The sequence below is a fragment of the Dipteris shenzhenensis genome, chromosome 18, assembly GCF_047967505.1.
Source record: "Dipteris shenzhenensis isolate YYH24624 ecotype China chromosome 18, Dip_SZ_1.0, whole genome shotgun sequence".
Classification (NCBI taxonomy): Eukaryota; Viridiplantae; Streptophyta; class Polypodiopsida; order Gleicheniales; family Dipteridaceae; genus Dipteris; species Dipteris shenzhenensis.
Genome location: NC_141613.1, coordinates 1912088 through 2056266, shown reverse-complemented (window position 1 = coordinate 2056266; position 144179 = coordinate 1912088). Strand labels below are relative to the sequence as shown.

Genomic DNA, 144179 nt, shown 5'->3' with positions numbered 1-144179 from the left:
CCGTAGAAATTGCATCGTATGCCTGTGCACAGAGATATTGGGAGTGACAGAATCATTCTTATTGCCTGTTGATGCATAATTGTCACTAGGAAGTGACTATGTGGTCAAATACCACTTTCGTCAGTTTTGCAGATTTGCCCTTGTGAGGCAGAAGTTTTGGTTTTTGCAGTGACAAAGTATTTTTGCAGTGTTTTGTAATGGCGTCTGATGCTCTTTCACAGATGGTCACTGAAAAGCTTGACAATAACAACTTCCCAGCATGGAAGTTTAGAATGACGAATTTCCTTAAGGGAAAAGGCTATTGGGAGTTCATTACTAGAGCTGAATAAGAACCAGTTATTCCTAATGTTCCCAATCAACAGGAGTTGCAAGCATTTAAAGGATGGCATGAGAGAGCCAGAAAAGTTATGTACTGGTTGTCTATCAGTATTTCAGATTCTATGATTGTGCATATTCAGGATGCAAGCACGCCGAAGGAGGCGTGGGATACATTGACAAAAATGTATAGCACAAATATGCAAGCTAGGAAAATGCAGCTCAAGCATGAGTTGCATAATGTGCAGAGAGAAAGCATGAGCATCAATGACTACCACATGAAGGTGAAGAAGATTGCAAATGCACTTGCTTCCATTGGGTCGCCAGTGGAAGATGATGATTTAGTTTCTATGACCTTGAATGGTCTAGGAAAGGATTATGCACAATTCTGGACATCCATTGCCATCCGTGAAAAATTTTCTGATTTTGAGGACTTGATTGCTCTTCTAATTTCTAAAGAGTAGAGAAATGGTGGTGCATCTTCTTCAGGAGGAACTTCAAAAGAAACTATCTTCTACTCAAATGTTGGAAGAGGTAGAGGCAGAGGTAGAGCAGGCCGATCTGGACACCGTGGCAGAAATCAGAATATGCAGCAAATTCAAGAAAACCAGTCCTATGGAGGAGGACGTGGTAAACTTAGAGGCAGGGGGAGCCAAAGAGGTCATGGTGGATGGCAGAGAGGCCAAAATGCAAACAGCAATGTTGAATACTACTACTATGGTAAAATGGGTCATATGGCTAAAGACTACTACAAAAAGCAGAATGACATCATGAATGGAAAATTGCAGCAAGGCAATTTTGCATCCTCTAGTAGACAGGGTGATGACAGAAATGAGCATTTGTTTATGGTGCAGCACATGACCAATTTTGTGACAAGTGTAGAAGAAAGCAATAATGTGTGGTATGTTGACTCACGTGCATCAAACCACATGACAGGTCATGCAGAATGGATGCAGGATGCAAGGAAAATGGAAAGACCGGGATTTGTGGAGACTGGTGATGATACTGCACATCCCATTGTGCAGATTAGTAAAATTCCTTTGTCTATGCAGGATGGGAAAAAGAAATACCTGTCTAATGTATTTCATGTCCCGAATATCACCAAGAACCTGGTTTTTGGTCAAATGGTCAAGTAGGGCTTGCAGGTCAGATTTAATCCTCATGGATGCTTTGTTAAGGATATGAAAAATAAAGGTCGCTTGATAGCAAAAGGGAAAAAGAAGGGAAGGATGTTTATGTTGGATGCGGACATGCGTGAATTGAGTGCAAAAATGTTTGCACATGGGACCGGTGTAGTTGCAAATATTGATATCTGGCATAAACACATTAGTCATGTTAATGTACAACGACTTAAATTAATGCAAGACCAAAATATTGTTGCAGGATTGCCTAAGTTCAAGGTTGCAGAAATGCACAAGGTATGTGAAGCCTGTCAATTTGGAAAGCAGGCAAGGAAGCCATTTACTAGACATGTTTAAGAGAATAAGAGGCCATTGGAATAAATCCACTCTGATGTGTGGACTACTAAAGCTGCATCTATTGGAGGCTGTCATTATTTTGTCACTTTTATTGATGAGTACAGTAGAAAAGTTTGGGTATATTTTATGAAAAAGAAAAGTGAAGTGTTTGGGCATTTCAAAGCTTTTAAAGCTATGGTTGAAAAAGAAACAGGCTTGTAAATAAAATGCCTAAGGTCATATGGAGGGGGAGAGTACCTCTCAAATGAGTTTGCAAGGTTCCTATAGGAGCATGGCCTAAAGCAATAATATTCATGCAGTCATACCCCACAGCAAAATGGACTTGCAGAAAGGAAAAACAGGCATATTAGAGAGGTATCTCGTGCCATGCTCAACGAAAAAGACCTGCCATATTATTATTGGGCTGAAGCAGTTGCTACAGCAGTCTACATAATGAACAGGACTCCCACTGCAGCAATACATCGCATGACGCTAGAGGAGAGGTATACTGGTAAGAAACCATATATTTCTCATTTGAAAGTTTTTGGTTGCATTGCCTATGTTCATGTGTCAGATGAGTTGAGCTCCAAATTGGATCCAAAAGCTGAGAAGTGCATCTTTATTGGTTATTCTCTGCAGCCAAAAGGGTATAGATGCTATAACCCTTCTACTCGTAAGTTTACAGTGAGCAGAGATGTTGTTTTTGATGAGATGAGCAGCTGGTATAAACCAGTAAATGTGATTGATGATGTAGATGCACAAAATGGTAATGTTGCACAGAATTCACAGCAGCAATCACAAAATATTAGTGGACTTGTAGTGTCCTCTAGTAGTGGTTCACATACTTCGCCATGGACAGGCAGATTGAGATCAGGAGTATCTCCTCAAAGCAATGCAGAGTGGTATTCAAGTATCATGAAAAGGAAAAGAGAAAGTGGATCAACCCATGGTTGCTGTGAATGCAGGTCACTCTTATGTGGATGGTGAATCTAGTGGCTCAAAACAGAGCCTTGATGATGAGTTGGGTATTCCTTCTGTTGTTACACCTGGAGTAAGGAAGACAAGGGATGTTTTGAGAGCACCTGGTAGTGAGCCTATTTTGCGCAGGTCTACCAGAGTTAAGTATCCTATGGATAGGTTGAAATATGATGGATTTACAGCCATTCACTATGCCTATATGGTCAAAGTGATACAAGAACCAAAACCCACTTCTTTTGAGCAAGCCATGGGAAAAGAAAAATGGGAGAAAGCCATGGATGAAGAAATGGATGCCTTGGAAGCAAATACTACATGGGAATTGGTGCCTTTGCCTAAAGACAAGAATGCAATTGGCTGCAAGTGAGTTTATAAGGTGAAGCACAATGCAAATGGTTCTCTGGTTGCAAGGATGGTAACCGTAAGAGTAGTCATTGCTATGGTTGCATCAAAGGGATGGTCTTTACATCAGATGGATGTAAAGAATGCCTTCTTGCATGGTGATTTGCAAGAAGAGGTCTATATGGAGTAGCCACCAGGTTATGTGCATGCTGTTCATCCTGAGTTTGTTTGTTTTTGCACACTTAGGAAGACCTAATCAATTTCGTATTAGGGATGTTTGAGTCTTAGTTTCCCTATTAAATCCCACAAATAAGCATATAGTTACATGCACTCACATGATTTTGCATAGGCACATAATAGATTGCATCAAAAATAGTATCACACACTTTCATTCCATACTCTCAAAGCATGCAATGAATTCACAAGCAGGACAAGAAGCTACGCCAAAACTCAAGATGAATTGGTAAAAGAGTCTGTAGCCTCCGCAGTGAGACCCCCGCCAAACATCACAGCCATCTCCTATATGCAAAAATATCAGACTTGCATAGTAATTATCTACAAGCTCAATGATACGGGTGCAATCGCATCCAACATGTATGCAAGATAGCAAGAAATGCCATCCTCAACAATGAGACCCCCGCCAAACCTCTTCCCAAGAAGATTCGATGGTAGAGTCCACAACCTTAGCAACGAGATCCCCTCTGAAATTTACAGCAGTCTACCCCTCCTTAAGAGGAGAGAAGTTTTTTGACTATAGACCACAAATTGTATGGTGCAAAAGCATTATAGCAGGAACGACTGGATTATGCACATGGCGTCCCAACTCTAAAATCAAAATAAGCCATAACCTGAGGACGGGTAATCAAATGGATCCGGGAGTATGTTGACTCTGTGCCAACATGAACTTATGTAGAAAGAGAACATTGTGTTTTAACTTTGTGATACAACTTTGTGTTACAACTTTGTGATACAACTTTATGATACAACTTTGTGTTACAACTTCTACATGTAGAAAGAGAATGTGTTACAACTTTGTGTTACAACTTTGTGATACAACTTTGTGATATAACTTTGTGTTACAACTTTGTGTTACAACTTCTACATGTAAAAGGAGAATGTGTTACAACTTCTACATGTAGAAAGAGAATGTGTTACAACTTTGTGTTACAACTTTGTGATACAACTTTGTGTTACAACTTTGTGATACAACTTTGTGTTACAACTTCTACATACAACTTCTACATGTAGAAAGAAAATGTGTTACAACTTTGTGTTACAACTTTAAGATACAACTTTTTGTTACAACTTTGTGATACAACTTTGTGTTACAACTTCTACATACAACTTCTACATGTAGAAAGAAAATGTGTTACAACTTTGTGTTACAACTTTGTGATACAACTTTGTGTTACAACTTTGTGTTACAATTCCTACATGCAGAGAGAGAAGCTCTCCAACTTGTATAAATACCCCATAATGGAATGAAGCCCACACTCTTTGGAGCATTGTGTTGAGTCTACTTTGGTATTCCAAGCATTTGTCTCAAGTGTCCATGCTTCCTTGCACTCCATGTCCAAAAGCATGTTCGAACCTTGCAACTCCTCCAACCTTGCAACCCATCCTCTCCCTCTCCTCCTCCCTCCTCCTCCCCCTCCCTCCTCCCTCCTCCTCCTCCTCCTCCTCCTCCTCCTCCTCTCTCCTCCTCCTCCCTCCTCCTCCTCCCTCCTCTCTCTTCTTTCCCCCATGCTCTTACACCTTCTTCCTCTCCCACTCCTATGCTCCCCCTAAACCCTTTGTTCCTCAACCCTTAAAACTCCATGATCTACGAGGGAGACGAGTTCTCCACCATGTACTCTAACCTGAACCTTGGAACCTCCTTCTAAACCCTGCAACCTCCTTCTAAACCTTGAAACTCCTTCTAAATCCTGGAACATCCTTCTGAACCTTGGATCCTCCTTCTAACCTTGGACTCCTTCTAAACCCTGGAACCTCCTTCTAAACCTTGGAACTTCTTCTAAACCTTGGAACCTTTTCTGAACCCTAGAATCTCCTTCTAACCCTGGAACGTCCTTCTAACCCTTAAACTCCTCCTAAACCCTACAACCCCTAATGAAGGCGAAAGCCTTCATTACCTCAATCATGATGATACACGTTCCTTTTACACATGCATGCACTATGTTAGCTCACCACACTTAAACCTACGTCTCTCACCGGAACATGACTCGAGGTCCTAAGCTACATGTATACTACCAACGACAACCCCAATATATCTGTAGGTGACAAAAAGCCTCAGAATCCTGCATACTGAGAACACCCAGCTCTTCCTACGAAAGCAGTAGGAAAGAGCCAACAAATCCGCCACAGTTTGTTTGACTCTATCAATATGATCTACACATTTTATTATAATCTGGCAAAATAAATTCTAGTCTAGCACATGATTTCAAGGCATTACAAAACGTGTCATCTCTCATGACATTGAATGGTATACCATTTTTAACAAATGCTTCTGTATGGATACACTCCTTGCATTTATTGGTGCTTCTTCTTCAACCATCTCATCAACCTCAGTGCTCACATATTTTTGATTTGCACAATTTCTTATTAAGGTCGGATTAACCACTTTCTTCACTTTCTCTAAATATGATTTGCATAACGGAAGAACATCAGATGGAGTGCATGTGCAAGCTCCAACGTCACTGCCTATTCCGAGAAAACCCATATTCCTTGCCATGCCTCTTCGCCCATGCCTTTCAACACTACCCCCTGATCCAAGAACCTAACTCCTATCATCCAGTAACACCTAACTTTTTTCCATCACTTGAAAATGCTTCCCTTGAGGACTATCAAGTCGCTAAATCCATTTGCCCTGCCCTCCCTCCACTTTCCACCGACAGCCCTATTTCTACCTTCTCAAATTCACTACTTGCTTCCACCTCAAGTTTGTCTTCTATAACCTTTTCTTCTCCCCCAAGACCACATATTCCTTAGATCTCACTTGAGTTTCCAATGGAAGGCATCATTAATGATTCCATCAATGATCTTCTTGAATTGGATAATCCAAATCACACACCCACATAGGAGTTGCAACAGGATACAGGTAGGATTCCCACGCCTGGCAATCCCATTGGTGATTTTTGGAAGCAATACCCAGATATGTAGTCAAGAGGAGGATGGCACCTCTCTGGAATTTCAATGAATATTCGCCAAGTGCAAATTACTCCAGACATAAGCAACAAATTGGAGCTACAACTTGCTTGGCGTAGACCAAAGTTGCTCAAAGAAAAGTACCTCCTTGAGTACTTACAAGCTTCATCTTCCTTTCGAATGCTCTTCGAATGCATCCCACATTTGATGCAGTACCCCGTCGCTATCGGCGGTGGAATGGCAATCATCATGATCCAGATAAGGTAGATGCTCCCGGCAATTGGCCGCTAATCAATAGAAACTCCAAGATCAAATGGACAAGCCAAGAAACACTCATCAAAGCCTTGGACAAACATGCATCACATATGCAAGGTAGTTATGAAAAAACACTCAAGGAGAGCGCCAAATACAATGAAAGTTTAGCAGTAATCCTAGAGGTGCCCCTCATCATTGATGACCATTTACCCAGCCTCACTTTCAACCCAAATCAACAGATAGATGCTCAAACAACTAGTTGCCTCTCTAAAAGAGCCATATCTCTTCAAGGGTAGTGTGTGTGTTTGTTTGAAGAAATGGTTGACATTAGCTTCTTAAAAACTGAGCGAAAAATCGTGGTGTTTGTGGATTACAAAGGAAAAGATCGACAACAAGCTCGATCCATCTATCACCGATGCTGTCTTTATGATACATTGGGTAAAAACCACCGCAGCACAACATTGTCTATAGATCCAACCATAACATGAGGATGGGTAATCAAATTGGCTTGGGGGAGTTGTTAACCCTGTACCAACAAGGGCAAGAAGTGTAGTCTAGAGCAACAACAATAACGAGATCATCATGTGTATAGACTAGTGGCAAAGCTTCGCTTGTAATATCTTGATCCTGAAAGATGGTATGATGAATCTTAAAGGATAAGGATAGCCAAAATACTCTCTAGAAAAGATCTAATCATACTTGCAAAATCATGATATAGAGAGAGAAATACTAAATCTAGAGAGAGAAATACTAAAAGCCTACACTTTTTGAGATCCCCCCACTTTGTGTAGAGACTCAAAGGTCCCCCCACTTTGTGTAGGGATCCAAGAGGCCCCCCCACTTTATGTAGAGACTCAAAGGTCCCCCCACTTTGTGTAGAGACTCAAAGGTCTCCCCACTTTGTGTAGAGACCCAAAAGGTCCCTGTAAAAGGTGGAGGGACTCTTGTTCCCAAAAGGTCTCCTACAAAAGAGGTCCTAGCCCAAAGGTACCTACCTAATGATTGTGTAGAGACCAACATGCATAAATATATCTCAATAGAATGAAGCTCCCACTCTTTGGGGTTCAATGTTCAAGCTCACCATTGTGTTCATGTGATTGCTCTCCGTTGCGTCCATGCTTTCTTACAATATCGTGTTCTAGCATGCCCTTACCCTTGCACTCTCTATGCTTGTACTCCTCCTCCTCCTCCTCCTCCTCCTTCTCCTCCCTCCTCCTCCTCCCCTCCTCCTTCCTCCTCCTACCTCCTCCTTTCTTCTCCTCCTCCTCCTCCTCCTCCTCCTCCTCCCTTGTCCCTCCTCCTCAACCCTTACCCCTCAAAGTTGAGAAGGAGACTAGCTCTCCACTCCTCAACCCTCGACTCCTCCTGAACCTTGCAACCCTCTCTGAACCCTGGACTCCTCCTGAACTCTCAACCCCCTCTGAACACTATAACCCCTTTCTAAACCCTTAAACTCCCATGGAGGTGAGAACCTCCACCCATCGTTGTGATACAATCCTCTTTCTCACCTATGCGAGTACAAGAGTTGCTTTCCATGCTTCAGTCTACACCCCTCACTAGAATACGATCCGAAGACCTATGCTACACTTGTGAAGACCCATGCTACAACGAGCAATGACACAGCTATTGGTGACCAATACCCTCGGAACCTGGACTTGGGAGAGACAGTGAAAACACTAATGCGTGCCTCCCCCATATGTCGTGAATGTGTATCCATGTAGGCATTGTGAACACCCTTCTTGCTCCGAATGTAATCAAGAGTTGCCTCTCAATCTCCCTCTGAGCATATAGTAGCTTGTAATGGTTTTCGAGATGTTTGGACTATCCTTATGTTCGCAACTCCTTTTACTTTTTACATCCACCCCTTAATAGCATTTTTCAATTGTTTCTTACTACTTGTTTGTGAGTTCCTATAGGTTCAAGACAATTGGAGAGGGGGCATGAATCCAACAGGGCCTGGGTAGTTTTGGCAGCCCCTAAAGGGGGGCTCTTGCTCTTATGGTGAATACACCCTTCTCACACCCTACAGCAGCTATGCAAGATCTGGGGCATACCATAGCAACCATGTGCTACTTGAGCGGGTGCTAGGGACTAGCCCTAGTAATCACACATGCTTGCATAAACATGCGGTACTCCTTAGGGCCGAAAGGGCTACTTTTGTGGCAATCTTGGAGATGCACAATCAAGGGTTGGAGGTGCACCGGTCTGCACAGGTCCAAGGATTAGAGTCACACTAATCCACACATCTTGGGGCAACTAATAGCCTCTCACATGTGCATGTAAGCATGAGAGAGAAAGAGAGAGAGAGAGAGAGAGAGAGAGAGAGAGAGAGAGTAAGTTTATCAAAAGTCTTGAGAAGACCAAAGGGTCTATGAGAATAGGACCCCTCAGCGTGAAAAATCAATTAATTAGTTATGTGTGTGTGTTGGGAGGGGCATAAAGGATAATCTAACTTAAGGGGGCGAGTATTAATTAAGGGTTGGGGGGGGGGAGGGAGAGCATTAAAGAGGGGGAGGGAGAGAAGCTTATGTGAGAGGGGAAAGGGGGAGTATTAAGGGCATTAAAGAGGCTTACGTGAGAGGGGAATGTGAAGAGAGTGGGAGAGAAGTAAGGAGTCTCACTTGCAGCTTTCTCACATACACAATGGGGGAATACACACAAAGGTCGAGGCTGAAAATAGTTTTTCTCTTCTTAGTTATGAAAGCAAAAAGAACTCTCTCTTAATGTGCAAAAACATGCATATGCAAGTGAGTGCTTGTGATACAATCGAATCCTAACTAAAGAAGACTTGGTTTCCCAAATCTTCATTTTTGTCGGGGATGGCTTACGTGTTAATGTAGTAGTGCTTCAGTCGGCTCCCGTTTACTATTGTGTTGAGAATTGGGCTCCGTCCAAGGTTTCTAGCAGCACAGCTTGAACTTCAGATTTGTGGTCTTGGCATTGCTATGGGGACACTACCACTTGTGTAATTCTTGAAGTACTCCAGCACTTCTTGAAGATCAGCCTTTGATGGTGTTGAATTAGCCTGACATGTGCTATGTGTACAAGGTGGCATAGTATTATAATTTGTTTGGCTCTTGGAGACCCTCTTTTTTTTTTTTTTTTTTTTGTTGGGTGAATTCTCTTGATCGATCTTCATATGCACATGTGGCTTATATTTCCAAAACTTCTTACATTGGGAACTGTGGGGTAACTTTTCCACTTACTCCTTCCAATCCCTCAGGGGACCATTCAAGAGGCGGTGATTCTGATTTTGAGGGAGCTGACTTTGCAAGGTACAATTCGACGATCCTTGATTGGACTCTTTTGAATTCATTGAAGTGCTCGGCCTTGGCTTTTCAACGATTTCCTCCTTCAGCTTTCTTGTGGGATCTTCTGCTGTTATTCAACTTTGGAGGTTCAACTTTTGGGAGCTCGACTGTCATTAGGGCATGTAGAATGGCTATCATTATCAAAGATTTGACCTTCAATTTCAGCATTTGCCGCCTCTGTTTCAAGGTCCCAAGGAAAATCTGAGTTATCGTTGGTATGGGTACCTTCTTCAGGCTCATTATCCCATTCGAAGTCAGCCATAAAGAATGGCATCTCTAGATTGATTGGTTCTTCATGTGTCGGTGGAGGATCGACCTATAGCGCATTAGCATCTATATGTGAGAAGATGGGGTCTAATGAATGGCAGTTGTCGATGGTTGCCAATGTTTGTATCCAGTTATTGACATTGCTTTGTGAGTCACCTGCTATGGCATGTTGTTGCAGTGGAGCTGATTTGCTTGAGATTGTCGTGGAAGATGTGTCATCCAATGCTCTAGGCACAATTGGTTTAATAGCTCCTATCCCCACATTCACCTTGACTGCAGTGTCTCGATTCTGGATTGTCAGTCTATCAGTTCCCCAGTCATGGAGGATTGATGCTTCCCGTAACCAAGGACGTCCCAGGAAGATTTGATAGGATTTTTTGGGGAGATCCAAGATTGTGAATTGAAGGGAAAAGCAGACTCCTGTGATCTTTGTGGACATGCCATTCACTATTCCCAAGGGTTTAGCCCGTGAATCATCGGCTAGGCATATGTTGAAATTGGCCTTTTGCATTGGTGGGAGACCCCATTCTTTGTAGAGCTCCTTGGATAGGACATTTACACCTGCTCCACCATCCACTATGGCTTGGACTTCATTATATGCCTTGTGGATGAATGGTGTTAGTTTGTGTAGGGACCGTCTGGTTAATAATGTGCCTAAGATTTTCCTACGTGTGTAGGGTGAGAGTGCTCTCAACGGAAGCAAGAACAGAAGAAGGAGAGAGAGAGAGACAGAGAGCCACACAAGTTTTGGTGGGTGCAGAACCACCCTAATCTTCTTTTTCATTCATTTATATATGTGTTTGAGTATTGTACGTAACTAGGGTAAAGGCACATTGACCTTTAACCCCCACAACCTTCCACTTGAAGGACAATGTGCCTTTAAGGGAGAACAACCAGTGAACATACTATCCAATGCCCATCAATACACGACAATACTCAAACCGCTGATAGGTAGACTCTTCATCAGCATATCTATAGGGTTATCATCTGTATGAACCTTGACAAGCTCTATGTGCTTGTCCACAAGTACCTCCCTGATGAAATGGTACCCAACCTCAATGTGTTTGGTCTTTGCATGAAAGACCGGATTCCGTGCTAGCTGAATAGCACTCATGGAATCACTATGCAATGTCAGTGCACCTGTATGAATCCCCAAATCTCCCACTAGCCGATCAAGCCATATAGCCTCCTTGCAACCCTCTATGGCTGCAACATACTCAGCCTCTGTGGTAGATAAAGCAATGCACTTCTGTGCACGAGACATCCACGACACTGCACCAGCTGTAAAGGTGAACACATAACCAGAGTGGATCTCCTACTATCCACATGCCCTCTGCATAGTCTGAATCTGTGTATCCAAGTACATGCATGTCTCCTCTACCAAAGCAAATGCACATCTCCTTGGTACCCTTCATGTACCTCATGATGCACTTAACTGCCTCCCAATGCCTCTTTCCTGATTAGCCATATACCGGCTAACAACTCCCACTGCAAATGCAATGTCTGGTCTAGTAGCTATCATAGCATACATAAGACTCCCAACTGCTGATGCATAAGGAACTTTGGCCATCATGGCCCTTTCCTAATCTGATTTGGGACTATCTGTATGACTCAGTTTCACATATGAGGGCAATGGAGTACTCACTGCCTTCCCCCCCTCCATATTGAAACGCTGCAATACTTTTGTAACATACTCTTTTTGTGAAAGCCAAAGGAGTTTCCTACTCCAATCACACGTGATGTGCATACCAAGAATATGACCTGCAAATCCCAAATCCTTCATATCAAAGGCCTCATGCAAGTTGGCCTTTAATGCATCTAGCTCATAATTATTCTTGCTAGCCAATAGCATATGATCCACATATAGTGCCAGGATTATCAGGCTATTATCCTTAGCCCTTTTAGTGTAGAGGCAATGATCAATTTCACTCCTTCTAAAACCCTGGGACCGAATGAAAGCATCAAACTTCTAATACCATTCTCTTGGTGCTTGCTTAAGACCATAGAGACTCTTCTTCAGCTTGCAAACTAAATGCTCTTTGCCGTTTTCTTCAAAGCCTTCCGGCTACACCATGTAAATTTCCTCATGCAAATCCCCATGCAAGAAAGCTGTCTTGACATCCATCTGCATAAGCTCCATATCCTCTGATGCCACTAGTCCAAGCATGCATCTAAGTGTGGTCATCTTCACAACCATAGAGAATATCTCATCAAAGTCCATACCCTTCTCTTGCTTGAACCCTTTAGCGACCAAACGGGCCTTGTACCTAGGCACATCATCACCTGTGACCTTCATTTTGTAGACCCATTTACATGGCAATGCTTTCTTTCCATGTGGCAAAGAAACCAAGTCCCAAGTCTTATTCTTCATAAGTGAACTCATCTCTGATTGCATAGCATACTCCCACTTGCATTGATCCTCATGCATCATAGCCTCTCTGTAGCAAGAAGGCTGCCCGCAATCAATAAGCATCACATAGTCTACCCCTGGAACAAACCTATGAGGCGGTCTAGACACTCTAGATGATCTTATCAAGGGCATTTCAGCTTGCTGTCCCACTTGCATATCAACCACATTTGGCTCATCATCTCCACCAATAGATGATCCATCACCTACCCTTGATTGTATACCTGTGGGAGTACTTGGTGGTACCATTTCTTGCACATTTGGTGCATGGATAGCTTGCTGTCTATGAACATATGCAGGTGGATTCACATCCTGGAAAGTGATTCTCCTCATTTTCACATCCCTCATGGGTGCCTTATGCATCTTCTCATTGAAGACTACATCATGGCTACGTATGATCTTCTTTGCTTTTGGATCCCAGAGACGATAGCCCATCTCTCCACTTTCACCATAACCCAGAAAGATGCATTTCCTAGACTTAGGATCTAGCTTCTTTCGAAGCTCTTTTGGCACATGTGCATATGCCTCACAACCAAATATACGCAAATGAGAGTAAGAGGGCTTCTTGCCACTCCATGCCTCTTCAGGATTACCACCATCCAAACTCTTACTAAGTGATCTATTGATCACATGCACTGCAGTCTTCATTGCCTCAGCCCAAAAACCACCATAAAGAATTGCATTGGAAAGCATGCATTGCAACTTTTCTTGAATGGTGCAGTTCATCTTTTCTGCAACTGGATTTTGCTCTGGAGTACGAGGGGATGTGAGCTCCCTCTTAATCCCACGTGTATCACAGAAATGCTGAAAGTCATGAGAGAGATACTCTCCACCATTGTCAGTCTATAGGCATTTAAGCATTCTACCTGACTGATTCTCAACCAAGGACAGCCATTTTTGAAATACCTAGAACACATCACTCTTCCGAGCTATAGCATAAGCCCACACTTTCCTAGTTGCATCATCAATGAATGTCACATAGTATTCAGCCCCGCCTAATGACTGTGTAGGCATGGGACCACATACACCTGAATGCACCAAATCAAGCTTTTCAAATTCTTTCTTTCCCATTCTTTTATGGGCTGATTTAGTCTGCTTCCCATAGAAACAGTGCTCACAAAATTCAAAATCAGAGAAACTCAAATGCGATACATAACCTAGACGGCATAAAAGTTTCATACCATTCTGGCTCATGTGCCCCAACCTGCAATGCCACAAAGAAGTGCTTGGTTGCTCGGTTATTGCAACAACATGATCAAATACCCCTGATACATGTAAGGGATACAAAGTCCCACACTTGGCACCCCTGGCCAAAAAGCTTAGAGCCCTTCTGAATTTTCCAACTCTGAAAGCCAAAAGTGGTGTGAAAACCAGCATCATCTAGCTGACCCACTGAAATAAGACTCTTGGTCAGCTTAGGCACATGTCTCACATGTTTTGAAGGCACATGTCTCACATGTTTCAAAACAAATGCAGAACCATTTGCAAAAGAAAACTTTATGTCACCTGCTCCCACTATGTCACATGCATAGTCATTTCCAAGATGCACACAACTTGTCTTTCCACTGTCATAAGTGGAGAACCATTCCCTATGGGGAGTAACATGGAATGAAGCACCAGAATCCAAAATCCAATCATGGGAATATGCATCATCTGAAGTGGTAAGCAACTCTGCAGATAAACTAGACATGAAGAGAACGTCATTGTCACTATCATGTGTGACTGCATTGATCTCCTCGATCTTTACTTTTCCTTTGTCCTCCCTTGGACTCTCTTCCTTTTGATTTGCACCCCAATTTGCATTCTTTTTCTTATCCTTTTGCTCTCTTTTCAGCTTGTAGCAATCCTTTTTCATATGGCCCTTCTTGCCACAATGGTAACACTCAATGTTTCGTGCCCTGGATTTGCTACAAGACTTCCCTCTTTCTTGGGACTTCCCCCTGAATTGTGATCTGCCCCTTTGCACATTTAAGGCTGCATCCTACTTGTTGCCATCCATAGACTTCCGTCTAATCTCCTCGGACAACAAGCTACCCACAACATCATCAAATTTCAGTACTCCACTAGGTGTAGAGTTACTGATAGTAGCTGTACGGAAGGTATCCCATGAGGATGGCAATGAACATAAGAGAAATATTGCCTTAGTCTCCACATCAAAATTCATCTTTTGAGCCTGAAGCTGGTTGAAAATAATATTGAATTCATTCAAGTGAGAAGCAATGGAGACCCCTTCCTTCATCTGCAGCTCAAACAACCTCTTCATGAGGTAAACTTTATTAGAGGCAGTTTCCTTCTCATAAGTGGCACACAGTTTCTTCCACAAATCTTCCGTAGTCTGCTCATTTACTACTGTGAAATAAACTGACTCTGCAAGATGAAGTCTAATAGTAGACTTTGCGAATGCATCGAACTCATTCCAATCATCTTAGACATATTTGCAGGCTTAGCTTCAATCCCTGCCAAGGGTTTAATCTGCTTCTTTTGAATAAGCACATCCCTTATTTGTTCTTTCCACAAAGAAAAGTTTGTCCCATCAAACTTTTTAATGCTAAAAAACTCCTTTTCAGACATGGAAGAGGATGCCATGATGCAAATAAAGCAAATCCCAAATGCTAGTGCCTCAAGAGAGAATCACACCAAATACTAGGTGCACCCAAATGTGTATGCCAGAATAGATTGAAATATCACCAAAACTCAAAGCTCAAAGCATCAAAAGATGCATCTGACTCATGTGCATATACTATGCATCCATATGAGCAAATCTGGCCCAAAAGAAAATGCCAACTGTAATGGCAATCCAAAATGCCAATAAGTGCCAAATGACTCAAGCATAAACACCGTCCACTGGCATATGCATCAATAATATCTCATTCAAGAGGGCATAGCACTATCAGTGCATCACCTGCAATGTGTCAAAATTGTCCCTCAGCATAAAATAGCATCCATGTGCAAAACGTCCATAAAAAATAGCATCCCACAAGGTAATTTGGGCCTATCAGTGCATCCAATAAGGACCTCAATGCATCCAAATGGCCTATAAATCATCCACTGCAACCCAATGCACACCACGAATGAGCGCACACTGCTCAAACTACAACCAGAGTGATCTGCATAAGGTATGCTCAAGAAATCATGGTCCCACGGTAATGACCGCTACTGAAAATAGAACTTGAGATGCCTCAAAACATGGGCGCCATTGCATAATGGACTCAGCAAGAAAATATGCAAATATCTCTCTTCTGCCAGAACTCCAAAATCCCAACCGATGAGTGAGAAATGGGAGTCAACACTTATCCACTGCCATGTGGCATAAATCTAAGGTTTCAAAACCTTAGAATGAAAAATGCATAACAGAGAGACGAAATCGAATACACAGAGATCTATGACTCTGAAAATCCTCCATCGAATCACGCAATAACTGACAGGTAGGGGTTTTTGGGCGTCCGGAATACAATGGGACAGACGGTTTTGGAAACCGTGGTCTCAATCACTGGGACCAACACACGGACTGAAAAACGTTTTTTGAAATAGAGCTGTTTGTAAACTCCACCGGAGTGTGAATGATGAGCAACATAGAAGTTTTAGGACCTCCTGAGTCCATCGGAACTGACAGATCTACAAATGGTTGCTCCAAACTTGAGTTCCAACACCCGGGAAAAAACTCAGAAACTGACACAGTGAGTCAGAAATCCAATGAAATGATCCCAGATTCAAGAATGAAGGTGTTTCCAAGCTCCTGAAGTGAAGTGGACACCAAAAGCAAGCAATAGTTACCTCTACAAGTCAATACGGAGTCTCTGTCATCGAACGGAACAGGGAAAAGCACAAAAAACGACTTTTTCTTTGAAACCACTTAACAGGCTCTCAAAAACACTTCGCAAAGCCAAAGTGACTTTTCCAAGGTTCCTCCAAGGTCTTTGCACACTTGAATGCAAGTAAAGTCCCCTACAAAGCTTCCCACAGAGCTTCTCCTTCCTCCCACAGAGCTGCTGAGCTTCAAGCATTCACGCATGCTCAGTTAGATCACTCGGGCTTTGATACCAGTTGAGAGTGCTGTCAAAGAAAGCAAGAACAGAAGAAGGAGAGAGAGAGAGACAGAGAGCCACACAAGTTTTGGTGGGTGCAAAACCACCCTAATCTTCTTTTTCATTCATTTATATATGTGTTTGAGTATTGTACATAACCGGGGTAAAGGCACAATGACCTTTAACCCCCACATAGGGAAATGTGTTGGTGCAGACGGACCTTTAAGCGGAGGTCACAGAGTGAAGATATGATCGAATTTGTGCAAAACAAGGCCCACACGGGGGTGCGAATGAATGAGTGCTAGGGATGCCAAAATGGTGTGCAATGGGTTGGAAAAATACCCCGTAGCGTGGTGTTATTGTGTGTAAAATCTGGGTTCAAATGGGGACAGAAGGATATTTTTTGTTCCTAAAATTTAGAGAAATAAATATACGTAAGGGACTATTTAAGATAGTTTTGGAAAAAATTTACAGATTTGTATAGAAAAGGGGTACATTTTATTAATGAAAAAATTTGCAGATAAGGGATTTTAAATATAGGCCTTGAACGCACATGATATAGAGGGTTTATACATAGTGACCCCCCCGAGAGTATACGTGTAGCTTAGGACCTCGAGTCATGTTCCGATGAGAGACGTAGGCTTAAGTGTGGTGAGCTAACATAGTGCATGCATGTGTAAAAGGAACGTGTATCATCATGATTGAGGTAATGAAGGCTTTCGCCTTCATTGGGGGTTGTAGGGTTTAGGAGGAGTTTAAGGGTTAGAAGGAGGTTCCAGGGTTAGAAGGAGATTCTAGGGTTCAAAAGGAGGTTCCAAGGTTTAGAAGGAGGTTCCAAGGTTTAAAAGAAGTTCCAGGGTTTAGAAGGACGTTCCAGGGTTTAGCAAGAGTCCAGGGTTAGAAGGAGGATCCAAGGTTCAGAAGGAGGTTCCAGGGTTCAAAAGGAGTTTCAGGGTTTAGAAGGAGGTTCCAGGGTTTAGAAGGAGGTTCCAGGGTTTAGAAGGAGGTTCCAGGGTTTAGAAGGAGGTTCCAAGGTTCAGGGTAGAGTACATGGTGGAGAACTCGTCTCCCTCGTAGATCATGGAGTTATAAGGGTTGAGGAACAAAGGGTTTAGGGGGAGCATAGGAGTGGGAGAGGAAGAAGGTGTAAGAGCATGGGGGAAAGAAGAGAGAGGAGGGAGGAGGAGGAGGGAGGAGGAGGAGAGAGGAGGAGGAGGAGGAGGAGGAGGGAGGAGGGAGGAGGAGGAGGAGGGAGGAGGAGAGGGAGAGGATGGGTTGCAAGGTTGGAGGAGAGGAGAGAGGAGTTGCAAGGTTAGGACATGCTTTTGGACGTGGAGTGCAAGGAAGCATGGACACTTGAGACAAATGCTTGGAATACCAAAGTAGACTCAACACAATGCCCCAAAGAGTATGGGCTTCATTCCATTATGGGGTATTTATACAAGTTGGAGAGCTTCTCTCTCTGCATGTAGGAATTGTAACACAAAGTTGTATCACAAAGTTGTAACACAAAGTTGTAACACATTCTCTTTCTACATGTAGAAGTTGTAACACAAAGTTGTATCACAAAGTTGTAACACAAAGTTGTAACACATTCTCTTTCTACATGTAGAAGTTGTAACACATTCTCTTTCTACATGTAGAAGTTGTAACACAAAGTTGTATCACAAAGTTGTAACACAAAGTTGTAACACATTCTCTTTCTACATGTAGAAGTTGTAACACAAAGTTGTATCACAAAGTTGTAACACAAAGTTGTATCATAAAGTTGTAACACAAAGTTGTAACACATTCTCTTTCTACATGTAGAAGTTGTAACACATTCTCTTTCTACATGTAGAAGTTGTAACACAAAGTTGTATCACAAAGTTGTAACACAAAGTTGTATCACAAAGTTGTAACACAAAGTTGTAACACATTCTCTTTCTACATGTAGAAGTTGTAACACATTCTCTTTCTACATGTAGAAGTTGTAACACAAAGTCTCTCTCTACATGTAGGAATTGTAACACAAAGTTGTAACACAAAGTTGTATCACAAAGTTGTAACACAAAGTTGTAACACATTCTCTTTCTACATGTACAAGTTGTAACACAAAGTTGTATCACAAAGTTTTAACACAAAGTTGTATCACAAAGTTGTAACATAAAGTTGTAACACAAAGTTGTAACACATTCTCTTTCTACATGTAGAAGTTGTAACACAGAGTTGTATCACAAAGTTGTAACACATTCTCTTTCTACATGTAGAAGTTGTAACACAAAGTTGTATCACAAAGTTATAACACATTCTTTTTCTACATAAGTTCATGTTGGCATAGAGTCAACATGATTGCTTGAAAAAAAAGATATTGGACTTTATTCCTATATATGGGTGCACTCTTGCGTTTGATGGATGGACTAGCAAGCAGGCTAGACCCTTGATAAATGTAATGTGCATTACTCCCAAGGGAACTGTGTTTTTGGAGAGTATTGATACGTCTCTAAAAGAAAAAACTTTAGCATATATTGTAAAAATATACGAAAGAGCAATCCGCAAAGTCTGTGGCAGTGAGAATGTTACTGCATTAGTAACAGATAATTCATCGAATTACAAGATCGCAGGTGAGATGGTCATGGCAAAGTATCCCACTTTGACATGGGTGCCATGTGGTGCTCATAATCTCAGCTTATTGTTGAAGGATATTAGACAATTACCATTTGTGCAACCTGTACTGCAAGATGCTAATGTTATAGTGAGTTTTATAAAGAGTCATCAATACTTGCATGCAGTATTCAGAGAGCACTCTGTCAATAAGCAATTTTGTCAAACTAGATTTGCCACTTCTTTTCTAGTTCTTGTTAGATTGTTGGAAGTGCGTTAAGCTTTAGTCGAGGCTATTGTTCATAGACGATGGGCGAAGTGGCTAGAAAAAAAGATGCAGTATGCAATACCAAGCTCTAAATGTGTACATCTTGTACAATCATCTCTATTTTGGAAAAATGTTGAAACAATAAAAGAAGGTGTAGAACCATTTGTAACAGTATTGAGGATGGTTGATGCTGATGCCTTTGTTATGGGTAAAGTGTATTGGAAGTAGAGCATACAGATCGGGTGTCACCAATTGTGATAGTCCTAAAGAAGAATGGAAAGATTCGAGTTTGCGTAGACTTGAAAAAGGTGAATGTAGCAACAATGCGTGACCACTATCCCTTGCCTTTCATGGAACATGTTCTAGAAAGAGTAGCCAAGAAGGAAGCTTACAACTTCCTAGATGTATTTGTGGGATACAATCAGGTATCCATCTCCCAGGAGGATCAACATAAAATTGCCTTCACAACCGAGTGGGGTGTGTACGTGGCCCCTATGTGGCCAAAGTAATGATATTTGGAGTTACCAATGCGCCCGCCACATTTCAGCGATTGATGATCACCGTCTTCAAGGACTTTGTAGAAGTCTTCTTGGATGACTTGTGCATGAACTCGACATGGGATGATCACCTGAGATACCTAAAACTAGTCCTTGAGAGGTGGGATGATCACCTAAGATACCTAAAACTAGTCCTTGAGAGGTGCAAGTTGTACTAGATATCCATGAATCCCCTCATGTGTCAATTTTGGGTCAAACATGGCGTGATTCTTGATCACATAGTGTCCAAAAATGGCATCTCCACGGAGTACAACAAGATCAAGCTCATTCTAGAGCTACCTCCCCCCATAAATGCGAAGGGAGTGCATCCGTTTATGGGCCATATGGGCTGCTATCGAAGATTCACCCTATTTGATGCATACATAGCCCGGCCATTGTACAAGTTGTTAGTAGTATTTGAGTGGACCGAGGAATGTCAAAAATACTTTGAAACTCTCAAGCTAACTTTGGCCACAACACCAATTTTGCAGGCCTCGGACTGGAATCTAATATTCCACATCCACATAGATGCCTCAAATTTTGCCATTGGATGTGTGTTAGCCCAACTAGGGGAGTACAACTTGGACTACCTGGTATACTTTGCTAGCCAAAAATTAAACGATGCCGAGGTTAATTACATGACAACAGAGAAGGAAGGCCTGGCCATGGTCTATGCAGTTAAGACTTTCAGGCATTACTTGTTTGCCAACAAGTTTGTCTTTTTTGTTGATCATCAAGCATTACTATATTTGGTTAACAAGCCCTACATGACTTGACACATCACCCAATGGGCGAGGATGACCTCCTAGATGCTCCCCTATTTCTCATTGACATAATTCCAGAATGGGCAGCCGAAATAGGCCACACCTGGCAAACAGGTTGCCTCTGGACAAAGCCCTCAAGAGGAATAGATCCTGCAAACTCATTGAGGATGCAACACCTTATTAGCTAATTGTAGGCCAACTATACCACATGGGAAAGGATACATCATGTGTAGGTGCATGTGCAAACACAAATATATCAATGTGCTTGTCAAAGAGGCCCATTTTGGGATAGAAGGTGGTCACTTTGCCGCTAACATTACAGCACGTAAAGTGTTGCAAGAAAGCCTCTGGTAGCCAACTCCCTTTAGAGATGCAATGGAGTTTATCAAGCGATGCGATCCCTGTCAAGAGGGGAGAGTACAGGGAGGAGAGAGGGAGAGGCTGAGAGGAGTGAAGCTTAATCGTGATGAGAGTGCTAAGTGGAATAATTTGATCCCTTCAAGCTTAGGTTTAATTGGTAGAAGAAGCGAAGTGAGTAATTAATTAATGCATTTTCATGCGAGGTACGAGTAGAGAAGAGAAACCTCAAGTTATAAGAGGCATTTTCAATACTACACTAACCACTATGCATTCAATACTATTGTAATGTACTTTTCCATGTCAAATCATTCTAGATGCACTATGCATTCACTACCATTGTAATGTACTTTTTGATGTGATGCTCTATAAACATGTAGCCATGCTAATTTCTCATATGACTAGTTACACAATACATAGTAAGCAAAATCTCTATGGGTTTTCTTTTTCACTAGGTGTGACCACCTAATGATACAAGCTATTCTTTCTCCAAAAAAAATATGAAAGCTCTTGGATAATGGCATTATTCCTATTGTTAGTTAAGAAAGCTAATGAATGTGATGAGTGTAGATTCTCATGGTATACTAAATTTAATCCCATGTCAACACATACTATTAGATCTAGTAGGTTTATTTATGATGGGTCTTAATTGTCAAAAATCTAGGTCTACATTGTGAGGGTAAAAACAAGATCATATCTTAAAATAAAAGAAGAGCAATATCTCTTTGTGTAGAATATGCTTTCATAGAATATATGAGAATTGGGATAGATTGAGTTGTTTATTAATTATTACTACATGTGTGTGTGTGTGTGTGTGTGTGTGTACGTGCATGTGTCATCGGAGCCTCTACTCCAAGCTACTCTGTATGAGAGCAATGCAAAGCACGGGCCATCCGCAAGTGTCACTCAAGCGGTTCCCGGATTGTTGCAATGTGTTCCATGAGAGAAAAGGGGAAAGGGGAGAGGGGAGAAGAGAGGGGACATGGAGGGAGAAGGGAGGGAGAAGGAGGAGGGAAGAAGGGGGATGGAGTGGCAAACACAAAGGCATTACCAAGGAAACAAGAGAACCCCAAAAGACACTCTTGTAAGAGAAGAGGGAGCTTGTATTCCAAACTTGTGCATACAACAATGAAGACCAAAGTCAACCATTTGGCCTTTTATAGATATCATGCCTGTTGAAAGGAGGGCCAACCCTTTTCCTTATACCACTCTCTCTCATCTCTCTTTTGTTGCAACCACTTGGACCCATATGGCATTCTCTCAACCTCCTCTTGTCTTCGAATGGCTCTTGTGTTATTCATATACAGGATCCAAATGGCTCTTGTGTTATCCTTGCCAATTTGGATGATCCCAGTGCTACCTCTTGTGTTGAGCCATTTGTAGCTCAAACCCCATAGGGCCAACTTGATATTCTCTTGATGTTGAGCCATTTGCGGCTGAAAATCCATTCCAAATCTATCACCGTGCTCTGTGGTTATGGCTATTAACATGGCCCCCCTTCCTATTGCTGAGTCGCCCTCAGCCGCGCAGGAGTAGGTGAGTGGAGAGGACTGTTTGGAGGACTGCATAGTAGTTCAATTGGTGGGGGGTGATCTGCGTGAAATAAGAGCAAAACTTTCAAAAGTGGGTGGCATGCATGTCCTCGAAGGTGCAAATGTGATGGCCATCGAGGTTGCGGACTTGGAGGTAGAGGCATAAGTCCTAAAATTGAGAGGGGCCGATGTCGGGGTTGAAGACAATTTGGTTGTTGAGATTATGAAGCTTGTCATCAATGGGCCTACTGTGGGTGGGGAGATCACATAGTAGCAAGAGGATGAGGTGGTTGAAGTGCACCGCTTCCACAACCACTGTGGGAGGCTGGAACAGATCCGTAGTTGTCGTTGAATGATTGGAGGCGGAAGAAAAATCCCTCCTGAGTCATTTCATTGGGAAAATTGTACTGTGAGAAGTTGTTAATAATATTCGGATCCTTTTGTTGGAGCTCCCGGAAGTGAGTCCAGGTCCATCATCGTTCCATGGCCATGTAGAGGGGATGGATCCACCGCTCAAGGTGTGCACTGTGATAGTAGCACCAAAAGTATTTCTTTTTAAAAAAGGAGATGCGCCAATGGGGTTGAAGGCCGGCATCCGAGTCAATGAGGGGAACGGGCATGTCAAGGGGAGGTCGAGGACTAAGTAGTAACCGCCATGTGTGTGCTTTGGATGGGTTCGTTGCCAGTCATTGAAGGACTGGGTAATGAGTTGAGTGAGGGAAAAAACTTCCATAATCTCCTTTGGTGAAGGCGAGAGCCTTCTAGCTAAGCCTTCCAGTGATGCATGAGGGTGATGTCAAGTAAGTCCTGGAGGATTGTAGATTGGGCCGCCATTGGATATCTTCGAGAAGGGATGAGGGGGGTGCTAGAGGGACATCATCGTTGTCATTTGGCATAGGTTCCTCCTCAGTAGTCCGTGTGGGCAATGGATCGATGGGTGTAGGTACAAAATGTGCCGGCTTTAGGAGCGTGTTGAGCGACTCATCCTGAAGGTCAATAAGAGTGGTGGAGGAAATGGACTAGAAGGTCTTGTGCTGTGCGAAGCTAGTGTTGGAGGCATTAGAGGAGTATTCCATGAGGTTTGTGCGGGGGAGAGGGGGTGGGATGGGATTGGTGGGCTGCGGGGGGCGTTGGTCAGGATTTGTAGGGGGTGGCTACGAAATTTCGGTGGGAGGAGTGGTAGAATTGAAGATGGCTATGGCTTCCTGCCCTTCCTCCTTGGTGACATCTTCGGGGTAGACTACATGAATTGTTTCAAAACCATGAACATACAAACAGCTGCAGCAGAGGTGAGTGATTCTGGCTTCCAGAACGAGAATGTATTTAGGTGCTTTTGTGGAATCACTATCTTGATTTATGCTCAAGCTCATCAATTCAGATAAATTTGGGAACAGAGGATAGCTTGACTATACGACTAAGTTGTTTATAAGTGTCTCTTCGACAAGCGGCCTTGCCATGTGTTCTTTCCCTTTACCTTAATAGGACTTGTGATTCAAGGACTATCTCAACTTTGAATTGGTTTCTTAAGACGTGGTGCAAAATTAATTTGTGCCATATAAGTTGACCATAAACAAACATCCATAAAATTGTGCTTGTCACTTATCCTTCCAAAGGTAGAACCTCAAATTAGTGCCACTGGAACAAAAAGACCAACATTGGAAGAGGTGGCCACAGCTCACATACGAGCAACATTTTTAATATGTACTTGTTCAATCATGCATTCATCCAATGTTTTCAAATTGAAACAATAAGTCATGAGATACATATTGTAAACATTTCAAAAAAATTATATGGGAAATTTTTATTTTAAAATTAAAATTACATATTATTAAGTTATAGATGTTAACATTATAAGCATTGTCTTTTCGGTAGAGTGCAATTCTAAGATTAGCTCATTAATATACCGTGGCTAGCCACGGGTTTCACACGAGTTTCAATTAAGCACGTAAACGAAAGCCATGCATTTCACGTAACAGGCATTTCAAAGAACGTAGTCGTCGTCGTCGTCGTCGTCGTCATGTTGTTGGTGGTGGTGTTGGGTAGCCAGCGCCCACGCCTTCACTTTGCGATCTAAGCTCCCACTGTAAAGCATCCATCTTCTTCCTCCCCGTGCTGCAGCAATAGAAGCAGCAGCTATGGCCTTCACAGGCCCCCTGTGCCCCTCCAGCACCGCCATGCACTCGTAGTGCTCCTCCCCCCTCCTCCTCCTCCACACCCTTATCGCTCTGTCTGCTGCCCCGCTGCATACCACCTCCTTCCCCACCGCGCATACCGTCAGTACCGCTCTCCTGTGCCCCCTCAGCCCTCCCCCCTCCCCCATCTCACTCACCCTCCCTCTTCTCTCCCACACCCTCACCCAGCAATCCGATCCCCCCGAATACAATACCTCCTCATCCTCGCTCCCAGCCAACGCGTTCACCGCTGCTTTGTGTCCCTCCAAAGTTGCCACCAGTGCGTGCTTGTTCCTCGCCGGACACCTCCCCCATAGCTTCACCGTCCCGTCCGCCGATGCTGTTGCCAGTATCCCGTCCCTCCACACCATCACCGCATTGATCGCATCGTTGTGAGCTTTGAACGATTCTATGCATTTACATGTCAACATACTCCAAACTTTCACTGTCTTGTCCCATGATGCTGAGTATAGCAGACCGTTTCTTCCAACAGCCAGTGCGCTGATAGTATCCACATGGTCCACCCACAGGTCTTTGTGATGTCGGCGTGTCTCGACATAATTCTTTTGAGACAGCATGCGCAATACACGATCCACATACGTAGGAAGCACTGCGATGATTCTATGACGAATGGTTTGGCCTTCCCCGGAGCTCCGCCAAATTCTAATCTTGTGATCCTGGTGAGCACTGTAAACATTGTTCGCCACCGCTACGAGAGATTTAACAACTCCATTCCCAGAGCCGAAACGATCAATCTCTTGGAACTCTGGCACTCTGAAGGCTCGAATATCCTTGCTTTGGGAAGCGCTATACAGTCGGGTGCCAGCTACTGCAATTGCCAAAACTTGGTCATTGTGGCTCTCGATCGTGGCCACGCAGCGGCCCTGGTCGACTTGCAACGAGGTGGGCTCATAGTAATTTCCAGAGCCAAGGGTTGGCCTAGGAGTGCCAGATGGACCTCGACTATACATCCCAGAATCAGACCTTATGGTACGCCTATCAATGTTCCTCTTCCAATCCGAGAAAGTATCCAGGAATGCACAGCCAAGGTTGGTTTGCATGCAGGTTTCCATCATGGCAGAGACAACTTAATGCTACCGGTTTGAAAACTCTGAAGGGAAAAGCAACGATTCGGAATAGGTAGCCTAGTTCATGTATATGATTCTAAGCGGAGGGCTTGGAAACAACGAACCAGCTATGAGGGACGGAGACTCTCGTCCGAAGCGAATGATAGTTATTCGCCACCTCCTAAGAAGTCTAGGTAAAGGTCGTCATGATTGGAGAAGAGGTGTCGGAATGAGAAAACGATGGTGAGGACCACAGGACGGACAAGACTGGGAGGCAACACGTAACCAGATAATCGAACCTGGATGGAGATAGGTGAACAAGCGGTTGCCATCTCACATCCTTCGCGTGTTCTTGCGTAATTTTCATGGCTAGGAGTGAATTGAACTTGTGGAATCCTTGAGCTGTATGATAGTGATGATCAGCTAATGATCTCGTTACTCTTTCGTGCAAGTTATTAATGTCTAAGTGGATGGGTTCAAGGTTTTTCCACTTAAGGTAGTGTGTGAAATTAAGTAAGGTTTAGAAAGATAGCTTGTAACACATGGTATGTGGTGGGCTCCTATGTCATATCTGGAGTCATATCCTTTCCATCCCTTAAATTTCTAGAGTTTCGCACATAGTATTCTGAGAAGACAAGCTAAGTCTCTTACGCCATCCACTCCCCTCCTCTTGAAACTCCTTCCGACCCTCTCCACCATTTGTGTCTTCTTCCCACAAGTCGTACAAGCTATGTCCCCAACAATCCAATCGTCCTTCACCATCAAGCTGCAAAGATGCTGAATAGAAGGTCCATTTTGTACTAGGACATCCGTGTACCCTATGGATCTTGCCTCTAATGGTAAAATTCATGCTAAGCATATACAATGGGAGTCAGATGGAAAAAGCAAGGGGAAGGCCAATGCAATTGTGGGTTCCTTTCTCGTTCCTTTACCCAAGGTTGAGTGCAAGGCATTCAAATCACCACCTCTATTTTCCTTCTTTCACCGAGAACTAGGATCCTTAGTAATAGATAGTACATCGTTAGTGTGGTTTACATGTATACATTTGCATGGCTCCCTGTTATATTCTGAGCCATGCTCCTTTTTGCTTTTATCTGTCCCCTATGTTCAGCCTTTGCTCTAGCGTTGATCTCTTGAGCTTACATTGTAGAACACGATGTGCATTTAGTATGGTTTCCCACCCAATGCAACTAAATTCTTATACACATGCAACCCTGACAAAACATATGTGCCTCAGGATCTATGGAGCACTCTAAGGTGGATGGAACCTGTGTGGAAACATGATGAAGAGAGTGCTCATGACATGTATCTCAAGTCAATTAGGTTCCAAGATAGATTAGCTTGGACTCATAAAGAGAATCTTGAGATAGTGCAAAGTGCTTGATTGATTTACTTCAAATGAACCTCCCTTTTATAGGTGAGGGTACTTACATCCATTTGCTTGCTCATATGTGGGATACCTTCTCCATGCCATGTGGCAGCTTTCCCTTTACTCATACCTTTGCTCTACATGTGCTCATGGCACCACAACTCTCAACACCTCCCCTTGGTGCCATAATCCTTTGGCTACTGCAAGGTGATCAGATGTGAGTTACAAATCCATCACCTCTCCTTAGTGCATGCATTGCTACTTAAGGTGGTCAAGTGTGGGTTTTACACGTCAATACCTCCCCTGGGTGCTTTCATAGCTACTCTCAGGTGGTCAGGTTGATTACAAACAATATAGGCAAGGTTGGCAAAGTTTTTGCTTTTCAATACATTCCATTGATGTCACCTTTTGGCTCATGGCTTGATGACGATGGTGTTTGCTTCTTTGCTTGACGTAGCTTCATGCATGATGCTTTGTTCTTCCATGTGCCTTGATGCTTTATGTGTGGATGCCATGTTTCAGGCTATGGTCATCTCATACACTTGTGCTTTTGGCATGCTTATGACAGAAATGTGTGCATTCATGCTTTGCTTTATCATTTGTTGCAAAGGTCTTACCAATTGATTTCTTTCAATATTGGCAGTGTCTAATTGCATACAATGATTTTGATCTGACAAGCGCGTAGAGCTCGAAAAGACGATCACTTTTGCCTTTTGGAGCATGTCCAAATTCTTCCTGGATTGCAAGTTATGGCTTGTCAAAGATTCTATGAAGAAGAGGGCCTTTGATGATGTGGCACAGGGATTCACATGCTGAATTTGATACTGTGCTTAGCAAGGAGCTGTGTGCTTAGAAGGCACTCGGGTGATGTGGCACAACTTTGACCAAACTGAAACTCAACCAACCTGTAACTAAACCAAAGTCTTTGAACTCAAGGTTAGCTAAACTCAACCATTGTGTTAACCAAGGTTAGAATCTATCTTCCACATGGCAAGAAACTGACCAAGCCTATGAACCATGGGTTAACATCACCTAACCTCGGTTAGAGCCTATCTGCCACGTGGCACTTGTAGACTAACCCAAGGTGAGTGGCTTATCTGCCACGTGTCTTCTCCATCTGCTGCCACGTGTCTAATTGTGGAAAACCTTGGGAGACTTTGTGAAGAGATTCCTAGATTTTCAAAGGCTATCTATGACCTCTGCTCTACAGCAAGCATCTCTAACAAAGAGACCTCTAGCCATCCTGCCTCAACTAGTCTGTGATTCTCCAAGCCCTCTACAATGACCTTGCTTCTACCTACAGTGCCTAAGGCACTCGGCGCCACGATCTTGCTTCCACCGATTGGACTCTCTTCCATCGACCAAGCTTTGCTGCCTCTCCATACACATGTGCATGAACAATATTTATTGATGCCACGTGGTAGTAGGACTACCACATCATTAGCTCCCTATCCTCTACCACCTCAACATCCCCAAAAATGTGCGACATGTACAAGCTATCTTATTTAAAACATCATCAATGACACGTGTCAGGCCACATCATCTGCTGACTCAGTAGAGCTACCTCATCTCAATTGACTAGTCAACTATCACATCCTACAGTGCTCAATCAAGATACGCCACCTCAGGTGCTACTGCCAAGTCAACACTACAACATGGTAGCACCCCCTGCCTGGCACTGTTACCCCTTTACAAGCACACTGTGCATTGCATGTGCACCAAATTGCCATATCATCACTTGCATAGCCTTTTTGCCACTCCACATAGATCAAGCCGTATCTCTTGATATGCCAGGGTGACCGTTGTGCATTTATGTCACTGACTTGTTAGCTACAGATGCGGTGAGGGCTTCTTGCCACTCCATGCCTCTCTTCAGGAATACCACCATCCAAACTCTTACTAGGTGATCTATTGATCACATGCACTGCAATCTTCATTGCCTCAGCCCAACAACCACAAGAAAGAATTGCATTGGAAAGCATGCATTGCAAACTTTCTTGAATGGTACGATTCATCTTTTCTGCAACTGGATTTTGCTCTGGAGTACGAGGGGATGTGAGCTCCCTCTTAATCCCAGGTGTATCACAGAAATGCTGAAAGTCATGAGAGAGATACTCTCCACCATTGTCAGTCCATAGGCATTTAAGCATTCTACCTGAGTGATTCTCAACCAAGGCCAGACATTTCTGAAATACGTGGAACACATCACTCTTCCGAGCTATAGCATAAGCCCACACTTTCCTAGTTGCATCATCAATGAATGTCACATAGTATTCAGCCCCGCCTAATGACCGTGTAGGCATGGGACCACATACATCTGAATGCACCAAATCAAGCTTTTCAAACTCTTTCTTTCCCCTTCTTTTATGGGCTGATTTAGTCTGCTTCCCATAGAGACAGTGCTCACAAAATTCAAAATCAGAGAAACTCAAATGTAGTACATAACCCAAATGGCATAAGAGTTTCATCCCATTTTGGCTCATATGGCCCAACTAGCAATGCCATAAAGAAGTGCTTGGCTGCTTGGTTATTGCAACAACATGATCAAATACCCCTGATACATGTAAGGGATACAAAGTCCCACACTTGGCACCCTTGGCCAAAAGCATAGAGCCCTTCTGAATTTTCCGTGTGAAAACCAGCATCATCTAGCTAACCCACTGAAATAAGACTCTTGGTCAACTTAGGCACATGTCTCACATGTTTCAAAACAAATGTAGACCCATTTGCAAAAGAAAACTTTATGTCACCTACTCCCACTATGTCACATGCATAGTCATTTCCAAGATGCACACAACCTGTCTTTCCACTGTCATAAGTGGAGAACCATTCCCTATGGGGAGTAACATGGAATGAAGCACCACAATCCAAAATCCAATCCTGGGAATATGCATCATCTGAAGTGGTAAGCAACTCTGCAGATAAACTAGACATGAAGAGAACGCCATTGTCACTATCATGTGTGACTGCATTGATCTCCTCGGTCTTCACTTTTCCTTTGTCCTCCCTTGGACTCTCTTCCTTTTGATTTGCACCCCAATTTGCATTCTTTTTCTTATCCTTTTGCTCTCTTTTCAGCTTGTAGCAATCCTTTTTCATATGGCCCTTCTTGCCATAGTGGTAACACTCAATGTTCCATGCCTTGGATTTGCTACAAGACTTCCCTCTTTCTTGAGACTTCCCCCTGAACTGTGATCTACCCCTTTGCACATTTAAGGCTGCATCCTGCTTGTTGCCATCCATAGACTTTCGTCTAATCTCCTCGGCCAACAAGCTACCCACAACATCATCAAATTTCAGTACTCCACCAGGTGCAGAGTTACTTATAGCTGTAGGGAACGTATCCCATGAGGATGGCAATGAACGTAAGAGAAATATTGCCTTAGTCTCCACATCAAAATTCATCTTCTGAGCCTGAAGCTGGCTGAAAATAATATTGAATTCATTCAAGTGAGAAGCAATGGAGACCCCTTCCTTCATCTGCAGCTCAAACAACCTCTTCATGAGGTAAACTTTATTAGAGGCAGTTTCCTTCTCATAAGTGGCACACAGTTTCTTCCACAAATCTTCCGTAGTCTGCTCATTTACTACTGTGAAATAAATTGACTCTGAAAGATGGAGTCTAATAGTAGACTTTGCGAATGCATCCAACTCATTCCAATCATCCTCAGACATATTTGCAGGCTTAGCTTCAATCCCTGCTAAGGGTTTAATATGCTTCTTTTGAATAAGCACATCCCTTATTTGTTCTTTCCACAAAGAAAAAATTTTTCCATCAAACTTTTTAATGTTGAAAAACTCCTTTTCAAACATGGAAGAGGATGCCATGATGCAAATAAAGCAAAATCCCAAATGCTAGTGCCTATAAGAGAGAATCACACCAAATACCAGGTGCACCCCAATGTGTATGCCACAATAGACTAAAATATCACCAAAACTCAAAGCTTAAAGCATCAAAAGATGCAGGTGACTCATGTGCATGTACTATGCATCCATATGAGAAAATCTGGCCCAAAAGAAAATGCCAACTGCAATGGCAATCCAAAATGCCAATATGTGCCAAATGGCTCAAGCATAAACATCGTCCATGGGCATATGCATTAATAATATCTTATCCAAGAGAGCATAACACTATCAATGCATTACCTACAATGTGTCAAAGCTGTCCCTTAGCATAAAATAGCATCCATGTGCAACTTCGTCCATAAAAATAGCATCCCACAAGGCAATCTGGGCCTATCATCACATCCAATAAGGATCGCAATGCATCCAAATGGCCTATAAATCATCCACTACAACCTAATGCATACCACGAATGAGCACACATGGCTCAAATTGCAACCAAAGTGATCTGCATAAGGTATGCTCAAGAAATCATGGTCCCACGGAAAAGACCGCTACTAGAACCTGAGATGCCTTAAAACATGACCGCCATCGCATAATCGGACTCAGCAAAAAAATTTGCAAATATCTCTCTTCTGCCGGAACTCCAAAATCCCAACCGATGAGTGAGAAATGGGTATCCATTGCCATGTGGCATAAATCTAAGGTTTCAAAACCTAACAGAGACGAAATCGAATACACAGAGATCTATAACTCTAAAAATACTCCACCGAATCGTGCAAGAATTGACAGGTAGAGGTCTTTAGGCGTCCGAAACACAATGGGACAGACGGTTTTAGAAACCGTGGTCTCAATCACTGGGTCCAACACATAGACTAAAAAACGTTTTTGGAAACAGAGCTATTTGTAAGCTCCACTAGAGTGCGAATGATGAGCAACATTAGAAGTTTTAGGACCTCCTGAGTTCACCGAAACTGACAGATTTGCAAATGGTTGCTCTAAACTTGAATTCCAACACCCGGGCAGAAAAACGCAGAAACTGACACAGTGAATCAGAAATCCAATGAAATGATCCCAAATTCAAGAATGAAGGTGTTTCCAAGCTCCTGAAGTGAAGTGGACACCAAAAGCAAGCAATAGTTGCCTCTACAAGTCAATACGGAGTGTCTCTCATTGAACGGAACAGGGAAAAGCTTAAAAAAAGACTTTTTCTTTGAAAACACTTAACAGGCTCTCAAAACCACTTCGTAAAACCAAAGTGACTTTTCCAAAAGTTCCTTCAAGGTCTCTGCACACTCGGATGCAAGTAAAATCACCCACAAAGCTTCCCACAGAGCTTCTCCTTCTTCCCACAGAGCTGTTGAGCTTCTAGGCATTCATGCACGCTCAGCTAGATCATACCAGTTGAGAGTGCTCTCAACGGAAGCAAGAACGGAAGAGGGAGAGAGAGAAACAGAGAGCGACATAAGTTTTGGTGATATTTCAGTCTATTGTGGCATACACATTGGGGTGCACCTGGTATTTGGTGTGATTCTCTCTTATAGGCACTAGCATTTGGGACTATATGCCCCTAAGAAGGAGCTTCTCTCTTGGGCCCCCATTGCAGATGCTTGGATTATTTGAGGAGACTTCAATATGGGTGGAGTTGCCTTCTGATAAAAAAGGCAAAGAGAAGGTGGCATGATGCTTTTCATAATTTTTATCATTATTTATAGTTGTGGTTAATAGGAGGTTGCACATGCATATTCATGCAAAAATTAGTATGCTAATGATTGGGCATTGGGCAAATTGGGCAAAGATGGCTCAGTATGCATTACACTAGGTATCACCACTTTTTATCACTTCCCAGTGGCCTTGTGATTTTGAAGCATCATGCATGGTGCCTCTCTACTAGTATCTGGATTTTGAATCCCTTATACATAGAGGAAGTCTTTCAGAAAGGATGCTTTGCAGATATGGGTTTCTCATTTGTAGGGTGGAGTGTGTTCTCCTTCACTTGTGGTAGCAACCCTGTCTGGTATTAGTAATCTCTACCACAATATTGCTAACACCAAGAGACATGAGATTCTTAGGCAAGAGAGGGGCCTCCATTGTCAGTTATTTAGCAACCTATAAAAGGAAGAGCAAGAAATTCCTACAGATGCTTGGATTCAGGAGTGCCTTGTTGTAGTAAGGACTCACTAGCAGATTTTTTAGATTAGAGAGGAAACTATCCCTTTCATTTCCAAGAATCCTTCTAGATTCAAATGGGAGGAAGAGTCAGTAAACACTTCTTCTCTACTCTTGGTCCCAGGTAGGGTAGAGAGTGTATCTCAATTTACCGACTCTAATGGAGTTTTACAAATAGATCTTAATGGCATCATACAAATAGCTAAAAGCTTTTATGCCTCCCTTCTTTTAGCAGATCCTGATTTACCTACTACCAAAGATGATGCAAGACATAGGACTTGGCATAGTACTCTAGTTTTGGTGACACCTCATATGAAAAATATACTTGATGCCTCTTTCATCAATCTAGAATTTAGAACTGTTCTTCTTTCCCTTGACAAAGGGAGATGCCCTAGGCTGACTCCTTCCTTTTTCATTGCTTTTTGGTATATTATTACGGACCATGTCACCTCTACCTTGTAGGGCGTTTGAGACTCTGGTACTATTCTTGACACACTTGCAAAGGGTCTCATTCATCTTATTCCAAAGGGAGGCTACAAGAATTTTATTTCCCAATGGAGACCCATCACTTTGTTAGGTAAATTCTACAAGATTTAGACCAAAGCCATTAGTCTACAGTAGCAACACATTTTTCTAGATCTTATTTACAATATGTAGATGGGCTTCATGCATGGCAAAAGCGTATTTGACAACATTTTCTCCTTTTGGGAACCTTCAAATGGGGCTATGAAAAGTGGCAAATGCCTCGCCATTCAGCTCTTGGATTTTGGAAAGGCATAAATAGAGTAATTGGAGTTTTTTAGAGGCTATCATGCATGCTTCAAATTTTCAAATGCTTCGACAAAGGGGTTTCCTCTTTATATAGATCAGCCCTCAGCTAGGTGCTTATCAAGGATGAATGGAAAGAGAGATTTTAGATTTCTAATTTGGTCCACCAGGGATGCCCTCTTTCCCTTTCTTGTATTTATTTTTGTCTCAAGCAATGAGAAGATATATGCAATCCCATGTGGACATCATTGTATAGGATGAGGAACTCTTGAATAGGGAGTTGCTTGATGACACTTTGGTTTTCTTGGATGCCACTACACAGATCCTCACATCCTTCAAAATAAGCTTGGATTTATTTTGTGTTGTAGTTGGTGCACACATCAATTGGAACAAATCCAATGGTTTTTGGATCAATGAGATGAGGACACTCCAGTCTAGGGGGGTGATTTTGATTTCACTTGGATCCAGAGGGGTGTTTTTGTAAGATATTTGGCCTACCAAGTTGGTGTGGGCATATCTCCTTTGTAGCCCCTATCTTGGAGAGTATCATGAGGAAGATTCATTTTTGGAGCTCTACCAAACTTGACCGTGCTTCTATGGTGGTGGTGGTGGCCAACCGAGTTTTGCTATGGTCGTGGCATGGTCTGCATGTCCTTGTTATGCCATTTTGAGGACTGCATCACCCAGCTTAAAAGGCCTATAAGGAATTTTCTTTGGAGTGGTCTAGATGGTTTGATAGACACCAGGGATAGGGTTGCTTGGGAGACCCTATTTCTCCCCATGAAAGAAGAAGGCATTAACATAATAGACCTAGAATTTCAAACCAAAGCATTATTATGTAAGGTGGTGGTTAGAGGATTCTTGCTAGGATAGGAACCATGGAAATATCTTTTCATTTGGATCATTCAACCTTGCTCTCCTTTCTTGGCTAGGGATTGGATGAATAGTACTAGATGGATCTTCACCTCAGCCCATCTCAAATCTCCCTCACCCCCTTTATGGCTGCTATCCTAAAAGCTAGGGCCAACTTTATGACTACTCTTAGGATAGTTCCCTCCACCTCTCAGGAAGAGATTGATAGATAGCCTATCATGTGGAATGATTGCATACTTAATGGCCTTGGTAGACCACTTGGTACTTCTAATTACATGCAATGGTTGAGGTTGGAGAGAGGGCCTACATCCTAAGCTAGTCCATGGAGAAGCTTCAAAACTCTTCTAGATGATTGCATACTTTAGGGAGTAAGTCACCTAAGAGGGGGAGTAGCAGGAATCCAATAGATTGATGCAACCATACTCTTGGATTAGGTTCTCCTACATGATATGGCCCCCTCTTGATCTACTTGGTTAGGGGCATTTATGAGATTAGTAGTGCCTCTTTAGCCATTGGACTTCAAGGATCAAACATGAATGCCTTGATTTTTTATGTAAGCTATCTAGATCTACAAAAAATATCCTTATGCATTTTCAATACTAGCCTGCCAAGGTTGTGGGCTTTGCGAGTAGTGTTTCATTTATTCAAAATGGTATCTTGACCCTAACCTAGGTCATATTTCCTTGGGTTCATGGAGGATTTAGTGCAATGGAGGTGTCTCCATAAAATATCTGTAGTGGGATCCCAAGGAGTGGGAATGGATTGATGCAGGGCACCAAGAGAAGACTCTAGAGCCCCTTATTTGATACATGATTAGTAATTCCAAGTAATTTTAGCTTAGCCTTGGAGGATGGAGACCCACCAAAGCTCTACATTGGGAGAATTTTCAATTTTCAATTGATTTGTAGGAGCTATTTTGGAAGAGACTCTAGAAATCTATCAAGAATAGGACAAACTTTCTCTTCTTTTGGCTTTCCATTCATGGTGGGGTAGAGGTGAATTAGTAGAGATCAACGTTTGGGGTAGACTCCACTTTCACTCATTGCCTTCTACTAAGGAGCTAATTTAGCACTCCCTATGAGATTGCAAATAGGCAACGATTATTTGGAAAAGGATTGCTAGATTATTGTGCACACTTAAGCATACACCTTTCTTCATGACTTGGGGATCTATTGCTTGGATCTCTCTCTCTAGACCTTAGGTGTTATACAAGAGACACGACTCCTCTTGGGGTATTTCAATTTGATGACATCTCATTGAGTCATGCTCTTTGGATGGCACTCCTCATCAAGGACGTATAGGCCACCACATACCTCTGTAGACATTTCTTGGGAGATTTGGTGAGCATAACAACATAACATATGTAGAGATCTAGATGCATAGAAATATTAGATGGCTCCCAAGTCCATCTAGCACATACATTGGCCAGTATGTGAACAGACACAATGCACACCTTGATGGGACTACGCAGGGATCCTCATGGTCTATCTATGCTAGGGGGACTATCCTCTTTAGAGATATTAGTGGTTGTTATCTTTCTTGAAGTCCCCCATAGGATTAATGTGGCATTTATAGCCTCAAACTTGGTCTTTCTCTACCCCTCTTATGGAAGTATGATCTTACCCTTTTGGGTTATTTTTTTCATGTCGTTATGATGTATTTCCCATTGAGATTTGCTGAGGGAGTTTCTTTAATAATGGAAGTCTAATTTTTGGAAGAAAATAAGGGGGCATATAACTAGGTAGCCACTCTCTAGAGAAATAGTCACACCAAAGAGCAACCATAGTTAGCAAGGTCGACCAGATCTACCAATCTCTCTAAATGTATTGGTGTGCACCAATGGTCTCCACAACAATCATCCACTTAAAATACAACAAGCAACCTATATCCTTGTGAATCCCCAATCTTGAACCCAACCTAATTTCTCTTGACATGAACTACTAAGTTGACCAAATATGTGGGTTTTTTCATATGATTAGCCCACTGCTCCTTCAAACATGCTCTTCTCTAGCCTACTTCTTCCTTGCGAGTAAGTTTTCTCCATTATTGGTAGAACTCCTTTAGAATAAGTCATCTTTGCTTACACAATCTTGAAATATTGCCGTCTTTCTTTCCTCTTTACCCACCATGCTCCCGGCTTACTCCTAAGGATTTATGAATTTTCTCAACTGATGTACGGCCCATTTTGTTTATTTGTGGCTTGTTATTTCTTTTGGTAAGCTCAAGCTAGCAATGTTAGCACAAAAAAGCTTGAGTATTGACTTAACATCTATTGAGAAGTTTTGAAACCATAATAAAAAGTCTCTTATACATGGGCCATGCACCTACTCTTGGGCACTAACACCTAAGTATGGATGTCGTAGAATGTAGTCTATGCTATATGTGATGAGTTGATGTAAATATTTGTAAGTATGCCCTCATAAATTCAAGATTCCACTCTCCTTTCTTGTTAAGTTTGGGAGCAACCCTAAACTTTTTGCTTGATATATTCCATGAAAAATTTTGGAACCATAAACATCCTCAAAACATGTGACTTTGGGTAGAAAGAGACCTATGATATACCACTACAAATGTTGCTTCGTTGGTGGTAGAGTGATCAATATTACTCAAGAGACTTCATAGTGTCTCAAAACCTAAAGGGTAGCTTGTGCTTGGTGGGTACTAATGTTATCATAAGCATTGCCTTTATTATTAAGTAATATCCTTTGAAAGGGGGGTCTTTTCCTCTCTCTCTTTCTCTCTCGCTCTCCATTGCCTCCATTGCCTCATCCACCTTGATGTCTTGATGATGATGATGATGAGATTGATATATAGTCGAGCACCAACATGACTATGTTGTATTTAGGACTTAGTACTACCATTTTGCATTTTTTGCATTCTGCATTGGTGTGGATGCTCGTGTAGTAGCTCCACCACTATAGGTCGTTTGTACCAGGTTTTTCACAGTCTCATAGGCCCATCGGTCTTTCAAAGACTTTAATAAACTTTCTGTGTGTGTGTGTGTGTGTGTGTGGTGTATCCAGACGTTGTATGTCATATTTTTTGGTGTTTGCTTTGTCCCATAGACCCATGAGGTCTCTGGAGGACGTTAATCTCTCTCTCTCTCTCTCTCTCTCTCTCTCTCTTTCACTCATATTTTATTTTGTTCAAATTGTTAAAAAACTATATTCTAGCCTTATACCTGCATATAATACTATTGTTTGTGAAATCCACAATAGGCAGTTATTACTTGAATGTTATATTGTTTAGATGGATAATATTTCCACACGTTTTTAACAACTTTTTGGTCATCTCTTGCTAAGGGTTCTTGTGGCAGGCCCATAAACCCTCTAATAAGTGCACTTGATGTAGTACACTTGTGGCAATAGTCCTAAAGGAAGCCTACCTTGACTTTTTAAAGAAGATTCTTCCTTGAATATTTTGAGCATTAGGCCAAGAGGGAGAGAACTACTCCTACATTTTTTTCATTGTTTTCCTACCCTACCTACTTCGCTTCTAGTTTTGTGGATGGATTCATAATGGCATTATTTGTAAGATGGGATTACAATAGCTTACCAATCGAGAGGCAAAATAAGAGGAAGAAAGGGTGGAGGGAGGTGAGAGGATAATGTAGGATGAGTAGGGGAGTTACATGTACTTTTCTTTGCAGTAGTATATATACAGTGGTTTCCACTATTGATCTCCTAACAAGCGAAGTGCTTGTTCCCATACATGTCATAACATAACTTTCAATGTTCTAGGTTTCCCATTCATTGTCTAGTGCTACATATGGTTCTCCCACATGTGTGAAGGATTTATCATGTGTATGTCAAATGGAGGAGGTCACTTGGCCAATTAACTAACAAGGGTATGATTAAGGTGATTCCCAGGGTTGTACAGTCCTATTAAAACAAATGTATTGACAAGATGAAGCTGCATTAAAATATACATTGTAACTTTGAGATTTGTCCCTATTGTTGAAGATTAGTCTATGAATTTAAAGCTATCATAATAAATAACAACTTTTGGACCAAAACCTTATAACGTATAATGGTTGTTGGTGTGATGACAAGCGGATACCATTTTACTCACAAATGCCCTAAGACCAAAAAACTACTGTGGTCACATGGTAATGCAAAGCCTTGGCTTGATATCTTGATCTTGGAAGGCTATTTTGGACTAGAACCTTATAATGTATCATGATTGTTGGTGGGATGTCAATTTGACTCACATATGACCTGGTAACAAGTAATTGTTGGTCACATGGAAACTCAAAGCCTTGCATTGATACCTAGATCTTTTTCTTTTTCTATATGAGAAAATTTTGTGTAGATATCATAGGTTAGTTACTTTTTTCCATTCTATCCTCATTTCTTTGTTTCATTACACGTTTTGATGTAGCCTAGTTTGTTCTCATTGGAGAGCAAGACCTATCAACAACTAAGATAATTATTGTTGGCTCTTTGAAACTGGACATTCATTGACAGTATTTTTCCACCTTGAGGTCTGACTGATAACCCTTTCCCAACTTGATCTAGGTGTGTGCTTGGTTGTAAAGGAAGATGTTCTCTCTTGCAATCCTAAGGTTGCTTTGCCAAGCTTCCTAACTCTCTTGTAGTGTACAAAAAGATGCCAATAGAAACACTAAAGTAGTCGAGGTTTCTGCTATGTGGGCAAACCATATGAGAATATGTGAATGAAGACTTGAGTGGTATAGTGTGCAAAATGCAGAAAGTAACAATCCAAATATGCAAAACATAGTCTTATTAATTAAAGATGTTGGTTTGTATTACAAACAACCCATAACCACCACAGAATCAACACTCCAAAATCACACACTCACTCTTGCTCATGTTGGCGTAAGACAGAAGACTTTATGAGCAACAATAGCTATGACTCAATCCTACTAGCCTATGCACAATAAGACTAGAACTAATATGAGAAAGATCTTGTTACAACTCGCATTCAATCCATATATACTAAGACTCTCAACTTGGACTTTAGCAGCAGTCAAGCTAAACTACCTTCTAAGGTTGTCCTTGCAAAATAGCTAAATTCCTCTTGTCAATTGGTCTATTGATGCCTTCTAAGCTTGTCCTCGCAAATCAGCTAAATTCCTCTTGTCAATTGGTCTATTAATGCTTCAAAACTTTTGCCTTTATAAGAAAGGAAAGCAAGCGCGGCGGAGTGAGAAAATAAGTGAAATGTAGGTTTAAAAACTAGCCCGCACGACTAAAAGTGCATCTACACTGTGTTTTAGACACACCTATAGACGCATTTCACAGTACAGATGCGCCTATAGACACGTTGCCATCTTGTTCACAATGCTCTTGCTTTTTGTTATCTGTTTTAAAGTACACTGTCAAAACAACTAGATTAGAACACAATGAAAGCCCTGCATCACATCATGAATATGTACTACTTGGTTCAAATTCCATGGACAACTTTATATTTTATAAGTTTCCATTTACAATATGAAACGCAAAAGATTACAACTCGAATGCAAATTCTACATTATATGTCCAAAGACAACATCAAAATACACATCTTTCAAAGGCTTTCATCATCTACAAAGGTTGGTTGCCCCATATCCTCCACCAAGCTTGATTTTAAAATTGAGATTGTCTCCTCCACTTTGGTGGAGGATGCTAAGCTTGGAGAATGAAAAGCCAAGGTTGGTTTTAAAAATAATCTTTGCTTGTCATCCTCTAGTCTCCACCAAGGTGGAGCTTGGTTTTAAGACTAAGATTGGCTTTTCATCCTCAAAACCAAGCTTGGTGAGGATGAAAAGCCAAGCTTGGTCTTGAAACCAAGCTTGGTGCTCCTCCCTTGTCGAGTCAAAAGATGACAAGCGAATTACACTTGTAAAACCAAGGTTGAATTTCTTTACTAAGGTGTAGGCAACAATCTTAGTTGTAAAACCAAGCTTGGCTTTTCATCCTACAAACCAAGCTTGGTGAAAACACATCCAAGCTCAATTTTAAAACCAGGATTATAAGCTACAATCAATTTTTACGCCATGAATGTTTTTTAATTTGCAACCCAAATTGGTTTTAAAATCAAGCTTAACATGGCATGCTCCACCAAGCCGAGATCAGTTTTAGAATTGAGATTAGTTGCTCCACCTTGGTGGAGGATACAAAAAGCTAAGCTTGGAGAATAAAAGGCCAAGATTCGTCTCAAAACTGAGCTTGGTAGAGGATGAGAGGATAAGCTAGGATGAAAGGTTAAGATCAATATTGAAATAATCTTAGCCTTTCTTTCATCCTCAATGGTTGGTTTGGATGTCCCTAACCTTCCTATCAAACAAAGATTTCAATAAGGAGGTGGAAAAGAAGCTATAAGGAGCCACGACCCAAAGGAAGATTCCTTCATAGTGAAGGGCAACTACATTGTCGTGTACCATCAAATTGTAGCAAAGATATCCAAGCCTCTACTACTAGAGGATGAGGAACATCCAAGCAATTCAAAGTGTGATGCTTGTTTCTTGACAGAGCATGGTTACTAGACAATGGTACGTGAACAACAGGGCATCAAATGATTTCTTCATATTCCTGTCAACATCATGTGCATAAACAAATCTTAGGATGGCTTGGGTCCTACTCTACGGCTTCCATTTCTTCTCCAACTCTATCTCATCAGCTCAACTCAGGTCATTGGACATGTGTGTGCCCAAAGACCTAGTGGCAAAGGCAATTAAGGCTCCAAAAATGAAGGCATCATTTGGGCCCAGTTGATGACAACCAACATCAGAGACAAAAAAACCCTCCACATCGACTCCTATTCAAGAAGCAACAACATAACTGATACCCGAAGAAGTAGCGATTGTAGAAACGGAGGAAAGACAAGTGTAAAAGCAACCATAGGCAACAAATGCAATGGATAAGCAACCCATCCACAAAGCCAAACAAGGAGAAGAAAGCACAAGTCCACATGACAATCACCTACAACCAGATATTTGGATCCCCAACAATAATGAAGATGGGTTGCCAACCTTTCCACATATTAATCTGAGCATGGCCACGATGGAGGACCTTTGGTAATATAACAAGTTTCCATTAGATGTTTCGGCATGCTGTGAATATTGTTTCCCATGTGGTGAAGAACTTCTGGCCTCTGTGGTATCAAAGTTTCTATTGGAAACCACATGGGTCGCGCTACAAGAATTGGAGGCCAAGTAGAGACTAACAAAATCCAAACAAGTCAATAAAAGGAAGAAGCATCAACAAGAAAGTTGGGATGTGACAAGCAAAGAAAACATAGAGTTAAAGGCAAGAAGAGTAGTGGAGGCTCAAGCAAATCTAGGAGCTAACGGAGTACCCATCTCCAAGAACAAACTCAAGAAAGTGCAAGCAAGATTCATGAATAGAGCCTCTAAAATCTTTGACAAAATCCATGTAAGGGATGAATTTCAAACAATTAAAGAAGACGAAGCTGCAAGAGCCAATAAAAATCCCCCCCAAAAGGAGCCTGACGAACCTGATTGACAGCTGCAATAGCAAATAAAGCAAGATTCCTTAGCCTTGCATAGAAAAGGATGTCTTGTGATGAGACTTTGGGTGTTGTTACCATAATGATTTTTAATTCTTTGTCAACTTTCAATGATGCCCAAAAGAAATGCATTTACAAAGTAGTCATTAGGGGAATTTTGAGCTAAAAAAGAACCTAAAATGGATTAATTCTTTTAGGTGAAGAGGTCATGGTAAGGAAGGATTTTCACGTTTCATAAGGGCATTACTACGTTCTTGGCAACTCAGTTGGCAATTTGAAGGGCTCGAATGCATTCCAATTGCGTGTAATAATGCACCCTTATGGCCATTGGATCTCTCACGGTGATTCTATGGTGTGCATTGCATAGCTTTTGGGAACCCTTGGATGACTGCATGATCCAATGATGGAGGACAATCATTTGATTTGGTCCATTGTATGAGAAAGTCACCATAGGATGGGAGATTGATCTAATGGGCCACGATTTGCATCGAATGTAGACCGTTGATCGCGAGCAGCGGATCTTAAGAGCTCACATTTTTCATTGCGAGTGCGCCAAGTGTCTAATGGTTGGGGCTTGCCTGCCCCCCAGTCTACCTCGCCGATTAGGTCTAGATAGGATCAATGGCCCAAAGCCAATCACCATTGCACACAGGCACTGCCAAATACTCAAGTGGGTGCACATTAATGTTCCAAGCGCCGTCAAATATAAGAAAACATTTAGATTCTATCAAAGAATCTAAAATTACGAATCTTTGTTAACAAGCAAAATGAATATTACGCGGCGGCTATTATTCCGACGGTACAATTAAACTCATGTCATCTTATGCTGGTAATCAATTTCATTCACTTTGTATTGAGAGACAGACTGTATGTCTTCTTCCAAAAAGTGGTTGAATTAGACAAATGTTACTTGTTAAGACTCTTATGTCGCTTGGATTAGGAAATCAGCTTTGTCATCTTCCAAACACATTTTCTTTAAAGAAAAAAGCATGTTTTTTTTAATAATTGGTTTTTGAATCTGGGCAAAAAGAGAGTGACTCTTAATATTGTACTTTCTGAACATAGTTTGTAGTGACAAAAATAAAAATTGTGACCTTTTTGTAAAGCCCCATGACAATTCCAATACTAATGTAGAGTTGCATGCTCTTTCTAATAATTTATCATATCCTGGTTCTTCTGCTGCAAGAGTCCCATCGTTTTATTAAGAGATGCACAAACTTCTTTTGTGGGTTTCCACTTCTATTATTCCATGGATCCATGTCCCAAATAGCAAACTTTAGCCAATAAGTAGCATGCATCCTTCCTCTTTAGTTCAGAAAAATGCCCCATAAACTCTACATAAAATTCCATCACAAGCTCGCTTTTGGCAAAGCATTCAATTGCTGGGTATCTCCTCTGACTTTCACTGTGACAAAGCTTGACACGAGAATGCTTTTCTGTTTGATTGCTATGTCAACTTTTATTTTCTCAGAAAGAGGAGTTTGAATCTCGCCTTTGCCCAATTGAATGATATTATGAAAATTAATTTACAATATGGCTTCCATTTTGAGGAAAAGTGCAGGCTGCACTTCGTCCAAGAAAGCATCCTTTCTTCTGAAGAGGTCAGAAAGATTGCTGTCATGTCTGAATTATGTACAAATGAACAAGTTAACCGTTACTTCTATGTAAAAGACACTCACTTTGCATCAAACACCCACTATGATCTGTATAGCCAGCAATGCTTGCAGTTTGTAATTGATTCTGGAGTGCAGCTAGCTCTCGAACACGAGCTAAAATGGGAGCTGGAATCATAGCAGAGATGCTCTTTTTACGATTCTCTGCCTGCAAATTCAGATCATGCACATAATTTTTTGCTTATAAAGCTGATGTGAGGGGACCAGTGGAAAGGTCTAAGCTTCCAGATGAGGGTGCATGAAAAAACCTTTACCCTGTTCTCCCAGAAAAATGATTCATTGCAACCACAAGGTTTTCTTATGTTTTTCTTGAACCATTAATATAATATTGGTCAAAGCAACAAGCTGTCTAAAGTATAATGGCCAACATTCAGATATGAAACTGGCCACATTCAGAATTCCCACACCTCAATTCTCTCATGCCTACCAGATGGTGAAAGTATGATGTATTTGTGTGTACATGTATAGGGGTACACACACACTCTTTTGAGTTTAGTTATACTCTTGCCCCGCCCCCACGCACCCCCACCCCCCAAAAAAAAAAGCAAACAAAAACACAAACACTAAGATGAACACTAAATCAAATGTAACACTATAGATCCAAATGTAAATCTGATCAGAGGAGGGAGAGACAAAGGCCAGCAAGACAAACCTGCTTATTTGTTTGTGCTTGGACACAACTGGCTCTTAATAGGTTTCGCCACTTGTCCTGCAAATCTTGAAATTAAAAGCATACACATATAAAATGCTACTTTCTTAGATTCATGAAAATGCATTTTGTAAGCCTTCATTAGTACCTTTAGATCTACTGCTGTCCGATGGCCAGCTGCAGAGAAAGCTGATTTCTTGATGTCAGCCCATTTCCCCCCCCCACATTGAGCTACACCTTCTACTAAGGTTAAGACCTCATTCAAAGTCCATGGTCGATGATGCTTTCGCCTTGTCCCACCATTTGCTGTGGGAACCCTTGCAATGTTCTCCTCAAAGTCATCAAAGGAATTCTCCTCAACACTGATTCTGTCAGAGGAGACATCATCAAGAACTTGGATTCTAGAAGTGTTGGCCTGAGAAACCGAAGGCAGACATGTAAGACATAATCTCATTACATTACAAAAGAAAAAACTAGATCCCATTCATAAATATATAATGATGAACTCAAGTCTCCATAGATGTAAACAAGTTGCATAGCAATAATGAGAAATCCCATGATGCTTTGACCTTTCCTTATTGCATGTCTGGAAAAAACCCACCCTTCAAGAAGGGAACAACACAAGCCCTTAACAGAATTAAAGTTTTTTGCCTGCATACATGTCACGTCCCAATACAAGTGTGGCATGACCTCTGATGGATCGGATGACAAGTCTTTTGAGAGATCATAAGATGGCTTGCTGTAAACCAACTGTTCAAATTGTGGTACATATCGGATTGATTTTATGTATGAAACCATGATGTGGTTTATGGCTTCGGGTTGCGGATTACAGCGTCAAATTCCAAGTCAAAGACAAGGATTCATCAAGGTAATTGATGAGGGGTGCAAGGGGACTAGGGGTTTCCTAAGATTCCCTTTGTGGGGATATGCATTTGCTATGGGAAATTGCCTAGAGGTGAGTAATGAGCATTAGCACTTAATTGTAGTCCCTATAGAGATCGCAAGGGTGCACTATGGAGAAAGTTACAAGGGATTGAGACTTGGCAACATCCTATGTACGAGTAGGAGTCTAGGGTCAAGGGCACATAGGAGTGAGGCCAATATCTTGAAGGGAAAAGTATGGCTTTTTCCACCAATTGCTTGTCCTCTGGAGAAAGGGAGATCCGAATGGATGAGGGTGTCTAGGGCGCTGCCATGACAGTCCCTCTAGCTAAACCAAAAGTTCACCTTCTGGATCATTGTGCCCTTTGTCAAACAAGAACCAGCATCTCCTAGTAACAGGGAAGAAGGGAAAGGAGTAAAGAAGCAGCAGATTTGATAGGTACTTTGTAGTGCTATCTTCCATAAGTTGAAAACAAAATTGAATATGCAGATAAACGTTGGAAGATATGCTTCATGCATATGTACATAAATGGCAGACTAGGAAGAGCATCTTTCAATTTTGAAGTTTGCCTATAGTAGTCCAAATCATTCAACGACCGTTTGCGTTAATGTATGGTTTTCAGCCTAGAGAACCATAGTTTGTAAGGCTTGAAAGAAAAACTCGCCAACTTCTCATTGCCTAAGAAGTTATTGAAATACGAGACAAAACAAGCTTTTTTCCTTGCATATAATTTCGATATAAAGGTGTTGTAGCTTCCTTAAAAGCCTTCATGTCAGCTCCAGCACCCCATAGGAACAAGCTAGTCATGACTGGCCAAGCTGATACACGATAGTTACACAGCCCACATACTACTAAATGGAATGCAAAATGGCCATGGAATTGATCTCTGAACTGTGGTTAGTTTATTCAGCTTTACAAGATCTATGACATGTGTCATTTCTAGAACAAGAGGACTGCAATCCCAGCTTTGTACCCTTCTTTCACTTCTTGCTTTCTCAATAAGAGATTAACAGACGTGTACAAATTTAGTGATTCTTTGAGATAAAATAATGGAAACTTTTCCTCTCGGATCCATGGGTATAGCTTGTACAACAACAGGCTGAATAGTTTGATCAGTTCTAGTTTGTTTAAAACAGAAATCATGCTGCACGGTGAAAGAATCTAATGTGAAATAGGCATGTTAGATGTTAGGTTTTCAAGCCATGATTGATATGTACCTCAAGGAAGGACAAAGTCTCATAACTAAGTGTGAAACCCCATCTCTTTCACCACATTTAGAGAGCACAGGTGTTCCATTTCGTCCCAATGTTCTCAAATATGGCATCATGTTTGCTTTGGTTTAAGATCCAATTCAACAAGGACAAGCATGAACGGGTATCATCTAAATAATAGTTAAACAAACATAGACAAGACTAGAAAGTACAAAAATTTTCATAACTTACTTCGGAAATCTGAGTGTCATGTAAATATTGACTATCCTCATTTTTTCTCCTTTTGACACGGGGTTGAGGCATAGTAGCCTCAGAAGGCTCTGAAAAGCCATGTGGAGTATATTCCATCATCCTTTCTCCAGGACAACTGCAAAGCATCTCAGAACCCGACTTCAAAGACCTGCTTCCTTGAGTTGTGTCTCTCATGCCCGCTGCATTTGTGGCCCCGTAGCTACTAAATTCCAACTCATTGTCACAATCTTCAATGTATTTTCTATTTGGCTTGCGCAGTCTTTTTCCATGCACTTGATTGCTATTTGGTGAATCAGCCAATTCCACACTACCGGATTCAAATTTACCAACAGGCTCCAGTCTCGGAACATGCCACAGATTTGATGTGTTGACAGGCCCTGTATGGTCTAAACATGCTTCAAACGGCTTAAAATCTTGAACAGATTGCTGTCCACCAAGGCTAGCATTCGCAAATCCATTCGATTGTTTAGTTCTATCAGCAGCCTCAAATGGATCTTGTGTACATGTCATCTTTCCTTTTATCAAAATGCCACCAAAAGATGGCAAATGCTCTTCAGTCATAGATTCTCTGTCAAGTGTGTCCACCTTTGGAGGTCCTTGTGATGAACCTCCTTTATTATTATCCAAAAGTGAATCACTCCTATTGTGTTCATCAGAACTTTTTAAGCCTCTGTATATTTGCCGCTTTAGCCAATGCTTATCTTTTACAGATGTCTCTTTGCCAAATGTATTATGAAAAGCTTCCTGCAACTCTCTTATCGTTAAAGCTTCCAGAGCTATGTGGTTTTCAGAAACTGAGTTTTTGATGTTGTAGGGTGCACTAAGGGAAGGTATTTCTTTTGCTTTAAAGTTTGCACTAACTTTACCAGATTTTTTCTCAGGAACTCTGGGGACATTGGAATTTTTCCCACTGGGAATGAACAGTTGAGATGGCTGCCCTTCCAACTGGCTTATCTCAGGTTCAAAATCTCCAGATTGAGAAACATACCCATGTGGAGACAAAATTCTTTCATCAGACTTGCTGATCATGGTGGGACTGAAGTATTTTGGATTCGGGCGGCGTTGTCTCTTGAATACCCCAGTGTTGTTAGAGGTTTGCTTAATCTCTTTTTGGCATCCCGTTTGCAACGTTAAAGGCCTCCTTTGCTCTTCTTCAATTTTCTCCAGCATCAAATCCAGAAACTGCAAAATTTATCCATTTAAACAATTAGCTTACAAGTCACTTGCATCATGCCACATACATTCAGAACAAGAAGTTTCAGCTGCAGAGATCCTCTAAGAATGTCAATACAATTGTGGCAATACATAGATCAAACCTGCAATTTAAGTTGCAGCTTTGTCCTTTCAACCTCCAATTCCACTTGGACAGCTGCACATTGGCAGAGGAAAGTTCAGCGCATAGAAAACATAGATAAATTCTTTACATTGAGATCCGCTTTGAATGAGAGTGGCACAAACACAGACTAGGAGCTCTTATACATCCAACTGTCAAGGTTTTGTAACAATGTTGGAGCTGATACCATAACTTATTAGGCCTGAGGTGCAAGGTCACGGTGTGACAATGGTGCACAAGTAGCGACTCTATTGGGTGATAAAATGCTATACTTGTGTGTATTGTACAGTCAAATTCGATCTTGGAGCAACGGAACAGCTTCCACTGACATGGAGCAGTGAAACTTTTTACTCTGTTTTTGGGCAACACATCACAAGTGCATTCCTAGTCATTGTCTGAGACTCACAAGTATCTTTACTTTGGCAATGAATGGGTTGCATTCTCATTTATCTTTGTCATAATGCCATGAGTTTCAGATACCTTTGGTTCCCTAAATTTAGGACACGCTAAGTCGCACCGTCAAATCCAGTCAAGAAAACAACAAATTGCCTCTAGGGCAACATTGTAACAACATTTCTCCCAAGGTAGGATCACAACTCCATATTTAATAAGAACTCTTGCAAGCGTAACAAGGAAAAAAACTGAAATTAAAGCAGCAAAACCCTATACTAGTCAAAGGCATTGTTGAGTCCTTCACCAGTGGCTCATCAAAACGCACTCACAATTCAAACATAACAGATAAAGGTCATGACATGGGATTCGAGCATGTCATCCATAAGCACTTCATAGCTGCCAATGCAGATTTCCAAGTTCGTACCATTTTGCGGCAATAGCCAGTAGGCTCCTTGAGCACTGGCTTCTCTCAGCTTATGAATATTGGTACTTCAGATTGTCATATAAACAACGATGATCAGCTCCACACTTTCATCAAGGATTTAATTTCCCATCTTGTGCATCAATGTCATGAAATATAATCATTCTAGTCAAGCAGATGCCATTCAATATTATGAATGAATAAGTAGCCCATCTCCAAGACTCAGCTCAACATGGATCTACCTAGCAACAATACAATGCAGACAGTTCTCCTTCTCCAAAGACGGTCAGAGCTCACAATGATGTCAACTTTACAATCAATAGTCGCGCTAACAATGGAAATTTTTCGAGGTTTTAGAGAGGCAACAACAATCACACAGACAATCCAATCACCTTTTCAGCCACATCTGACTAAGGGATCTTCGTGACGATCCAAGTCCATGTCATACCATAAGGGCTCTTCTACAAGGTCTTCCCAATCTAACAAATCAAGCAGATTGTGCACCATCTGTTCAACACATGACAACTAAACGAAATGTCCAAAGCGGTCTGAGAACCACAACAAACTCCAATATTAAACCTTCGATTTACCAAGACAATCAAGACCTAAGCTGGAATTGTAATATAAAGAAGAAAGCACGAATTCACTCCCAATTTCATCCACACAAGTACTGAAGAACTCCATGCCTCTATTCATGGCACTCTTGTATCTATCCTTATCAATAGTGTTTGCACTCCTTATCTTCAGAGACAGGTATGGGGTTTTGGCCCGATTCATCTCCTACCCAGACCAGCGATGTTTGGCAGGTTTCATTCATAAGGCACTTAGACACCGCGAGAATATGCTTCGAGCACGGAGACAGAAGCATACTTTTTCCTTGGCTGATCCCTCTCACAACTCTATCACGGAGTTTTCCAGCCATCACATGGACACCCACGGGACAAGGCCTCGACATGACCGTGACCCAGAGCCTGTGACCCGACAGCTCAGATAGAGGGTTGACACACAGATCACACTTGGGGACATCCCCTCCATGTTTAGAATCGGGTCCCACCCGACGGGGGTCACAGTAGCCCTAGTTAGAAGTAGAGCTATGACCAGGAGACATGCTAGGGCTGCACCTTTGAGTGGCCGACAACACTCTTTCGCTGATTTCATGCCCCCATTGACTCATCCACCCTGATGTCTTGATGGTGATGATGATGATGATGAGATAGTTGACTACCAACATGACATGACTATGTTGTACTTAGGATTTAGTACTGATATTTTGCATTTTTTGCATTTGCATTGGTGTGGATGCTCGTTTAGTAGCTCCACCACCACAGCTCATTTGTACCAGGTTTTTCACAGTCTCATAGACCCATCGGTCTTCCGAAGACTTTAATAAACTTTCTTTCTTCTTCTTTCTCATAATGTTGTAGCAAGATCCTAAGTTAAATGCCTACACCTAGAAACTTCTCAAGGATTCAAACTGGCCAATGGGTCTACCTTTCATTGCAACAGCAAGATACCATATTTGTCATTCCAGCAACAATAATATATGGATAAATTTGTCTTTGATGTCATGCTCTCATCCCAATAGGACGTCATACTTGAACAACAATGGCGATACTACTATGACCCTATGATCAGCCTTCAAAATCATTATGTACAGTTTGTATACAGCAAACTAAGTGGTAGATTTGGGGGGTAGTAAAGACAAACCATTGATGCCTATGGTCTCTGCTCTACAAGAGAAGAACTAGATACTGTACTAAGTTTAAAAATACCACTGCTACTACACTTATTAGTGTCTAATCTTTGGAATAAGGTTGTAAGGAGGAAGGCGCTAGAACCACGTGCTACGTGAGTGGTATATTAAATATTAAAAGGGAACCCAAGGTGACATTGGTCATCTTCATCTAGCCACACCTCTTTAAAGTTCATGTATACTTCTTCTTTTTAATAATATACACCTCCATTCCCATGACTCTATTTTCCTCTCCTCTTTCCTTATCTTATCCCCTTTCCAATGACCCCAATTACCTCATTGCCAACCCTCTCTCATAATGTTCCATCCATGGCTCCTCATCCCCTTCCATTCTCTCCTTCCTCTCCATTGCGCTACGTATATCCCATCACCATGAGCCACAAGACTAGAGCAAGTGACCATTGTTGCAAGACTTTGTGCCCCATCATTCAACACTCATCAAAGGCCTTCAATGCCCATCTACGGGAGAGGGAGAGAAGAAGAGGGATGAAGCGGCGACATGGGAGGACTAAAATGCAAAGAAGAGAAGAGGATGTGAGAGTGGCAACATGAGTAGAGGGAAAATAGGAAGGAGGAGGGGGGAAAAGGGGAAGGCTATGAAAATCAATAAGAGGTGAGTGTGGAGAATAAAAGAGGAGGAGGAGGCGTGATGGTATTGACAAAAAGGGGAGAGAGTCATGGAAAATATGGGGATATATTAGAATACAAGAATGAGCATGTCGCATCAAGCAACAACCCCCTCTTTTTATAACCAAGAGGAGGGGGATCTCCCCATAAATGCATCCTCCCACATGCATGGTGTGGGTGGAGACCTTCTCCCATGTGGGCTTGGCAGTGCGCATCCTCAATAGCATGCGACAATTTCTTCCCCTCAAAATCAAACCTTCTTATCCTTAGTCTAAGAGGCCTCATGGCTCTATCTCAATATTATATTTGCCTAGGAGGACTTATGGAGGCTGCTTTGCCACCTCATCCTACTTTTTCTTCTAGAAATATTATTTCTTGGACTATGCATCACCACACCACATGGGACTAGCCCACATCGATGAGAAAGTCTAAGATGCCCTGCCACCTCGACCAATTAAATACAATATGTCCCCTTGGCCTTGGCCATATGCCACCTAATGTTTCATGGGACCGTCTAGGTGGAGGGGTGGCACTTGGAGATTCCATACCATATCACCATACTATATTATTTGTTCCATGGACTATGTACAACACACCTATTGGTCCTCTTACTTGGAAGGGTGGCACATGGACATGCCGTGCCACCTCAACCTTGGGCCCTTGCCACTCCATATTATATTCTACTAATACCACACACATATATTCACTTCTACTTATTACATTTACAATGGAATTTTTTTTAGCGGTAATAGATTCCCCCCCCCCAAGCATGGAATGCGCAGCATGTCCAAGCTTGGGTCACAACCGAGCAAAGAAAGGCTTGAGATGCCTTTTGTTGAACACTTTCCTCCTGTGCGTCCCCTGCAGCTCATGAACCTCCACTAATCCATTGTTGTATTCCGTGATGACCTGGTATGGTCTAGACTACTTCGGAAGAAACTTTTTGTCCATTTGGTGGTCCAATCTACTATCAAAGCACAACACCATGTCTCCTTTTGCAAAATGACGCTCCCACCCCTTGCGGTCCGCGGATCTTGGCATCCAAGTGGGCTTTCTGTCGATTCTTCCGGATCTTTGCATGATGCAAAGCATGCCGCCGCGTCTCATCCAATTTTTCAAGTTGAACCAACCTAGCTTCAACTTGTTCATCTTTTGACATCTTTTGTTTCCGTGCCAACCTTAGTGCCGGTACTTCTATCTTTAGTGGCAGAACTGCTTGGATACCATATACTAATTCAAATGGGGTGTGTCCAGTGGATGTCTTGAGAGTAATATTGTATGCCCAAACTGCCTTAGCAACTTTTTGATCCCACTGGCCCCGATGTTTGTTCGCCATTTTTCCTATGGATGTGCACAAAAGACTATTGACCTGCTCCACTTGACTTGGATTGTGGATAATAAATGCTGGAAGATTGGCGAAATGGGGATCCATTTGCCAATCGAAGTGAAAAGGCCGACTCCAACACTATTAAAGCTCCGTCCGTGAAACTACTGCCCAAGACTCCCTGAAACGGGCGTAGGAAGGAGGAGAAAAGGAGAGGGTAGACTTCACTGCTTCATTCAAGAATGGACTCCCATGATCGGACACAATCTCCATAGTTGTCCCAAAACACGTACATATGCGCTCAAAGATGAAATTTGAGACTACCATACCATTTGTTGCTGAGAGAGCTACAGCTTCGGCCCACTTAGTGACATATTGTGTAGCCACCAAAAGGTACTTTTTCTTGCGGGCTGTCATTGGTAGAGGGCCCACAAAATCAATACCCCATTTCTGAAATGGATGAATGGACATCACAAGATGATGTTGTCCAGGCCGTAAATCCTTCTTACCAAAGAATTGGTAGGGCTCGCAGGTCTTGCAATACATAACTACATCTTTGAACATAGTTAGCCAGTAATATCCTGCATGTAGAATCTTCTTGGTGGTGTAATCTGCTGCATAGTGTCCACCACAAAAACCATCTTAGTATTTTTGCAACACTTTGGGTACTTCTTCTACATCAATAGCTCTTATTAATACACCATCCATGCCTTGGCGATACAACACCCCATCAAAGAGTGTATAGCGCCTACTATTTCTATAGATCTTCTTCTGCTCATAACTGGTATAGTCATGCGGAAAACAGAAGGTAGCCAGAAACTTATACATACTTCCATACCATGGATCATCTGCTTCCATGGCTGCTACAAGGTTCACTTTAGGACTTTCTTCCAAGTCAATTAAGGCGTTTTTCAAATTAGAACAACCCCCTTTTACAATTTTGAAGGTAAAATCATACTCTTAAAGAATTGCTAACCACTTAGCCAACCAACCAAGGGGATTAGGCGACTGTAAAACTTGCTTTTCAAGACCAAATGGCCTGAAATAATGACAAAAGCTCTATAAGCTACATAATGCTTGAACTTTTCAATGCAAAACACCAAGGATAGAGCATGCTTGTCGGCATTAAAATAGCACTGCTCTGTTTCAAGCATGCGAACCGAATGGGATACATGAATCGGTCTTCCCCTTGCTGGAGAAGAATCTCTGCCAAAGTGTGCTCTCCAAACCCTGGGTTGATATTAAAGATCTTGGACCAATCGAGGTTGCGGAGAATAGGCTCAGATGCAAGAGCCTCCTTGATTTGCACAAACCTTTGGTCACATTCTTCACTCCAAGAAAAATTAACACCATCTTTTATTGGGCCTAACCTTCAGAACTTCTGTGCCATAGGCTTAGCATCCGGCTTCAGTTCTATCCTATGTTCTATGGCAGTCACATGGTGCACATGATGGTAACTTGTGGCGAAGAGGTCAATAAAATCTTTAAACATTTCTAGGAGTTCATCCTTTTCACTAGAAGTAAGACCAGAAGAAAGCATAGACTCTAGCTGTTGGGGTGTGGCAGTTACCTTCTTTGTTGGTAGTGGAGTAGAAGACACTTCCATCATATAGATTTCTTCTTCGGAGACCTCTCCCCCCCCATCTGAATCTTAAAGAGACTCAGATACTGTGGATGAGGCAATGTCACTTCCCAGTTCTTCTTCTTCTTCTGGTTCTGCCGCACCAGGCTGAACCGGGATCTTCTCCTTTGAAGTTTTAAAAGACATGTGTCCGTTTTCCAGTAGTTGACTGCATCACTCTTCCTGAGCCATGGTCGCCCAAGTATGGCTGGATAACTTCTTCTCGTATCTTCTATGTCGACCACATAGAAATTGATGGCGGTGGTCAGCCCATTGACTATGATGGGCAAATCCTCAATGACCCCTATGGTAGCGAGTCGTCTTCCACCTGCTACCTTGATCCGAGTAGAGGAACACCTAGTGCATTTCAGATTTAACTTTTTCATGATGCGGGGCACCATGATGTTGCATGCGGCACCACCATCAACGCACACATTCTTGGTGCGGCAATTATCTACAATGACATCCACAGTGTGTGGGTGTCGATCGACATCTTCTGATATAGACAAAATCTCCCGCTCCTTTTCCTTCCTCTTGGACCTCCTTGTAGAAAGCCCTTGCTGCAATTCACGCCTCACCTTAGGGGTTAATGCTATGAGTTGTGGGAGTGTGATATTCAAAGACCGATTGGCAATTCAGGGGCTTGGCTCCGAACAGAGCTGTTGCTCCTCCTCGACTCCCTAGCTGCCTCCCTCTCCTCCCCTCCCTGCCTCACCTCTCCCTCCTCCCTCAGCCTCTCCTTCCCTCCCTCCCTCGGCCCCTTCCCCCGCTCCCTCAGCCCCTTCCCCCGCCCTCTACCCCCGCCCTTTCCCCCCGCTCTCTCAGCCCTCTCCCCCGCCTCTCTCAGCCCTCTCCCCTGCCCTCTACCTCCGTCCCCTCAGCCCTCTCCCCCGCCCTCTACCCCCGTTCCCTTAGCCCTCTCCCCTGCCTTCCCCCCCCCCCCCCTCTTCCAGCCCCTACTCTCGCCCCTTCTCTCCACCACCCCAGCCCCTACCCCCCGCCCCCTACCTCCGCCTCTAAACTCCGTCCCCTCAGCCCCTACTTCCTCCCCCCTCCCCGTCCCCCTCCCTTCCCCCTCCTCTCTCCTCTCCTCTCCCACCCCTTCAGCCCCTCTGCCTCTCCCCTCCCCTCCTCCTTCATCCCCTCCCCCCTTCTATTCCTAAGCGTTTTTTCAGCCGGACGGAGCTCATTAGTGTTCGAGTCGACCTTTCCACCCTAATTGACAATGGCTCTGCCTTCAGCCAATCCTCGCCCGCTTCCTCCGGCCGCGAAAACCATTACCTTTTCAAAAGACGAGTTGCAGCAGCTCAAAAAAGACACAGAGCAGGAGAGCTGGACATCTCTCTTTGCTCGCATCCATGGGTCCCACCCTTCCAGGTTACAACTAGGGACTAGATGCTCGCCGCTTTACCTGGAGACCTCACGGGGCACCTCACAAATGTTCGTCTGCTTGGGCGAGGTTTCTTCCAGATTGTCTTTGACTCCTCGAAGATAGCAGGTACAGTGCTTTAGGCTAGCCCATTAGCACTGAGCTCCGAGAGAAATTTTTTGACCCTTTTTTCATTGGGGTTTGATCCTATCGAGGAGGACAGCCGGACAATGTCACTTTTCATCAGATTTCCTGGCCTTCCTCAGGTGTACCATCGACTTCTACATTCCATTGGAGCTGCCTTTGGGGTGGTTACTGAGATCCCCCCTCTTCCTGAGATGCCTTCTTCAGCAGCACAGGCAGTCAGGTCCAATGGGGTACTGCGTGTTAGGGTCATTGTCTCTGACCCTAACATCTCGGATGACCACATTATGCTTCAGCATCCAAATGGCTCCTTCTTCAGATAGAGAGTCGAGATTGCAGGGAGACAAGATTAGTGTAGGATTTGCAGGACCCTTGGGCACTTTGCCAGAGATTGCCCAAGGAAAAAGAAAATACCAAAAAGATCCACAAGTGCGCCTCATAGCTTCACCCGACCTGGACCTTCTTCATGACCAGTTCCTGCCGCCTCATGCGTTGCTAGACCTTCGACTTTACAGCCAGGACCATCAGCCTCTCGTCCTGGTACTTCTATAGCGTAGAAAGGACAGTCAACACGTCCTGCTTCGGTCGTCCCCCGTTGGGTGTCTGTCAGAGTTGGTGAGCCAGTACCTCAGGCTACCACTGACAGGGTCACGGATCCGTCTCTTCAGGTAGGAGACATCCCTGTCCTGGTTCCATATGCAGATGAGACTGCTCCTGACCCTGTTCAGATGTAGGAGCGCTCATCTAGGGAGAACCTTTCTGTAGAGGCCCGTGCTTTACTTGAGGAGAATGACAGAATTGTGGCTGAGGTCATGCAGATGTTGCCACGTCTGCCTACACTTGACAGAGGTAAGGGGGTTATTGGTTCCACTCCTCCTTCCGCACGGCTCCTTCGCACTCCTGCGCCAGAGGTACTTCACAGGAATTCATTTTCAGTTCTGGCAGACTTGGCTGAGTTTGAGGCAGAGGAGGAGTTTGTACCCTCCATGCTTGGGGAGCATATCTTCCAGGACAGAGTTTCCCCCTCAGCAGGGAGGGGTTCCCTCCTCTTGATAGGAGGAATTTTTCGCAGGAGAGGGCTTTCTCCGCTACTAGGTCGGGTAGGATCTTCCATCCGGCTTCCTTCTCTCGCAGATGAGGATTGTCAGTTGGAACGTTCAGGGCTTCGGGGGTGTACCTCATTGCCGCCGCAGGCAACTAATTCGTAACCAACTTCATCTAGGTGTTACTGGGGGTCCCATGGACATCCCGATGATTCAGGAACACAAATTGAATGCTAGGGATTGTCGGGTAAGCTTCTTTCAGGCCACACTTTTTGGTCACCCGCCTTGGGCACCAGGGGAGGTAGTTGCATTTCTGTTTCTTCTTCTATACTTCCCTTGGTGATTGGACACGGGATCATAGTCCCTTCCAGAGCTCAGTGGATTATACTTTTGATTGATGGGCATAAGGTTGATCTCTTAAAACTTCATGCAACCAATTCTAGAGGGGATGTGTTCTTTTTTGGAAGAAACTGCTCTCTTGGTCACTTATTGCAGATGCTTGGATTATAGGGGGCGATTTCAACATGGTTGAAATTCCCTCAAACAAAAAGGGTGGTAGGGAAGGTGACCTTCACTCCCTAGAGAGAGCAGCGTGGGATGCCTTCCTTTTTCAGTACAACAATAGAGATGCTTGGCATGATGATGCTTTTCACACTCAGCCACATTCTCTCCTGTTTTCTTAATCGAACAGGAGATTGCAGATGCCTAAACATGCACGGATTGACAGATTTTATGTGGATGATTGGGCTCTTGACAAAGGTGGTACTATTTACATTGCACCTGGGGTGTCCACTTCGGATCATTTTCTAGTGATTTTGATGGTCTCAGATCCCCATGTGAGGCGCCGCTCTGCCAGTGTCAAGATTCCAGATTCTTTCTATGCAAAAGAGGGCCTTACAGAGAAAGTGTTGAGGACTTGAGTATCTCATTTGCAAGATGGTCAGCTTTCTCCTTTAGACTTAGCCACAGCCCTCTCTGATATCAGTGACTTTTATCATTCAGTTGCTCGTATCAGAATGGGTGAGATCCTTAGGTGTGAGATAGGTATTCGCCGGCAGTTGGCTGCCCTCCAGAGGGAGAGATGCTTGGATTTAGGAGCGCCTTGCTGCAACAAGGGCTCAGCAGCAATCACTTTTAGATTAGAGAGAAGAGTATGCCTTTCACGCCAAAGAGTCATTTTTGACACAGAAGGGATGTAGGGTCAACAAGCAGTTCTTCTCTACTCTTGGCCCCAGACATAGTAGGGAGAGGGTCTCACAGCTTGTTGACTCAGGCGGAGTTCTTCAGACACATCCAGAGGCTGTCTTGCAAGTTGCCACTGATTTCTATGCCTTCCTTCTTACAGCAGATCCAGACACTCAGGCCACAGATGATGCTAGAGTGGTTATTTGGCGACACTTACCTGGGTTGGTGACACAGGATATGACTGTTTCACTTGATGCACCCTTCACCAATATAGAGTTCAGGACTACTCTCTCTACCCTTCACAAGGGCAAGTGTCCTGGTTCAGATGGACTTACCCCCTTATTTTTTATTACTTTTTGGGATCAGATTAGGGATCATATTACCTCAGCCCTGTAGGGTGTATGGGACTCGGTTGAGATGCTAGACTCACTTACGGAGGGCCTCATTCATTGATTCTAAAAGGGGGTTGCAGAAATTTAGTGTCTCAGTGGAGACCGATTACCTTGCTAGGTACCTTGTACAAAATCCTAGCTAAAGCTATCAGCCGTCGTCTGCAGCCCTTTCTACCAAATCTTATCCATGATACGCAGATGGGTTTTGTGCATGGTAGGAGCATCTTTGATAACATCTTCTCATTTTGGGAGGCATCGGAGTGGGCCATACATAATGGCCACAGGCTGGCCATTCTACTCTTGGACTTTGAGAAAGCTTATGACAGGGTAGATTGGGGCTTTCTCGAGGGCACACTTACTCGCTTTGGCTTCTCAGATGCATGGATCAAAGGGGTGTCAGCCCTCTACAGATCAGCCCACAGCCAGGTTCTTATTGGTGGAGTCAGGGGAGACAGTAGGTTTGAGATTACCAAGTCAGTCCGTCAGGGTTGCTAGCCCCCTTTTTATTCCTTTTTGTGGCTGAGGCTATGAGCTATTACATTAGAGCTCAAGCTGGAATTGTAGGGCTCAGGCTTCCTCTGAGGCAGGAGGATGAGCTCTTAGACAGTGAGTTGGCAGATGACACGGCTGTATTTTTGGATGCCATTCCACAGACACTGAATTCATTCAAGACAACATTGGATTTGTCTTGCATTGCGGCAGGTGCACACATTAATTGAAACAAATCCAATGGCTTTTGGATCAGTGATGAGGACACTCCAGTCTAGGGGATTGACATAGGGTTCAATTGGATTCAGAGGGGAGTCTCCGTCAGATATCTGGGATGCCAGTTGGGTTGGGCATCTCTTCAGCACACAGCAGTTCACTCCCGTGTTGGAGAGTCTCAGGAGGAAACTCATCTTTTGGAGTCCAGCTAGACTTGACCTTGCATCCAGAGTTGTGGTTGTGAACCAGGTATTGTTGTCCACTGCTTGGTTTGTTTGCTCATGTTAGTGCAGATGTAGAGATTGTATCGCTCAGGTCATGAGACCTATCAGGAACTTCCTATGGAGCGGTTTAGATGGCACCTCAGATGTTGTAGAGCCAGGGTGGCTTGGGAGACCCTCATTCTCCCCACAGGAGAAGGGGGTCTCAATATTATTGACCCAAGCTTGCAGTGTATGGCCTTGCTCTGCAAGTTTGTAGTACGTGGATTGATGCCTGGACAGGAGCCTTGGAAGGATTTTTTCTCAAGCAGCATTCAGTCTTGCACCCCTTCTCATGGGGGAGATTGGTTGGACAGCGGCATATGGATCTTTACTTCAGCCAATCTCAAATCCCCCCTTCCCCTCTCATGGCTGCTATTCTGAAAGCTTGGGGTTGCTTCAGAAACACACTTCGCAGAGTTCCACCCACTTCTCGTGAAGAGATTCAAAGGCAGCCAGTCGTGGAATGACTCGATTTTGGATCATCATGGCAGGCCACTCGGAGTGTCACATTGTATGCAGTGGTCTAGATGGGAGGGGACCTGCCTCTACTGTAGGCGCTTGGCAGGCCTTTATGAGACTTCCAGAGGATCAGAGACTTTTAGCAGTTGGCCACCTCAGAGGAAGTGCACTCAGGATACAACAGATACAGGTAGCCATTCCGCCAGAGTGGATTGACACAGATGACATGCCGCTTACAGAGTTCACTTAGTGGGGAGTTCTCAGGGACGGGCATTCCGTTACAGGTCATTGCACTGCAGGATGCACATGAGAATACCCTTGTCTTTGATGTTTAGTCGGGAGGCAGACTTATCGGATCTTCTTATGATATTCTTTTGGAGGTTGCATTTCAGCCTGTCAAGATTGCAGGATTCATGGAGTGGGACAGGGATTCACAGTGGTACCTTGACCCTGATCCTATTCTCCTTGCACTAGGGTCTTGGAGACTCTCGCTGTATGGTGGTTCCCCTATTAGGTTCTTGCAGTGGGACCCAGGGGAGTAGGAATGGATTGATGAGGGGCACCAAGAGAAGAGCTTTCCTTCTTTCGCTATACAGTTAGAAATGCCCGGAGATTCAGCTTAGTAGTAGAGGTTGGAGGCCCTCCAGAGCGCCACATTGGGATAGCTTTCAGATTTCTGCAACTGTGCGGAAGAACTTTTGGCGTAGGCTCTGGAAATCCCTCAGGAATAGAAAGATCACTCTTTTCTTTTGGCTTTCTATTCATGAAGGGAGTGCAGTGAACCTGTGGAGATCCAGGTTCGGGGCTGACCCTACTTGTCCTCGTTGTCACATGGCACTTGAGTCAGTACAACATTGCCTTTGGGAGTGCAAACAGGTGAGGATGATCTAGAAAGGTGTTGCTAGGATTTTCAGCATCTTTCATATAGCACCTTTCTATATGACCTGGGGTTCAGTGGCTTAATTATCTCTCACTGGCCCACAGGTGCTTTCGAGGGACATGATCTAGATCCAACTTTCATTGTACGGCGACACTAAGTGGAATCTTGTTCCCTCCAGGTTATTCCCCTCACTCCTTTCAAAGCTGCTCATGCCTCAATAGACGCGTCTTGGGAGATTTTGGCTAGCATTGCAGCTTGGCATATTTGGAGAGCCAGGTGTACAGAGGCGATAGAGGGTATCCACGTTCACCCTTCCCAGACTATGGAAAGTATTTGGACTGACACAATACACACTCTGATGGCCATTCGGGCGAGCATGCAGGGATCCTCCAGAGCAGCCACTGCCAGGAGAGTTACTTTTTTTAGAGTTTGGAGGGGATCTCCTTTCTTCTCTGAGTTTCCTTTAGGGTTGAGATGGCATTTTCAGCCTCCACCTTGGTTCTTTATTAGCTCACTTTGAGCTGTTTTTTCCTCGTGCATTGTATGATGTACTTCCGCATTTGAGCTTGCTCTCGCGGTTTTCATTCATACTTAATGAAAGTAATTTTCTTGAAAAAAAAGACCAATTGGCAATGTCTTGAACTACCGAGGAGTAGTCTTCTTGCCCTGATCCAATGGGAAAATCAGACGGAGACCACTTACTTCTACGGGATTTGGGGACTTTGCTCTTCTTTGCAAGGGGACTTGCCATTTCAACATCTGGAGTCTCTGAAAAGGATACCTTCTTCCTTGGTCGGTCGGGTCCTCGGCTGGAAGAATGTCCTGCATCTTCTCTACTTCTCTTTCCAAGATCAAGGACTTCCACATCGGACTCTCCTGCATCAGATTCACCTAGTAGGTTTACAAGCAGACCGTTTGGACATTCGGTGCGGTAGTCACCCTTCTAATGACAAACAAAGCACACAATGTTGGCACGTTCCCTTGGAACACGGTTGGCTTGCTTCCTGATTCCCACCATCTCAAGTTGTAAGTCATTAAGTGCTTTGGCGAGATCATTGACATCAGGTTCTTCTATTGGCGGGACAGAAGGTGTAGGAAGGAGGGGAGCTTGTGGACGAGGTTGGAGAAACCCCCTAGGTGGAAGGTGAGGATATGCCCTTGGTGGGGAAGGCACATACATCCCAGGAGGAGGCTGTGGATACATTCCTGGTGAAAGAGGCTGAGGAAATGTCCCTGGCGGATGCTGTGAGGCTCTAGAGGGTTGGGGTGGAGCAAAATCTTTCCTGGAAGCAGGGTCCGCGACTGAACTTTATCGAACTTGTGAGTGATCTCTTGTGCCCACTCCATGGTATCCGGATCATTCCACTTAAGCTTGAGACGAAAACCGTCTTCAGCCTCGGCAATCAAGTAACTCAGCACATGTTGAGTCATCCCGGTTTGGAATCCAGCATTGTCTTCTTGCGTGGCAATCAAGCGATCAAGAAGGATGGCCACTCGGTCCACATACCAACATGCCGTTTCTCCTTCTAACTCCTTCAAATTTGTCACCTACAAGTGCACATTTTCTTGCTCTTCATCCTTGCCGAAATATTTGATCATTGCTGCAATCAGCCTTGGCCAACTCTGGCGGACTGCCTCTATCTACTTCTCATACCATACCTGAGCCAATCCTTCCAAGAATGTGGATAATACCAACAACCAACGATCTTCTGTTAAGAAATTAAGGGACACACATCGGCGTTTGAATGCAACTATGTATTCTTTTGGGTTCTCGCCCATCCGGCCACAGAACACTGAGATGTCTGCCATTGAGGAAAACAGAAAGAAAAGAAAATTGTGGGGAGGTGGAGAGGGAAGAAAAACTATTGGCTAGCTACTAACAATTGAGAGTGGTATATTGAAATAAAATTCAGGAGATGAAACTTCTAGAAAACATATATAAGCCAAAAATGGAGATTCACGAAATGAGCGGAATAATGCAGTTCGAGAAGAATCAACAGCAAAGAAAAAATCATAAATAACCTTCATGGTTGGGCCATTATTATGGGAGATTAAAGGCTCGACGCCGCATCAAGTTGTTCATGAGAGCAAAGAGGAGGGCCATTATCATGGCAAGAAGATGCAAGGCCTGCACATCACCTCAGCTTCCTCTAACTCTTGCAATCTCCAAGAGATTTCTTCTAGCGGCATGCGGTCTGGCATTGCAACTTCTTCTTTTGGGCAAGTCGATGGATTACTTTCTGAATTATAGCCTTATCCCGGAGGACCTGAATGATGTAGTTGGAACACTTTGTTTGGCGGTGGCCACATTCCCCACAATAATAACAATATATGACTCGCATGCAGGCAGTTTGCCTCCATGGGGTAGGTCCAAAATTACCTTGAATTTTGTGGGCACGAAACTCCTTTGGAAATGGTAGCTCCTTGGAACTCATAACGGCTCGAGCAAGTGTATCAGCCACACTATTCTCGGACCTTGGGATGTGATGTAATTGGATCTCTTGGAATTCTTGGCAAAGTTGCGTGGCGTGCTGATGATGTGGGGCCAAGGACCCGCTTTGTACCTTCCAATCACCAACTGACTTGTCGGCACAACAGCTGAGAATCCCCCCACACTTCGAGTTGGGTGATTTGATGGTCCTTAGCTTTCTACAAACTGAAGATAAGGGCCGAATATTCAACTTCATTACATGTGTTGGCGGCCATAGGACTACTATATCAGAATTCCCCACCGTCGGGAGAAAGTAAAGATACTCTAGCTCTGGTTGCTTTTGTTGTGGGCTTGTAGGCAGCATCAAAGTGCATCACCCATGCTGACATCATATAAGGACCAAAACACGGACATCCCAAGTCTCTCGGTAATCAAGAATGGGAAGTATTAGGGGATGAGGGGAAGCCAACACTTTGGCGAGGCGTGCAGGACCAAACAAGCTTACAATCCTTTGCTGATCGGCACCCTCCATCCATCATTGTCACCTAGGAGGAAGCGACCCAAATGCACCAAGTAGTAATCAGATATCACTAGTTTGTGAACTGGGATTAAACAACAGATTCTTAAGATGAATCCCCAATCCTCAGGGAGTTCCTACCCGTCGACAGACCTTTACCTTACTTCCCGTACCACCTCTGAAGATGCCAGAACCTTGATTGTTGTGCAACTTGGAGAATTAAAATCAAAACCTTGCCAATGGATGTTAAGAATTTCAATTTCTTTTACATCCCATGATAAGAGCTCCCACCCGTCGTCTAAATCAGCAAGTTGGTGGATCACGTGGCACTGCAAGTCAACTAGGAGTTCTAGGAATACATCTCTCCAAGTACTTACAGCTGCCGGTCTTAGACTTCGGAGAAAGTCTTCGAAATTTACAAACTCAATCATACAAGCTAATCTAAAAATTTGTTTTAACTTTGGACAAGTCTGAGTGGCTGAAAAGGTCGGCCAAAGAACCACAATCATAATACACAACAACTGGAAGATCCTCTGCTGCTGCTGTGGTCAATCTTTGCAAGGTCAGGGATGGTGGCTTGAATACAATTTAGAGCTTGATTTATGATGTAACAAACCAAAGCTACGGCTGTAGCAATTGATGAGCACTATACTGAAGAGGGGTGGGCCCAAATTGTCGATTTCTTTCCTATTTCTGATGTAGGCAGGAAGCCAGAAGTATAGCAATGATTTCAAGAGTACATGGTAGTAAGAAGTACCTCTAGAGCTCCTCATTGGGATACTTTTCAGATTTCTACAGAGATGCAGAAAAACTTTTGGAGGAGACTTTGGAAATCCCTCAAGAATAGGAAAATCATGTTATTCATCTGGCTTACTATTCATGGAGAGATTGCAGTGAACTTGTGGAGATCCAGGTTCAAGGCTGACCCTACATGTCCTCGATGCCACTTAGCGGTTGAGTAAGTGCAGCACTGCCTTTGGGAGTGCACTCAGGCGAGGATGATTTAGAAGGGTGTTGCTAGGATACTTTGCATTTTTCATAGAGCACCCTTCTTCATGACATGGGGATCAGTTGCTTAGTTGTCACTCACTGGTTCATAGGCTTTCTTTGAGGGACATGACACGGACACAGCTTTCTTTGTTCGACGACACCTTGTGCTCCGAAATGTTCTGTTTACTCCATTCACAGCTCCCCACGCTTCTGTAGACACATCTTGGGAGATTCTGGCTAGTATTACAGCATGGCATATTTGGAGAGCCGGATGTATAGAGGCTTTGGAGGACTCCCAGATTCACCCTTCTCAAACTATGGCTAGTATCTGGGTAGATACTATACACACTTTGATGGCCATTTGGGCGAACATATAAGGAACCTCCAGGACTGCTACTGCTAGGAGGGTTGCTTTTCTCAGAGTCTAGAAGGGTTCTCCTTTCTTCTCTGACTCTCCTTCAGGGATGAGGTGGCATTTTCAGCCGCCACTTGGGATTTTTGTTTGCTCATTCTGAGCTGTTTTTTCTCATGCTTGACATGATGTACTCCCACACTTGAGCTTGCTCTGCGGTTTTTATTCATACTTAATGAAGCACTTTTCTTGAAAAACAAAAAAAGAAGATATACAACCATCAACTCCCCTAAGGGTGTGCACCTCTTGTAGAAGTCAAAAACCACAATACAAGCTGTATTCAACAAAATTGAGAGATAATTCCTTCCAACAAGCAAAATGGTTGAAGTAGTAAGGCAACCAGTGGTTGAACCTTCCAAATTTCCAAGCTGAGAATGCGCTTCCACGAGTGGTCACACAGTTGTCGTTCATTTATGTGGCTATAGAGAGCTTATTTTAGTAGATGTGGTAGAAACGTTGGGGCGTGGGCAGCAAATTAAAACATGCTATAGAAAAAAATGTTCACCTTTGCTATGGACAATTGTATGCTACTTACGGGCATTGGCTTGGATAGGAACAAGCTGAGGGTGTGATTTCAGAGAGGCTAGGGGAGTTACCAACCTTCCAAGAATCATTTTTGGAGAAACAGCATAAAGCTTGACGATTGAATCGATGCTTGGAAATGAAACGGGTCTATGGACTCCCAAAAAAATGTGTTTGGTGAAGAGTCTGCACTGAAACCCTGCCCAAGAACACAAGCTGCTCCCAATTCAATTCTGACGATTGAATTGATGCTGGGCAGCGAAAGGGGTCTTTGAAGATATTCCAGTCTCTCAAAAATCATTTTTTTTGGTGAAGAATCTGTTGTTGAACGTGCGCAGGAATTCAAAGCTTCCTCCAAATTCCATCTTGACGTCTGAATTGGTGAAAGTAGTCTCTCGAGACCTCTGGTCTTCAAAGAATCAGTTTTGCTGGAAAAAAAAATATGCTGGAACTTTGCAGAGACTTTTGCTATTGTTCTCTGTTCTTCTAAGGTCAGAATTCTTCAGCTGCGGCTCTTCAACGTTCTCTACTTGCTTCTCTGCAAATAATTCAACAATTCATGGTTTTTTTATGCATTTCGATGCTGCTGGCTGCATTGTAGCAAGGTCAGGGGAATGGAATGTTGAAGGCAATGAGGGGAGTGAGGGAGGAGAGGCCGTGATTGAGGGAGGTCAGGAAAGCTGAGGGCTTAGGTGAGAATGAAGAGAAGAGTGAATTGGAGAGAGTGAGCGACGAAGAGGATCATGGGTAAGGGAGAGGGGATGAAAAGGGCAATAGAGAGGAGTGTGATTACGAGGGAGAAAGGGGAGAGAAAGCATGGGGAGTGAGAGGAAAGAAAGGAGCACTGGGCGAGAGAGAAAGAGATTGTGGTGATGAGGGCTAGTTCATGAGAGAGGGAGAATTTGAGAGCGCAAAGTGAAGGGACAATTTTGAGAAAAGAAAACGAGGGCGGGAAACAAAGACAATGAGGGGGGTGGGATCAAGCGGAGGAGCATACTAAATGAATATAGACATAGGGCTTTTATAAAAGATCATTAAGAAGGGGTGCTCTTCTTTTCAAATGGATGGAAAGACTCATGGGGGGGGGGAAAAAACACGGTAAAAGTGAATGGAAAGTAAAGGAATGGCGAAATTAATTGCTCCAAATCCATTGTCATTGCCGTGGAGATTCGTATCCCAGCAGCCATACCATTTTTGTTGCAAAAATTTGCGCCCCATCATTCAACACTCATCAAAGGCCTTCAACGCCCATCAATGGGAGAGGGAGAGAAGAAGAGGGATGAAGCGGCAACATGGGAGGACTAAAATGGAAAGAGGAGAAGAGGATGTGGGAGTGGCAACATGAGTAGAGGTAAAATAGGAACGACAAGAAGGGGGGAAAAGGGGAAGGGTATGAACATCAATAAGAGGTGAGTGTGGAGAACAAAGGAGGAGGAGGCGTGATGGTATTGACAAAAGGGGAGAGACTCATGGAAAATATGGGGATATATTAGAGCATGATGGCTATACAAGAATGAGCATGTCGCATCAAGCAACAACCCCCTTTTTTTATAACCAAGAGGAGGGGGATCTCCCCATAAATGCATCCTCCCAAATGCATGGTGTGGGTGGAGACCTTCTCCCATGTGGGCTTGGTGGTGCGCATCCTCAATAGCATGCGACAATTTCTTCCCCTCAAAATCAAACCTTCTTATCCTTAGTCTAAGAGGCCTCATGGCTCTATCTCAATATTACATTGCCTAGGAGGACCATTGGAGGGTTGGCACATGGATGCTTTGCCACATCATCCTACTTTTCCTTATAGAAATATTATTTCTTGGACTATGCATCACCACACCACATGGGACTAGCCAACATGGATGAGAAAGTCTAAGATGCCCTGCCATGATGGAGTTGCTCGGTGAGCTCCCCCCTTCCACCCATGGCGGCTTGTAGGCCGCCCGCTGCTGCTCCTGGTTGCTCCGCCCTCCCTCCTTGCCTCGCCGCCCTTCCTCCTTGCCTCCGCTCCGCCTGCTTCCCCGCTCCGCCTCCACCTCCCGCCCTGCCTTCTCCCGCTGCCCCCCTCCATCTCCTCCTCCCAGAGTTTCTTCCTCCCCTCTTATGACTGCTATGCTGAAAGCTTGGGGCAGCTTCAAGAGTACTCATTCGAGAGTTCCACCTTCCTCTCAAGAAGAGATTGACAGGCAGCCTGTCAAATGAAATGAAAGTATACTGGATGATCGTGGAAAATCACTTGGTGCTTTATCATTATATGCAATGATCTAGATGGGATAGAGGTCCCACTTCCTCTGTGGGCTCTTGGAAGGATTTCAAAAATCTTCTAGATGATTATAAACTCAGTTAGTAAGTCACCTCGGAGAAATCGCAAGGAGAATTCAAGAGATTGATGGAGCAATATCCTTGGATTGGTCTGATACACATGACATGCATCCCCATTTCTCTACTTAGCTTGGGGCTTTTATGAGGTCAGGTATGCAACTACAGGTCATAGGACTACGACAAGGTTCAGATGGGAATGACTTGGTTTATTATGTTCACTTTGGGGCAGGCAGGTTATCCAAGTCTAGAGATGAGGATATCCTTGTGGACGTTGCTTTTGAGCCTGTGAGGGTTTTGAGTTGTGTGGAGGAGTGTTTCTTGGCTTCAGGATGGTATCTAGATCCTAACCCGGATCATGTTCCCTTGGGTTCATGGAGGATTTGGCTCTATGAAGTGTCCCCATGAAGTATTTGTAGTGCGAAGTGGGAGTCGGTTCCGAGAGAAGAGCCTCCCCTTCTTTCGCTACACGGTCAGTAATTCCAAGAAATTTTAGCTCAGCCTTAGAGGCTTGAAACCCACTAGAGCTCCTCAAAGGGAGAATTTTCATATTTTTGCTAACCTCCATAAATCCTTTTGGAAGGGACTCTAGAAATCCCTCAAGAGTAGAAAAATTCATCTTTTCTTTCTTCTTGTTGTGGTGCCCATGACATCTATTGCAAAGATTTCTACACCACATTCAAGGCTCTTCAAGAGGAACAGCCATCACGATGAATTCAAGATCTGCATCCTCCCAACAAGTATGTATGCCAAATTATACTTAAAGAACACCATGCAGCTATTGGGATTATCTGGGTCACCTCCCCCTTGTGAGCCCCAAAATGAGAAGGATAAGGGGGCGGTGTAGCAGCAGGGTTTTAGAGATGCCACATGGGGCAGATCAGAATGGCATGCTGCGCTGCCACATGGACAGCATGCAGGCTGCCATGTGGGCACAATGGACAGCAAGGAAAGATGTCGAGACAGCAGCAGCCTGGAGCGAAGAAGACTTTACAAGGACAGCCAAACTGGGCTGTCAAGACCAAGTCAAAAGGTTGCAGACAGACCTGCAGACTTGCGCAGGTTCCAAGAGCAAATAGACCAGGAAAACAGGTCCTGTAGGCAGGACACTTGCAGCCGACAGATGCAGGCTGTACGGCTGCCAGACGTCAAGGTATGGAGAAGCTGTGTCTACAGATCTGGGATGTGCCGGCATCAAGGTCTGGAGGAGCTGTGTCTGCAGATCTGAGATGGGCCAACATGTAGACTGGTCGGGCAGTTCCACAGGGCTTCCGAGCCCTATACAAAGGGCCCCAGGGGTGCATTACTTATTCAGTAGTCAGGGTCTCTGGTGACTTAGTTTCAGCTACGGCCCAGCAACAGCTGAGGAGGAGCGAGTCCAGAGCCCCGGCGAGCTTGATTAGTAGGGGGGCCTGTGGTTGTCCCTACTCCCCCCTGCCCCCCTCCCCCTCCAGATCCCGTTCCCTCTCCACTCCCCCCCCTCCCTCTTGGATTCCCCCCGCCCCCTCCCCCCCCCCTCCCCCCTCCTACTATGGTCACTCTCACCACCCGCACCCCTCCCTCCCTTCCCCCTCCCCCTTCGCCCCCCTCTCCACCTCCTCAGCAGGTTCTTCATCCTCCCACCCCTCCCCTACTTCGACACCCCTGCCAACACGCAAGGGTAAGACGGCGTCCCCTTCCGCTTCCTCAGCATCCGGTCTAGTCGGGGAGGGAGCCAGAGGGAAGGGGTTCATCCTCCCAGTCAGCAATTCCCAATCTCCAGCCTGGGCATCCCTTACCACGGGACTTCTGGAGATTGGGACCCTAGAATTATCTGGAGATTTTGGACTCTTACCCTCTACCCCTAGAGGTAACACTTGTGGTCTTGCCCTGGAAATCCATCAGCGTAGTGGACTCCCAGACACACCCAGTTTGGAGATTCTAGTTCACATTCATAGGGTTGGAGAAGTGGTCCCCAGTGGTGTTTGATGCTATTATGGGAGATCTGATTTCACACATGATGGACAAGTGGATGGGGCCATAGGGACTGGACCTTTGGCACGCCCATGGTGCAGAGGTGAATTTTCAGCTGGGCTTCACATGAGAGAAGTTGGCCTGTAGGAGTTTTTTACATTTTTACTCTGTGAGGGATTAGCTGGTTGCATAGTCCCCCCACCTCGCTTTTAGCCCCAGTACTAGAGATCCCCTAGACAGTGAGTTGGGTTTCTCTGGAACAGGCCGGTTTTTCTTTCAGCCTTTTCCCGGTTTTTTCCATACTCAGCACCTTTGGGGCTGCTGTCTTGTATGAAGTCTTTCAAAAAAAAAAAAAAAAAACTTTGTCTCTAGGACTCATGGGTGTGTCTCATCTTTAATTGTAAGCATTATATAGTCTGTTCAAAGTTGGGAGGTGCCATTTGACTTTCAACATCAAGAGAGACCTTTATAATATATGCGGGTTGGGCATTCATATTCATCCTTTATCAAAAGACTGGCTTGATTGTCTCAACGTTGAGTAACGTATCGCACATTCTCACCCCTCCTTAGGATGAACCACCCTTGACTGCGGACCATATGTTAAGGGAAATTATTTCAGGCTTTGCCTCCTTAAACTAGAGTGCAATATATTGTAGACTTTTGTTTAGAGGGATGAAATTCAGTTTTTGCAGATTTCATTAGAAGAGACTATACCCTTCACCAGCAGTGGTATTAAAATCCAGAAGTTCCAATCTGTGTCGGGGAAAACGGTGCACATCAGCAATCACATTAAAAAGCTACTGGCACTGCAAACAGGGACTGAATCACCAGGACCTTTCTCATGGAAATAAAATTTCAGTAATCACACAAGCTACTGACCCCTGGAAACAAGGCACCAGATCTTTCTGAAACAGCAAAAATAGAAGTAATTTGCCATTGAGGTTTGTCATTGCACAATTTTGAAAACCAAAAGCATCTTGTAAACTATCAGCTTGTATAGCCCAGTTTGTTGTGGATTGCTAGTTTACAATAGCAAAAATTATGGCCTTCAATCAAGCATCAAGACAGATGAAGCATTTCATTAAAGTGCAGCTGTAATGATGCAGTTCGGAAAATGCCCTATAAGAAAGACAAATCCTTTTGGTATCATTCCCAGCCTAGTTACTATCAAATATGCTTCATTGGTTTATCAAACGTTTGGAAAAGTTTGAAAAAAATGGCATTTGGAAACTCCTATCAAACACTTCTTTGCCTGCATGCGTTTGAAAATAGTATAGATTTGGTTGTTTCAAGTTTTTGGATGCTAGCTAGTAGCTATTTAGTAACTAGTTAGTAGTCTTTAGCCTTGACATTGATGTTTGGGGAAACAATCATTTCAAGATTCATATTTTGCAGCTTGCAAGTTCTAGCTTGTAAGCTGTTTTGTGTTTGAGAGTCAAAACTCAGAATGTGACTGGTCTGGTAGTGGTGACTGGTTTCTTGTTAAAAGTCTGAATTTTAATGAAATTTGTAGCGCTGTACACTATTATTTGTAATGATTGCATGTCAAAATATGCAGTATAGCATATTTTTCCTGTTTTTTATTGAAATTATGATATAAAAATAACCCATGTTTGGAAACTCCACCTCAGTTTTCAAACTTTTCAAACGTTTGAAACCTCCAAACGTTTGATTGTAACTATGATTCCCAGACGTTGCAAGAAACTGCTGCTGGATCATTGAAGAAATTATTACAGACTTAGAAACCATGTTGCAAAAGTTGTCCAGCATGCCATAAAGGTCCAGACTAGCAGCATAATAACAGTTTGAGTACCCACGTAGACAAAGAAGAATTGAAGAAATACAATTATGACAAAAATAACCATGGAATAGACATGTCACATACATGTTGTCTTCTCTTCAACACAGCACCAGTCCCCCTTGGTAATCCCACTTCCATCCTCCAACTCGGTCACAGCACAAACATCTGCATGCCAAGGTCGACGACCTGGATCTTGCTCCACCAAAGAGTCAACATGCATAACCTCGTCTTCAGTGGCTGGCAAAACAGTTCCATCTTCTCCAACCTGAAGTAATAAAATCACATGCACAACAAAGAATTGGTTAAAGACCTATGGACAGTCAAAGATTTTGTACTCTGAAAGATATCAAATGCAGGAACTGACAGTCCCAAGGTCAACTGACTGGGCAATTCAATTTCTTTGACAAGGATGTTAACTCTTCATATGGTTGTCTGGCTATCTTTTCAATCAAAGTGACATCTAGTACTGTATCCAATGCTCATTTAGAATATATATATAAAATTCTACGTGCGGCTAATCCTGCAAAGATGACATTCTACTTAAGATTATCAACAAATAGACGGAAAACCAGACCACATAGACAGCCTTTTGATGCTACACTTTTCTAGAGACACGCACAGATGCGGTCCATCTGGGACTAACTTCACAGATATGGTAACCCTCCAACTTTCTGGCCCGGTTGATATCTTTCAAGGGATTTTTCAACCTTAATTTGGACCTCACAAAATGAAAAAAAATACTGTCGGCAAAATCAGACAAAGCTCAAAGACAGCCAAGGTTGGACTCTAGACAGGTCCAACATTCATGCCATCCCATAGGTCACCTTTAGTTATGGTAACAAAAGAGATGTTTTCTCAAAAAAGTCCCAATAGCCAAAACGCCCGTTCATGAACTTGTTAGTACATGAGTTTGTATATCTTACAAGCAGTGAGTGAACAGGAAGCGAGTTTCAAAAAATTTTGGGACCACTAAGACTCAAGGAGGGCTCTAGATAGTGACAATAAATAAAAATACTGGGTTTTTACAAGTCTGGTAATTGGAATGAGTACAATATAAATCCCTTAGCAAGGATCCATTGGAGGGAAAGGCTGGTGCCAGCAGCCACGGTAATTGCAGCTCCAATAGCATGTATTTGAGTTGTTGCAGTTAAAAATCTTGTAGTTGGATCCCCGGGTGGGGTCAATGGGCCGCCTCTTTTGGTGTGTACTGGTCGCTCCACTGTTGGGGACACACTCCTGGACTTAATTGGCTAGGATGTGGATTCAGCGATATTACTTTTAAAAATTGAAGTGCTCCAAGCAAGCCTATGCTCTGACACCTTGTCACATCAATCACATAAGCATGCAAGATGAAATTGAGTCCCAATTGCCTAGTTGCTCCAGCTGCATGTGATTTTAGAGAGCTCACATCCAAAATGTACACATATATGTGCATATGTGCATATGCATGTGCATGTGCGTGTGCATGTGCGTGTGCGTGTAGGAGATGTAGGTACAGATGCACAACTACATAGATGCATTCATGCATATTATATGTACATGTGATGTATGTCTGTATGTATGCATGCATGTACGTATGTATGTATGTATTTAAGTATGTATGTGCATGTGCATATATATATATATATATATGTAGTGTGGTGGGGGATGGTATATATATATACCCACCACACTACATAGACCACGACATCGTCTACATACACCAACTCCATGAAATCCACTACGACAATAGTTTTATTCCTGAGTACGTCACCCGTCTTTGTACCCTACTCACAGATCTCAAGGGCATTCCATCCCTGGAAGATCACTAGGCCACCCTCCACACTTTCCCACACATTACATGTTCAACTCGCCCACCACCTATTGGCTCAGTTCACCTACAATAGCTGGTATGATGGATGACTATAAGGCATTACACCGCCAACTCACATTTGAAACTAAGCATCATCTTTCGAGTGAGACAAAGACAAGATGCAAGTATCGCGCCGTCTTTGAATGAAGCAAGCATTTGTTCATGAGAACGATGAGTTACTAAACATCCTATTTAGTAGCAACTCCAATGAATTCTGGTGGAAGTTTCTTGAGTGACGAGCCCCTTCTCCTCTCAGCGACACCAATCTTTGGCACTCCTATGCATGCACACTATATGAAATTCCTCACCAACCGTCACCTCACCTCTCACGCCTACCTTGCCCTACCTCGTGCAATGTTCACCACTAGCGATATCAGACACGCAACTCCAAAGTTACATAATGACCGACCCAAAGATCATGAGGAGCTATGTACTGAATATGGACAAAGTATCCTGGCCCGATCTTGGTTAAGCTTTCTAATGAAGAAGGCTACACTAATTTTCCCACACCGGAACTCTTAACACCATCTTGCCTATTCACAAGGATCCCATGAGCCCAGAAAACTACAAGACCATCATGATTGGCATGTTATGTCCAAGATCTATGCCTCGGTCCTCGATACATAGGTTAAGTAGTTTGCAAAGTGCCAAGGACTCAAAACTGCTAGACAAGAAGGCTTATGTATTGAGCATGCAACTCTAGATCACATCCTTACACACTGAGGTGTCATTGAGGAGGCAAGATCACGAGACTCGAGGCTTATAATATATTGCTTTGTGAATTTTTGCAAGGCTTTGACATAGTGCCGAGGGCCTATCTTATCAAACACCTAGAGGATTTGGGGCACTTTATGATAGTGTTTCAGGCAGAGTTTAGATGGCTAGAGGATAGACAGAGGAGATCAAGAGTATGATCAGGGTCAAATAGGGTTGTCCATTGTCACCAACTTTGTTTAGCCTCCACATCAATAAGCTTTAAACTTTCATCAAGACACTAGGAGGGGTACGTACGCTCATCTCTCGCTAGCTACTTGGGTGAAATTCTCCTCTTTGCAAACGACGTGGTCTTACTCTCCTCTTGAACTAAGGGCCCCGACACTTGGATGTGCTTTACACCTTCTGTGAGACAGATGATATCTGAAGTTCAATCTTGGTAAAACCAAGGTTATGATCTTCAACGCTTCCAAGACAGTCACTCATAAAGAGCAGTTCACCTTCAATGGGTTTCCAATAGAGGTCGTTGCATACTATAGATACCTAGGAGTGCTTTTCTCACATACCTAGGAGTGCATACTACACATAGCTAGAAGTGCTTTTCTCCGGCCCCATCTTCATGATGAGACCAACAATGCAGAACCAACAGAGCAAAGGGTATGATGTGCTTGGCAAGCTTGCATGCCAATGCTTTCAATCTTATTTCTAGGATCCCGAGACCACGTTCCTTCTCTTTGATTCTTTGGTCTGCCCAACCGGCATGTATGGCAGCCAATGTTGGGGCTCTAATCTATTAGATGTGGATTGGGCTTGGGTGGAGGGGCTCCACATCTATTACTGGCATGGATGATCCACAGTAAGCTATCAATCTCACACGAGATCATCTTGGCTGAGTTTGGGGTCACCCCAATCACATACCTCCAACGAGTTGTGAATTTTGGTTCCATAACCTCAAGCCAACACAGGTTACCATGGCTAGCCTTATCCACTTCCATGACCTTAGCAATTGAGGGCGATCAAAGGTGTCGGTATGCCTGGACATGCAAATGGTTGGCAAGTCTTGGACTTCACACGGATAGACTGCCTCCTTTTTATATAGCCTTGAGACCCCTCTATCAGGCTCAATTATCAAAGGCAAACGAAGTCATAAGGATCTTGTACAACTATACACATATAGGAACTGGTTAGCAACTAGCAAGCTTCTTGTGAATCTTAGCTTCTACAGAGAGTACTACCTATAGAGATTAGAGGATGGCTTCATTAACCTATTTGGGCCATGCATGGATCTACCTCCCACTATCGGAAAGTTCTGTGTTTCTTTTCACCAACTACACATTGAAACCATATGAGCTGAGGGCATACCTAAGGAGGGCTCATCCTGCATGTGCTCTCTATGTGATCTATAGGAGGTTGAGTCAGAGAAACACTTTGCTTTCATATGTCATGTGTCCTATGAGACCTGAGGCTGCCACCATTGTCTTTTCAGATATGGGTTCAGATCCCTATCCAACCTCTTGGTTGATCCCGATCAGAGACAAGTAGTGATGTTCCTCCGTGAGGCTGTCTTTGAGGGTGATTACTTAGTCTCTTCGGTCAAATAGCATGGACTAGCAGTCCCAAGGAGACCAAGCAGCCAAGACCTGCATCGAGAGACACGACAGACTTGCCAACGCATTGACACATAGATTCTAGGAGTCAAGGCTACTACCCCGTACTTTGTGCTCCTTTTGAAAACAGGCAGGAGGCCAATTGAGTTTGATGCATTGATCAAATTTGCAGATTTTGTGATTCACAGACTGTCGAGACAGAGGCACATGTAGCCCTATAGTGCCCCAGATATGCACATATCAGGGATGATTACCAGCAGCTACTGGTAGACACCACACAACTCTCATTAGTTCTCTCCACTGCCTCTCCGGCAACATTGGGGTCTTTGGTCACTCGTCTTTTTCGTACTGTCAAGAACTTGAAAACTCTTGACCCCTCCACATCAAAGGAGATTTTTTGTACTGAGGATTAGGTCCCATGGGTCATTTTTGGCCCCCCGAGGACAATAATTAATTCTACTTCTACTTCTACTTCTCTCTCCGCTCCTGCTCCGCCCGCCCCTCCGCTCGTGCTCGCTGCCCCTCCGCTCCTGCTCCTCTTGTTGCCCTGCCTGCAGCTCCCCGCTCTGCTGCCCTGCAGCCCCCCCTGCTTTGCAACTCCCCGCTCTGTAGCTCCCCGCTCAGCCACTCCCACTAGCCCTCCGCTCCTCCACACCTCCCTTCCGCCCCTCCGCCTAGGCTCCCCACTCCTTAGCCTAGGCTCTCCGCCTCCCTCCCTCCCTCCTCCGCCGCCTCAGCCCCTCCCTCCCTCTTTGGCTCAACCCCTCCCTCCACCGCCTCAGCCCCCCTCGCGGCAGCTCCCTCCTTCGCTGTTTTAGCTCCCCCGGATGGCTCTCCACCTCCAGTTGCCCTTCCGCCTCTGTAGCTCTCCTCTCCGCCTCTCCGCCTTGCAGCCCCGCTCTTGCACGTCCCGCCCTGAGTGTACCTCCCGCCATGGGGGGGGAGCCTGTGCTCTCGCTCCCGATCATGCACTAAGACCTGCACCAAGGGGACACAAATCATTCCAAAGAAACGAGGAAAGCCGAGAAAGAGATGGACAAAGCCAAGAAAGACGACAACAACAACCAAAAAAAGCATTCGATAGAACTGAAACTTGAGGATGTGAACATGTGCTACAACCGAAGTGGACTCGGGGTTGACAGCAAAGCAAAGGCGGGGCCCACCTTAGCCTCAGCTTCAACCTCTATCTCTACTTCGACTTCAGCCCCCGCTTCAGTCTCAGTTCCAGCCTCAACTCCCTCTATCTCTACTTCGACTTCAACCCCCGCTTCAGTCTCAGTTCCAGTCTACTCCCTCTACATCCTCACTTTTGACTTCAGCTTCCACTTCAGCACTAGTTTCAGCTACAGCCTCCACATCCCCAGCCTCTCTCACTGCTTATGACACCTACTTCGGAGGCGTCATACACTGCTCCGCAGCTTCAACCTCTCTCTCCCCTCTCTCTCTCAGTCAGCCCATGCTCCCACATCCCATTGGGACTGCCTCATCGATTCCACTTTTATCTCCGTACCTCACCCAGCTCACCCAATCACCGACCAGCTTTCAGACTCATCCCTGTACTTTCATGTCACAGCCATTACAGTTTCAGCTAGAGGCCTGACACACCAGAAGCCTGGGAGACCTTGCTCATGGAGGTACGCAGTTTCCATGAGTGCGAGATGGCGCTGACACACTTCGCACAGGAGCAGGTCCGCTTCAACCAGTAGCAGAGCCGCATCTTACAGAAGTAGACTCGGGCCACTCGGGAGCAGGCTGGTTCATTCAGGGACTCAGACAGGATATCTCGCAGCTCCGGCAGGAAGTCACAGCCATACACACAATCCCAAGGAGTACCTCGGTTGTTGAGGCACAGATTGCGAGTATGCAATCTGTTATTGAGGAGACATCCTGTAACCAGCCTTTGATCGACAAAGGGCAGTGTAACTGACTCTACTATCTCACACATCTGAAATACAGCCAACTTGAAACATTGCCATTGTCCACAAACAAAACTCAGAGCATGTAACTTCATTGCATAGCATCATTGAACCATTTAAGACAAGGGAGGCTAGAATGCCCCTACTCAAAAGCATGAAGAGTGACACCTGTTGGCCCCAACACTTGGCGCCCCTTGCGGTATTTATTCAATTACTGGTTAGCTCAAACAAAGGGACTCCCTTCAAGAGCTCACCTGCGGGTGCAACCCAGTACAAATCCAACCCGTGGCTATGCGCCAGTGACCAACTCCCAGTGCTATTCTCTTGATTCCTTTCAACAGTCATGCATAACACAAGGAGAACAACCTAACAGCATGCCAAGCAATGCATTCACATATTTCCAAGCCATTACTGAGCCCAAGGCTAGCCACTGCACCCCCAGGAAGAGAGTATCACAACCACGGCCCCAATCCTCTCCCGGGCCAACGGCAGGGCATCCAACCTTGCAGAATCTCAGTAAGAATGACAGTAGCAAAGAGTAGAAAGAGAAGATGATAAGCCAGCCAACAGAAAGAGCTTGTTTCAGCCCGAAACATCTCCAGAAGTAGGTTGAATAACAGACAGCAAGCTCTAGTAAGAGAGAGCTGCCTATGAGTGTCTTCCAACACCAGAAAAGACCAAGAAGGAGAGGGTTCAGCAAGCTGAAACAGATCCGCCATGATTGCGACCACCAGAATGGTGATTCCAGCTCACCAGCAACTCTGTTTTCAGTGCGCCTTGCACCAGGTAGGAGCAGGAAGAGAGGCGTCCGAATCAAGAAAGGAAGACTTTTGTCGTGAAGAAGGTCAAGAAAAACTCCAAAAGTGGCCCAGAATGGAGGCGTCCAAGTCTAGGAAGCATGCCAGTAGTAGAGAGCACCAAGGGGAGGAGAACTCTCACGAAGAAAGCTCGAAAAACGCCTTCAGCCAGCAAGAGGGAGGCTGCAAAAATCCACCATCTTCAGAATGAGGCTGCTTTGGAAAGGGAAGAAGACTCAAAACAGCAAGGAAGGGAGAGGAAGGGCTCTAGGGCCTTCCAGGGGTGACACCTAGGTGCCACGAGGCAAGCAGAGAGGCCACACACAGACACATGTACAAAATAGGGTGTGGGATTTAATGCCCCTAGGGTAGTCAGATGGCACACCATGACCCTAATGCTTGGGAACCAATGACCCTAGTTTGTAGGATCTCTAGGGGGTCAATTTTTAAAGAATGACCCCATTGAACCAAACCAATGACCTTAGGAATTGAAACCACTCTAATAGCACTAGGAGTTGCACTTCTTGCACATAAAATCATAGGTACCTTTTGGGCATTAACTAAGGCCCCTAACCTAGTACCCTAGGCTAAATTTAGCTAAGGCCCCTAACCTAGTACCCTAGGCTAAATTTAGTGACAATTAGCTTGGACACTTCACCATCACCATCACGTACCTATGACATACCTCCCTCTTGAAACAGCAAACTATCTTGTTTGCTGTCCCAAAATTACAGCAAATAGAAAAGGGTGTCACAATAGGCATAAACAGCCCATAATCATTAGTACAACATCACATGAAGTACCAAAAATACAATGTACATATAGCATGACTGTAGATCCATCCGTATGGCGGTGTATGAGCCAACTAGAGTGTCATGATCACTCGTCACAGAAGTCTCATGGCAAAAACACTGTCAGCATCAGTGCCTTGGGTGAAACCGTAGTGTCACCAAGCGACCTCTAGATATCCTGTGAGCCTATCTGCACTCCGGTAATGCTCGAGACCTGTGCTCTGCTGAACCGGAATGAGCCGCTACCGCAATAGGCTCGAGACCAAATGCCTCAAGGTAAAGCTGTAAAACATGTGGTGAATCTGCCAATTCACTCTCTTCCATCCAGATCGCATCGTTTGCAGGATAATTCTTGCACCTCACTCGATAGCGTTTGGCAACTCTACCATTAACCTTCCGATCCTTATGTGCCACAATCTGCTATGGAATCAAGACCTCATCTTGCTCATCAACTTCAGGTTGCTCTTCAACTGGCATATCCTGTGGAACTTCTCCATGAAAAGGCTTCAACAAGCTAACATGGAAAGCATTGTGGATGGTCCACTGCTTAGGTAACTTCAACCTGTAAGCTACCTCATTGATCTTCTCAAGAACTTGAAAGGGGCCGTAGTACCTCATATTCAGCTTGGTGTACAACTTTACCTTCCCTTTCTTGCTCCTGAGGCGCGCCTTAAGAAAATGCAGCAACACCCAATCACCTTCTGTGAAGACCAGGTTCCTGTGATGCTTATCTGCGACTCTTTTCTACTTGTCCTGGCTGCGTTGGAGGGCATACTTATAGGCTGCCCGCAAGTCCTCCACATACTCATCAGCCACAAAAATCTTCTCTTTTGTACGCAAAATAGGATGAACCTTTCTCACTCCTACTACTATTTCAAACGGTGCCTTACCCATGGAAGAGTGCACTACATTGTTGTATGCATACTCAATCAGTGGCAAATACTGTTCCCACTTTGCTTTGTGCTCAGACACATAACAACGCAGCAAATCCAAAGCTGTAGAATTTCCTCTTCTGATTGACCATCAGACTATGGATGATAAGAAGATGAAAACAGTAGTGAGGTACCCATGTCATCAAACAAACCTCTCCAGAACATGCTGGTCATCCGTGGATCTCTATCGCTCATGATAGACTCAAGAATCCCATGATACTTGAAAACATATTTCAAGAATTCCTTTGCCATCTGCTCGGCTGTAATCTTCTTCCTTATTGGAATGGTAAGCCATCTTGCTAAATCTGCAAATTATGGTCCATATGCCATCATGACTAGAAGGAGTGCCAGGGAGATCAAAAACAAAATCCATAGCGATAGTCTGCCATGGTCTATCTGGTATAGGCAAAGGCTGAAGTAAACCTTTTCAAAATGCTGCATACTTCACCTTTTGACAAGTGCTGCATGTCCTGACATAAGCCTCAACATCCTTCCATAGAGAAGGCCAATAAAAGTAGTGCTCTATTGCTTTGATTGTAGCCTCAATACCCCTACCTTGCATACAGTGAGGCATGACTTTCAGTGGGCACCTTATGCCTCAATGGCTGCGTTACACACAACTTTCCATGCATCATCATAAATCCCTCCTTAAGTGTATAATGATCATGCCGATTGCCCTCCATAAGCTGATCATAAACACGTGCAAAAGCATCATCTGTAGCATACTGCTCCTTCATGGCATCAAGCTCATTGTGATCCCCGTCACGCACACTACAACACGTGAGGGTCACCAATGCTGGTTTTTCATAACCGTGTTCGCCATCAATGATAAGAAGAAGACAAAACTTTCTAGTACTATAATACATGATGGCATAAAAATTATGGCTAGGATTTATTGCATTTGGACTAGAGTAGCACATTGTTTAAGGGTAGATAACCCTTTCTTTTGCGCATTGCAACGAGAAATAATTTTGTTAGGGTAAGGTCAAATCCATGGCTCTATATCTCGTAATGGATTGAGAGTTGGTCTGATTCTCATTCATATTATACCAAAGCATTGTATCAAATATTTTCCCATAAATACGTTTATAAATGGCCTTTTGTTTTAAAGAACCTCGTCGCATACACTAGAACATGTGTGGGTCACCAACCTTGGTTTTCAATAACCATGTTGGACATCGATGGTTGAATGAAGATGAAACTTACTACGACTCTAATATATGATGGCATAAATATTTTGGATAGGTTTTATTTCATTTCAAGTAGCGTAGCATATTAGTTTATGGTAGACAACCCTTTTTTTGCCACACTATGGACTGAAACATTTTTGCTAGGGTAAGTTGAAATCCATTGCTCCATATCTCGTAATGGACCAAGAATTGGTGTGAATCTCAATAAAATTTTACCCGTGGTTTCTTGGACATAGCTTCCGTACGTGGCCTTCTAGAAAGTGCATCAGCCACTACATTTTTCTTTCCAGCCATGTGTACAATCTGAAAATGAAAAATGGAGAGAAAGTTTGCCCATCTCATGTGCTTCTCTGACAACTTTCTCTGAGTGAGAAAGTATCGCAGCAATTGATGATCAGTTTGAACATAAAAATCAACACCTAAAAGATAGTGCTTCCACACAGTAAGAGCATGAATTACAGCTACCAACTCTTGCTCATATACATTCATGTTGTGTTCAGCATCACGGAGCAGCCTACTCTCATATGCCACCACTCTGCCTTCCTGCATAAGCACTCCACCAACACTATTGCCGCTTGCATCACATTGAAGAACAAAAGGCTTTCGCAAGTCTGGCAAAATAATAACAGGATCAGGGCATAGCTTTTCTTTCAGCTCATTGAATGCTGCAATTTCTTTCTTCCCCCAACGGAAAGGCACTGCCTTCTTCTGCAAAGAATGTAAGGGTGAAGCTATCTCAACTAAATAGCGAATGAAGCGCCTGTAGTATGAACACAAGCCAAGAAAACTACGGACTTCGTGTAGGTTCTTCAATGGACGCCAATTCTTGAATTGCCTCTATCTTGGCAAGGTCCATCCTCACTCCATCTCGTGAGATGATGTGTTTCTCTGACATGAAAAACTCACTCTTCTTTGTGTTGACCAGCAAGTTGTGTTTCCTGAATTCTGCGAATACAAGTGCCAAGTGTTGCCTATGCTCCTCTTCATCTTTGAAGTGCACAATAATGTCATTAAAGAATATACCCACAAACTTCCTGTGGTCTCTGAAAATGTGATCCATCATGGATTGAATGTAGCGTGAGCATTAGTCAAACCAAATGGCATGACAAGAAACTCATAAAGCCCAAAAGTGGTCCTGAAGGCAGTCTTATGTACATCTTCGGGCCTGATTTGTATATGATGGTAACCACTCTTCAAGACAATGCGATTGAAGATGGCTGATCCCTCTAATCGATCCAAGATGTCATCAATGCGTGGAATAGGAAATCGATTCTTGATTGAGATCTTATTCAAAGACCTGTAGTCAATACACATTCTCCAAGATCCATCCTTCTTTTGCACAAGTAGGACGGGAGAACAATATGGAGAAGAGCTTGGCTGAATCAGCCCCTTCTATAACAATTCATTCACCTGACACATGATCTCCTCCTACTGTGCCGCACTCACCCTGTACGGTAGTCGATTAGGTGGAGAACTGCTAGGAATGATATCAATGGTATGATCTTCTGGCCTCTCAGGAGGTAACTCCTCTGGGAGTTCATTTGAAAAACAATCTTGAAACTGAAATAAAAACTCAGTTTGCTGTTTTTCCAGCTTGGAACAATTAGATTCATCCTCAACTGGTTCTTTTTCTTTGACAAAAATCAAATACGCTGAAAGATGCTTTTTCATTATAGAAGAAATCGCTGAAGCGAATACAATTGGGACTGATTCCCCTTTTGAGTTTACATCTATGACTTGGGTTTTACCCCTATAAGTCAAGGTAAGCTTCTTACCATGTGTATCAATGACAGCATGCACACGGTACATCCAAGGCATCCCCAGCAAAACATCACACCCAGGGAAAGGCATCACATAGAAATCCTCATAGTCCACATATCCTTGAATGTGAATCCGTGGCTTCCCTATGATAGGAGTGACAGGGGTACTAAGCTCCGGATTAGCCATGTTGGCCTCACAAACCAATCTCCTCTGGTCGAAGACCCAACTGAGCTGCAAGTTCAGGAGTCATAAAATTTTCTTTGGCTCCTGAGTCAAAGAAGTACAAACAATGCTGATCCCGCAGCTTGCCCCATGCTCTGCACATCTCTGCCTTCTTCTCATCATGCTCACCCCCAATGATGTCAGGAATGTGGCCAGCACTTGGCTTGGGTTTCTTGCCTCTAGGGTCCTCCCTAGTGCCTTGCTTAGAGTCAGCCCGAGTTGCTGCAGGTTCTTTCCTTTCTTGTTAGGACAATCTGCTGCCCTATGACCCATCTCTTTGCAGAGAAAACACCTCCCTTCAGCAAACAACTTATTCCTCTCTTTAGGAGTGAGAGAAGAGGGCTGCTGTTTTCTCCTTTGTCCTGCCACAAACTTTGATTTAAGAGGGACTTTTCCAGCTTGCTGTGGTTTCTTTGGCTCCTCCTTGAAGTTTCTTTTGAAACCTGAGACTCTGCCCTGCATGAGTGAGTAAGTTGTGCTGGCATTCTCTATCAACTATGGCATGCTGGAAATGTGTGTCTTGGTACAATAGTCCCTCAGCTCTTTGGGAAGACCACAACATTACTTTTCAACTTGCTCTGAAATGGGGACTGTTCTGTAAGAGCTCACAGGTAGAAGTGCATCCCAAAACTTCTTGTTGTAATCTTCTAGATTCTTGCATTCCCTAGCATTCAAGTTATGCCACGAGTCATGACATCCACTTCAAAAGTAGTGGAGAGCTATGTGGCTGAGAATGCCTTCTTAAATTCAACCCATGTAGTAGGTGTTTTGAAGGAGAAGGCTAGACCACCACTGCATGGCATTACCCTTAAGGAATGTGGCTGCCTTCCTGATTTTTAAAGACTCTTTGAAGTACCCTCCAACAAAAGCCAAGTCAAATTGCTGCAAGAAAGTAAGAGCCTTCATCCTATCTGCACGTCCATTGAAGGTCTCAAACTTCACTGCTGCCCCCCATTCCTTGTAATCCTTCATCTTGAGCCTGGGCTCCAGCTGATCATAGCCAGGGGGCTGCAAATAAAGAGGCTTCTGTCCTTGGGGTCCTTCTGGAGCTTGAAGAACACTCCCCACAGCTGGGTTTGGAGGCACAGGTGGTACTGGCTGAGTGTGTGACACCATGGGACTACCTCCTTGCAGTCCAAGCTGTATCCCCACATTAGCATACAAAGAATTTGGGGCTGGCTGTGAGGTCATGGCCTGAAATATGGATCCTCCTCCAAAGTGTGTAGGCTGAACCACATACTGTGGTTGGGCTTGCTGCCCTTGCTGCACATTTTGAGCATTGCTACCATGCTCATTCCCATTTGGTCCCTGCCTCTCTGGCACTGCAAGTGGCTATACCACTGATGTCAGTGGCTCCGATAGTGGCTGTACCACTGGTGTCGGTGGCTCTGGTAGTGGCTGTCCCACATGCATTTGTGGACCCTGAAGGGGTTGTGCCTCTGCCTTCGGCATCAAAGCTGGATTATGCACAATCTCAGCAAAACTCTGAGTGAGCTGAGTCAAAACTTGCAACATAGAAGCCATCTGTGTTTGCATTACTGCCATAGCATTTGGTTGTACACTTGGGTCAACACCCAATGCAGTGATGAGGGTGATATCCGAGTCAGAGCAGCTGAGCTCCCCGTCCTGCCTCTCCCTGCTGCCCTCCGTCCTGCACCCCTCTCCCCTCCCTCCCAACCCTTCCTTTCCCCTCCCTCCTCCTCTCCCTACCAGCCCCTCCTCCCCACTGCTGCCCCCTCCTCCCATTGCTGTGCCCCCTCGCTTCCTCTCCCGCTACCCTCCCTCCCTCTCTCCCTCCCTACCCTCGCTACCTCCTCTCCCTACCCCCGCTACCTTTCCCTCCCTACCCCGCTCCCTCTCTCCCTACCCCGCTAGCTCCCCCTCCCCTTTCCGCTGCCTCTCCCTCCCTACCCCACTCCCTCTCTCCCTACCCCGCTAGCTCCCCTCCCTTCCCTGCTACCTCTCCCTCTACCCCGCTCCTTTCCTCTCCCTTGCTGCTCACCCCGCCTCTCCCTACTCCCCTGCTGCCCTTCCCTCCTTACCCCTTGCTCCCCCTACCTGCCTCTACCTCCTACCCCGCTGCACTCTCCCCTCCTCTCCCTACCCCCCCGCTGCCTGTCCTTCCTCTCCCCCTTCTCCCTCTACTCCCCGCTCCTCCTACCCCGCCTCCCTTCCCCTCCCCCGCCCCTTCCTTCTGCCCTTGCCTCTGCTTCACCTCCTCCCTCCCTCCCTCTCCCCCCTCTTCATCCCTTGACGAAACAAGAGAGAAATTTTCTCTCTTTGGCAGTAGGTTGTCGGACGGACAAAGCATCCTCGTGTTCGTTTCGGCCCTTCCACCTTGAATGACGAATGGGTTCCCATTCAGCCAATCCTCGACCGCTTCCACCGGCCAGAAATACAGTTACCTTTTCCAAAGACGAGCTTCAGCAGCTCAAGACAGACTCAGAGCAGGAGTATGCCACCTCACTCTTTGCTCGCATCCACGGTTCCCACCCCTCCAGGATACAAGCTAGGGATTGGATGCTTTCGGCTTTACCTAGAGACCTCGCAGGGCACCTCACCGATGTTCGTTTGCTCGGACGAGGGTTCTTCCAGGTGGTATTTGATTCTCCGGAGGCAGCAGGTTTACTACTCAGGGCTAGTCCTTTGGCATTGAGCTCCAGGAGGATCTTTTTGACACCCTTCACTTTGGGTTTCGATCCAGTAGAGGAAGATAGCAAGGTTACCTCACTTTTTATCAGCTTCCCCGGCCTTCCTTAGGTCTACCATCGACTCTTACCGTCCATAGGAGCTACTTTTGGGTTGGTCACAGAGATCCCCCCCCTCCCTGGCATGCCCTCTTCAGCGGCAGAGGCTGTCAGATCGGATGGGGTGCCACGAGTCATAGTCATCGTCTCTGACCCTGATATTACAGATGATCACATTATGCTTCAGCAACCAGATGGTTCCTTTTTTCAACAAAGAGTTGAGGTTACTGGGAGACAAGATCAGTGTAGGATTTGCAGGACCCTTGGGCACTTCGCCAGGGATTGCCCAAGGAAGAAGAAAAGGCCCAAATGGTTTATTCCGCCTTCTCGTCCTACTTCTTCTACACACGCTACCAGAGCCTCCCCTTCTCACCTAGGACCTTCGGGACCAGCCCCTAGACCTGGACCCTCTTCTTCAGTGCGCACAGTACGATCAGTACCCCGTTGGATGCCTGTGAGGGTTGCTGACACTCTGCCACCTCTATGAGGCACCTCGGACCTCTCAGTTACAGGCAGGTGATATTACTGCAAGCATAGATGTGGTTGCCCCAGTCCCCCCACCTGCTCATCAGGAGGGGCAACCCATTTCTTCAGATCCTATCACTGATGTGCCTGATCAGCCCCCTCCCTCTGTCAGTCACACTTCACCTCTTGATAGAGGTAAGGGGGTTTTTTCTCCTTCTCCCTCAGGTGCAGGGATTTTTCGCACTCCTATGCCAGTTCCCGCCTACAGGAAGTCTTTTGCAGTACTGGCAGATTTGGCAGAGTTTGAGACAGAGGAGTTGTTTGTACCCTCTACCCTGGGGGAGCCAATTATTGGGATTATGTTGGACAGGGTTTCCGCCTCTCCTGGAGTGCGTTTTCTTTCACCAGTTGATTTCCCTCCACTTGACAGGAGGACTCTTTCACAGGAGAGGATTTTCTCCACCACTACCTTTCACCCGGCCTCCTCCTCCCGTCGATAAGGATTGTTAGTTGGAACGTTCAGGGCCTCAGTGGTAAACCTCATCGCCGCCGTAGGCAGCTGATTCATAACCAACTCCATCCAGGTATTTCAGGTGGTCCCATTGATATCCTTATGCTCCAAGAGCATAAGCTAGATGGTAGAGATTGTGCCAAGTCAGGTAAGCTTCTTTCTGGCCATACTTTTTGGTCACCTGCCTCGGGCACCAGGGGAGGTATTTGCATTTCTATCTCTTCTTCAATGCTCCCCTTGGTCATTGGTGGACACGGAGTCATAGTCCCCTCTAGAGCACAGTGGGTTATTTTGATGATTGACGGGCGTAAGTTTGGCCTCCTTAACCTTTATGCACCCAACTTCAGAGGGGATCGTGTCCTCCTTTGGAAGGAGTTGCTCTCTTGGTCACATATTACAAATTCTTGGATTATTGGAGGCGATTTCAACATGGTTGAAATGCCTTCAGACAAAAGAGGGGGTAGGGAAGGTGGCCTTCACTCCCTGGAGAGAGCAGCATGGGATGCCTTCCTTTTTCAGTTCAGTGGCAGAGATACTTGGTATGACGATGCTTTTCATACTCAGTCACAGTCTCTTCTGTTTTCTTAGTCGAACAGGAAAGTAGGATGCCTATCCATGCACGGATTGACAGATTTTATGTGAATGATTGGGCACTGGACAGAGGTGGGACAGTTTGCATCATTGCTGGGGTTTCCACTTCAGATCATTTTTCGGTTGTTTTGGTGGTTTCACAGCCTCAGGCGAGAGGCCGCTCTGCCAGTATCAGGATTCTAGATGCCCTCTACGCAAAGGAGGGCCTCACCAGTGCTACGGACTTGGGATTCTCACCTGCAGGGTGGGCAGCCGTCCCCGTCAGATGTGGCTGCAACCCTCACTAATATTAGCAGCTTTTATCATTCTGTTGCTAGTATTAGGAGAGATGAGATTTGCAGGAGAGAGATTGCCATTCGACAATAGCTGATAGCTCTTCAGAGAGAAGAGCAGAAATGGCCTACAGATGCTTGGATTTAGGAGCGCCTTGCTACAGCAAGGACTCATCAGCATACACTTTTAGATCAGAGAGCAAATGCCTTTCACGCCAGAGAGTCTTTCTGGATGCAGATCGGAGGTAGAGTCAACAAGAAATTCTTCTCTACTCTCGGCCCTAGACATAGTAGAGAGAGTGTTTCGCAGCTTGTAGACTCAGACGGGATACTTCAGTCACATCCAGATGCCATCATGCAGATTGCTTCTGATTACTATGCCTCCATTCTGACTGCAGATCCTAATTCACAGCCCAGAGATGATGCTAGACAGGTTATTTGGCAGCATATTCCTATGTTGCTGGATAGAGGTATGAGAGCCTCACTTGATGCACGCTGCACCAACATAGAGTTCAGGACTGCTCTTACTGCCCTTGATAAGGGTAGTTGTCTAGGGTCAAATGGGCTTACACCACCTTTTTTAATTATTTTTTGGGATCAGATTGGGGATTACATCGCCTCAGCCCTGCAAGGCGTTTGGGACTTGGGTGAGATGCCGGATTCACTCTCACAGGGTCTCATTCATCTTATCCCAATAGAAGGTTGCAGAAATTTAATGCCTCAGTGGAGACCGATCACCTTACTGGGCACTTTGCATAAGATCTTGGCAAAAGCCATCAACCTGCGACTGCAGCCCATCCTGCCGAATCTTATACATGACACACAGATAGGCTTTGTCCATGGTAGAAGCATTTTTGATAATATATTCTCATTTTGGGAGGCTTTTGAGTAGGGCTATGCATGAGGGTCATAGACTAGCAATTCTACTCCTGGATTTCAAAAAAGTATAGATTGGGGTTTTCTAGAGGGAACCCTTCTTCGCTTTGGATTTTCAGATTTGTGGATTAGAGGGGTTTCTGCTCTTTATAGGTCAGCCCATAGCCAGGTACTCATTGGTGGAGTCAGGGGAGACAGGTTTCAGATATCTAGATCAGTCCGACAGGGATGCCCTCTAGCCCCCTTTCTATTCTTATTTGTGGCTGAAGCTATGAGCCTCTATATCAGAGCTCAAGCTGATATTTTTGGGCTGAGACTTCCGTTGAGACAGGAAGAGGAGTTGCTGGACAGTGAGTTGGCAGATGACACAACTATTTTTTTGGATGCCACTCCACAGACACTCACCTCCTTCAGGACAGCCTTGGATTTATTTTGCATTGCAGTAGGGGCTCACATTAACTGGAACAAATCCAATGGTTTCTGGATTAGTGATGAGGACACTCCAGATTGGGGTGCTGATATTGGATTTACTTGGATTCAGAGGGGTGTCTCCGTCAGGTATCTTGGATGCCAGGTTGGGGTGGGCATTTCTCCAACACAACAATTTGCTCCCGTGTTGGAGAGCATCAGGAGGAAACTCCTATTTTGGAGTTCGGCCAAACTTGACCTTGCATCCAGAGTGATGGTTGTAAACCAGATACTGTGTTGGCTACAGCCTGGTTTGTTTGCTCTTGTTGGTGCCGATCTACAAGCAGTATCACTCAGCTCAAGAGACCTATCAGGAATTTTTTGTGGCATGGATTAGACGGCACTTTAGATGTGATAGCTAGGGTGGCTTGGGAGACTCTTATTCTACCCACTGAGGAAGGGCCTCAGTGGACCTCAATATTATTGATCCAGACTTGCAGTGTAGAGCCTTGCTCTGCAAGATGGTGGTCAGAGGTTTGATCCCTGGTCAGGAGACTTGGAAGGATTTTGTCTTACACAGTATACAAACATGCATACCTTCTCAGGGAGGAGATTGGATGGAGAGCCCTAGATGGATCTTTATGTCAGCCTGTCTCAGATCTCCTACTTCCCCTCTCATGGCTGCCATTCTGAAGGCTTGGGACAGCTTCAGAGGTACTCTTTGGAGAGTTCCACCCTCCTCTCGTGAAGAAATTGACAGGCAGCCCATCATGTGGAATGATTGCATACTAGATAAGCATGGTAGATCACTGGGCATGTCACATTATATGCAGTGGTCTGATGCGAGTTGGGACCTGCAGCCACGGTCGGTGCTTGGAAAGCTTTCAGGATGCTTCCATAGGATCAGAGAGCTCATTCAATTAGTCACCTCAGAGGAAGTGCAGCCAGGATGCAACAGATAGATGCAACCATACCAGTGGAGTGGATAAATACAGACCATTTACCTATTTCTGAGTCCACCTATTGGGGGCTTTTTCGAGGACAGGTATCCCTCCGCACGTTATAGCCTTGCGGGATGCACATGAGGATACCCTTGTCTTTCAGGTTCATGCAGGAGGCAGACTCCACAGATCTTCAAAGTACATTCTTTTGAAGGCTCCTCTTCAGCCTGTCAGGATTGCGGTAAAGACTCACAGTGGTATCTTGATCCAGACCCCGTTCTCCTAGCTGTTGGATCTTGGAGGCTTTGGCTGTATGGAGGTTCCCCTATTAGATCCTTGCAGTGGGATCCAGGGGAATGGGAGTGGATAGTTGCGGGGCACCGAAAGAAGAGCATCCCCTTCTTTCGTTACACGGTCAGAAATGCCAAGAGATTCCAGCTCAGTTGTAGGGGTTGGAGGCCCTCTAGAGCTCCTCATTGGGATACTTTTCATATTTCTGTAGAGATGCAGAAAAACTTTTGGAGGAGGCTTTGGAAATCCCTCAGGAATAAGAAAATCACGTTATTCATCTATCTTACTATTCATGGAGGGATTGCAATGAACCTGTGGAGATCCAAGTTCGGGGCTGACCTTACATGTCCTCGATGCCACTCAACAGTTGAGTCAGTGCAACATTGCCTTTGGGAGTGCACTCAGGCGAGGACGGTTTGGAAGGGTGTTGCTAGGATACTTTGCACTTTTCATAGAGCACCCTTCTTCATGACTTGCGGATCAATGGCTTGGTTGTCCACAGGCTTTCTTTGAGGAACATGACACGGACACACCTTTCTTTGTTCGACGACATCTTGTGGAGTCATGCTCCCTCCGGGATGTTCCATTTACTGCATTCAGAGCTCCCCACGATTCTGTAGACACATCTTGGGAGATTCTGGCTAGTATCACAGCATGGCATATTTGTAGAGCCACATGTACAGAGGCTTTGGAGGACTCCCAGGTTCACCCTTCTCAGACTATGGCTAGTATCTGGGCAGATACTATACACACTTTGATGGCCATTTGGGTGAACATACAGGGAACCTCTAGGACTGCTACTGCTAGGAGGGTTGCTTTTCTTAGAGTCTAGAAGGATTGTCCTTTCTCCTTTGACTCTCCTTTAGGGATGAGGTGGCATTTTCAGCCGCCACCCAGGATTTTTGTTTGCTCATTTTGAGCTGTTTTTTCTCATGCTTGACATAATGTACTCCCGCACTTGAGCTTGCTCTACGGTTTTTATTCATACTTAATGAAGTACCTTTCTTGAAAAACAAAAAAAAACACCCAATGCAATTGTACCCACAGGATTTTGCGCTTGTGGAGCTGGCTGCCCCAATGCATCAACCTGAACATTCTGCACTTCATGGGCTGCATCTTGCACTCTTATTCCGGGGTGTGCTCCCCTTATCTGTGGCTCTAGCTTAGACTCTGAATCTACATCATAATCAAGCCTTATATGCTCCATATCAAAAGCAGTGGATGGCTGAAAATCAGCAAATGCTTTCTCTACCCAAGCTGCCCAGGGACTCCTCTAGATGATTTAATGAGGATCCCAGCAATGGAACCACTGTAACCGGCCTTTGATCGACAAAGGGCAGTATAACTGACTCTACTATCTCACACATCTGAAATACAGCCAACTTGAAACATTGCCATTGTCCACAAGCAAAACTCAAAGCATGTAACTTCATTGCATAGTATCATTGAACCATTTAAGACAAGGGAGGCTAGAATGCCCCTACTCAAAAGCATGAAGAGTGACACCTGTTGGCCCCAACACTTGGCGCCCCTTGTGGTATTTATTTAATTACTGGTTAGCTCAAATACAAAGGGACTCCCTTCAAGAGCTCACCCGCGGGTGCAACCTAGTACAAAGCCAACCCGTGGCTGTACGCCAGTGACCAACTCCCAGTGCTATTCTCTTGATTCCTTTCAACAGTCATGCATAACACAAGTAGAACAACCTGACAGCATGCCAAGCAATGCATTCACATCACAACCACTGCCCCCCCAGGAAGAGAGTATCACAACCACTGCCCCAATCCTCTCCCGGGCCAACGGCAGGGCATCCAATATTGCAAAATCTCATTAAGAATGACAGTAGCAAAGAGTGGAAAGAGAAGATGAGAATCCAGCCAACAAAAAGAGCCTGTTTCAGCCCAAAACAGCTCCAGAAGTAGGTTGAATAACAGACAGCAAGCTCTAGTAGGAGGGAGCTGTCTTCCAACACCAGAAAAGATCAAGAAGGAGAGGGTTCAGCAAGCTGAAACAGATCCGCCATGATTGCGACCACCAGAATGGTGATTCCAGCCCACCAGCAACTCCGTTTTCAGTGCGCATTGCACCTGGCAGGAGCAGGAAGAGAGGCATCCAAGAATATGTCTTTAGAATCAAGAAAGGAAGACTTTTGTCTCGAAGAAAGTCGAGAAAAGCTCCAAAAGTGGCCCAGAATGGAGGCGTCCAAGTCCAGGAAGCACGCCAGCAGCAGAGAGCACTAAGGGGAGGAGAACTGCTGTGAAGAAAGCTCAAAAAACGACTTCAGCCAGCAAGAGCAAGGCTGCAAAAATCCACCATCTTCAAAATGAGGCTGCTCTGGTAGGGGAGAAGACTCAAAACAGCAAGGAAGGGAAAAGAAGGGCTCCAAGGCCTTCCAAGGGTGACACCTAGGTGCCACAAGGCAAGCAGAGAGGCCAGACACAAACACATGTACAAAATAGGGCGTGGGATTTAATGCCCCTGAGTCGGACGGCACACCATGACCCTAATGCTTAGGAACCAATGACCCTAGTTTGTAGGATCTCTAGGGGGTCAATTTTTAAAGAATGACCCCACTGAACCAAACCAATGACCTTAGAAATTGAAACCACTCTAATAGCACTGGGAGTTGCACTTGTTGCACATAAAATCATAGGTACCTTTTGGGCATTAACTAAGGCCCCTAGCCTGGTACTCTAGGCTAAATTTAGTGACAGTTAGCTTGGACACTTCACCATCACCACCACGTCCTCGTGACACATGCAGATGGGTTGATGTAGCCAAACGAGAACCCGCAAGGGTAACGGTTTCGGCTACCCTCATGGAGCAGCAACAGAGAGCCAGTAAGGCTCTCAACATCAAAGTACATGGGATCCCACGCACTGAGGCTACACCGATGGCAGATGCGACGGCTTTCATGGCCGCTACTCTGGGTGTGGCTAAGCACAGGATCGAGAGGGCATGGTGGGTGGGGAGAGACCCAACCAAGAGCAACCCGTGATCATACTGTTCCATGACACTCAGGCACAACTTTCACGTTTACGACGCAGGTCAGTCCTTCGAGATCAGCCAACGATCTCCATGGATGAGGACCTCACCCCTCTACAGGTTGAGGAGAGATGCTCTTTGTTGCAGCAGCAAAATCGGAAGGAGAGGAAGTGGGCAGTGGTACGAGAGGGACGACTTCTTACAAGCCCCCGTAGGGCACCAGCCCCCTCCCCTACATAGGGAGGTGGGTCTATGAGACTCAAATATCCAAGACCCCATTCTGCACCATTTGAAACTGTAATGGTACCTTATGGTCAAAACCAAGAAACTTCTCAGAATCCTATACAGGTCACGACATAGTCTTTTATACAAAGAGACATCAGAGTCCAAAGCGCCCACTACCAGTAGTCAGTGCGCATACATGGGAGTCTGCCTACAAAGATGAGACAAGGGATATAGGGGGAGTTTGAGGGTCAGGTGGAGTCGCAGTCCTTTTCAGATCCACACTTTTGGGGACCATTTCAGTAGAGCAAAGAGATGCACATTCCAGGTTTCTTTGGATCCGGATTCTTGGATCCGGATTCGGCACATGGACAGCCGGGATCTGTTTGTTGCAGTTTGCTACTTCCCCCCTGAGACCTCCCACTTTGCCAGAGATAATCGAGGTGAGGATGAGATATCTCCATTTGCTGCTCTTTATCAGTCCATTGCAGACTTCTCTAGCCGTGGAGAAGTCCTCGTAAGGCCACCAACCTCTATTGCTGAGCTGAAGTCTCCTGACATTTCTGACTGCGTAACGAAAGAAGGCAATGTTGTTCTCTCGGTACCCTTCATCGATCCATTCCCATTCCCCAAGGTCCCACTGCAAGACCCAAGTTCCAAGAGAAGAGGGTCGGGATCAAGATACCACTATGAATCCGTGCCCCACTCCATGTAACCTACAATCCTAACAGGTTGGAAGGCAACCTCCAAAAGAATATCACTTGAAGATCTAAGTAGTCTGCCTCCCGACTGAACATCAAAGACCAGGGTCTTCTCAAGTGCATCTCGCAAGGCTAGGACCTGTAAAGGAATACCCGTCCTCATGAAAGCTCCCAACCAAGCGGACTCTGTGATTGGCAAATCATTTGTATCTATCCACTCTGCTGGTATGGCTGCCTCTATTTGTTGCATCCTGACTGCACTCCCTCTGAGATGGCCAACAGAAGTGAGTCTCTGATCCTCTGAAAGCTGCCTAAACACCTTCTAGGCACCTCCTATACAAGCAGGTTCCCTCTCCCATCTAGACTAGTGCATATAATGTGACGCTCCTAGTGATCTTCCATGCTCATCCACTATCGAGTCATTCCACATGATTGGCTGCATGTCTATCTCTTCTTGAGAGGAGGGTGGAACTCTCTGAAGAGTGTTTCTAAAGCTGCCCCAAGCTTTCAGAATGGCAGCCATGAGAGGGAAAGAGGGAGATCTAAGATGGGCTGAAGTAAAAATCCATCTGGAGCTGTCCATCCAATCTCCCCCATGGGATGGTATGCAAGACTGAATGTTGCGTAAGAAAAAATCCTTCCAAGGCATCAGTTCTCGTACTACAAACTTGTAGAGCAAGGCCATACACTGCAAGTTCAGATCAATAATATTGAGGCCTCCTTCCCCTGTGGAGAGAATGAGAGTCTCTCAAGCCACCCGGGCCACAACAGCTGAGGTGCCATCTAAGCCACTCCAAAGGAAATTCTTGATAGGTCTCATGAGCTGAGCAATACAACCTCTACATCTGCACCAGCAAGAGCAGACAAACGAGGCAGTAGCCAATAGTACCTAGCTCACAACCACCACCCTAGATACGAGGTCAAGTCTAGAAGAACTCCAAAAAATGAGTTTCCTCCTGATACTCTCTAACACAGGAGCAAACTACTATGCTGGAGAGATCCCCAACCCGGCCTAGCATCCTAAGTACGGACACTTGCCCTTATGAAGGGCGGATAAAGCAGTCCCGAACTCTATGTTTGTGAAGGGTGCATCCAAAGAGACTATCATATCCCCTGTCACCAACATAGGTAAGTGCTGCCAAATAACAACCCTAGCATCATCTGTGATCTGACTATCAGGATCTGTTGTAAGAAGGGAGGCATAGAATTGATTTCGTCGGATTTCTAGACTGGAATTTTCTGCACAATCCAGAGACTTGATGTTATGAACTTCATTGGTACCACCGCTTCTAATCCATAAACGGACGGAATGGGGTCTTCCCCATACTGCCTTTAAACACTGTTCGGAATGCCCTTAAAGCAAAATTCAACTTTGTATCCCAGCCTTCCGGTTCTTGAACGATTGCATAAGAGCGGCTCAAATATTAGGGCAAAATAAAGCTGTTGCATATGCACAATAAGAGTTCACGGATGGAAGACTGAGCCAATTGCTGCAAATACACAAGAGCACAAAATACAACTATACTATGGCAAGAGAGCTCTTATGTATGAGCACAGCATTGTGAAGCAACTAAAGCATACAAGGAACACTATGGCCATCTTCTAGCAACCATCACCAAGCAACATCCTTGAACAGACTCTCATCAGACAAAGCATAAATAGCCTACCTGCAAAGCGACTTCATTCATCAAATCATTGGCTTTTAGAGGTCACCACATGCATGCTTCACTGCATCTACAACAACAGGATACCTCCATGTCTCCTTCCGAATATGTTTTTCACTAAACTCACTTTTCTCTCATACCATTTCATCCAATTGCTCCTGTACTGAAAAGAAGGCCACTATTCCTGACATTATTCAACATGCACACATCATTTCATCACCCTAGGCTTGCAATTGTGACCGCTTCTATCTAATGTACCCAACATCCATATTTCATATCTTGGAAAGCAGGGATTTTATTCAACTAGGATAGCCACTCTATCTTTGATAAGATATGATGTAATTATGGGGGTATTAAACTATTTAACCAGATGATGTGTGGTAGTGTATCCATGTGAAGGGATGGCTAAATGGCACAGTGGATCAAGAAATAGAAATCATGTTTTTTTGTATTCTCTATGTCCATAAGCAATCACCCATCTATATCAAGCACCATTCTCAGTAAGTGTTCGCCTTCTCCTTTCTGTAGTTAGTCAGGTCAAGTGTTTCTTTTTTGGCAAAGAAAGGAACGTTCTATTAATGCTTGAAAAACTTCATACAAAACAGCAGCCCCGAAGGTGCTGAGTATGGAAAAAACCAATAAAGGCTGAAAGAAGAAAACCAACCTGTTCCAGAGAAACCCAGCTCACTGCCTAGGGAATCTCTAGTACAAGGGCTAACAGCCAAGTGGGGGGACTATACAACCAGCGAATCCCTTGCGGAGTAAATATGAAGAAAACTCATGTAGGCCAAGCCTTATAGAAACGTGCACACCTCGCGACAATCGCCCTAGAGCCCGGGGTCCCACGCTCCCAGGTGGAGCGGAGGGTGTAGATGATATCCTGCTAGATGGCGACCAAGGTAGCCGAGGGTGGAACCGGATGCTCACCCATTACCAGACTACAACAAGCAACCCAAATGTTCCACGCCGTGATACTAGCTACAACCTCCCACTATCCTTTGGAGGGGGATGAGGATACTGGCTATCAGGAGGGACCGCCTCATGGAGCTCCATCATCTAAATGCTCTGACCCTATATCCGGTAAGCTGAAGAGACCTCATCAATCTCGAACGCATGACCTCCCTCAATCAACCAAGCCGCCATCCCCTAGGCGTAGTCCCTCTGAAGGCACGGCATGCGTGTCATATCCATCCACAAGGCAGGGGATCCCATGGACCCGAGTAACTACAGGACTATCATGATTGGACATGTAATGTCCAAGATCTATGCAGCTGTATTGGATGCATCGGTCAGCTTGTTCGCAAAGGTGAGAGGGCTCAGAGCAGAGGGTCACACCGGTTTCAGGCAAGACCATGGGACTATGGATCACATACTCACACTTAGGAGTGTCATTGAGGAGGCCAGATCACGGAAGGAGAGGTATATTGTTGCTTTGTGGATTTCCGCAAAGCCTTTGACACAGTACCTCGAGCTCGTCTCATCACACGCCTACAGACACTGGGATTTGATCAGGAGATCATCTAGGCAATCATGGCACTGTATGAGAGAGTCTCAGGCCGAGTTCGGACAGGCGCAAGTTGGAATGCGGCTCCCATCTAGATCCTCTCTACACTACGACAACTCCAAATACAGTTAGGGATTGTCTCCAGAACACCAACAGAGCAACAGTGACACTGCCCCTTCACCCGCATCTGCTCCAACCACGGGCCTATGGGCGACCCTCTGTAGGAAGCCAGCCAAAAGAAGTAGGAGATCTTCCTCGGCCGCAAACTGGACCATAGGTGCGTCCAAAACCTGGACTAGACCTCCTGAGGCACCCTCGCCACCCAATGCCTCTCCCTCAAAGGGGTCCATGTCAAAGAGTCCATCTAAAGCCTCCTACCAATCCAAGTGGTATAGGAAAAGAAGGGAACCTCGTCCACCTGCTTGGTAAGGGCGATCCTGGAAGGCCAAAACCACTCTCCCGGATCCCACTATACCTCCCTCAGGGGCCTACCTTCCCAAATCCAGAGACACCATCTGGAGGCATCCTGATCTGGGAAGCTGGAAGGATCAGTCGGGTCAAGTTAGGACTTGGCTCTCTCAAGCATTGCATACACACAGCTAGCATGCCCACATTTTATCAGAGCCATCGCAATGCATATGTAACTTGAAGTAGGACAAAGTGGGTCACCAATAACTACCCGTGTTTGGCCAGCATATGAAGAGTGGAACATTTTTTACCAAGTATGAAGTGTAGTCAAGGATCAAGCATAAGACAGGTTACAGATACAGACTCCCATGCATAGAAAAGGAACGTTAATTATTCAGTAGGAAAACAATGAGAAAGCTCTCAGAGCTGAGGTTCAAAAGCTAGACTGAAGTAAGAACCGTGTGGGCTTCATATGCAAGTATATGGAGATCTGGGTAGGCATATCATTTTTTAAGAAATGCTGCAAGAGATCAATGTTAATGATGACACAAGAGTCACAATGCATCCTCGTTTGTCAGAGAGTTTTGCAAATACAACAGAGGTTGTACAGTTGATACAAAATGAAGTCGTAAGCCCCCAATGACAGTGGCTCTCTTCGGTGAAGACCAAAGAAGGCTACCATGATTGTTATATTCCAAAAAGTGAAGCTCGATGACAAAAACACTTGCTCTTTCTGGACCACACACAGCTTGCACACATGGGCAACCCAAGACCTTTACTCTCAGGATTTTGATAGTTTTCTCTGTTAACCATCCTCAAACAACCAAACAGAACAAGAGCATGAACAAGGCAATCAATTTGTTACTAAAATATGGTATGACCAGACTACTTGATCAAACAAGCTGCCTGAATGAATGAAACACATTCACAGAAAGTTTCAATCCACTGACCAACTTGCGGAAGATAAGCAATACATGCCTAAAAATGATGGTCTACTTTTATATTTAACAAAGAGGCAAGGTACATTGCACACAGTTGGACATTTGACCATTAGCTTATAGCAATGATAAGTTTGGAAAGTTGACTTTGACGTATGGTACTCTCAAATTCCAGGAATATGCATCCTCAGCATGCCATAGATCACACCCTCCTCTGCTAAAACATGAAGATATGAGTAGTCATTTTCATGTGGCATGCTGCAACCCATGCCAAAACATTCTGAAAAAAAAAACACATACAGGTGCAGCTCATGCATGGTCTCTCTGGTTATGTTCTCAAGAATCTCATAGTATCCTCAGTTGACCATAAACACAATGATGTTTTATTTCATATGATTTTTACCCCACACAGTTTTCGTGATGCTCAAAATTGGTGAGCTGTGGAGCCTGCCTTATGTAATTTGCATTCTTTCAGAGGAAAATGTCCCGAGCATGAAAGCAAATTGACACCAAAAGATTTGAACCCATGCCAGACCGTGGTAGCGGATACAGCTTTGCAAAAGCAATGTTTCGAAAAAAAATCAGAAAGAGATTTTGTGTAGGCAATTTTCCCCTTACCCGCACCAATTTGTATATAAATCTGTTGATTTCATCTTCGGCAGGGGAAGGCTTTGCATCTTGCAATGTGAAAGGTGGTTTGGTATGCATTTAAATAACCTTGCCCCCAAAATGCGATCCACAATGAAGTTGTGTGGATGAATTAACTATGACTCTGCAGAACATCAGTAATAAAGGATACTGAACCAGCCTTCTCAAATACATGGAAGAAAAAGGTTTTATGATTTGCATAATATTGCCAGCATGCACATGTCATTTGAAAACAAGGAAGATGCTTTAAGATGCATCCAAACATAAGAATATCAAACACCTCTCAGGAATAGAAACAGAGGCACACCACATTCATAAAATTTTCTCTTTTCAAATTGAGAGCGCTCATTCCTATTGCTCTCTCAACCTTGATTAGCAGACCATTAAAGTCAACTTCTTTGAACCTCCACCTTCAAATTAAAATTTCATATGACAGAGTAAAGTGAGACTGCAAAAACATGTTACCTTTGTACAGGTATGATAAACGAGTTAGAATTTATGAAGTCACACAAAGCGCAGGCTCATGACTCTGTGCAGATTTGATTATCAATGTTTATGCTCCCTAAATTTTTAAGTTAGCAGAGGGTAGAGGATACAATTGGAGAGAGGAGACAACAAAGACTAAGGTATACGAGATATTGTTGGTTTTTGATATTTTGTCTAAGCTTTTTGTCAGTGGACCTGCTTCCAGTATATTAGTGCTTAGTCCCATTACAAACATGTTACCACGATTTTGAAGAACATGCATGAAAAGGAGACACAAGGTTAATTAAACTTTTTGAAAAAAGATGATCTATAGTGGGTCTTCTCCACACACTGGAACCCATAAACACATGAGCTATGAGCAAAGGTTTTCCATCTGTAGGAGACTCAAAATTTCAACAAAGAGGAGAATTTGAATGAATATAAGAGAGGAATGCACTTAAGGACCCCTAATACACCCACAGATCCTGAGATGGAATTGCCAATTTGCCATCCTCGAAATTCTACGGCATGGATGGGAATTGAATGCTGCAGTAGTATAATGGTTGCACAGATGAAGCATGAACCCAGAAATCATCTCCCAAGATCAGGTAAAATGGGGCTAGAGAAATCTGTATTCCTTTGGGGAGCTGCCTGAAAATAATGACAGCCCGCCCCCCCCCCCCCCCCAAAAAAAAAAAAAAACTCCTACGCACACAAACCCTGGGTCCCCCATGCCAGCCCTATATTGTCCCAAATTTTTGGCTACCCTTCATCCCTCAAAACCCATCCCGGCTATTTTCTGGGGGAAAAGAATAGAAGGGTCACCCAGGATACAATGCACGAAAGTACCAATAAGAAAGTGGGTCAGAAGGAGTTGACACTGCCTAACCATATCCCACAGTTCAAAATACTCAAAATGAAGCAGTTGTCCTACATCTCCATGATACAAGCATACACCAGACCTTTATAACAAGCATCCCAATCGACCTTATTTCAGTGCCTTGATTTGCCTAACTTCCTATTTTTTGTTCCAGGCTAAAAGCTATCCCATCCATCCAGCCATGTCTACAGAAAGTAACAACAAGAGCATTCTTGCTCATTGCAGTGAGGTCAGAAGATCAGAGTATACTGCAAGACAAGGGAAACACTCATTTCAACTACTTCTCCAGAAGAAGTAAATAATGGCTCTTGCTGAAGACTAGATCAGTAATAGGAAGGAAGCAAACAACTAGGTTGCTTGCTCATTGTTAAATCAATGATAGTGTGATGTAACACTGCCCCTACAGGGAATGGCTTGGGTTAGGAATTTAGGAGTAAGACGATGGTCATTGGTTGTTAGGCTTAAGAGGCCTAATGGTGGGCCTAAAGGTGGGCCTAAGTGATCTAAAAGGTTGTTAGTGCCTAGTTAGGACAGCTAGTACTGGTCCTAGATCCTAAATGGAGCTGGAGTCCTAAGTGGAGCTAGTACCCTGATTGGAAAGTGACCACTGGGCTTAGGGATGGCAGTTAGTGCATCTATGGGTTCTAGAGAATAGTCCTCAATTGGTCTGCTGTGGATAAGTGGTGGAACATTTTATCATGTTAGATCTATGGAGAGAGTTCATGAGTACAAAGAATATAACATGGTATCAAAGACAAAACAGTTCTGGCTTGTGAGAAGGCTGTGTTATGTGAGTTGCAGTTGTCATTCCTATCAAGAGCTGAAGAAATCATCCGTGAATCAATTGACGAGTTGGTGTGTTGGTCGACAGAGGTGTTGATGAGCTCATGAGCTGATGCTTGATGAAGCTGTGGACACGAAGTTGATGAAGGTGCGTTGATAGCAAATCGTGGCCATTAATGATCACTTGTTGTTCCTGCACGAACGTGGTAAGTTATTTCTGCTAGTGGAGGTCTATGATTTTGGTGTCGGTGGAGGGATTCACCACAAGCCCAAATCCTTTGAGCAGCATATCACTTGAGCAATCTGTGAGCATTTTGGTACACGACAAAAGACAGCTCAGACTGGATTTGCTATGTGATGATAGACAGCTAATCCTAGTGGAACCCCATGCATGCATATTAAAGAGTGGCGCTTGGAAGATAGACGATGCTGTCTGTGCATTGTCACGTGTACTTGTGTGCTGAATCATGCAACACATATTTGTGTGTTGAAGGAAGCTTTAACGGCACACCAAAGCCCACGAATCTAACTTGATGAGCAGCTTCTGAGCGTTCATAATTACAGATGTTTTGTTTATGCATCGTTCAGTTTCACATGCATGCTGTAAGTTACAGACTGGACTGTAATGGATTGTGGTGGTGCCAGGTATGCCTCTGCACTACTTTGAATATTGTCTTCAAAAGATTGTGGGCTAAGGCACATGATCTACAGACTAGTTGGTAGGCATACATGTGGTGTATGTGGAGTAACTTGAGATAAAAAAATTAGTTCTTTGTCTTATCATACTTTTTTTTTCTACAAAAATAGACTTCCATTAAGTATGAATAAAACCCACCAGAGCAAGCTCAATGCCGTAATACATTATGGCATGCATGAAAAAAAAACTCCTCAAGAAGAGGTACAAAATAACCAAGGTATGCCATGTCAACCCTATGGAAGACTCAGAGAAGAAGGGGGAGTCCCTCCATTCCCTAGGGAAAGCAGCCCTCCTAGCAGAAGCTACTCGAGAGGACCCCTGCATGCCTGTCCAGATGGTCATTAGTGTGTGTATAGTGTCTGCCCATATGCTGGCCATAGTTTGAGAGGGGTGAGCCTGGGATTCATCCCAATGCCTCTGTGCACCTGGCTCTCCATTTATGCCACGCTGATATAGTTGCTAGTATCTCCCAAGAAGAGTCCACCGAGGTATAAACAGCCCTAAAGTTAGGCAGAAACATCGTCCAGAGAACATGGCTCAATCAAGTGTCGTCTGATAGCTATAGCCCATGATTGTCATGCCTCTCAAAGAAGACATGAGGCCCCAAAAGGGAAAGCAGGTGTTAATGAGGCTCATATGCTATAGATGTAGAGCGAATCCATCTATGGCCCAATCTCAAGCCCATAGTTAGAATAACAGATGGAGGTTGCTTGTTGTAGCCAACACTCCCACAATGGAAGAATATGAATCACACAATGCGTAAACCAAGTTTCACTCTTAAGTGCACACAAGTATTGCTGAAGTATATGCCTGTACCAAAGGGATATACAACCAAAAGAAGACATAACAGATGTTCCAAATGGACAGAACCAAATACAAAATATGGCTTCACTCAACTATGCCAGGGACACTACAAAGCTGCTCCACTTGTGACCTTTGAGTAGCCTGTACGCAATCTTCTGAATCCTTCTGCTGCACTAGCTCCTCCTGCTGCATGGCCTTTCGATAGGCCTTGATGGTCTTGATACTGGTCACAGATCCACTAGACCTCCCTGCTGATCTGCTTCCTGGGCGACGATCTGCCAGCACATATGAGGCGCTCTTTCAATGCCAAGAACCCCACCAATGGGGGGTTCTAGGGCTGGGAGCCCCTAGAACTGGCCGAACCAGAATAGGGTTACCCAAACCTGGTCTTACCTGACCAGACAGGGCCAACCTCCATGCCACCTACCCAGGTGTGCCGATCTGGTCCGCTTGCTGCTGGTTTGGTCTGATCTGGCCAACCTAACCAGGCCAACCAGCCTCTACTTTGCTGGTCTATAAAAGGCTCATGGATCGGAGCCATACGCTGGGCTTAAGCCCAGCCATCCTGCCTCTTCATCTGGTCCTTCTCCAGCCTTCCATGCAGCCCTAAACAAGGGCCCACAACCAGCCATATATGCTTCCTGATCTGCACCCTCAGATCCCAAAACATCTGCCCATGTGGCAGTCCGTACAACTGCCCACATAGCAGCTCATGCACATAAGATATGTCTCTCTTTCTTCTCTCTCAGATCTGCCCACGTGGCATCCTTTTTCTCCAACCCCAAAACTCCCCATGTCCTCCTCGTTCCTCCTCATTTGGGGCTCACAGATAGGGAAGTGACTACTATATTCCAAACCTCTCCCACTAACCCACCCTAGGCCTACACCCGTCATCCATTAGCTTCCATGCGGGAAGCTCAATTTTCTTCCGTACGATGGTAAGGCTGAACCCTTAGTGTTGATATTTCTTGGCTCAACCAGTTCGAGAGTTATTTCTCAGTTGTGCCTATGAGAAACAACAAAAGGTGTATTCTTGCATCCATGCACTGCACAAGCAAGGCGATCACCTAGTGGCACAAGTGGCAGAAGGACCACTATGATGCAGATCTGGAGACACCTCATTTTTGGTGGACATCAGGAACGGTTCCTATCTCCGCAGTACTTGGACAGATTGCAGAGTCAATTCTTTGAGGATTTGCTTGCGTGTCCATGATTGAGGAGAGTGGTATGGTTGGTGCTCTTTGGAATGTACTTGTGCTCCAAGACGGCTTACCTCGGTGGGGCTAGACCTGGAGCAATGGGGTTTTTTTTTTCAAAAATATTACTTCATCAAGTATGAATGAAAACCGCAAGAGCAAGCTCTAATGCGGGAGTACATCATGCCATGCATCAGAAAAAAACCAGCTCAAATAGTGCTCAGAATTTGGGGGTTTTTGCATCAGTGGAAAGCCCTTGCTTCCCTGATCATTTCTATGCGTGAGATTCCTAAAAGGATGGAGGATTGAGTAAACATTGAGGTTTTTTTCTCTCTAGCGCAAGAAAGTGAAGAAAGCAACGATCTGCTGTTTTCCTGCACCAAATTAGGACATTCTTGGCTTGATCTGTTCGCCCTAATCTCATAAGGCTGCTCCCTAAGTCTGGTGGTGATCCGAGACTATTTGGAGGAGTTATGAGCTATTTCGACTGGCTGGCATGGAGGAACTGCTGCGAACTTCAGATGTACAGCTCCATTTCGGGTCAGCTCTAGTGCAGATGGTCGCCTAGCTCCATGAATGCAACTGACAAAGTGTAATAGTAATCTGGTTTTTTGTTACTAAGAAGTTCGAGAATTCAGTGCAACAGCTAGCGCAGAATTGCTATTTGCCAAAGGTTCTAGCAATTTCTAGCCATCCAGGTGTAATGTTATGAAATTCCACAAAGGTAGCACAAAATCTTCTTCTTCCTGTCATCAATAATTGCTTGAGATAACTGCTTAACCAACTTGTTTCTTTTATCACTCAGATCATCCTTTGGAGTGGGTTTAAAGGATGACTTTACATTTGTAGCCTTGTAAGCCTTAGGTTGTCCCATGCCACTGCCATACACTGTGGGGAACCTAGAAATAGAAGAAGTTATAGCGGGTGCAGGAAGTTTGCTTTCATCATTGGAAACCCCTTTGACCATAGGCTTAGTCCCAAAGTGACCAATACCCAAAGTCTTCTCCTTCCAATTGTATTTGGGTTCATAAAGCTCTACCAACTGCATGGCCTCTTTAAGAGAATTAGCCTTTTGAGCTGCAACATCTAAAGCAATACTAGAGTGCAACCCATGGATGAACTTGAGCATTCTAACTCTTTCATTAATACCATAAACAAACAGAGCCAATTTCCAAAACTGTTTGATATAATTTTTCACTGATCCTTGCTGAGTAAGATCATATCACTTACAAATGTATTGATCCCTAGTAAAAGGAGATATAAAAGTTTTAAGCATTTCAGCCTTGAATTCATCCCAAGCATTAAAAGTTAACCCTTCTTGCTGTAGATGCCTCCACCAAGAGTGGGCATAATCTTCCAGATGAAGAACAGCAAATCTGATTTTACCTTGATCACCCTTTGGATATAGAAGGAAGTAGTCATCCATCTTGCTGAGCCATTCCTTCAATTCCTCAGGAGAGGTAGAATCACCTTTGAATTTAGGAAGTATAATCTTGTCTTTCATATCTTTGTCTTGATGAACAGGTCCTTTTGGTTCAATAGATTTAATTGTTTGTATATATTGCTGGAATATCATTGCTGCCCTAGGGTCTGTTGGTAGCAACTTATATTTATGGAAATTTTGACACAACTCTTCAGCTGCTGAACTGTTATTATTAGGAGTCTTACCATGTGCTGAATCCTTATCCATATGAGCTGTAACTCCACTAGAGTGATAGGTCCTTCGGGAAGAAGCCATAAAACCAACCGGTTCAATTACATGTATAGGATGATCATCATAATCATCTGAACCAGAGTCTCCATCAATTTGGGGATCCACAGGTCTCTTCCCATCATAAATTTGACTTCTCTTGAATTGGTCCAACCTTTTACTAAAAGTGGCAGACACGTCTGCATCCTTTGGTCAATCCTCTGATTATTGGTCTTAATCTCATTAGTTAACTCCTTGAATATCTGTAGCATTGGGTCCATACAACTCTTTATGATCTGCTCGTGGTTAAGGGATGCTTGTACTTGAGGAGTTGCTGCTAAATCTCCTTGAACATTGCCAACATGAGGATCATTGGGCTCAAAAACTACAGCCTAATCATCAATGTGTGCAAAGCAAAAACAGAAGCAAAGTTGACCTTGATTCTAGAGATTGATGAGGATTTATCTCCTAATACTTCTGCAGCAGAATCTGAATTTCATGAATATCAGGACTGTGTGAATAAAGGCCTTGATGATGATGAGGATCATAGTTCCAAAAAGGAGACCACCTTTCCCTTTGATCCAAGTGGGTTATCCATGTTTGACACCATGCTTGTGGATGATAGTTTACCAAGGTGCTCAAATAGATCTAGACAATGGAACATTGAAGTTGTTGAAGGTTATGAGGATGAGATCAAAAATTCTGATGGAAATGATGCTGTTGGTGATGATGAAGTGTATTGGGATACACAATCATGACAAAATATGAAGAGGGGAGAGGAGAAGAGTGGAGATGAGGAGAGAGGGCACAGCTAGAGAGCACACCACAAATGACTAACTATACACTAAAATTAGTTGAAAAAATAGATTATATACAAACCCTTTTAGGGTTAGGGTTAGGGGATCTAACCCTTTCCTTTATAGCACTCTATAAGGTTAGTGCTATGCACATATGATCACGTGATGGTGCTATGCACACATGATCACATGATGTTGAGCGTGAACTCTCAACACCTTCCCTCAAGATCAACATCATGAAGTAGGCCTTCCCTCAAGATGATGATTCTGGGGAATCGAAGAAGGACTGAGCATTACATTCCATCACACCCCTTTAATGGGAATGTCCTTCCTCTCCATCAAACCAAGAGCTAGTCGGTGTTTCTCGAATAGCTCTTTACCGAGTGGTTTGGTAAAGATGTCTGCAACATTTTCTTTGCTATCACAATGCTGCAGTGTGATGTCACCAAGTAACACTCTTTCTCTGATGAAGTGCTCTCTGACATCAATGTGCTTTGTCCTGGAGTGATATACTGGATTTTTGGCCAATGCTTGAGCCGATTGATTATCACAGTATATTGTTGTTGGCTTGGATTCATCAAAGTAATCTGTTTCTGACAATAGTCTTCTGAGCCATATAGCCTCACATGCACCTGTAGTGAGTGCTCTATATTCTGCTTCAGTCGAAGACAAAGAAACAGTTGGCTGTTTGTTCGACAACCATGATATAGCACCTTGACCAAGGAAAAATGCATATCCCTGTGTCGATCTCCTGGTCTCATGATCTCCAGCATAGTCACTGTCACAGTATCCATGCAACCGTGGATGACTTCCTCTGTATTCTATCCCAAATTGTCTTGTACCTCTGATGTATCTCAAGACTCTTTTGGCTGCATTCCAGTGAGACTGTTTTGGATTTGCCATAAACTGTGCTAGTGAGCTTACTGCATAACAAATATCTGGCCGTGTGATTGTCAGATATATAAGAGATCCAATGAGTTGCCTGTAGTATCTGTCATTGACTGTAGGCTTTTCTGAATCTTTAGTAAGTTTCAAACTCTGTTCCATGGGAGTGGCTGCAATCTTGCAATCTGCCATATGAAACTTCTTCAGGAGACTGTCAACATACTTGAGCTGACTCATGAATGTGCTATCTGAATCTCTCCAGAACTCAATTCCAAGACAATAGTGCATAAGTCCAAGATCTTTCATGTCGAACTCTGCAGATAAGTCTTGTTTTAGTTTTCTGATGAAGCTATCCTTGCTTCCTGTCACAATCAGATCATCTACGTACAAAAGTGCAATAGTAATATCTTCCCCTTGAACTTTGTAGTAGAGAGTATGATCTGCATTGGACTTCATGTATCCCAGATCAGCAAAATACTTGTCAATTCTGCTGTACCAACTTCTGGGTGCTTGTTTTAAGCCTGGGTGCTTGTTTTAAGCCATAGAGAATTTTCTTGAGATGGCAAACTTTGTTCTCCTTTCCTGGTTCAACATAACCGGCGGGTTGTTGCATGTAGACTTCCTCGTCTAGATAACCATTGAGAAAGGCATTCTTGACATCGAGCTGATACACATTCCATTTGCTGAGTGTCGCTAGTGATATCAAGAACCGTATGGAATCCATCTTTGCTACTGGAGCATAAGTCTCATCATAATCTTGGCCATATTGTTGTGCAAATCCTTTTGCAACTAATCTGGCTTTGTATCTCTGAATACTGCCATCTGGATTGTACTTCACTTTGTATACCCATTTGTTGGCTATGGCCTTCTTTCCTGGTGGAAGGTCGCATAATTCCCAAGTGTTATTTTTATACAAAGCATCCATTTCTTCATTCATAGCAGTTTGCCATTCTGGCTTGTCTACTGCGTCTTCGAAGTACACTGGCTCTTCTGTAGCCATGATGGTAGTCATAAGAGCATAGTTGGTGGTTTCCACCTGAATGGCTTTGCCTTTCTCAGCATATGTCAATCGGGCTGGTGGTCTGCTTTCCCTAGTAGACCGTCTGAGCTGCTGTGGCGCTGCTTGGGGTGTTGGTGGCAATTCTTGCTCTTCTTCATCAACCTGTTCTGTAGGTGACTGTGAAGTCGATGCTTCTATCTCCTGTGTAGGTGAGGTTTGCCATTCTGATTCCTCATCGAAGATTACATCTCTGGAGATAATGACTTTGCGGTTGATGGGATCATACAATTTGTATGCTTTGCTTTCTTCACTGTAGCCAACCATGATGCATTTGCGTGACTTCGCATCCAATTTCCTGCGATGATCATCATGTATGTGGGCATATGCTATGCAACCAGCAAATAATTCCTTTTCTTTTGTTCTTTTTAAGTGCTGGGTCAGATGCGTCGATGTAGAGGCAAATGTGCGTGAAGGAAGTGGTTTTGTCGGCGAGGCTCAAATGTGAGTGTAACTTGCGCCGAAATGTGCACGTGATGTAACGAGCGCGTAGAGCACGAAAAATCGAGCGACTTTCCTTTTTGGAGCACCCTCAAATTCTTCCTGGATCAAGAGATATGACTTGATCTAGGTGGAGGGGCAAAAGGAGTGCAAATGGTGCGCTCAATGATGATGTGTCACTGTGAGTCACATGCAGTGATGATGTGGCACTGTGCTTAGCAAGAGGTGTGCCAGTGAAGCTCTGTGCTGAGGTGGCAGGAGTGTGCACATGCAGTGTGTGCACAGTGTGCCTGGCAAGGGACTGTGCCTGCAGAGGGTCAGTGCTGACTGGACTGCTGAGGTGGCACAGATGATGTCAGCAGGGTGACGTGGCTATGCTGACGTGGCACTGATGACGTGGCACAGGTGACGTGGCACTGATGACGTGGCCTGATGATGTGGCCTGGTGACGTGGCACTAATGACGTGGCCTGGTGACGTGGCACTGATGACGTGGCTGATGACGTGGCAGTCGGTGACGTGTCAGCTGACGTGTCAATAGGTGAGACAACCTTATCCTAGGTTAACTAGACCTTGGTTAATGTAACCAACCCTATCCACTTCTAACCAGAGTAACGCTACCCAGATTACCTTGACCCAAGGTGGGTGTGGTTTGAAGAGTGCCACGTGGCCTTATCTGCCACGTGGCAGTTTCTCTCTCAGAGAAGAGAGTCGACGGAGGCGACCTTGTCGAAGAGGAAGCGCGCTTTGTGGAGCTAACTGTAGTAGGAGGCGGCCGCTTGGTTGAGGCTCTCAAGACAAGGGAGCCCGTGAGCTTGGCGGATCTGGTTGGAACAGTTTCTCGGGCGGCCGTCGATGGCCCTTAGGAGACGGAAGTCGAGGCTGAAGTCGGAAGTCGAGAGCAGAAGTCTTGCGGCCGAAGCTTTCTTGGAGCGAAGCTGGCAGTCGTTTGGAGAGGCTTTGGTGCAAAGAGTCGTTGGAGATGGAGCGCTTCGTTGGAGACGTGAGGCTGGCTTCTGACGGAGCTGTTGGAGGCTATGGCGGCCGATCGACGGAGAAGATGACGATGGAGGTGGCCCGTGAGCCCGCGATGAGCCCGTTGCTTCGATGGAAGGGCGCTTCGTTGGAGAGGTCGTATGGCTTGGAGGACTATAGAGGTGTTGGCTGTGTGGAAGGCCGTTACGCAGAGGCTGGAACGATGGAGCTATGGTGCAAAGGGAGTCGAGAAGAGCACGTAAGAGGCAGCTCAGACTGGTGACGCATGCTCGCTGGTGAGTGGTTTGGAGCCATTTAGAGCCTTTGCTTGATGGTCTGTGGGCCGCCTCTTCAAGCTTGCAGTACTAGGAGGAGCAGCAGTCAGACTGGTTGGATATGTTGAAGCCTTAGGTGAAGCCGTTGGAACAGAGTCGATTGGGAGCTACTCGTCGCCCGTAGGTCTCTCTCACTCTCTTGGCTTTCTCTCGCAAACAAATCTCTTACAAATGAAAAATTTCTTCCTCACAGAGAATAGATCTCAACACTCAATGAATCTCTCAAGAATAGAATTCTCTCGCAGAAGAACAAAAAATCTTTCACAAACTCTTGAAGGAGATGAACGGAAATATCTCACCAAATGGACGGAATTTTCTCTCAACGGAAGTGAAGGGAAGGATCTCACAATCACTCAAGAGAACTCTCAATCTCACAATCTCTCTCACACTCTCAAGAATCTCAATGTCTCAGCGGAAGATAAGGAAGCTCTGATACCATGACAAAATATGAAGAGGGGAGAGGAGAAGAGTGGAGATGAGGAGAGAGGGCACAGCTAGAGAGCACACCACAAATGACTAACTGTACACAAGAATTAGTTGAAAAAATAGAATATATACAAACCCTTTTAGGGTTAGGGTTAGGGGATCTAACCCTTTCCTTTATAGCACTCTATAAGGTTAGTGCTATGCACATATGATCACGTGATGGTGCTATGCACACATGATCACATGATGTTGAGCGTGAACTCTCAACAAATCAGTTGTGTACAGTGTATCTCCTGATGTTTTTATGGGCTGCAAGGGCTCTCAAACCCTTAGGTTAAAAGGAACAATCAATAACAAACCAGTCCACATTTTGGTTGACAGTGGGAGCACTCATAACTTCATTAATGCAAAGACACTTCAAACAATGAGGTTATGCCCATCCACTTTGGATCATGGGATCAAAGTTGAGGTGGCTAATGGTCAGCATTCCCACAGTAAGCAATATTGTCAGGCTGCTCAAGTGCAACTTTCTCAAGACTATACTTTTCATGGAGATCTATTTGTCTTGGAAATGGGACCTATTGACATTGTCCTTGGTTGTGAATGGTTGAGAACCTTCAAAGAATTCTCTATGGACCTTAACAGACTGTATATGAAGTTTATGCATGAAGGTAAGCTCATCACTTTGATGGGTCACCAATCTCCTGTCCTTAATTTCTACAAAAAGAATGGCCAAAGACCTCAAAAGTGTTTGTGGAATCTATGCTATTCAGTTGACCAAGTCTCAGGAGGGTAATGGGTTGTTGGTGGAGGATAAAGACATGCAGTCCCTATTACAGCAATACTCTGATGTATTTGCTGATCTTCCCAACCATCTCCCTCCCATGAGAGATGTGGATCATGCAATTGTGTTGGAGCCAAGATCTAAGCCAATCAACAAAGCTCCAAACAGACTTTCTAGAGCTGAAAGGGAAGAGGTGGCAAGGCAAATAAAGGAACTCCTTGACAAGGAATTTATTACACACAGTCATTCACCCTTTGCCTCTCCTGTGTTATTGGTTAAGAAAAAGGATGGCTCATTTAGAATGTGTATTGATTACAGGGATTTGAACAAAATGACAGCTAAGAATAGGTTTCCTATCCCTAGAATTGATGATCTACTGGATGAGCTTAAAGGAGCAAAGTACTTCACAAAGATTGACTTAAGGTCAGGCTATCATCAAATAAGGATGAAGGAGAGATGAACATAAAACTGCCTTCAGGACAAAACGTGGGCTTTATCAACTCAAAGTGATGGCATTTAGCCTAACCAATGCACCGGCAACTTTCCAAGCCCTAATGAACAAGGTATTGCAGCCTTTCCTCTATAAATTTGTGTTGGTATTCTTTGATGATATACTGATCTACAGCAAAACAAAAGAAGAGCATTTATTGCATGTCCAGCAAGTATTAGAAGTATTGAGGGCACACCAGTTGTATGCCAAATCAAGTAAATGCACTTTCATGGCTGAAGAAGTGGAATATTTGGGCCATATTGTCAGCAGTAGTGGCATTAAGGTGGATCCCAGCAAGGTAAAGTATGTAAAGGATTGGCCTATACCTCAGAATATCACCCAGCTGAGAGGGTTCCTTGGTCTAGCTCCTCTCACTGATCTTCTAAAAAAGAATGCTTTCCAATGGTCTGACAGTGCCAATAATAGCTTTGAAGCATTAAAGGAGGCATTAACTTCAGCGCCTATCTTGGTATGTCCTGATTTCTCTCAACCTTTTATAATTGAGGCTGATGCTAGTGGAAGGGGCATTGGACCTGTCCTAAAGCAGAGTCATAGAGTTATTGCCTTTGAAAGTCGGAAATTGGATGACAAAGAGTCAAGTTTCCACATTTATGACCAAGAGATGTTGGCAATACTTCATGCAATCAAAACGTGGCACCACTACATTTATGGCAGCCATTTCAAGGTCAAGACTGATCATAAGACTCTCAGATATTTTCTATCTCAATCTTCTTTATCACCCAAGCAAAGGAGATGGCTATCCATTGTGCAAAACTATGACTTTGACATATATTACAAGATGGGAAAAGAAAATATTGTGGCAGATCCTCTTTCCAGGATATGGACTTGTACTTTATCATCTATTACTCAGGTTTATAAAGATTGGATCCATGGCATTCAAGAAGAGTATCTCAATGATCCTCAAGCAACTGCTATGTTCCAAGACTTGCAAGATCCTGACTGTCAGCAATATCCCAATTTCAAGTTGCACAATGGGCTCTTGTGGCATAATGATAGAATATTTCTTACTGAAAATTCCTCCTATAAGCTGCTAATCTTGCAGGAATTTCACTCATCTCCTATGGCTGGGCATATAGGCCTCAACAAGACGTATAATAAGGTAAAACAGAGTTTTTACTGAAAGGGGCTTTGGAAGGATGTTCTTGCTTATGTTCAAAGCTGTAAGCCCTGATCATGAGAGCTATTCCTTAGCAGTGGAGGGATATACTCACAGATCCAGCCTATGTTCACCCTATCTCTACTTGGTCAGGTTGTTTTAGTGAGGCTGGGCTATGCATTGGAGTTCGTTTAGGACCGGCACCGTTTATTTTTTTTGAGATGGACTCCTCTCACAAATTGTATCCCACTCAGCCCCTGGATCGGCAAGAGCTCCTTTGGCAGAGAGTCAGGGTCATTGGTTGCTTGGGTAAGGAATGGGCCACAGATCCTTCCAGGTTGACCATTGCAGAGGATACTAGATGGAGACTTTGGATTTTTCAGGGTCGACCTCTTGCGGAGCTTGACTGAGACCCAGGTGAGTGGGCATGGCCTGCTCCGGTGGCAGGCGATTGTCCTCTTTCCTTTTTCCAGTACTTGACAAGGGCAGGTTACAGGCTTCAATACAGAGACTCTCATCACCTACCATCTGCCTCCCAGCATTGGCACGCACAGGGACTTACTGCAAAGCTCTTACTGAGCTACTGGACTCACTTTTGGGGCATCGATAGAGCCAGGAAAGTCTCCTACTTTCTTTGGCTCACTATACATAGGGGCATACTTGTGGGTACTTGGCTTCAGCAGATGGGTAGACCCTCCTTGTGTATGCGTTGTCAGCTTGCAGAGGAATCTAGCAAGCATTGTTTATGGAGCTGCCTCAGCTCTAGAGTGGTCTGGACAGGTATCTTCACGTTGTTCTCACATGTTACATCCGAGTCCTTCATGATGACATGGGACGCTGCCCTTTGGGGGAGAGGATCTGGAGCCTTTACTCTCTTTGAGTCAGAGCCAGGAGACCACGGTTTCTTCATGCAGCATCGCCAAAGACGGGGTCCCACAGAGGCCAGCATCATGGAGCCGCAGGATTTGCTTTTGGTACCTGTACCAGCTCAGGATTCCCTGCCTACTTCAGCAGCAGGGTCAGCCTCGGAGGTGATTTCCAGCATTACCCTATGGCGGATATGGTGTTCGCGATGTTCTTTTGTCCTTGGGGGCCATTTATGCACGGAGGCTGGCACTCTCGCTTCCATTTGGGCGGAGATTATCTTCACTCTCAGCAGTCAGTGGGAGCGGTGTACAGGCACCTCTTTGGCAGCTCGTGGGAGACTGATCGTGATGCTAAGTTCATGGGGCATTTTTGGCAAGAGCTTTTCAGTTCCATGGGAACACTTCTTACCCCATGTACAGCAGATCACCCCCAAACTGATAGGCAAACAAAGAGGGTTAACCGCTGGTTGGAAGAGTATCTAAGGCATTTTTGCTTTGAGACCCAAGCATCATGGGATCAATGGTTGCATCTAGCTGAATTTTGTTATAATATCACCAAGCATACTTCAATTGGTATGAGCCCTTTTGAAGCCATGTTTGGCTGTAAATCTCATGTCCCATCAACCATTATTGATCAAGCATTGACAAGCCAGCAAGCCAAGGATGATTTGGCTCACATGACTGCTCTATTACAGCAATGTAAAGATAATATGGTAAGGGCCCAAGCAAGGATGAAGGATTATGCTGATGAGCATAGGAGAGATCTTCATTTTGAAGAAGGGGATTATGTATTTCTCAGATTACATAAGTCTAGGCATGCTTCTTTGAAAGGTAATACCAATGTTAAACTTGCTCATAGGTATTATGGACCTTACAAGGTTTTGAGGAAAGTTGGGGAAGTGGCTTATGAGTTGGAGCTCCCACAATCCTCTAGATTACACAAAGTATTCCATGTATCACTGCTCAAGAAGTATTTGGGGCCTAAGGAGCAAGTTATGGAAAAGCTACCTCCTATGGATGAAGAGGGCCAAATTGAGTATATACCTGAGAAGATCCTTGGATTTAGAGATCATGTGTTGAGGAACAAGTCCTACATGGAATATCTTATCAAATGGAGAGGTCTACCTGATGAGGAGCCTTCTTGGCAGCCATCTACAATTGTGGAGCAGTACCCTCAATTGCTTAGCTGAATTCTATGGCCAAAATTGAGTCTTTATGAGCAGATTTGATTTTCTCTTGCTATATAGCATATATGGACATGCTGCAGCCAGCATTCACTATCCTTTCTCAGATCAGCATGTCTCACATTGGATTATATGATCCAATCTGTTATATTGGACAGCATAGCTCTTCCACCCAATTGCTTGATTTCTTGGGAATATTATATGATCCATTTACAGATCAGCATGCCTACAGGGAGGTATTTGACTGAGAAACTTCATTGTTCTGTTGATATGACCAGAATTGAGCTGTTCAGGTTTACAAGGAGCATTGTATGTCCAGGTTACAGCCTTTTCAAATTTGAGGACAAATTTCTATTTGAGGAGGGAGGATTGTAACAGAGGGTTACTTTTTACTTAGGCTAAAAGTTAGTAGAAAGGCCTTTATTGGCTTGTAAGTGTTTTCTTCTTTTTTTAGGGGATACCATAAGTTGCCACGTGGCATCCTAGGAGGTAATCCCATAAGCAATACTGCTTTGTACTTACAGCAAGAGTTCAATACTCAGCTGAATTCTAAAAAGGATTGACTTCCTCCTGTCCTTGTGCAGCCCCTCACAAGTCCCTGTTGAAGATCCAGCCCATGATCTTCCTCTCCTACCTTTTTCCTAAAACATAAGGTACTTCACTACTCTAACTTTCCTGCATATTCTACCAAATTTAGGGGAGTTTACTGTCAGTTAGGAGCAGTCCTGTTGCACTAGCCTCACCATTTCATGCGCCTTTTGGTATCCACAAATGCCTTGCTTTGAGGGCTTGTGAAGACACATTGATTTTGTACCTGATTCTTCACCAAGAGCCAGCTCCTTGCATTTTATATTGATAGATCCACAAATGCGAGAGCTAGAATGGCTTGGGATACCCTTCTACAGATATCAAGAAGCCTTCCTCACCTCTTAATGGTTGTTGTCAGAGCTTGGCGGAGCTTCAAGGCCTCATTACCGAGGGCTCCCCCCATTGTGCAGGATGAGATCGATAGACAGCCAGTTATGTGGAATGATTTTATTTTGGATGAGCTTGATAGACCTCTTGTTGCTTCAATATATAAGTCGTGGTCCACATGAGGTCCTCCATCTATGGGTTCACTGTTCTTGGAAGGTTTTCAAGGAACATAGACTTCAGTTGACTAGTCATCTCAGAGGAAATGGTAAGAGGATTGCTGAGACAGATGCAGCCATCCTTCTGCAGTGGGCCGTTAAAGATGGGGCAGCATACACCTATCAAATGAATAGCGTTCATATGATGGCTAGGATGGCCGACCTGGCCTATGAAGGTCGTTGGCCATCTCAGTCTACCTAGCCCACCTGGAACGACAAACCTCAACAGCCCCTCCCTGCCCAACCAGGGCTGCATTTGGGGCCTGTAAAACTCCCATATTCCCAGAAAGTAGCTGGGTTCTGCTGACGTCCCGCATGCCCTTCATAGGGCCTGTTTGTGCCATCCCTGAGTGCCCAACTTGCAAGGCAGCCCCGTGGCAGTCCACTGATCTGCCCAAAAAACAGAGGAACTCTGCTATGCTGCTCACATATGGCAGCCAACGTGTTGCCCATGTGGCAGCCTGCTCATCCTTCTTCTTATCCCCTTCACACCTACAGGTGTTAACGCCTCTCGCACCAGTCTTCATTTGGGGGTTTGCATGTGGGAAGTATACCAATAGTTCACCTCTCCATTATATAGCAAGATGAGCCCTCGCACCAATTCCATTTTCAGAAATTGTTAGCCTCCTTGCAGCTTTCAAAAATATTCCAGTTACTCACACTACCATCGTCGTGAGCACAGATGCCATGGAGCAGCAGTTAATTCCAAGAATCACTTTTAGCTCTCCAGCATCACAGTCCGCACAAGCTCCAGATTTCCAAGAATTAATTTTAGCTCTCCACTCTTGCTTTACCAGCCATATGAATTAAGTGAAAAGTGTCTCGACTCCCATGCTTTCCCTCCAATCTAAAATCCGCAAATCCACTTCAGAAATTGAAACTCCCCATTCTGAAACCTCGTGTTCTGATGCCAGGGCGGAGAATGCGCAAGCCATACTAGAGATTTTGCATCCCAAATAGAATGCATGATAAATTCTCGAAGGTGAACAGCAGCAATTGTTGGAGACACAATTAAAGCCATATCTACCCTAGACATAATGCATTCCGAAGAAAAAGTACCCGATTTTTTGTAAAATCCGCTGAAGAAGAAATGAAACTCCCTCTGTCTGTTGCGCTATTTAACATTGGGCAAGTAGCCACAAATCGAAGCGCAAGATTACCGATTCCCCTTGGCGGAAGAATATTTCACGCTTAATTTTGCTGGATATAATTTGTCTTGCTTTCCTTTTAACATTTTCAGGATTGGAAAGTCGACTGTTGTTCTTTAGTTTGAGCGACAATTGTTCTGTGTCAGTGTAATACGCCTTGGTTTTCTTCAACCTGAGCAGTTGTCGATTCTTCGAGCAATTCATTCTAACTCTGCTTCCCTAGAGGCTCAGACCTTGCATATTGATGTCTCAACTCTCTAGAATCCAGGCCAGGATTGCGCCCGTGGCTCGATTGGCCGAACCTCGTCAAATTTCCCGCCTATGTTCCTTTGGAAAACGGGCAGAAGGTTTCGGGAGCCGTCTGATTCGCAGCGCGCAGGGGTGTTGAGGACAAAGAAAGGAAAGAGAGAGGCAAGCACGAAAGCAAAAAAAAACGAGAATTGTAGCATCAAAATTGATAGGCAAGACCACTAGCATAAAGACAGTTGGAAAATTCGCACTTTTTCAAATTTCTCAACATCCCGCACTCCAAACACTAGTAGCATAACCCGTCTACTACTATGGGTTAGAGACCCGCTCCGCTCGGTCTCAACGTTGTATCATAAGAAAATAAAATTTCAAATTTCAAGACCCCTCCATCTCTTGAGTTTGTCAGTTTTGTGAGCCCATTATCAAACTCATTGTAGTGCTACTTAGGAAATAGAGGAAGCAAAATTCTGAAGTACTTATTGCGACATTTAGGAATCATGGGTTTCAAGCCTTTTCCATGCTATTGGATGTAAGAAATTCATCATGTCTAGGGCAAAGCCATCATCCAATGGGAGCAAGAATAGAAAATTAATAGGACCCCCCAGCGAGAGAAACTCATCCTATCAATTAATTGGGGGGGGGCGGGGGGGAGCAATGGTCAATTACGGTAAGCTCATGTTTTGGGGGCCACAATGGTCAATTAAGGTAAGCTCATTGAGATTGATTATGGTGGTGGCGTAGCAATCTATGACAGCAGGCTGGAGGCTTCTTCCAGAAGCCTTTGAATCGAGAAGTTTCTGTTGCTCAAGGCATAAAAGGAGGAGGGGGGCTGTAGAGTGCTCAATGCAGGCAGGAGGGCTGTTAAGGCCTCTCCAAGAGAAGGCAGGGGGGCTGTGAAGGCTCTCCAAGAGGAGGAGGAAGAGGTTGAGCGGAAGGTAGGGGGAAGGGATAAGAGTGGGAGAAGTGAGGGGGAGGAGGGAGGGAGGAGAAGGGAAGCTGTGCTCAACGAAGGGAGAGGAGGGAGGGAAGGGTGGCTAAGGGAGAGGAGTGTGGGAAGGGGGGTTGAGGGAGGAGGTAGAAAGGAAGGAGGGAGCGGAGGCGAAAGAGGGATTGGAGTAGGAATTGACGCGAATGGAAGCAGCTATGCAACAATAGGGAGGGTCTTTGAGCTGAGGTTAATCGTGAATATCGATCGATACAACACGCAGTGATAAATTAATTAATCGAAATAGGACACGTAGATGCGAATAGGTGGGAGCAAGAATAAAAAATTCATAGGGAAGGGGGATAAGCAATAAAAAATGCAAAATGAATTTAACATGTGTAAGTGTTGATTAATCGGACATATGTGAGTGAGTACATCTCTATGTATGTGTGCATGTGGTGTTGCTATCCATGTGTCTTGTTGCATGTGCATGTCTATGTTTATGTGTGTGTGCATGCATGTGCACAATTGTGCATGTGTTTACATGCATGGGCGACTCTTGTTTCTATCATGTTGATCACCATTCCAATGTACAATCCCATTGTGACCATAGTCGACCATAGCAAGAAAGTTGTCTCTCATGAAATTCATCAAGATTGCCCGCCAAAATTAAACTTCGGGCTCAGCACTTAAAGACCACTAAAGCATAGAAAATATAGGGTGAATTGTTAGAGCAATGCAATTTAAAGCAACTTCAAAGAGCATTATTTTGAAGTAAAATTGATGGTAGAGAGAGCATCACTCCAGTGGTGGCTCGAAGCGAATTAGCAATAAGTGATATAAGATGCGAGTGAGATTTCTTCCATAACCTCAAGCCCTACCTAACAACTTTTATTAAATGTTCCATATTATTTAAAGTGTGATATAAAGACATGCATATACCAAGTGCCTAATGATTGACAATGGATTGGAATGGCACCCTTAGCGCCTCCTCAAGGCCTACGGACTTCATCCTTAGTTAGCACTGCCAAGGCCATTTCTAGGATTAAAGACTAGAAAGAATGGTCCAGTTGATTAGCTTTCACATATTTGCATTCTTAAAAAGGTTTAACTTCTTTGCCCCAAGCTTTCACATATTTGTATTCTTAGCCTCATTGCTTCGAAGGATTTAAACCGGTATCAATTCGATCCTCATGTTTGAAATTTACTTCGTATGGCGTAGTCGTGTGACACATGGCACAGGTAGTTAGCCTCTCTCTATGTCCACGGCAAGCTAACCCACTTTGGTTCGCAAATTTTTGACACGTCGTGCACCTTCTGCTAGTTTTGGACATGTCATCTAGTCTGGGCACTCTTGGGCACATCATTAGCTAGAGTCCAAGCTACAACTCTGGTCGTGGATGCACAATACAGTCTGCCAGATCAGTTTGGTCTTGGCATCACAGTGCAGCTTTTAGTCTACATCATTACATGGCTGTACATGTGGCAATGATCAAGTGCATCATTACATGCGGCAATGATCAGGTGCATCGATAATGTGGCGTTGATCAAGTCTGCATAGTGTTCTCGCCATGTGAGAGTGCAATAGAGTGCGCGGGATAGATTGCAAGGCGAGTCCTTAACATGTGGCTGCACTCATCGCAATCTGACACCAGCAGCCCCGTGACCACCACGTGTCATGCGCGCCGTCCGTGTAACTCGTGGTGCTCCTTTGAACCTCCGCCTAACTCCGAACTTCTATGAAGCTCCCTTTTGCTGCTCCCGAACCTCCAGAATTGCTCCATTTGAGAACCTCTCCTTAAAGAATAGAGAGATAGAGAAAAGAGAAGAGAAGTCCTCACTACCTAGTTCTTGGAAGCAATGGACCTCCCTAATTGCAACTCTCCCTAAAACCTATTAATTACTCTTGCCCCCCCCTCCCCAACTTGCATTAACCTATGCTCTCCCCCAAAAGTTAATCCCTTCTCCTAGTTAGCCCTTCTCTTCACCCTTGCTACTCTCTACGTTGCCTCCTTCTCCATTCCCCCCTTCTCCCCACTCCTTCTTTCACCCCTCATCCTCCTCCTCCATTCCACTGCATTCTCCTTTCCCTCCTTCTCTCCACTCCTCCTTCTTCCCCCCCTCCTCCTTCCTCCTTCCCACTCCTCTCTCCTCCTTCCTCCCCTTCTTCCTCCTTGTATTGGGAGGGCTTCATAGCCCCCCTGATTGTTACTCTATCCCCCACCCTCCTCCTCTTCTAAGGGGGCAAAACATTTAAGACGTGGTGGCTTCTTGAAGCCACCACCAAATTTTTGGAAAGCTCTTGAATTCTCATCTCTTATTGCCACTTTAATTTGCCTCTCCCATCGATTAGGCTTTGTAAACCTTACTTTTATCGACATTACACTCCCTTCGACTAATTCTAATAGGGAGTTCTTTGTCACCGAGGGCCCTCCTCTATGTTCTTATGTCATCACCATAATTTCTCCAAAGCTTCTCCGAAATTCAAAAATGGGTGGGAGTGGTGTGGGTGAGGTGTGGCTCATGGGGAGAGGCTAGATAAAGTGCCACATGGCAACCTCATGGCAAGCCCTTCGCACTTCTTGCATTATTTCTTCCTTTTTTTAAACCCTCGTTTTGGAAGCTTTGTGAAGGTGACGTGTAGAGAGAGCGCCGAATTCTAGAGAGAGAGCAACACCAATTATAACATTAGGCTAAAATGGCAAAGGACAAAGTATTGATAAGCTTATCTAGAAGACAACAAGCGAGGAGACCAAAAGTGGCATAGAAGTCCAATATCACACAATCCAACCGCACATTGAAAATAACATGGGATTGACACAACCACAGAGAAATCAATAAAGTACATTGACATATGAAAGATTGAGGGTTTCTTGAAGGTAGCTTGGTCCTTTTTAATGAAGAAGAGTTGTTTGAAAAGCCTCTCAAGACATGCACATCCCCTCTTAGATCTCCTAGCAGCATTACAAGTTAGGAGAAGAAGCATAGCATTAATTCTTGTCAATGAAGAGAGTGACCACATAGAGCAACTACACTTATTAACGCATGTCATCAAGGAGAAAATATGCAAGCATCTTACATGGCTGCACCAATAGCCATAGAACTTCTCACTCTCATCACTTCACTTTAAATACCTTGCTATATAACACTAGTGTGAAGAAAATACGTTGCCATTTAAGAAGAACTTGAAGAAAATACCTTGCCATTTAACAAGAACTTGAAGAAAATAATTTGTCATGTGAAGAAAAGCAAATCAACCAAAAAATAAAGCCATCAAAAAAGAAAGTCAGTTGATGCATCCCAAGTGTTGATGATTCTCATGAGGAGAATGTGGCTATATGAGAACTCAAAAAAGGAAAGTTTGACAACCACGCATAAAAATTTGGTTAGCCAAATTGACTTGACTCCCACCATAGAAATACTTATAGTACAAAGTAGTTATTTCTTAACGATGCGTATTGAGGGGCCAATCTTGATGAAGGTATGTTGTGTCACGAAGTCTTAAGCCATAGATACATATGCAAATTCGATGTTGTGCATTATTCAAAAATGCATGAATCATTGCCATGATTTTGATTTCAAACCCAATTCCATTTGATATGATCACAATGATTGATGTTAATATTGTAACTATGTAGCTAATCCCGCATATTAGGCTATGATATTATGTATAATTTCAATTCCTCCATCAATTTCCTTATCTATACTTCCCATCTACATAATCTAAAGGGACTTAATCCAACAAATTATTCCATAGATATAACTTGACTTGTGGAGAAATGTAATTGAGAAGGCCCTTATGCTTCAATGGAGAAATTTAATTGATTTCATCTAGAGATAGACCAATAAAGCTAAGGTTAAAGAGAGAGCTATAAATTTTCATGCAAAGGGGGGATATGTGAGCTCAAGGCATCCTTTATCCACTACTAAGGTCTTTTCACTAGGCTACATGTAAGATGATGTGAAAGAAGTATTGTAAAAGGGTTTTGATTCTCACCCTAAAAAAAAAGAAGGCTTCCCCCCATAAATGGAGGAATGTCCTCTCTCTCCTCTTTTAAACACCCACCTCCCTTTTCCCCATTTTTAAATTCTTTACAATTGGGGAACCTATTAATATTAGAGTTGTTCCCATTATAGCTTCTGTGCATAAAATTAGCTAATTTTGGTAGCACAAATGAGGCATTTTTAACTTTAGCTACTGGGGAAAAGCTACAATCAACAGTTTATAAAAAATTTGAGCACCATTAGAGGTGAAGAATTGATAATACCCCTCATCACCATTATATACTCCAACTTTAAAAAATGGTAGCTCCACATGCACTAATTGGAATTATAAAAAACTCGGTGCTTTAGGCAAGGGAATTCTGCAACACATTCAATCAAAGATTACAATTGAGTGACTATTACATTACCTATTGAATCCCCCATATTGGTGGCTTGAATAGTGCAGTTGCTATGAATGCCTTGTGTGTGAAGCCTAGGGGGGGCCTTAGAGGATTAATTCAAACTGCAATCCATGTGAATGATTTTTGTATGCTCTATCAAGCTTTCAATGGGCTCATGAGAGCCTCATATAAAGTCATGTGCACGTACTAGATCCCTCCAAAGAGCTTGAATGTGGATCTTAAAGTCCTCAGGGAATCGTCACCTATTATAGGTTGTACACAAGAAATTGGAGGCCACGAGCATTCAAAGACTTGATGGAGACCATTTTGAAAGAGATGAATGTGTGCTTTGAAGCTCATGATGCAAGAGGTCCACTTTGAACCAATGGAGTTTTCCATAAGATAGTTGGCTGAGTCCCGGAGCACTTTGCACCATGCCATAAAATTATAGACGATGGGGTGGTAGCAGAGGGTGAGGATATCCATATCGACATCCAAAACCAAATCCTCATGGAAGTATGCCATAACTAGTATCAAATGTGCTTGTACGGTTGAGTGGCAGAAGGGCTTGTTGAGGTCATGCAGTGTGAGTGTAATATCAAAATTGATGTTGTGGGGGAGAATTTTGGCTATGAGTGCATGCAAGAAGTAAGTGTACATGTCGAGGATTGTGTGTGGTGTGAAGCATAGGGTTGAAGAGAGGGATGGCGCTTCCTACTGCCTGTCGTGGATCTGCTGATTGGGGTCTCATGTCGGAGGGGAAGAAGCCAATGTTGTCTAAATGTCCGCCTGTAGTCTCTAAATTTTTTGCTCTCTTTGTTGGGCAACCGCATAGAGTTTTTTTAATAGGGTTGCCTATTGGTGAACTTGTAGCTCTAGCACCTACTGTTCTTCTACAACTAGGGCATATTGGTGATCTGCATGCTCTTTTGTCGCACAGCCGTTCTTTGTCAAAGCTGGCATGAGGTTTGGAGGATCTCCTAGTGTTGTAGGGTGAAAGCCTCCTATTGCCAATGTAGGACATTCTCTATGGCCACAGTGAGAGCATTGATTGACTACATGAAGGCTAGCTCCTTTATATCAAGGTTACAATCACAATGGATCAAATCCTTATACCCTTCAGTAGAGTTGTACAAAGTTGATGTACAAAAATCCATGGCTTAATGATACAAATTCAAGACGAAAGGGGGTTGGAGAGGCATTTGATCTTGAACTGCTCCTATCTACTAAAGTAGTGGCGGGGGGTTAGGCTCATGAGAATCTTGGGTGAGGTTTGTTATTTGCTCATTAGGGCTGATTGGACGCTTGAGCTGGTGCTCCCACTCACGGTAGCAGCTGGCCTACACTTTGGCTGCCTTTTTCTGCTCTTCCTCTACCCGGAGTCTTTCTTGTTCCTCTTGCTATTGTAGGATATCTTACTCTCATTTCTCTGCCTCCTCTCTCTATCTCTGGGCTTCTTCCTTTACTTGGAGTTTTCTAGTGGCCTCGTCTTCCTATAGCTTCCTAGCTACTTCATCTTTTGAGCCTTCTTGGCTACCTCTTCTTCCTTTCGTTTCTTTGTCGATGTCAATCTGGTGGATCATGGATAATACTAATACTAACCCAACGTGTCTATCTGCATCACTATAACCTTCCAGAATGGGGTCATTGGAAAGGTGATGGATGATGGGCATCAAGAAATGGGGTTGCTGATCTTTTTGCTATGGTGGTTGATGCTAACAATCTCCCAATAAAAGAAAATTTTCCAGTTGGTGGGCTCCATCTTATACAATTGTAGCAAAAAGTTGGGGAGGACCACTGAATGATGCTATGTCCTCTATATTTTTGCAAGTAGCATGATGACTAGATAAGCTTTTGCCAATTACGGATCCCTTGTCAAATTGAGTGGTACCCCTCTCTAATGGATTTTGCTATCGTAGGGGGCCATTAAGCAGTTGGCTTGTTAAAAACCACTCAGAGAACTTTCAAAAGGTTTTTGCAAGGTCTGTACACACCACGATGCAGGTAAAGTCACCCAACAGAGTTTCTCCTTCCTCCCACAGAGTTGTAGCAAGTTGTAGCAGTAGACTTTGTGCTCCCCGGGCTGGAACACCCACGCTCTGATGCACGGAAGTGGAATAGAAGGGGGTGAGAGAGAGGGAGAGCCACATAGTTTTGGTGGGTGCAGAACATCCTAATCTTCTATGTTATACATATATGTGTGTGTGTGTGTGTGTGTGTGTGTGTGTTTGAGTATTGTACATAATCGGGGTTAAGGTATAGTGGCCTTTAACCCCCACACTTGATGACTCCCCACACTTGATGACTGCCCGTAAGGTGAAGATGTGGTCAATGGTGGAATGTTGCCATTGGAAACCATCTTGTCCTAGTGTCCCCGCTGTCCATGTGCCTTTGTGTATGAGCTTATATCTCTCCCTAGCATCGATCCATAGATCTTGGAAAATGTGTGGCCTATCATGAGTGTGTGATAGTCCCTGTGTTCATGGGGTCCCTTGCTTTGTGTATCAATACCATAGTGGTGGTGCCCTATGCAAGTGGGAAGCCATTGCATACATCATGGTTAAACATACGTGCTAAGATGGTGGCCAAGACCTTGTGTCCATGTGCAAAGTACTTCGTCCTCAACCCAGAGCTTTCCAGTTGTGGAGCCTTGCATAGTGCAACCCACACATCTATGTAGTGAATAGAGTGGATGTGGTAGGTTTGGGTAAGGAAGATAAATCCAATGGTGCTTGTATCAGGATCATAGAGCAAGGTTGCATATGTGTGCTAGACACTTGGGTTAGTGATGGGGATGGGTGATTTACCCTCAGAGTGGATCCCCCATGCAAAAGTGTGGTCGCTTTCTTGAAAAGATGTGACTCTCTCATCCATCCTCTATGAGAGGAAAGCTCATCTCTTTTGATGAGTAAAGTGACGTGATATCTACTATGCCTAAGTCCTAAGCCTAATCACATATGAGGAAAGGTCTCATCCCTCAACACTCATCATCAAAAAATGGGTTCTAGGGAATTTTCCCAACTATAGAGAATGGTCTAGATTGTGTTGTGGAAAAGGACTTGACCGTAGTATCTTGAACCATTGATACCAAAATCTTTGAGGCATGGGTGAGGTTTACATCATCTCCAAGCTGGGGCTGGTAGCTTGCGAGATAGGTGGCATGCATACTGCATCAAGGTCATGATCAAAGTGCACATGGATGCGAGTGGGGGCTGGTGGATTTTATCCTATGGCTAGCATGGCGATCAAGACATCAAAATTCAGAAAGGAGTGGTTAGCGCCTTGTGGGGGGGGAAGGATAGTGAGATCATTTCTAACACAAAAGATGGGGATCCCAAAAATAGTCCACTATGCTCATCCCCCTTCCATGTGCAAAGCAAGTGATAATGGCCATCTAAGAAGATTGTTGTATACAATCATATCATGAACTGCTCCCATATCTAATAGGTGTTAGCCCTATCCCACAATGTGGGGTGCATCCTCTAAGTGCGGCCATACCAAGCTTTGTTGGATCTATCTCTCGTACTTTGAGGGGATCAGCCTTGAAGTTAAGTAGACCCACCTATTTGTCCCTTGTACATGCACTAAAGTCACCTAAGAGTAGAGCAACAATGATGAGATCATTGTGTGTGTAGAGTAGCGGTAGCAACGCTGCACTTGTAATATCTTTAGCCTGAAAGATGGTATGATGAATCTTAAAGGATGAGGATAGCCAAAATCCTCTCTAGAAAATATCCAATCATACTTGCAAAATTAGGATCTAGAGAGAGAAATATAAATCTCTAGAGAGAAATACTAAACACCTACACTTTTTGAGGGCCCCCACTTTGTGTAGAGACTCAAAGGTCCCCCTACTTTGTGTAGAGACCCAAAATGTCCCCCCACTTTGTGTAGAGACTCAAAGGTCCCCCCACTTTGTGTAGAGACTCAAAAGGTCCCCCCACTTTGTGTAGAGACCCAAAAGGCCCCCCCAAAAAGTGGAGGGACTCCAAAAGGTCTCCTACAAAAGAGGTCCCAAGCTATGGATTGTATAGAGACCAACATGTATAAATATCTCTCAATGTAATGAAGCTCCCACTGTTTGGAGTTCAGTGTTCAAGCTCACTATTATGTTCATGTGATTGATCTCCATTGCATCCATGCTTTCTTACATGATCGTATTCTGGTGTGCCTTGCACTCTCTACCCTTGTACTCCCTCCTCCTCCTCCTCGTCCTCCTCCTCCTCCTCCTTCTCCCCCTCCCCCTCCCCCCTCCTCCTTCCCTACTCCTCTCTCCTCCTCTCTCCTCCTCTCTCATCCTCCTCCTTCTTCCTCCTCCTCCCTTCCTCCTCCTCCCTCCTCCCTCCTCCTCCTTCTTCCTCCTCCTCCCTCCTCCTCCTTCTTCCTCCTCCTCCCTCCTCCTCTCTCCTCCTCCTCGTCCTTCTTCCTCCTCCTCCCTCCTCCTCCCCTCCTCCTTCTTTCTCCTCCTCCCTCCTCCTCCTCCTCCTCCTTCCTCCCTCCTCCTCCTCCTCTTCCTCCTCCCTCCTCCCTCCTCCTCCTCCCTTGTCCCTCCTGCTCAACCCTTACCCCTCAAAGTCACAAAGGAGACTAGCTCTCCACTCTCAACCCTCGAACCTTGCGACCCTTCTGAACCCTAGAACTCCAAGTTATCTCTCTCAACCTTATCCCCCCTCTGAACTCACCCCTTTCTAAGCCTTTAAATTCCCATGGAGGTGAGAACCTCCACCCATTGTTGTGAGACAACCCTCTTTCTCACCTATGCGAGTACGAGAGGTGCTTTCCATGCTTCAGCCTACACCTCTCATCGGAATACAGCCTGAGGACCTATGCTACACTTGTGAGCACCTACACTATAATGAGCAATGACATGACTATAGGTGACCAAAATCCTCAGAAAATGGATGTGGGAGAGACAGCAATAACATTTTGGTGATGCTGCCGGGGAGGTTAGCACTTGAAATGAAAGCAAAGCATGTGTTTGCATGTGTGAAAAAGAACCCCCTTCGAAAAACCATTCAAGACACATCCCTCAAGGCAAAGGAGTAAAAAAATGCTTCCAATTGGTGCATCCTAAAGAATGTTGACTTACATAAGCACATTAATACACTAATCACATAAAATTAACCCTTAAACCCCAACATCCTATAAAAGCAACTACACCCCCCCTCACTTCGTTCTCCTCACTTTTCCAAGCCACTTCCATCTCCCCTCCACCACTTTTTCCATCAATATCTCCCCTCCACTACCACTTTTTTCATCCAACATTTCCCATCTACCATCACTTCAGTCATTCATCCACTCCACCTCTCCCACTCACCATCTCCACCACCACCCCTTTTTCCATCCACCCCCCTTCCACCATCATTTTTCCGTCAAAGCTCCCCCACCCCTCACGTCCACCACTCAAGGTAATCCATCTATCTCCCTCCACCCCACCATTCCCCTTCCTCCCACCATCTCTCTATCTCTCTCTACACACCCATCTCCCTCCACCCCACCACCCCCCTTCCTCTCACCATCTCTCTACCTCTCTCTACACCCCTATCTTCCTCCACCCCACCATCCCCCTTTCTCCCACCATATCTCTACCTCTCTCTAGACCCCTTTCTCCCTCCACCCCACCATCCCCCTTCCTCCCACCATCTCTCTACCTCTCTCTACACCCCCATCTCCCTCCACCCCCTATCACACCATCTCTCTACCTCCCTCCATCTCCCTTTCTCCATCCACTCTAAAACCCCATCTTCCTCCACTCCACTCCATCTCTTTACCTCCCTCTACATGACCACCTCTCTCCATCCCACCATCTCTCTCACCCCCACTGAGTCATTCCACCCTCCACCACTGCCCTCTCCACCCCCCCCACCTCCCTCTCCACCCCCCTCCCCCTCCACTCCCCCTCCCCCTCCCCCTCCCCCTCCCCCACCACCCTCCACCCCTCCCCCCTCGCCCCCTCCCTTCCACTACCACCCCCTCCAAACCAATCCCCCCTCCCAACCCCTCCACCCCTCCCAACCTCCCTTGACAAAATATGAAGAGGGGAGAGGAGAAGAGTGGAGATGAGGAGAGAGGGCATAGCTAGAGAGCACACCACAAATGACTAACTGTACACTAGATTTAGTTGAAATTGTAGAATATATACAAACCCTTTTAGAATCAGTGTTAGGGCATCTAACCCTTTCCTTTATAGCACTCTATTGGGTTAGTGCTATGCACATATGATCACATGATGTTGAGCTTGGTTTCTCAACACTTTCCCTCAAGATCAACATCATGAAGTAGGCCTTCTCTCAAGATGATGATTGTGGGAAATCGAAGAAGGACTAAGCATTACATTCCTTCACACCCCTTTAATGGGAGTGTACTTCCTCTGAGTCAAGTCAAGAGCTTGTTGGTGCTTCTCAAAAAGCTCTTACCGAGTGGTTTGGTAAAGATTTTTGCAACATTCTCTTTGCTATCATAATGCTATAGTGTGATGTCACCCAATAACAATCTTTCTTTAATAAAGTGCTCTGACATCAATGTGCTTTGTCCTGAAGTGATATATTGGATTCTTGGCCAATGCTTGAGCCGATTGATTATCATAATATATTGTTGTTAGCTTGGATTCATTAAAGTACTCTGTTTTTTACAATAGTCTTTTGAGACATATAGCTTCACATGCACCTGTAGTAGTGAGTGCCCTATATTCTGCTTTAGTTGAAGACAAAGAAACAGTTGGCTATTTTTTTGACAACCATGATATAGCACCTTGACCAAGGAAAAATGCATATCCATAAGTGTATCTCTTGGTCTCATGATCTCCAGCATAGTCACTATCTTAGTATCCATGCAACCTTAGATGACTTCCTTTGTATTCTATCCCAAACTGTCTTGTACCACTCTAATGTATCATAAGAATCTTTTCGCTGCATTCCAGTGAGACTATTTTGGATTTGATATAAATTGTGCAAGTGAGCTAAAAGCATAACAAATATCTGGCCGTGTGATAGTCAAATATATAAGAAATCCAATGAGCTGCCTATAGTACTTGTCATTGACTGTAGGCTTTTTTGAATCTTTTGTAAGTTTCAAACTCTGTTCCATGGGAGTGGCTGCAATCTTGCAATCTACCATATGAAACTTCTTCAGAAGACTGCCGACATATTTTAGGTGACTCATAAAGGTGTTGTCTGGATTGCTCCAGAACTCAATACCAAGACAATAATGCATAAGTCCAAGTGTCAGCTACATCTTCAAAGTATACTAGCTCTTTTGTAGCCATGATGGTAGTCATAAGAGCATAATTGGTGGTTTTAGCCTAAATTGCTTTGCCTTTCTGAGCATATGTCAAATTGGAAGGTGGTTTGCTTTCCCTAATAGGCCGTCTGAGTTGCTGTGGCTCTTCTCGAGGTGCTTCTGACAATTCTTGCTCTTCTTTATCAACCTTTTCTATAGATGATTGTGTAATTGGTGCGTCTATCTCCTGTGTATTTGAAGTTTTCCATTCCGATTCCTCATCAAAGATTACATCTCTAGAGATAATGACCTTTCGGTTGATGGGATCATACAACTTGTATGCTTTTCACTCTTCACTATAGCCAATCATGATGCATTCACGTGACCACATCCAATTTCTTGCGATGATCATCATGTACGTGGGCATATGCTATGCGACCAAACATGTAGAGACATCTTGGTGGATGCATTCCCTCATCCTTGGAATCTTCCTTGATTGGAATGATTTCCTCTTTGCTAATGCTGATGTTGCTGATCAAGATGCTGATGTTGATTTTGACTTTGATGTTGACTTTGTTATTGATGATGACCACTTCGCTGAAATGATCTAACCTCTGCCTTTGCCTTTACCTTTGCTTCTATCTGAAGCTGTGAATGCTTGATCATTAGAATGACCTTTATGTGTGTGAATGGCCTGCATCCCAACTTCTTCACAAAGAAAAATGACAGGAGTTCTTCCAGTGTTGGAATTCACCATTGGATGGCAATACTCTGGACTAGATCCTCGTATCCCTCTCCTAGTCCATTTAGGATGACTTGAACCATTTCTATGAGATTCATGGTCTTTCCTGCTGTTGCAAGTTGATTGTTGTAATCCTTGATCCTGAGTACGTAAGCATGACCGGTTTCACTGTTGTTGCGAAAACTTTGGTTGATTTGGTCTCTCAATGTGAGAATCCTGGAAGTGTTCTTGGACTTGTAGAGAGCTATGAACATATCCCATGCTTCTTTTGATGTCTTGACTATGTTGAGTTGTCCTAGCATGACATCTTGCACATTCTGCTTGATCAGATGATATGCACACTTACCTTTCTTGTCCCCTTCTGCCTGTGCTCGACAATGGTAGGATCTTCTAAGGGTGCAGACACTGCTGGTGTAGCTGTAGATCTTGTTGTGTTGCTGTTGCTACTACAATGGTTGGGGTAGAGCTACTACCTACTGGTTGGATTGTCCAATGGTCTAGGTGTAGACCCATCAACATACTCCCATTTGTCCTGAAGTACAAGAATGGTCTCCATTCAGTATTTCATGTGCCATAATTGGAGTTCTTCAACTTAGCAGATGCCTCCAGATTGAGGTTGCTTGTCATAGACATGGTGCAAGAAATGTACTCAAAGTGTCTTACTCTCATTTGCATATATTTGGTTGTAAGCCATATGCACATGTGCCGAAAGAGCTTTGAAAGAAGCTAGATCCTAAGTCTAGGAAATGCATCTTTCTAGGTTATGGTGAAAGTGGAGAGATGGGCTATCGTCTCTGGGATCCAGAAGCAAAGAAGATCGTACGTAGCCATGATGTAGTCTTCAATGAGAAGATGCATAAGGCCCCCATGAGGGATGTGGAAATGAGGAGAATCACTTTTCAGCATGTGAATTCACCTGCATATGTTGATAGACAGTAAGCTGTCCATGCACCAAATGTGCAAGAAATGGTACCACCAAGTACTCCCACAAGTATACAATCAAGGGTAGATGATGGATCATCTATTGGTGGAAATGATGAGCCAAATGTGGCTGATATGCAAGTGGGACAACAAGCTGAAATGCCCTTGAGAAGATCATCTAGAGTGTCTAGACCGCCTAATAGGTTTGTTCCAGGGGTAGACTATGTGATGCTTACTGATTGTGGGGAGCCTTCTTGCTATAGAGAGGCTATGATGCATGAGGATCAACGCAAGTGGGAGTATGCTATGCAATCGGGGATGACTTCACTTATGAAGAATAAGACTTGGGACTTGGTTTCTTTGCCACATGGAAAGAAAACATTGCCATGTAAATGGTTCTATAAGATGAAGGTCACAGGTGATGATGTGCCTAGGTACAAGGCCCGTTTGGTCGCTAAAGGGTTCAAGCAAGAGAAGGGTGTGGACTTTGATGAGATATTCTCTCCGGTTGTGAAGATGACCACACTTAGATGCATGCTTGGACTAGTGGCATCAGAGGATATGGAGCTTATGCAGATGGATGTCAAGACAGCTTTCTTGCATGGGGATTTGCATGAGGAAATTTACATGGTGCAGCCAGAAGGCTTTGAAGAAAAGGGCAAAGAGCATTTAATTTGTAAGCTGAAGAAGAGTCTCTATGGTCTTAAGCAAGCGCTTAGAGAATGGTATCAAAAGTTTGATGCTTTCATTCGGTCCCAGGGTTTTAGAAGGAGTGAAATTGATCACTGCCTCTACACTAAAAGGGCTAAGGATAATAGCCTGATAATCCTGGCACTATATGTGGATGATATGCTATTGGCTAGCAAGAATACTTATGAGCTAGATGCATTAAAGGCCAAGTTGCATGAGGCCTTTGATATGAAGGATTTGGGACTTGCACGTCATATTCTTGTATGCGCATCATGCATGATCGGAGTAAGAAACTCCTTTGGCTTTCACAGAAGGAGTATGTTACAAAAGTATTGTAGCATTTCAATATGGAGGAGGGGAAGGCAGTGAGTACTCCATTGCCTCCATATGTGAAATTGAGTCATACAGATAGTCCCAAATCAGATGAGGAGAGGGCCATGATGGCTAAGGCTCCTTATGCATCAGCAGTTGGGAGTCTTATGTATGCTATGATAGCTACTAGACTAGACATTGCATTTGAAGTGGGAGTTGTTAGCCGGTATATGGCTAATCTAGGAAAGAGGCATTGGGAGGCAGTTAAGTGCATCATGAGGTATACGAAGGGTACCAAGGAGATGTGCATCTGCTTTGGTAGAGGAGACATGTGTGTACTTGGGTACATAGATTCAAACTATGCACGGCATGTGGATAGTAGGAGATCCACTTTTGGTTATGTGTTCAGCTTTGTAGGTGGTGCAGTGTCGTGGATGTCTTATGCACAGAAGTGCATTGCTTTGTCTACCACAGAGGCTGAGTATATTGCAGCTACAGAGGTTGCAAGGAGGCTATATGGCTTGATCAGCTAGTGGGAGATTTGGGGATTCATATAGGTGTACCAACATTGCATAGTGATTCCATGAGTGCTATTCAGCTAGCACGGAATCCAGTCTTTCATGCAAAGACCAAACACATTGAGGTCACGTACCATTTCATCAGGGAGGTACTTGAGGACAAGCACATAGAGCTTGTCAAGGTTCATACAGACGATAACCCTACAGATACGCTGACGAAGAGTCTACCTAGTCAGCGGTTTGAGTATTGTCGTGTATTGATGGGCATTGGATAGTATGCTCCCTAGTTGTTCTCCCTTAAAGGCACATTGTCCTTTAAGTGGGAGGTTGTGGGGGTTAAAGGTCACTGTGCCTTTACCCTGGTTATGTACAAAACTCAAACACATATATAAATGAATGAAAAAGAAGATTAGGGTGTTCTGGTCCACCAAAACTTGTGTGGCTCTCTATTTCTCTCTCTCCCTCTTCCCTTCTTACTTCCGTTGAGAGCACTCTCAACCTCATGCCCCTTAATCAATGAAAATAATACAATGTGCTCTAGAGGTATGATGATATAATGTCTAAACAATAGGGGGAGGAAAGAGTTTGAAACTAAAATGCATGTTCCTCCCCTAGTGCTCAAACAAGGTGATCGGAAAGTATGACCTTATAGCAATTTACTTGACTTCGACCAATCTCTAGCATATAGTTTGTGTTCTTGAATGAAAATAATGAAAAACACCCCAATGAAGCTAATCCCAAATAAGCTACATGCAGTGTGACGATGAGGTACACCACCTAAGCCCTGGATATTCCAACTAAAAATTCTCATTGTTGGGAGGAAGGGTCGAAGACCTTACCCAACCTAGTGACAAAAGAAAAACCCTCCTGAATGATAGGGCTCTTAGAATAGTGCAAAGGGAAATCTACAAGAGAGAAAACACCCACACTTATAGAGGATGATGAGCTATCGATAGGAACACCAAGTATCATAACATCAAAGGTAGATTGAATGAACTCAGCCTCTCCAAAACTGACAAAAGGAGAGAAATATTTCCTTGTTAACCAATATGACCATCCTGACCTGATAGGATTTTTTGTAGCATGGCAGGTTGACCGTTGAAGTCACTTGACCTAGGATCTACCTCTAATAGGCCTTTAAGGTGTAGTTGAGAGGGCGGCTACTCTCTGTTCAATGTGGTAGTGTGCCTAGTTAATTGCCATTGCATGGCCATAGCCATTTACTCATATGCTAGTTAGTTCAAACCCCATGGCACCGTACAAGTTGAGGTTTGGCAAGAAGTAGGATTTATAAGGGTTACCTTGCCCCTATATGTAAGTTGTTGATTCCTGACTTTTAAAATACAAGTTATCTTTCTTAGTTAGACCCATTGGTTGAGTCATAGTACTCCATGAGGAATTTTTGAGCATTGTATTCCTCATTTCTATGTTATAGCTTCCAACCTTATCTTTGTGTTTCTTTTAGTACATTATCACCGTGTTTGATTTAAGCAACTTGACTTGATTGTGTATTCTTTATCGCTCAATTGATTGCTTTGTTTCCTAGGTCACGGCTGTTTTAGAGAAACATTGTATCCATAGGAATGACTAACATAGCATTAAAAATACCATTAGTACTTTGGCGATCACGATTATTAATCCTGGATTTAATGTTTTCACATCTACATTGTTTTTGTTCCCTTGTGTATAGAAACCACTCTCAGGATTCTACACCACTCTCAAGATTTCATCAAATCAATGGAGTACAAGGAAGCTAGTAGTAGCGCTCTTGCATGCAATTGAAAATCATTCTAACAATTCTAGCTCTCTTCCCCTCTGCTTTGTTGCAACCACATCAAGTTCAATCCATGTTCACCTCCGTATCCTCTGTCGTTTGCCTTTCACCATACTAGTTCATGTTCATACTCATTGCCCAATGATGACTTTCAACCATTCCAAGTTCTATGGCCTCCTAGGAGGACACTGATGCGCATGTAATGTTGTTAGAAAGTGCATGGCAAGCCAATGTTTCACTATTGCAGCAGACACAACCCATCAAAACGGTGATGTTCCTAGCTACTCCCCACAATAGAGCAATGATTTGGGCTGCACAGTATGCCTTTAAACCCTATTCCTAGATTTTTAACCCTTCATGTGGCCTTTTAGCTTGCTACCACATCAAAAATATGGTGGCTCACGTTCTCACAAAGCTTGGATGTATGGACCAATCAAACCTCACTGTGTTCCACACACTCATCAGTTGTTGCTTAACACAATCACAATGCCCAAGAAGTATTGAATTTGTACTTCGAGCATGAGCTAATGTACTTCATGCATGGGCCAATGAGACCTCACACTATTCTACACACTCACCAATCATTGCCTAACACAATCACAATGCCTAGGAAGTATTGAATTTGTACTTTGTGCATGGGCTAATGTAAACTAAAACAAGCTGTTGTGTGTTCAGATATGGTAGCATTGAACTTTGACAACCTTATCAATGATGGCGCCATGTTAAATGCATGTTGGTCCACACAAAGCATGAACCACTGACCCATTGAACTAACTACCAATATGATTACACTAGAGGAGATGAGAAAGTTTGCACATGTTGTGAATGCAAAAGAGCAACAAGAAACTAAATTATCATCCATAAAATGTGGCCTCGCTACTACTTGCTTGCTCAAAGATGGCACTTAATCCTCACCACCCCTATGTCATGGTGTTTAGTGTCTCAAATGCCAAAACAATGGCCATGGAATAGAAGAATGTGGCCTTAATCAGCTATGGTATGCCATATGCTAAACATCACATCAATGCTTGTAGATACAATGCTCACCACACACCACCCTTGCCTATGGTAATTCCTATCCAAACCATGGTTGTAGCCCTAGTTCATAGCCCTAGTTCAACTAGTGGCACCACCATCTCAGATCGTCTTGCTTAGGGCAACCCTATCTACCTCAATAAAGACATTATCACGATCCTCGGGTCTAGATAATTTGTTATTATTGTGATATGCTCGGCCACTAAAAGAGTGACTGTGAGTTGTTCAAGAAGCACCAGGTTGAGAGAGATGCGTTGTGTACTAACCTTGCCAGTCCTGCACTTATAACACCTCAAATTCACAATTTACGAATTGTTGCTCTAAACGAGCCAAAAATTATAGTTGTTGATAGTGGTGCCACTACCAACGTGGTGACAAGGGCAATGGAGATTCTACGGGGCCCCGCATTACCATATGGCCAACCAAAGAAGAAGAACAAAAAGAACCAATTAATTGGCAGGAACATGCAGATGTTCATGACAATGTCACAGAGTAGGTGCAGGATTTGCAGTCTCCAATTGGTCTGATGCCTCGTGTGTAAAGGCCCCATGGAAACAATTTTAAAAGAGAAGAATGAAATCTCCCAAATTGGTTTGAGTGTGCCCTAAAAAGTGGTAGAAAGCCCTGGTTAGGGTGAGCAAGTGTCATCCAAGGCTGAGTTTTTGACATTTGGAGTGCATACTCCCACTTGCATTGATCCTTGTGCATCATAACCTCTCTATAGCAAGAAGGCTCCCTATAATCAGTAAGCATCACATAGTCTACCTGTGGAACAAACCTATCAGGCGGTCTAAACACTCTAGATGATCTTCTTAAGGGCATTTCAGCTTGCTCTCCAACCTGCATATCAGCCACATTTGGCTCATCATTTCCATCAATAGATGATCCATCATCTACCCTTGATTGTATACCTGTGGGAGTACTTGGTGGTACCATTTCTTGCACATTTGATGCATGGACAATTTGTTGTCTATCAACATATCCAGGTGAATTCACATCCTGGAAAGTGATTCTCCTCATTTCCAATTTCCTCATGGGTGCCTTATGCATATTCTTCTCATTGAAGGCTACATTATTGCTATGTATGATCTTCTGGATCCCAGAGATGATAGCCCATCTCTCCACTTTCACCATACCCCAGAAAGATGCATTTCCTAGACTTAGGATCTAGCTTCTTTCGAAGCTCTCTTGGCACATGTGCATATGCCTCACACCCAAATATACGCAAATGAGAGTAAGAGGGCTTCTTGCCACTCTATGCCTCTTCAGGAATACCACCATCTAAACTCTTATTAGGTGATCTATTGATCACGTGCACTGCAGTCTTCATTGTCTCATCCCAAAAATCACCAAAAAGACTTGCATTGGAAAGCATGCATTGCAACCTTTCTTGAATGGTACAGTTCATCTTTTTTGCAACTGGATTTTGCTCTGGAGTATGAGGGGATGTGAGCTCCCTCTTAATCCCATGTGTATCACAGAAATGCTGAAAGTCATGAGAGAGATACTCTCCACCATTGTCAATCCGTAGGCATTTAAGCATTCTACCTAACTAATTCTCAACCAAGGCCAGCCATTTCTGAAATACCTAGAACACATCACTCTTCCGAGCTATAGCATAAGCCCACACTTTCCTAGTTGCATCATCAATGAATGTCACATAGTATTCAGCCCCGCCTAATGATCATGTAGGCATGGGACCACATATGTCTAAATGCACCAAATCAAGCTTTTCAAACTCTTTCTTTCCCCTTCTTTTATGGGCTGATTTAGTCTTCTTCCCATAGAGGCTGTGCTCACAAAATTCAAAATCAGAGAAACTTAAATTCGGTACATAACCCAAATGACATAAGAGTTTCATCCCATTTTGGCTCATATGGCCCAACTAGTAATGCCATAAAGAAGTGCTTGGCTGCTCGGTTATTGCAACAACATGATCAAACACCCCTGATACATGCAAGGGATACAAAGTCCCACACTTGGCACCCGTGGCCAAAAGCATACAACCCTTCTAAATTTTATAACTCCCAGAACCAAAGATGGTCTGAACCAGCATCATCTAGCTGACCTATTGAAATGAGACTCTTGGTCCACTTAGGCATATGTCTCATATTTTTCAAAATAAATGCAGACCCATTTGTAAAAGAAAACTTTATGTCACCTACTCCCACTATGTCACATGCATAGTCATTTCCAAGATGCACACAACCTGTCTTTCCACTGTCATAAGTGGAGAACTATTCCCTATGGGGAGTAACATGGAATGAAGCACCAGAATCCAAAATCCAATCCTGGGAATATGCATCATCTGAAGTGGTAAGCAACTCTGCAGATAAACTAGACATGAAGAGAATGTCATTGTCACTATCATGTGTGACTGCATTGATCTCCTTGACCTTCACTTTTCCTTTGTCCTCCCTTGGACTCTCTTCCTTCTGATTTGCACCCCAATTTGCATTCTTTTTCTTATCCTTTTTCTCTCTTTTAAGCTTGTAGCAATCCTTTTTCTGGCCCTTCTTGCCACAATAGTGACACTCAATGCTTCATGCCCTGGAGACTTTCCTCTTTCTTGAAACTTCCCCTCAACTGTGATTTGCCCCTTTGCACATTTAAGGCTTCATCATGCTTGTTGCCTTCCATTGACTTCCATCTAATCTCCTCGACCAACAAGCTACCAACCACATCATCAAAGTTCAATGCTCCACCAGATGCAGAGTTACTAATAGCAGTACGAAAAGTATCCCATGAGGATGGTATGAGCATAAGAGAAATATTGCCCTCATTTTCACATCGAATTTCATCTTTTGAGCTTGAAGCTGACTGAAAATGATATTAAATTCATTCAAGTGCAAAGCTATGGATACTCCCTCCTTCATGTATAAAACAATCTCTTCATGAGATAGACTTTGCTTGAGGCAGTCTCTTTCTCATATGTAGCACACACCTTTTTCCATAAAGCTTTTGTAGTCTTTTCAGTGACCACTATGAAATAAACTATCTCCTCAAGATGAAGTCTAATGGTAGACTTTGCCAATGCATCCAACTCATTCCATTCATATGTGGATATAGCTGCAGGCTTAGCTACAATCCCTTACAAGGGTTTTATCTGCTTCGTTTGAATAAGCACATCCCTTATCTGTTCTTTCCACAAAGAAAAGTTTGTCCCATCAAACTTTTTAACGCTAAAAAACTCCTTTTCAGACATGGAAGAGGATGCCATGATGCAAATAAAGCAAAATCCCAAATGCTAGTGCCTGCAAGAGAGAATCACACTAAATATCAAGTGCACCCAAATGTGTATGCCACAATAGAGTGAAATATTACCAAAACTCAAAGCTCAAAGCATCAAAAGATACAGCTGACTCATGTGCATGTACTATGCATCCATATGAGCAAATTTGGCCCAAAAGAAAATGCCAACTGCAATGGCAATCCAAAATGCCAATAAGTGCCAAATGGCTCAAGCATAAACACTATCCATGGGCATATGCAGCAACAATATCTCATCCAAGAGAGCATAACACTATCAGTGCATCACTTGCAATGTGTCAAATGGTTGTCCCTCAGCATAAAATAGTATCCATGTGCAAAGCATTCATAAAATAAAGCATCCCACAAGGCAACAATCTGGGCCTATCAACGCATCCAATAAGGATTTCAATGCATCCAAATGGCCTATAAACCATCCACTGCAACCCAATGCACACCACAAATGAGTACACATAGCTCAAACTACAACCAGAGTGATCTGCATAAGGTATGCTCAAGAAATCATGGTCCCACGGCAATGACCGCTATTGAAAATAGAACCTTAGATGCCTCAAAACATGGGCGTCATTACATAATCGGACTCAGTAAAACAATCTGCAAATATCTCTCTCCTACTGGAACTCCAAAATCCCAACCGATGAGTGAGAAATGGGAGTCAACACTTATCCACTGCCATGTGGCATAAATCTAAGGTTTCAAAATCTTTAAAATGCATAACAGAGAGACCAAATCAAATACACAGAGATCTATAACTCTAAAAATACTCCACCAAATCGTGCAAGAACTGACAAGTAGGGGTTTTTAGGCATTCGGAATGCAATGGGACAAACGGTTAACCGTGGTCCCAATCACTGGGTCCAACACACGGACTGAAAAACGTTTTTGGAAACTGAACTGTTTGTAAACTCCACTGGAGTGCGAATGATGAGCAACATCAAAGTTTTAGGACCTCTTGAGTCCACCGAAACTGACAGATCTGCAAATGGTTGCTCCAAACTTGAGTTCCAACACTCAGGCCAAAAAAACATTGAAACTGACACAGTGAGTCGGAAATCCAACGAAATGATCTCGAATTCAAGAATGAAGGTGTTTCCAAGCTCTTGAAGTGAAATGGACACCAAAAGCAGGCAATGGTTGCCTCTACAAGTCAATACGGAGTCTCTATCATCGAATGGAATAGAGAAAAGCTTAAAAAATGACTTTTTTCTTTAAAAATACTTAACAGACTCTCAAAACCACTTCACAAAACCAAAGTGACTTTTCCAAAGGTTCTTTCAAGGTCTCTGTGCACTTGGATGCAAGTAAAGTCACCCATAAAGCTTCCCACAGAGCTTCTCCTTCCTCCCACAGAGCTGCTGAGCTTCCAGGCATTCATGCACGCTCAACTAGATCACCCGGGCTATGATACTAGTTGAGATTGCTCTCAACGGAAGCAGAACGGAAGAGGGAGAGAGAGAAACAGAGAGCCACACAAGTTTTTAGTGGGTGTAGAACACCCTAATCTTCTTTTTCATTCATTTATATATGTGTTTGAGTATTGTACATAATCGAGGTAAAGGCACTCTGACCTTTAACCCCCACAGCTCGTGCACGCATGTGTGCATGTGTGCACATGTGTGTGTGTGCGCGTGCGTGTGTGTGTGTACTATTATGGATAAATTTGTCTAAGGAAAAAGGCATTAATATGTGTGTGTGTTTGTATGTGTGGCAATAGTATAATAAAATATGGTGTGCATAGGGCCCAGGGTTGAGGTGGCAGGGCATGACCATGTGCCACCCTTCCACGTAAGAGGAACCATAAGGTGTGATGTACATAATCCATGGTAGTAATATTATAAAATGTAAGGTGGCATGGCTCCTCCATGTGCCACCCCTCCACCTAGGCTGCATTTAGTGAGATATGGCTCAAAGTCCATGGAAGAAGTAATATAAAATAGGTGGAGATGGATATTATATTGGGTTATTCCCTCCATATAGGATAGGCTCATGTGGGGGAGGTATAGAAAGTCCAAGAGAGTAAGTTAAATAATGGGGGAAGTAGGATGAGGTGGCAAGATTCCTTGTGCCAACCCTCCACTTGTCCTCCTAGAGGTTTGAACATATTATAAAATTGGGAGAGACCAAGGGAGTATCATAGACTTGAGATATGGGGCTTGATTTATGTGGAAAAATGAGGCAAAGGGTTGTCGCACACAATTGAGAGTGCATAACCGCCTAGCCCACATGGGAGACTTTTCCACACACACCGTGCATGTGGGAGGATGCATTTATTGGAAGAGACCATCTCTCTTGGCTATAAAAGGAGGGGGCTATTCCTTGATGGGACACGCTCATTCTTGTAAAGCCACCTAGCTAGTACTTTGATTTCTCCCTTCCCTTCCTTTCAAAATAAAGCATGGTCCTCTTCCCTTGATGTCTCCATCTTTACATTCCTCCTCCTATCATGTACATGCTTCTCTTCCCCCTCTCCCTTTCCCCTTGTGTCATAGTTTCCCTCTTCATTCCCTCCCCTTCTAATTCCTTTTCCCCTCCCATGATAATGTTTTGCCCTCAAGTTCTCCTTTCCTCTATGGCCCTCGAGCAACGCCATGCTTAGCCTCTGGTCCTAATTTCTTTTCCGGCTAATAGAAATGGTGTGGCTACTGGGATCAAAATCTCCATGGCTAGTAGTGTAAAACCTGTTACTCCTACGATTGGGTGCGGCTCTGCAGTCTCTTATGTGCACAGTTCTCTACTTTTGCACCTCCAAACTGTGTACCTTCCTTGTCCCTACGGCTGCAAAACCTCCTTGCTTCTGCACTTTCAGTCTGCCTGCTTTCTGCTCACGATTCCTACGTGTATTCTGGCCAGCAAATCTTTTGCTCGTACTGGTCGCATCTGCTGAACTGTAACATCTGTGCTCCTTCTGAGTTCTTACATGTGCATTCGATTCGCGTGTCTACTGTGTTCACCCGCGCGACAGTTTTCTGGGCTCTAGCATCTTTTGGTCGCGGACAGTTTTCTCGCTTCACGCGTCTACTGTGTTCACCCGCGCGATAGTTTTCTGGGCTTCTGTGTCTTTTGGTCACGGATAATTTTTCTGAGTTTCTGCAAAAGTGTAACAGCAGATCCTGCACCCCCCCTCTCTCTTGTCTTCTTCTTCTTCTCTTTCTCTTTCTCTTTCTCTTCTCCTTCTCCTCTCCTCTCTTTTTATTAAAGAGTAGGATACCTCAGACCTCCTCCTTCACAAAAGGGAGACTTATCATTGGGCCAATAAGTTGGAAGTGATGAAAATGTAATGATTTTTGTTTATATATTGAAATCTCAGGAACTGTAACTCTCTAACTGTGGGGAGTTTACTCTTGCTATAAAAAGCAAAAGTACTTCATTTCATGTGCTCTATTCACATCTCCTACTAGATCGCCGATTCGAAACTTTTCCAAGTCCACTTCACGGATGCACGCCACACGAGGAGGGTGGATATTTATGTTACTTCTCGATGAGTTTAAGGATTTGGTGCATGGTCCTCCGCTCATTACGGCTACCAATTCGCAAGATCTCTTTCTTGATCTTCATGTCAACCTTCAACAGCTAATTGTCTAGTGCATTGTTCAAGGAGATGACGGGTGGGATGATACACCGTAGTTGGTTCAAGGTGAAGAACTATTGATACGCTAGGAGAACTTTGATTTTAATTCTACTCATTGTGCAGTGATCGAGCTACTTGCTGCTTCGAAGGTAATTAAAAGGGTGTCCTTCATCGAAGGGTGGGATGCTCCCCAAGCTTGGGGGGAGATTTGGCACATCTGCTTGTTAATTCATGTGGATAAGCTCATCTTGAATGGTTTATTCTCAATCTCACTACAAAGGTTTCTAGGCCTCGATTATGGTTGGTAATGTTTCGACCAAGGAATCCATTTGTACCTAATCAACCTTTTGTGCCTCATTTTGAGCTTCAAGTTGTAATTCTTTTTGGTCTAAAGATAAACTATCAACAAAGGATTGCTAGTTTATTTGGTGCTGAATGTTTGGCTCAAGTATTGAATTCTCCCCATGCTCTCCTTCTACCTATCTTGGACTACCGAGAAACTTGGGATGTCCAAATTTTAGTCTTGGTGTGATGAAATCTTGGATCCTTCAATTTGATGGAGCTTACAAACCTTCGACCAAGGCTGCTAGCGTGGGTGTGAAGCTCACTTCACCAGGCGGTGAGGAGTATTGTTATAGCAAGTCTGCACCTGCAAGTACTTGCAATCAATCTAAGTACT

General features: G+C 44.1%; 2 protein-coding genes across 7 annotated transcripts; both read right to left on the bottom strand.

Moving 5' to 3' along the window:
- Positions 1–24519: 24519 nt before the first annotated feature.
- LOC147890694 (protein JINGUBANG-like) lies at positions 24520–25782 on the bottom strand. The gene has a single exon (XM_087389782.1). It carries the CDS (start codon positions 25780–25782, stop codon positions 24520–24522), a length of 1263 nt encoding a protein of 420 aa, XP_087245908.1.
- A 17702-nt stretch (positions 25783–43484) lies between these two features.
- Positions 43485–118305, bottom strand: LOC147890693 (uncharacterized). 6 transcript variants are annotated; one of them, XM_087389340.1, is made up of 8 exons: positions 117805–118305; positions 99715–99868; positions 71875–72055; positions 48253–48305; positions 46916–48118; positions 44739–45005; positions 44594–44650; positions 43485–44089 (listed from the first exon to the last, which is right to left on the bottom strand). In XM_087389340.1, exons 2-8 carry the CDS (start codon positions 99802–99804, stop codon positions 43916–43918), a joined length of 2025 nt encoding a protein of 674 aa, XP_087245466.1. In that variant the 5' UTR covers positions 99805–99868; positions 117805–118305; the 3' UTR covers positions 43485–43915. The 6 variants fall into 6 exon arrangements, with proteins under 6 accessions (XP_087245466.1, XP_087245467.1, XP_087245468.1 ...); XM_087389341.1 differs by having other exon boundaries at positions 118127–118305; XM_087389345.1 differs by having other exon boundaries at positions 43958–44196; positions 44594–44658.
- Positions 118306–144179: the final 25874 nt, after the last annotated feature.

What these genes read in the sequence shown, in the direction of transcription:
- LOC147890693 (XM_087389340.1), bottom strand. Translation starts at nt 99,804, where the DNA reads ATGCATACCAAACCACCTTTCACATTGCAAGATGCAAAGCCTTCCCCT. An exon ending in AGCTGCAACTTAAATTGCAG is followed by an intron (nt 48,119 to 48,252) that starts GTTTGATCTATG and finishes TAAATTTTGCAG; the next exon opens with TTTCTGGATTTGATGCTGGA. An exon ending in GGACAGCAGTAGATCTAAAG is followed by an intron (nt 44,651 to 44,738) that starts GTACTAATGAAG and finishes CAAGATTTGCAG; the next exon opens with GACAAGTGGCGAAACCTATT.
- LOC147890694 (XM_087389782.1), bottom strand. Translation starts at nt 25,782, where the DNA reads ATGGAAACCTGCATGCAAACCAACCTTGGCTGTGCATTCCTGGATACT.